Source organism: Gopherus evgoodei, chromosome 2 (assembly GCF_007399415.2).
Source record: "Gopherus evgoodei ecotype Sinaloan lineage chromosome 2, rGopEvg1_v1.p, whole genome shotgun sequence".
Lineage (NCBI taxonomy): Eukaryota > Metazoa > Chordata > Testudines > Testudinidae > Gopherus > Gopherus evgoodei.
In genome coordinates this window covers 195,513,041-195,657,219 of record NC_044323.1, presented here as the reverse complement: position 1 = coordinate 195,657,219, position 144,179 = coordinate 195,513,041, and the positions used below count along the sequence as shown (strand labels likewise).

Sequence of the window (144,179 nt, the reverse complement as noted above, 5' to 3'; positions counted from 1 at the left end):
TATTTTACCTGTTTACCTGTTTGTTTAATAAATCTTATTTGTTTGCACTCTGTCCACTGTTAAGTTTTCTTTCACTAATTTAAACATCATTGAACAGATGCAGATAAGGGGGTGGGGGGAAATTGTCATTAGCCAGTGTTCATGCTAACAGGGTAACAGAGGCAGCAAGTGAGCAGATGCTGCAAGTGTCTGGGTACAGACCTGGTCCTTAGGCTGTAATGGTGTATGCTGCAATGATGACAGCAGAGTTAATACTGGAGTGGTGCAGGAAAGTGTCTTACTGTGGTGGACAAGATAAGGCAGCTCTTCCCAGAAAGCTTCTGCAAAGGATTGCAGAGTACCTGTATGAAAGCTTCCTAGAGCTCTCCATGGAGGATTCCCAGGTCATCCCTGTGCACGTAAACAGTCTTTTACGGAGAGCACCCTCCTCATACCACAACACTTACTTTTTTGTCCATTTTATACATAAAAAATAATAGCATGTAATCCCTACAGTTTGACTGGAAATGTGTACTCACCAGAAGTGCTTTCCCTGGCATCATGCTCTGTCGCCAGCTGGTCCTGTGAAGGGATGGGCTTCAGTGTTAAAAACAGTCCTTGGCTGTCAGGGAGAAAGGATCCTTTGCTTGCCTCCCTCATATTCTCCTCCTTCTCCTCTTCCTCTTCAACAACGTCCTCCTCAGGGCTGGTGCAAGGAAGTTCCACTCCCTAGGCCCTTGGCGCTGCAAGCCTGGGAGGAGGGAGAAGTGGAGCAGCGACGAGAGCTCAGGAAGGAACTGCTGTAAAAAAAAAATTGAGGGCACTGCTTTTTGGTGCTCCCAAATCTTGACACCCTAGGCAACTGCCTAGTTCGCCTTAATGATAGCACTGGCCCTGGTCCTCCTTGTTGTTATCCAAGGTAGCCCTGGGATCCTGGGAGTTATTTATGGAGTGTTTTGGGGTCGCTGCCAAGAATTACATGCAGCTCTTCATAAAAGCAGCATGTCTGTGGGGCAGAACTAGAATGACTGTTCACTTCCCTTGTCTTCTGGTATGCTTGCCGAAGCTCCTTTATTTTCACAGGGCACTGCTGCATGTCCCTGGTGTAGCCCTTCTCCATCATGCCCCGTGCGATCTTGGTATAGATGTCAGTGTTCATTCTGCTGGATTGGAGCTCTGCCTGCACAGACTTCTCCCCACACAGCAATAAGATTCAGCACCTCCTGCATATTCTATGCTAGAGAGTGTTTACAGCCTGGAGTCTCCACTATCAGCTGTGCTGGAGAGCTCTCCACGCTGATCAAACATGAAAATTCAAAAGTTCCCAGGGATTTAACAGGAAAGTGGCTGTTTCCTGTGTACCTGGCTGACGTGCAATGGAGCTGAAAGTGCTCTCCAGAGTGGTCACAGCAGAGCACTGTGGGACACTTCCTAGAGGCCAATTGATTTGAATTACATAATGCAGTGTCTACAATATTCCCATGTTGACCCTTGGATGTTGAATCAAGCACTATACCTCTCGTGGAGGTGGAGTACAGAAGTTGACTTTACAGGTCACTTAGGTAGGTGGAAGGGAATCGGTAGGGTGGACATATACATTATTAAATCGAACAAATGAGGCTTATGTCAACCTACGTTGCAGAGTAGACCCAGAGGTGCAAGTAATCCGGTATGGTCAGGTACGCCGTACCATTAAGATATTTATATCCAGTACGCTGTACCAGAAAGACACATTTTCAAGAATGAATTGTAGAGCTCTGTGTGGATACAAATTTATATCTGAGGATGAAGATATGCACAGATAGAAATCAGTATCCACTGAACTGCAGGGCTCTCCAAGGAATCACAGCAGCAAAAGGAGCAAAATGTGGGGCTGCCACTCCCAGGAGCTAGCATCATGTGCTGGCAGCTCCTCTGGCGCAGTTGTACCACCTCCAGCCTCGCTCCCAGCCCTTCCACACAGCTGCGTCTCCTGTCTGGGGTCTGTACAGCCTTGCTGGAAGACAGAGTGAATTGAAATAAAAATAGATTTGTCATGGTATAATTCCCCACTCTGAATCTTAGCGTCCAAAAGATGGGGTACCAGCATGAATTCCTCTAAGCTCAATTACCAGCTTAGTACTTGTAGCGCTGCCACCAACCAGGAATTCCAGTGCCTGGTACACTTTGGTCCCCGCAAGACCTTGCCCGGGAAACCCCAAGACCCAGACCCTCTGGATCTTAACACAAGGAAAGTAAATTCTTTCCCTCACCGTTGCCTCTCCCAGGCTTCCCCTCCCTGGGTTACCCTGGAAGATCACTGTGATTCAAACTCCTTGAATCTTAAAACAGAAAGGAAAATCCATCTTCTCCCGTCCTTCTCTCTCTCCCCCTCCCAGACTATCCCTGAGAGAGAAAGTAATCCTAACACAGAGAGAAAATTAACCTTTCTCTCCCCCTTCCCTCCTTTCTCCCCACCAATTCCCTGGTGGATCCAGACCCAGTCTCTTTTTTATTCTGGGGTCTCACCAGAATAAAAAAACAATCAGGTTCTTAAACAAGAAAAGCTTTTAACTAAAGAAAGAAAAAACAGTAAAAATTATCTTTGTAAATTTAAGATGGAATATGTTACAGGGTCTTTCAGTATAGACACTGGGAATACCCTCCCAGCCTAAGTATACAAGTACAAATTAAAATCCTTCCAGCCAAATACACATTTGAACTCCTCCCAGCCAAATACACATTTGAACTCTTCCCAGCCAAATACACATTTGCAAATAAAGAAAACAAACATAAGCCTAACTCACTTTATCTACCTAGTACTCACTATTCTGAACTTATAAGAGCCTGTATCGGAGAGATTGGAGAGAAACCTGGTTGCATGTCTGGTCCCTCTGAGAACCCAGAGAGAACAACAACCAAAATCTAACAGCACACACAAAAACTTCCCTCCTTCAAGATTTTAAAGTATCCTGTCCCCTGATTGGTCCTCTGGTCAGGTGACAGCCAGGCTCACTGAACTTAACCCTTTACGGGCAAAAGAGATATGAAGTACTTTTGTTCTATTAACTCTTACTTATCTGTTTATAACAAGAGTATTGAGTTTCAACTTTTTCATTTTGTTTTGCACCTGTTTTTAATGTTAACTGTAACTTGTAAATAATATTTTAATATTTAATATTTTATGTTTATACATACATAAGATTTTATATTGTAATATTGCAACAGCATCAAAATGAAATATTTTGATAAGGTCATTTTACTGTTCACAAATCAAAATATTTTAGAATTCCCATTCTGAGAAATATTTTGAGACTTTAACTTTTCACACTGCTTAAAGATGAACATTTTTTTTTCAAAATGTTGGACTTTCACACAGTTCTGATTTAGCTCTCCAACCCTTTCTTCTTCACACTCCTCCCACTTGTATCTTCATACTGCATCTAGGCATGGAAAGATCTCCCAATCACAGTCCACCAAAACATTCTCTCTTTCCTCATTCAAATCTCTCTAAAAGATTCACTTCTTCTAGAATGCCTACCAAATAACACATGCCAAACACCTTCTCCGCCCCAATATATCATAACAAGATCCGGAGATGTGAGCTTAGGAAAGCAACTAAACAAAAGCCAACTCTAAGTGAACCCCTCCCCAAGATTTTTACTATATTATGTCTTTAAACTTAATCTTTAAGGCCAGAACGTACCATCATGATCTAGTCTGATTTCTTGCACAGTGCAGGTCACAGAACTTCACCCTCCCCTTGTAATAAGCCCATAACCACTGTTTGAAATACTGAAGTCTTCAAATCTTGATTTAATTACTTCAAGTTACATTTACTCTAGTTCAAATCAGTCAGTGACCCATGCCCCATGCTGTAAAGAAGGTGAAAACTCATCAGAGTCTTTGCCATCTCTCCTAAGGGAAAAGTCCTTCCTGGGTGCTTGGGTGAGAGCTGCCACACAAGCAGCAGGGAAAGAATTCTCTGTAATAACTAAGAGCCTTTGCCACCTCTGGCCGTTGGAGATATTTACTAACAGCAGTAGTGAATTGGTCATATGCCATTGTAGGCAATCTCATCATGTCATCCTCTCCATACACTTATCAAGTCAGTCTGAAAACAAGTTAGGTGTTTTGCTCCCACTACTCCCCTTAGAAGGCTGTTTGACTACTCGACCCCTGTGATAGTTATAAACCTTCATCAAGTCTAAATTTATGGATAGGCAATTTATTTAAATATATTCATGAATGATCTGGAAAATGGGAGTGAATAGTGCTAAGCCAAAATATGCAGTTTACGTAAAATGATTTAGGACAGTCAAAACTGCAGAAGTCTGTGTGGAATTTGAGAAGCATGTAACTGAGCCCACGTCCACACTACAGGGTAAAATCGATGTTATTAAAATCGATTTTATAAAGCAGGCTTTATAAAATCGATTTTGCGCGTCCACACTAGGGCTACTTACATCGATGTTGAGCGTCCATGTTCCCTGGCGTCCATCTTTTCCCTGAGCGTTGCACTCTGGGTACCTATCCCACAGTTCCTGCACGGGTCCCTGCCCTTTGGAATTATGGGTTACTAGCCCAGTGCATGATGGGATCAAAGTCCCCGTCCTGGGTGGTTCTGGGTACAGCCCCCCCCCTTCCTGTAAACGGCACACAGTCAGTTCGCGCTGTTTTTACTGGCTGCAGTGAGGGAAACGCCATTTTGCAGCAAGCATGGATCCAGGTCTGCTCTTGTCCTTGATCGCGAATGCTGTAAATAATTCACGCATTCTCGTTCTATCACTGCTGACCCATGATGCAGAAATGCAAGAGAGAATGCTTGAATGCGGGGACGACAGCGATGACGAACTGGAGAACGAGTTTCTGACACCCCGGGCCCCTGCACGTTGGAGCTCCTGACGGTTATGGGTGAGGTTCTACCCGTTCCGCGCCACTTTTGGGCACGGGAAACAAGCACTGACTGGTGGGACCGCATAGTCCTGCAGGTGTGGGACGATTCGCAGTGGCTGCGGAACTTTCGCATGCGTAAGAGCACTTTCTTTGAACTTTGTGACTCGCTTTCTCCTGTCCTGAAGCGGCATAATACCAGGATGAGACCAGCCCTCACAGTGGAAAAGCGAGTGGCAATAGCCATATGGAAGCTTGCAACGCCAGACAGCTACCGGTCAGTCGGGAATCAATTTGGAGTGGGCAAATCTACTGTGGGGGCTGCTGTGCTGGAAGTATCCAAAGCAATCATTAAGCTGCTGCTTCGAAAGGTTGTGACTCTGGGAAACATGCAGGCCATTGTGGATGGCTTTGCTGCAATGGGATTCCCTAACTGTGGGGGGGCCATAGATGGAACCCACATCCCTATTTTGGCACCGGAACACCAGGGTGCCCAGTACATTAACCGCAAGGGGTACTTTTCGATGGTTCTGCAAGCCCTGGTGGATCACAAGGGACGTTTCACCAACATCCACGTGGGATGGCCAGGAAGGGTTCACGACGCACATGTCTTCAGGAGCACTACACTGTTTAAACGGCTGCAGCAAGGGACCTACTTCCCAGATCAGAGAATAACAGTTGGAGATGTCCAAATGCCTATAGTTATCCTTGGGGACCCAGCCTACCCCTTGATGCCCTGGCTAATGAAGCCATACACAGGCAGCCTTGACAGTGCTCAGGAGTTGTTTAATTACAGGCTGAGCAAGTGCAGAATGGTGGTAGAATGTGCATTTGGCAGGCTTAAGGCGAGATGGCGAACGCTTCTTACTCGCTCAGATCTTAGCCAAACCAATATCCCCTTTGTCATTGCTGCTTGCTGTGTGCTCCACAATCTCTGTGAGAGCAAGGGGGAGGCCTTTATAGCGGGGTGGGAGACTGAGGTAAACCACCTGGCCGCTGATTATGCGCAGCCGGACACCAGGGCAATTAGAAGATCTCACCAGGATGCTGTGCGCATCAGAGAAGCACTGAAAAGTAGCTTCCTCATGGGCCAGGGTACAGTTTGAATGCTGATTTTCCTTTCAATTGATTGCTGCCCTCCCCGTCTATGCGGTGTTGCTGCTGCAAGATACTTTGCCTGCAGCATTCCTCAATTGCTTGCTTAGGTTACTTGCGAGAGCTGTCCATTGGAAAACATATAATTCTGTATTTCCCAATTATTACCTACCTCCACCATTAGCTGCTTCCGTCTGCTGCTAGGCACAGGACCTGCAACCTTCCTTAACTGCTTTTTTATTGAAAATAAAGTTACTACTATGTGTTACAAGAATTGTGTTCTTTATTTAAAATCAGATCCTTTCATCAATCAAGCATCATGCTTGTTGTTACCATACTGTGCATGAAATTTCATAACTCAGCGTTCTATGGGGGACGGAGCGAGGGAGGTTTGGAGGAAGGGGGAGGGAGGTTTGAAAGAAGAAAGTGCATCAGAGAAGACAGAACAAGAATTCTCATGGACCAGGTTACGGTATGGCTGCTTTCTTTGTTTTCCCTTTATTACCCATATCCCCAATTGTCAAATCCTGATGCTGATAACTAGCTTCCGTGCAGCTTTCCAAAGCTGCTTGCTTTAGTTCATTACCAAACTACAGTCACACTGCCTTAATAGCATGACCTGAGAGTAAAAATAGGCAAAGGTGCCATGGGAGAAGTTTGGATCATTAGAGGAGGGAAAAAACAGGACACAAAGGGCTTTTCAATCTAATGAAAGCCTTCTGGTTGGAGTGTCCGCAGCAGTGGAGGGGGCTGGTGCAGAGAGCCTTCCCCCACGCGTTCTTACACGCCTGGTTCTGGAAGGTATGGGACAGGGTGAGTACTGAGGGAGGTTATACACGGGCTGTAGGGGCATTCTGAAACCACGGAGCTCTTGCAGCATATCACGGAGGATGTCAGTCTGATCACGAAGAAGATCCAGAGTTGCTGCTCGCCAGCGCTGATCTTCCTGCCACCTGACATCATTTTTGGCGTCCCTCCTGTCTTCGCGTTGGTCCCTCCTGTCTTCGCGTTGACTGGCAGCCTCCCTGTACTTTGCGACCAATTGCTTCCAGTCTCCCTGCTGAGCTCTCTCTGTACGGGTTACTGCCATAATTTCGGTGAACATGTCCTCACGCGTCCTCCTTTTCCTCAGTCTTCTTATGATACCCCCCCCACGTAGATGAGAAGTGAGAGGGAGGCTGGAGAAATGTGCAGCTGTGTGTGGGGGGGTGGGGTTTGGAAAGAGTGATAAAAGAATCATGAGACACATTTCACACAACCATTCATACAGTCTTTCTCCTCACTGACCTGTGCCTGTTACCGAACCTTGAACATTTTACTTTACCACAAGGTCACCTTAGGATTCCTTTAATACTTATTGCTTGTGGCTGAGGACAGAGAGTTCTGCTCAGACGCAGGTCAGGGAAGCACACAGACCTTGTCCGGAGAAAATGGGAAGTTAATAATGGCTAGTAATCCCTGTAGTAGATTGTACTGGTAATCAAGCTACTGTCCTTCCCTGCTTTGCTCTCGCGTTCCCCGAAGAAGCAGGTCTCCTTGCCTGCAGTTTGCTGGGTGGTTCGGGGAACGGGAGAGCAAACCGCGGCGAAGCTGGTCTCCTTCCCTGCTTTGCTCTCGCGTTCCCCGAACAAGCAGGTCTCCTTGCCTGCGGTTTGCTGGGTGGTTCGGGGAACCGGAGAGCAAACCGCGGCGAAGCTGGTCTCCTTCCCTGCTTTGCTCTCGCGTTCCCCGAACAAGCAGGTCTCCTTGCCTGCGGTTTGCTGAGTGGTTCGGGGAACGGGAGAGCAAACCGCGGCGAAGCTACTCTCCTTCCCCGGTTTGCTCTCGCGTTCCCCCAACAAGCAGGATGGAGACTTTTCTAAAAACCACCTCATGGGTCAGTGTTTTAGGAAAGGTTTTTAATCTACTTGGTCAGTGACTCTAAGTACAGGTAGTGATTTGAAGCACCCAGTAAAAAAGGCTTACATTAAACCAAAGCTTTTAGTAAAAAAAATTACACTCACCAGAGGACGGTCCCTCAGCTTCATTTCCTGGAGTACTGCCTTGAGATGGCTGGCAGGGAACCTCAGTAAGGGTGAGGAAAAGATCCTGGCTGTTTGGGGGGATAAAATGCTCTGTGCTCTCTGCTGGAGCCTCCTCCTCTTGGTCCTCATCATACTGATCATCGCCATCAAATAAATCTTCCGTAGTTGCAGGAATCACGACGCCCACCTCTGAATCAACAGACAAGGGGGGGTTCGTCGTTGCGCTGTTCCCCAATATTGCGTTAAGCTCGTCGTAGAACCGGCATGTTTTGGGGGCAGAGCCTGACCTGCCCTTTGCTGCTTTGGTCTTCTGATACGCCTGTCTGAGCTCTTTCACTTTCACTCGGCACTGTAACGAGTCCCTGGTATGTCCCCTCTCCCGCATGGCATTAGAAATTTTTTCAAAGGTTTTCTCATTTCGTCTGCTTGAGCGCAGTTCTGAAACCACCGACTCTTCTCCCCATACAGCTATCAGATCCTGTAACTCCTGTGTGCTCCATGCTGGAGCTCTTTTCCTATTTTCAGGAGACTGCATTCTTCTCTCTGCTGCTGAGAGCTCCACGCTGTGCAAGCAGGAAATGGAATTTCAAAGTTCCCGGGGCTTTTCCTGTTTACCTGGCCAGCAGAAGAGTACCTTTACCTGTGTAGAGCGGCCAGTAGAGCACTGTGGGATACGTCCCGGAGGCCATTAACTTCGATGGCCGTCCACACTATCATAAAATCGATTTTAAAAAATCGATTTTGGGATTACTCCTCTCGTTTTGATGGAGTTCCAAAATCGATTTTAGGGACCCTTAAAATCGATTTTATGCACTCTGTAGTGTGGACGGTTACAGCTTTAAATCGATTTAAAGCTCTTAAAATCGATTTAAAGCTCTAGTCTGGACCTGGCCTAAGATAGGCAAATAGGTTGCAAGATGCTGAAAGCAACCATATTGCTCCCCAGCCTTCATTTTGTTATGCTAAAACAAGACAAGCTCCTGAAGTCTCCTTTAATTAGGCAGGTACTCCATTCCTCTGTTAATTCTAGTAGCCCTTCTCTGTACCTGTTTGAATTCATCTTTCTTAAACATGGAAAACCAGCATTACCTACAGCATTCCAGATGAAGTATCCCCAGTACCTTGTATAATGGTAATAACACTTCTCTCTCTCTCTCTCTACTGGAAATACCTGGCCTGATGCACCCACGGCATTGCATTAGACTTTTTCATGGCTGCATCACGCTGGAGGCTTATAGTCATGCTTGTGTGAGTCCGTAAGTCTATGTTCAATGGTCCTTGTGCAGAAGCTGAAGTTCATTCTGTTCTGTTCAGCTTAGGTTCTTATATTGTGGCCATCACCGTAGTATCAGCAAAGTGGACAAGGTTGCCTAAATTGTATGTTCAAACCAGAAAGTAAGATGGTAAATCAGAGCTTGTGTCTACACAGTGACAACAGCTACTGAGCTTATGAGAATTCAGCTTTGTATGAACCATGGAAGCATGATGATTAGTGATATTACAGTACTAATCAAAACAACTACTGGTTGATAGATACATGGATGGCTATCCATAATAGAATACCCGAGTACCACTGTGAATCAGTGCGACCACAGCATCCCTTGGTGGGCAGCACTGTTTTGAGAATAGTGAGTTGGGTGACAGTGACTCCCACTACAGGAATGATAATACAATTCTTTGTATTTCTATAGCATTTATCCTCCAAATGGTCTCAGGGTACACACCATTATGTAAACCATGCACAAAACAGAATCCAGATCACCTGACTACTAGCTCTTTGCTTCAACTATTACTATGCTTCATCTTGTACTACAGCATAGTCAACTCCCCTGCTATCCTACACAAAGACAGCATTGTAATTGCAGCATATGCAGAGCTTTGTTCGAAACCCCTGTTTCACAGGCATATCAAAATGTTTGGACTACTTGAATACACAGAACTACACAACAGAATGAGAAGCCTTAGCAAACAGCACTAGCACAGGACAGGAAATGGTTACTGAAAATGTCCACATAGCTCTCAGTTCATGGGAGGTACTGGAACACCATGCATCACAGTAGCCAATGGCGGACAGTTGCCAGCCTGTCACACGAAAACAACTCCCCGCCTAAACAACAGCCACCTCCAAAGCAAATATCACCAAACATCTAATAGGTTCCTAACTTACTACTGAATGGCATCAGTGGTCAAATCCACGGTGGATCCAGCTGCATGTGACTGTGGATGCCACTAATCCTGCAATACAGGTATAAAATGGGTGATTGTGAAGGGGAAGGCTGCCTCTTTCTCTGCCCTTGTCTCTGATTGGCCCTCATGAGACTAGAAGAGAAGAGTGAAGCGTGTAATCCCATCTTGCTACTTTCCAGAATAAAATAATTGTTTGCTTTCTATTTATTTTTTAAACCTTACAAGTGCTGCAGAGCTGACACAGATCTTGACCTAGATTCTGTATCTGGCTCACATAACATCAACAGAATTTTTAACTGTGTTCTGATTGCAAAGTCCTTATTTTTAGTGATTCAGGAGCCATAAAATCTCAGCTTGATTTCCACAACTCAAACTGACTTTGCAAGCATTGGCAGTGAGAAAAGCCATCTTTTAACTTATAAATAGAGCAGATTTGAGCTGAAAATCATTGAGAAACAAACATGGAACTCAAAGGCATTTTAGAGAGTCACTTTCCAGACCTCACTTTAATGTCAATCAAGTGCATTTTTATGTTGAAAAAGAACAGCTTAACATATCATCTGTTACTTTTAATAGCAAATGAGCACCATGAGTTGTAGTTAATACTGTTGATGTAAAAATAAAAGAGAGGTTATAAAACTCCATACTGACAGATATAAACATGCTTTAAAATATAAATGAGCTCTATCAACACAATATGCAACTTTTAACAGCCAGCTGTTCTTGAACGATAAGAGAAGTGTAGAATTTTAACAGAACACGTGCCAGAGGTATGCAGGCTCACCCCCCTCCCCGAAACATTTCTTACCTACAGTACACAAACAGGGACACACTCTTTTAATTCTTACCATATATCTCACAGAGAAAATGATGGGGGGAGGGGTTGGTTGGTTGGATTTTTTTGGCATGGAATTGCCACACCCAGCACAATCTGACAATAGGGATGAAATTGTCAACACTGAAGTATGTATCTATACAAAAGATAGCAATGCTATTAAAATGCTATTAAAATCTTTTCTTGATAACAAAGATGTTTTGGAAAAAAACAATATTTATTGAAGTTTTAGGCTTGCTCTGTCTTGAGACTATTCATAACTTAGGCACCCGTCCTGCAAACACTCATGCATATGCCTAACTTTACTCAAGCAACTAGTCCTATTAGTTACTGGCATGGACAGGAGTGCAAGTAGGGCTGTACTCTCCGGGACTTTGTACCTGCAAGAGATCTCTAGCTGGTACGGGGTGCCAGAAAGACATGGGGTGAGCCCCCCCCCGCCAGAGTCCATAGGGGGACAGTGCGGTGCTCTGATCCTTACAGGAGCAGAAAGTGGCTAGGGAAGGCATTCGTTCATTCTTTATGACTTTAACAGCACAATAGATATGCCAACAAACTTAAACAAGGGCTTTGTTTAAGTTTGTTAAACAAAGCCTTTGTTTAAGTTTGTTGGCATATCTATTGTACTGTTTTGCATTGGTCAGAAGTCCTAAAGAGGGGAGGGATGGAGGAACGGAAGGTGTTTAAATAAAACAGTGTTTTTATTTCTGTTTCTCCCCATTGGTTTGAATTATCCATGACATTCATACTGGATCACATCAAATCCAACTCACTAGAGGAAAGCCTCTGCTTGCTGACCAGAAGATGTTTGGATTCTGATGTCAGCCCGGTTCTGCAGCCTGACAGGAATCAGTGGTGTTGTTCCCAGTGTAATTAAACATAGAATTCTTCTTTGCAGCCAAACTAGTCTAATATGCATTTTGTTAACTGCAACTGGAGCAGCAAAACAAAGAAAACAAATGCCTCATTTGCCAGCTTTGTGGGTGAGAGAACTACAAGTGAAGATTATAATGCCAGGCTCTGATGGCCTTAAAACGGTTGCCTCAGGAATCTACCAAGAACTTTGCTGAAAATATGTTTCTCATCTTAGCAATGGAGCTAAGACTTATCATGCATCTGCCCACCTTTATTCGAATGAAGCTCCTTCTGATCTGACAGCTCAGGCGTTGTCAGTTTCATCCAGAATAATTTACAAACTTGGAACCTAATTCTGTAAACCCTTAATCATTTGATCAATAACATTGAAGACAATGGGACTATTTGAATGACTATGGACCACATTTGTGGATTGGTAAGAGTTTCAGGAGTCTGTTCCTATAAACGAAGTTGAATCCCCCATTGAAATACAATGTTTGGGTACAATACCATAAAGCAGTTTAGGATATACTTCTAGTTAAAATTTGTCTTTTAATAAGTCATACATATGCTGAAACTCACACAACTCGTATATTCCATATGAACAGACTGAATACTATGTATTTTGGGGGGGAGTGAGTACTTAAGCATGTTGATGTTTGTATATACAAATATGGGTATCGGAGGGGATGGGGAGGAGTCACACATGGAGGGTCACATGGGGAGGTCACATGCCCCCCCCTTTGTGTCCCTCCCATGACTGCAGTACTGGCAAGAAATGATTTCTTCTTGCACCACTGGGCATGAATAAAGTTAAACTTAGCCATAAGAATTTGCAGGATCAGGGATTTATTCTGCATCTATCATTTATCTCATATTATTACATGTGGAAGTATATTGACGTGTTGGGGCATGCAAGAAGCCAAAAACCTGTGCATCCTAAACTTCAACTTCTTGTCCACTTCCCCAATTTTTGTGTTGAATTAGATGGGAGTAGATCTGCACTGCAAACATTGTTTTTCCTTCAGCACAATATTTTAGGCTTAAATTATTATAGGCCATAAGCTTTCAGAGATATATGCCTACATTTACATCCTAGGATTAAGTCAATGAAAGTACTCATAGTATGCACATTTAAGCATGTTCATAAGCCTTTGCATGTAAAGGCATAGTTTAGGGAGCTTGTTATCATTGTTTTTTTTCTTGTTGAGAATTCTCTAGCTTCTGTTCTTGCCTATTATCATCTATAAAATGTCCTTGCTTATGATAAATTATCGTAAAGAGAATTGGATGTTTTTCTTAAGTATTATTATTAATAATATTTTGATCATGTAGGTGGGGAAAGGTAGCTACATGTGTTTATTTGTATTATTTATTTTTAACATTTATCAAAAATATCTAGAACCTTGATACTTCATTCGTTTTATCATTTGAAATAATAAAATATAGAAAGTTTATATTCTGTCGTTTCACGCTGTGCAGATTTCAGTGGAAATGCACAAGGAATAAGTCAGCACAGGATTTGGCTCATTCTGCTATAGTATTCAACATTCATTACTGCCCTAATCAGAAGACAGATGGCTAAATTATGGTCTCAATTATTCCTTTGCAACCCCCCTGAAGCCAACCCAATAGTATAGGTATAAATCAAAGGATCAGATCACTTAGAATCAAAATTGCTGCCAGAATTGCCAGAAACAAAGTAACTTTGAAGTTACTGAGATAGTGCATTCCAACTGAAACTGAAGATACTGGGTGTAATTTAGAAGTGCTGTATAAGATGATGTATGTTAGAGCCTTTATATTAGACCCCATTATGTTCAGCTACCCTTAGATGCTCTCTGTCAATGTGAGTGTAACTTGTAAACCAAGCAGATGGCAGAAGATGTAAAGAGGTGTACTTTAAAGTGAGGGATTATGTTGCACCCAGTTAATCTCTTTTATACCTCTGAGGAGTGGTCTGATTTATACCCTACTCCCCACTTTTCTCTTTGGTCCACTAATTAAATCTTAAACTACACAGAAATATGGCTCAAGACATTTGTTTCTGAAGCTTTGGTTACATTTATTTCATGTAGTACATCTTCAGTTTCCTGCCTTCACCCATTTCAATAACTGATAGCTTTGAACTCCAAAATCTTGATCATTACTGGCCAAGAGCTCAAATCTTTTTATGCATGTGCATAGCTCCACTGACAATGAATTGAGATGAGTCTACAGATCCCTAAAAGAATCCCAGGGACAGGAAGAGAAAATAAACCAGAAAAGATCTTAGACAGTTCCTCCTTAGAGTTATTTCAGAGTGGTAGCCGTGTTAGTCTGCATCAGCAAAAAGAACGAGGAGCACTTGTGGCACCTTAGAGATGAATAAATTTATTTGAGCGTAAGCTTTCATGGGTTAAAACCCACTTCATTGGATGCATGCAGTGGAAAATACAGTAGGAAGATATATATACACAAAAGACATGAAAAAATGGGTGTTGCCATACTAACTATAAAGAGAGTAATCAGTTAAGGTGGGCTATTATCAGCAGGAGGAAAATAAACCTTTGTAGTGTTAATCATAATGGGCCACCGCATAATGGGCCATCCTGATTATCACTAGAAAAGTTTTTTTTCTCCTGCTGATATGGCAACACCCATTTTTTCATGTCCTCTGTGTATATATATCTTTCTACTGTATTTTCCACTGCATGCATCCGATGAAGTGGGTTTTAGCCCATGAAAGCTTACGCTCAAATAAATTTATTAGTCTCTAAGGTGCCCCAAGTACTCCTTGTTCTTAGATTTATTTGTTTCTTTTATGGATTATGAGAGCTAGCAAACACAATTCTTACAACATAATAGACTTAAGGAGGCCAAAGAACAAAAGTGCTTTCAACATAGTGCAGTTATTATGGTATATGTAATTCATGAAAACACAGCATGCTTCCAAACATATGACAAGTCAATGATGAAAACCCATGACACATCCAGGGAATTATATTTTGTATTCTACCACCTCATCACAAATCCTGCCATTCTACCCTGTTTGCCAATTACTTTCCAGTAGGAACACTGCCCAGCCAATACTTTTCCAGAACATGGCATTGCCAGTTACTGAAATTACAACCTTTAGCCATATGACATCCAAAAACAAAACAACAACAACAAAAGGAAACCAGTCAGGTTATTTGCAGAGCTTTATGGAACTAAGCCAATCAGGCTAAGCTCAACTGTCACCCAGACAACTATGCCATGGCAACTGAACTGTTTTGCAGTTCTGCAGAGGAATCCATCTGCCTGGAGTCCCACTGATGTCGCTTGTACTCTTTGCATGTGTAAGAGTTGATGCAGGTGCATCCCTTTGGAAGACTAGTGCTTTAGCTGATAAGCATCATGTTTTCTACACACCAGTGAAAATTTAGACCTGGTAGCACTTTTCTTTTTACATGACCATCTAAGATTGTGTTTCTTTATACAGCTCCTTAGTTATCCAGAAAATCATTCAGTATAACAAGAACAGTGTTGTTGTTTTTAATTCTGACTTCCAATCTGTTTATTATGTTTAAAAGCTTACACCACACAGTGGGTTTGATCTGAGTTTGTAGATCCATTGTTTAAAACCGAAGGGGAGGAAAGATATAGAATTAATGAATTTTGGGGAAGGATGACAAAAAAAGAAAGTATGGCCATATAAGGTAGAAAAGTTGGATGGAGCCCCGTACTAAAATTCTGGCAATACAGCACTATCATTTTAGTAGGAGTATGAAGACGTCCAAGCATCACTATGTCTTTATGATCTTTTTTCCTTATAAGTACCAGCTTCTACTCATGAGTGTCCCAAAATGCCATGAACAGTCCCTTTCCTTTAAAAGAACTTTACTATATGCAAGGATGACTTTGTTGACTAACGTTAAGCACATCTTTAACCATTTTCTCTTGCCTTTGGACAATATTGCCAAATCAGAGCCATTCCCCAAATACATAAATATTACATATAAACTGGACGCTCGCTAGAACGCTCGTCTATATAGCGTGAATTTGCATATAACCCGCTACGGCACATGGATCCCAATCTGTGCATTCTAGCAAGGGTTTGGTGTATTTGATATGCAACTTTTCTTGGCCTTTTTTCCAGAATTTATAGCTCACGATGCTGGACTGAAATGTTAAGTTTTATGTTTGTTTCTCACTAACGCAGTAAGTAACCATGACAAAAAACACTTTGAATTATTAAGCCATTTTGTGGCTATACTCACTACAAAAAAAATGGTTAACTTCTGCTGGGAGATATTTAACTATTTAAAGCAACAGAAAACTTATTTCAGCTTGGCTAGGAGCTGTAAATTTAGCAAACAGGATTCCAAGATCAAAAGATGTATGCTTTTTAATTAAATAAAATGGTAATTGTTTTGGTACAAAAAAAAAACCTCCCAGAAGTAAATGGCACTTGAATAGATTAATGAATGGCCTGTGGGCTCCTCTTTGGTTGATTTGCATATTATTCATACTCTCCCCCCACCCATATCCTCAGGATAAAAACACAATTCTTCCTTCAGTAAAGGAAAGATGTATTGTTCCATTAGTTAGATGAAATTGTGGAAAATTGAAAGCACTAACTGATCCTCAGGTGTAGATTCTAGAAAATTATCAAACAAATCATCTTTCAGGTTAAACAACATCTGTGTATCCATCTGGTGGATGTGAAAGCTTACATACTTGAAACGAATAAGTGCAACTGACAGCAGAATATTTTTTTTTACTGGTTTCACTTAAAATTAGCAAATTTTAAAATGCTTAGAGCAGGTACATTCTTCATACTATATTGTGACCCTAAGTGTCCATTTATGCCAACTGGAGAAGGGCACACTGTTGTTATGTAACGATACATGCCAGCAAGTCCGACAAACTCACTGCTCACAAAAAACTGCTGTCAGAATATTTAACCAGACAGTGTCTTGTAAGGTATCATGGGCTAAATGGTGGTACACTGGTCACAGATATCATTGTGTGGTATATGTACGGGTTGTGTATAAAGAGTTATGTATGTGTGCTGGAAATATGTTCTTAAAATGTTTTGGAGGCAGTTGATAAAAAAAAGTCTGCCGTAACTAAAGGAATATGAATTTACCTGGTCTTCAGCAAGCAAGCTAAAAAGGAAGGAGAGGAGAAAACAGCTGGCTTGGTTACAAGCCAAGGCCAGCGAAAGTACATTTGCATCTAAGGTAAACAAAGTGATCAAGGCAATCAAGAAAGCAAATTTACCAGAGGATGAATAAGGGGCTTAGTGCCTGCAAGCTGCAGAACAAGCAGCAGGATACAGATCTTGAGGAGTCTGCCAGTGAGGCAGACAGACTGGCATGACAGGGAGCTGAGGCACAGTTGAAGCTCTAGAAAAGCTCTCTCTCTTGCTGAAACAGAGAAGTAACACAGTGATTTAATGGCAATGGGTCCCCTGAAAGAGCATCACATGTACATAAGAACGTAAGAATGGCCGTACTGGTCAGACCAAAGCTCCATCTAGCCCAGTATCCTGTCTGCCAACAGTGGCCAAAGCCAGATAACCCAACAGGAAAGGATCAAGTGATCTTTCTCCTGGCATCCATCTCCATCCTCTGATAAAGGCTAGGGACACCCTTCCTTACCCATCCTGGCTAATAGCCATTAATGGACTTAACCTCCAAGAATTTATCCAGTTCTCTTTTAAATGCTGTTATAGTCCTAGCCTTCACAACCTCCTCAGGCAAGGAGTTCCACAAGTTGACTGTGCGCTGTGTGAAGAACTTCCTTTTATATGTTTAAAACCTGCTCCCCATTAATTTCATTTGGTGGCCCCTAGTTCTTATATTATGGGAACAAGTAAATAACTTTTCCTTATTCACTTTCTCTACACTACTCATGATTTTATATACCTCTATCATATGCCCCCTTAGTCTCCTCTTGTCTGAGCTGAAAAGTCCTAGCCTCTTTAATCTCTCCTCATATGGGACCCATTCCAAACCCCTAATCATTTTAGTTGCCCTCTCTGAACATTTTCTAATGCCAGTATATCTTTTTTGAGATGAGGAGACCACATCTGTACGCAGTATTCAAGATGTAGGTGTACCATGGATTTATATAAGGGCAATAAGACACTCTCCGTCTTATTTTCTATCCCCTTTTTAATGATTCTTAACATCTTGTTTGCTTTTTTGACCGCCACTGCACACTGCGTGGATATCTTCAGAGAACTAGCCATGATGACTCCAAAATCTTTTTCCTGATTCATTGTAGCTAAATTAGCCCCCATCATATTGTATGTATAGTTGGGGTTATTTCTTCCAATGTGCATTACTTTACATTTATCCACATTACATTTCATTTGCCATTTTGTTACTCAGTCACTTAGTTTTGTGAGATCTTTTTGAAGTTCTTCACAGTCTACTTTTGTCTTAACTATCTTGAGCATTTTTGTATCATCTGCAAACTTTGCCGCCTCATTGTTTATCCCTTTCTCCAGATCATTTATGATTAAGTTGAATAGGATTAGTCCTATGACTGACCCTTGGGGGACACCACTATTTACCTCTCTCCATTCTGAGAATTTGCCATTAATTCCTACCCTTTGTTCCCTGTCTTTTAACCAGTTCTCAGACCAGGAAAGGACCTTACCTCTTATCCCATGACAACTTAATTTACATAAGAGCCTTTGGTGAGGGACCTTGTCAAAGTGTACTTAGATTTCCAGAAAGCCTATGTCCACTGGATCTCCCTTGTCCACATGTTTGTTGACCCCTTCAAAGAACTCTAATAGATTAGTAAGACACGATTTCCCTTTACAGAAACCATGTTGACTTTTGCCCAGCAATTTATGTTCTTCTGTGTCTCTGACAATTTTATTCTTTACTATTGTTTCAACTAATTTGCCCAGTACTGACGTTAGACTTACTGGTCTGTAATAGACTTACTGGGCTCATCTCTAGATCCCTTATTAAATATTAGTGTTACATTAGCTATCTTCCAGCAGGGTCACCCGGGGCGGGGGGTGAGGGGGCTACTGAGGCAATTTGCCCCAGGCCCCTGGCCCCGCAGGGGTCCCCAAGAGAATATAGTATTTTATAGTATTGCAACTTTTTTTATGGAAGGGGCCCCCAAAATTGCTTTGCCCCAGGACCCCTGAATCCTCTGGGCAGCCCTGTCTTCCAGTCATTGGTACATAAGCCAATTTAAAGGACAGGTTACAAACCATAGTTAATAGTTCCGTAACTTCACATTTGAGTTCTTCCAGAACTCTTGGGTGAATGCCATCTGGTACCAGTGACTTGTTACTGTTAAGTTTATCAATTAATTCCTCTAAAAAAAATCTCCTCTAGTGACACCTCAATCTGTGACAATCCCTCAGATTTGTCACCTGTAAAAGCCGGCTCAGGTTTGGGAATCTCCCTAATATCCTCAGCCGTGAAGACTGAAACAAAGAATCCATTTAGTTTCTCCACAATGACTTTATCGTCTTTAAGTGGCCTTTTTGTATCTCGATCGTCCAAGGGCCCTACTGGTTGTTTAGCAGGCTTCCTGCTTCTGATGCACTTAAAAAACATTTTGTTATTATCTTTGGAGTTTTTGGCTAGCCTTTCTTCAAACTCCTCTTTGGCTTTTCTTATTACATTTTTACACTTAATTAGGCAGTGTTTATGTTCTTTTCTATGTACTAACAAAGACTTATGTATCATCGCAGCCCCTAGGACCTCAGTCATGGGACAGGACACAATTGTGCTAGGTTCTGCACAATCACAGAACAAAGAGACAGGCCCTGGCCCAAAGAGCTTACAATCTAAGTATAAGACAATAAATAGATTCAAAGAGACCTACAGGCAAGCACAAGGAAACAATGAGACAGTACTGGTCAGCATGAGAGGCAGTGGTCTCAGCACACCAGCTACCTAACCATTGTTAAGTTTTTTATATGCTTCTTGGCAAAGGAGAGTTTTAAGGAGGGATTTGAAGGAGAGCAATTAAGTGATTTTGCAGCTGTATAAGGGTAGTACCTCCAAAAGTGAGGCACACCATGGGGAAAAAGTGCAAAGGTGTTTGAAAGTTTAACAAGTGGCGTCGTGGACAGATGGAAAGTCGGAGTCAACCTTTCAGTACTGAATGAGAGATGATAGATAGAGGGACAGGCTGTGAAGGGCCTTGAAAGTGAGGACAAGTAACTTTTGTTTGATATGATAGAGAAGAGGAAGTGAGTGCAGGGATGCAAAGAGGGTCAAAAACAATGGGAAGTATACACTATATTTAGAGATATCACAGCAAAGGACCATAATGACTGGCCCATAAGACCTAATTTGTAAAGTGCATTCTGCAAAAGATATTTCTAAGTTTAGTGCAAAACCATTAGGGCAGTCTACAAATTGCATTCATGCTGATAATAAGGATATGTTGGACTGCAAATGAATGGTCAGAAATATTTTCTCAGAAATCAATCATTTGGATAATATTTATTGGAAGTGCTTTTAAAAATTGCAGTCAACTATTTTTTATTTCCTAATCTTTTTTAAGAGTAGCAAAACACACCTAAAAGATTTTGCCTCCTTTAATCATATCTCATTGGTTCCAGTCACCATCACTTTATACATATTATTTATATAGCAATTTAGACAGTACCCAAATACAAGCTAGATCCTCTATAGAGCAAATAGGACATGACACAGAGCTGGCCCAAATGCTGATCTACATAAATAGCTCCACCAAAGAAAGCAATCATCATGCTATTATTTTTCTAATCATTTTTCTGTGGAACTCAGCCAATCTTATTAATCTGTTTAGTAAGTAAACTTTCACGTTCAGTCAACATTCTCTCAGCTCTAGGCGTTTCTTGGCACCCCACCAGCCAGCACAGCATACTTCTCCCTGTCTTCCTGGCCAGCGTGGTTAACTGATGCTGAGTTGAGTGGATCTGTGGCCCTGGCTACACACAGTTCTTTTTAAGATGGCCGGCTCTCAAAGTGTTACAAGAATGGAGCAAACTTGCAGCCATCGTGGGAAAAAATCTTCTTGTACCCTTCTCCCCTGTAATCTTTGTCTGAGCCGCTGGGCCCAATTTGGCCATACATTTCAAAGTTTATTTTGGATCTATTACTCTCAGAATGAGGAGCAGAACTTGAACACCGTCTCTCAAACCAAGCCTTGGTATTGTGCAAGTTGTGAATAGAAATAGATATGCTGCTGCCTGCAGCTGGTTTAGACACCAGGTGTGACATCTGGGCCCTACTGAAGTTAATGGCAAAACTCTCAATGAGTTCATTAAAGCCAGACTTCCTGTTGTATATAAGCAATTGGAAGAAAAGACTATGTACATTTTACAAGATAAATTATACAATTTACAATTCATATGACATTCAGTATAAGGTATATCACAATATAGGCAACCAGCAGCTACAGTAAAATACAGAGACAATCAGTTTACTAGTGATTGCAAATTACATTGGGCCAGCAATGGAGTTGACACACAAAGGAATGGTCTGACATGATTAACAGAGCTGATCAGATGAGATTAGAGGGACCAGCAATGAAGTGTCTCAGTTCTACTCATCCTTTAAAGTTTCACTGATTGGTCTATTATGACAGTTTTTATTTTAGTTAATGTTTAAATTTAGACTGAATGAACCTACAATATTTGTAATGGATTATGAGAGTTATGTCTGAACATATATTATAGCTATGTAGCCTAATTTTCATGCATATTTGCTGCACAATTACTTTTATTACATAAACAAGTCAGATACCAAATGCACCTAATTAGCCATTTATACTTGCAGTTACAAGATTTGGAAACAGAAGCTTTGAGACAACCTTATCCATGCTAAATACAAAGCTGAAGCTTACCAGTGATCACCAGTATAAAATACCCCAATCATACATTTGTAGCTCACATTCCAGATTTCTGGGTCCTGATCGTGCCTCGGAGAGATCATTTGCCAATCTTGGATTTAAAGTATCATAGCATACTAAACTTACTGCCTTTGAGCCCAAATTCACTTGATATGCTATCTGTTGGAGCTACCCTGGACAATAAAGGGATCACTTCAAATTCAGTCAACTTTTAGGTGAAATACAGTAGCCATTCTGCAACACTATACCCATGGTTTTACAAAACAAAGTGAAGAATAATTTCTCCTGTTGAAACTGCAAAGGAGACTTTTAGATGCCGTACAATAGACGTAATACTTGGAAGTTATTCAGGATATCACAGTGAAAAAAAAAACTCTTAGTCTTGGGAAAAGCATAATGTGGGATACAATTGTCACAAGTTCTCAGGTCTCCCAATTAAGTGCTTATTTGAAAGACGGAGGAAAATCAAAATGCATAGTAGTGGAGACCAAATAATAAAAAGATTACAGTATTAAATAACTATTGTGTATAGTATAAAGCCATATATAGAAGTGAATTGGAACAAATGTTCATTCATTTTCTAAATGGGAGACAAATCAGTAGCTACTTTATTATTTCTTTTTGTTGTGTAGAATAAAAGTATAGAATTTTATCTCTGTTATAACAGTGTTAGGTGCACCTGAGAGCCATGTACATGCAAAAAGGACTTGTTTGTCAGAGATGAAAAATGTCCTTGCAAGCAACTACCACGCTAATTAGAAGCCACCTGGGTTCATGAAATAACATAATACTTCCAAGATATACACAAGCCAAAAAGATGCATTTTTTCTGTTACAACAATAGAAACACTTATGCCTATATATTAAGGCTCTGATAATTAATATACAAAATTAACTGCATCCTGTTACATGTTCACTGGGCCTCTCAAGGAAAAGAAACAAATGAAAAGTATTGACATGCTAGTGTCCAGCTATAAAAGACTGTTCAATAAACACACATTTACCTGGCAAAATCACATTGGCACGATACATCTTTTATCTTCCATGCATCTCTCTCTCATACGCACACATAGTAGGGCTTCTGGAAGGAAAATGCACTATATTGATGCTCATACTTATATAACACACACTTGCTATTGGGTTAAAGTCCCCTCTGTGCCCAGTGCACAAAGGATGTGGATTTATTATACTCCTGTGACACTCTGCACCCCATATTCACTATAGGGGTATGATTATGATATGCTTATGACATAATTATGATGTACATTGTACAAAATGGGTCATGTAAAGTATCAACTGAAAAAAATTATGATTTGCTGAATATGATTATTCTATTTGTATGCATGTATCATTTTGGAATCTGTAGTATGAATATTGACTATGCATCTGTATTTCCAATGTGCTTGCTCTGGGTAACACCCACAAAGCTTTACTAGTCTGGCCAGCACATTGTGAAGGAACTATTTAAGTTGATTGGCCCATCAAAGAACACTTACCTCACAATGAATCATGGAAGAAGACTATCCACATCTGATGGACCTTCCTGAGGATGTTCTAGCTAGAATATGAATATTGACTCTTGCTAGGAATCAGCAAAGCATGCAAGGGCATGGGACTAGATCACATGATACTGAACTCCATTTTGGTACTTGTATTTTTCCACAAACTAGGCTGGAAACTTGGCTTGGAACAAAGGGGTTCCCACCCTATGGAAGAAACTATAAAAGGGAAAGTGACATCACCAAGGGTCCTGACTTCCTCTACAACTCAGCACCTGAAAACACCTTAGGCACAAAGATTGAACTGGTGGAAGTGCTGGTCCCAGGCAGGAAAGAAGAAAGACCTGCCTGTGTATAAAACATCAGCAAACTATTTGTACTATCTAACAGGGTGTGACACTGCTTTAATTCAAATCTTGTCTAGTGTATGAGACGTAAATTGTGATTTTGCTTATTTCTTAGGTAATGTTTTCTTGTCTGTACACTATTACTTATAATCACTTAAAATCTATCTTTCTGTAGTTAATAAATCTATTCATATGTTTTACTTAAAACAATGTGGTTTAAGTGAAGTGTTTGGGGAAAAACCTCAGCTCAGTTTGGTGCATATCCATTTTACGGGTTGGGCTTTTGACCAGGGCAGGACGGTACAGCTCTGGGGTCCTAAGGTGGGGAGCTGGGCATATTTTGGTTAGAGCCTCTCTATTGTTGGTTCATGCAGTGGCTGGCATAGAATTCATTAACACAGCTGGGTGTGCCCCTGCCTATGGATTTTTGTGTGAGGGCAAGCCTGGAGGGCTTTGCAGCTTGTCACAATGTCAGTATGAGAGAGAACCCAGATTAATAAAACAGTGGGCTCAGCAGTACCCCAGTTCCAGGTTTTACTCAGGGTGGGGGAGTGTTACAATCGCTAGCTATAAAGCTTTAGCCTGCTGATCTTTTAGCTCTGAAGGTCCCCAGTTCAATCCCCAGTGCATCAGCCAAGATGGCAGCTGTCACATGTTCAATATTGATATTTGTTTGCAAATGTCAGTGGGGCTGATCAGACAGCAAATAGAAAAGAAGATAAGAAAAAAAAGTAAGATTTTTTTTTAAGGAAAAATGTCAGAGAACAAAAACTTTTAAAGTTACTTTACTTATAGTTACCACATTTCAGGACTATATAATTTGAGTTTACTTTTAAATATCTCCTTATAAAACTATTTTCAAAGTGTGATATGCAGAGAGGGAAACTGAAACAATTTGTCTGACACATATCCTTCCTTAATCCTTTGTAAAATAACCCCTGAAATGGAGCTGCTGGGGACTATCTAGAAAAAGGTTATTAATCTACATTTCAACTAGTTTGTGATGAGACTATAACAAATAGCTTTGTTAGCCAAGGAACACATCCTAAATCATGGTTGGTAGATTTCACCAGGGCCTGATGAAATGCATCCTAGAATATTCAAGGAGCTGACTGAGGAGATATCTGAGACATTAGCGATATCTTTGAGATGTCGTGGAAGATGGGAAAGATTCCAGAAGACTGGAAAAGTATAGTGCACGTCTATAAAAAGGGAAATAAGGACAACCTAGGAAATTCAGACCAGTCAGCTTAACTTCTGTACCCAGAAAGATAGTGGAACAAATAATTAAGCAATCAATTTGCAAACATCTAGAAAATAATGTGATAAGTAATAGTCAGCCTGGATTTGTCAAAAATAAATCTTGTCAAACCAAACTGATAGCTTTCTTCGACAAGGTAACAAGCGTTGTGGATGGGAGGAAGCAGTAGACGTGTTATATCTTGATTTTAGTAAAGCTTTTGATACTGTTCCTCATGACCTTCTCATAAATAAACTAACAAAATGCAACCTGGGTGGAGCTACTATAAGGTGGTGCAAAACTGGTTGGAAAACCATCCTCAGAGAGTAGTTGTCAGTGGTTCACAGTCATGCTGAAAGTTGCATAACGAGTGGGGTCCTGCAGGGATCAGTTCTGGGTCTGCTTCTGTTCAATATCTTCACCAATGATTTAGATAATGGCATACAGAGTACACTTATAAAGTTTGGGGATACCAGACTGAGAGGGGTTGTAAAATGATCTGGACAAACTGGAGAAATGAGTTGAAGTAAATAAGATGAAATTCAATAAGGACAAATGCAAAGTATTCTATTTAGGAAGTAACAATCAGTTGGACACATACAAAATGGGAAATGACTGCCAAGGAAGGAGTACTACGGAAAGGGATCTGTGGGTCACAGTGGACTACAAGCTAAATATGAGTCAATAGTGTAACGCTGTTGCAAAAAAAGCAAACATAATTCTAGGATGTATTAGCAGGAGCGTTTTAAGCAAAACACAAGAAGTAATTTTTCCATTCTACTCCATGCTGATTAGGCCTCAATTGGAGTATTGTATCTAGTTCTGAGCACCACATTTCAGGAAGGATGTGGATAAATAGAAGAGAGTCCAGAGAAAAACAACAAAAATGATTAAAGGTCTAGAAAACATGACCAATGAGAGAAGATTGAAAAAGAATGTCAGGAATGGTCTAGATAATTAGTCCTGCCACAAGTGCAGTGAACTGGATTAGATGACCTCTCAAGGTCCCTTCCAGTTCTATGATTATTCTCCTTACAAAAAAAAAAAAGCATTCCTAAAACAACAGCAAAAAGCTGCAATGTTGGAATAGAATTTAAATGCTGAAGTCAGGCAATTATCAGAATTTGCACCTACAATATATAAATGTGCCTTCTTGGATTCACATCTACTTTTGCTGTATAAAATTCTTCAGCTCAATTTCAGAGTTCACTTCGGTTGGTTAAAGTAAAAACTTAAATGCAGTTTGAGGTTGTATTACTGATTTATTCTGGTTAACTGTAGTCTGCCCTTAGGGACTGAGAGAAAAAAATTATTAAAATGTTTAATCAGGATGACTCTTTGTAGTTATCAGTAGGTGGTGACCTCTCTGGCTGGACAAAAGATCCAGTTCTCAATCTCGTATCCGGCCCAGGTGTTTCAACTTGAGAGAAGTCATTTGCTGAAGGCATCGGACAATTTTTTATTAAGTTTGGATCAAAGGCCCACTGACTCCTTTGGAAAAGTGGTTATGGACTTCTTAGCATATGTGCAATGTGCCTCATGGGGCAAGTGACAAGTATTCGTCACCAAATTTGGTCTTCTGGTTGGATCATTAGCTTCCCCAAGCCAGGACGGGAACTGATGGGGAGTAAGATGTGAATGTGGATCCGTGATCCCTATTATGGACTAAATCAGTATGGACTAAATAAGCTAATGTGGTCCAGAGTACAAGCTGCATTTTATATCTGACTTTTTCCATAATCCATTGAAGATACAAGGTATTTCTTTTGTATTTTTAAGTGATTATAATTGTCATGAGTCTTGCTTCCAGCTTTCACAGTCTATAAACCTCCACACATCAACCTCTTGGAATATCTCAACTCTGGAATTTTGACAAGTTTAAGCAACTGATAACCAAATTTAACCTGCTTTCAGTTGGAGCACCCTGTTTTGAAGTTATTCTGTTTGGTGGGGTGTAATATCTTTGCCTGACTTTGCATAATTCTGCAATTCCTCTAATACACAAAGAGAATTGTGGAATTTTCTGGTCTTTATGTGAGACATCTCTACTCATTCATTAATGGTTTTATAGTCTAAGTAACTGCATTGCAATATAAAGGCATTTGAGTAATCTGTTTGCCCTTTGGCTAAGCGTGGTTCAACACTAGCCGGATGTCATAGCTGAATAAATGATTAACTTGGTTTCAGTTTCTATTTGTTCCCTTTCTTCATAGATGATGTTGAATCACTTCTCTGTGTACTTCTGATCCCTGTGAATATTTACATCTTAATGAAGCAGATGACAAACCTTTAAAGCTATTAAATTCCCTGTGACATGTTTTGGCTAGGTTTACTTTGAAGATGTACACTTCACATTGACTTTTCAACATATAAATGTTTACCCAACCTGAAATATAGAACAAATATACTGTCCACAGCCAACATTCATTACTGTGTTCATTACCTGTTAATCAATGCTATTTCAAATATGGAAAGATATATATGTTATGAGATACTGTCTGTTAGTCTCTTAGCTTCTACTTAAAACTAACTATAAGGCTTGTGTGCAGAATGCTTTAAAATTTTTAATACTTTAGTCTCAATGTTTTAAATCCATCTAGAACTATGATACAATTATACATTGCTTAGTAATATTTAATTATTTCCATTCACCAACTGTATATGTTTTAAAAATAACATTAAATTATTAGCCCATATCTCATAACAAGAGATTATGTGGGTAACTAAAATAAGACAAAAAGGAAGTTTAATGATAACCTTGCAGTTTAGCCAGTTATTTTTCTCTTTAAAATATCAGTGAATTTATGGGTCAGATTGCGGCTAGCTCTGTTTAAATAGCCCAAGTGGCACAGAAAGCACAAGGATCCTTTACTTCTCCATTGTGCTCTGTGGAGATGCAGCATTGCCATAAATTTTCCCAAAAATGCCAGGAAAGGGAGGTGTTAGATGGGCTGCTACGAAAGGGAGAGCATGCTGCATCCTTTCATGGGAGAATACAGGAAAGAGAATTACCATGGCCTTTCCTCAAGAGGAATTCTGGATAATGAAGTATCATTCATATTTGGATTCCTACTCCAGCAGGGCCCATCTACATACTCCTGCAGTGTAAACTGCAGATTTAAGAACATCCACTGTATTCTGTATTCCAAACTGGTCAAAAATATATGAATTTTCACATTATTTTTGTTAAAATTTTGACCAGCTGTAATCCTGCATTTTTTGCACCACAGAAGACTTGACGCTTGTGTGGAGTTTACAATGATCCTACAGATACAGCGGTGATTCTTACTATTAGTAAATAAAATGAACACCTCATCTCCGCTGTGACCTAGCTAAATCCCATTTTTAGAGTTAGCAAATGCTAAGGACTATTCCCCTTTATGATAGAAAAATCTAAGGATTTTATATTGCCACCCATCACGGTAGCATGAGAAGACCTTCCATGTAATTGTAAATGAGGAATCATAAATCAAGAGGGTGTTTTTCTAGTGGAGTCATAAGAAAATAAAAATTGTCATACTGGGTCAGACCAAAGGTCCATCTAGCCCAATATCCTGTTTTCTGACAGTGGTCAATGCCAGGTGCCCCAGAGGGAATGAACAGAACAGGTAATTATCAAGTGATCCAGGGTCCTGCAGAGCTCAGTTTTTGGCTCTATACTATTTAATATTTTTATTAATGACCGGGAGGAAATCATAACCAATACAATTTGCAGATAAAAACAAAAATAGGGGGAGTGATAAACAATGAAGAGGACAGGTCACTGACACAGAGCAGTCCGGATCATCTGGTAGGTGGGCAGTAGAAAATAATATCCATTTTACTATAGTTCAGTGGATATGTATATATCTAGGAATAAAATATGTAGGCTATACTTACACAGTGGAAAGGCTCAATCCTGGGATGCAGTGACTCTGAAAAAGATTTGGGTGTCATGGAGGATAATCAGTTGAACATGAATTCCTAGTGCAACGCTATGGTCAAAAGAACTGATTCATCCTTGGGTGCATAAACAGGAGAATCTGAAGTAGGAGTAAAAAGATTATTTTTCCTCTATATTTGGCACTGGGTGCAACTACTGCTGGAATGCTAACCAGAGGCATTGAAATTCATTCCTACCCTCCATTTCCATCACCGGCCTCTGAAGGGAATACTGAAGAGAAAATAGCAACAAAGGGAGAGAGGGTACATCTAAGTCCCAACGTATGCTTCCATAATCTGAATTTAGGCCCTGATCCTGGTAACTGATATATGTGTGAGAATCATTTCATCCACAGAGAGTTCAATTCACTTTTATGGGACTCCAACTAGGTGTAAGGTCCAACCACACAGATCAGATTGCAAGACTTGGGCATTAAAACATGTATTAATTAAAAATTAAAATATCAATCCTTCACACATTTACATGACAAGATATATGGATTTTCAAAGTTTTTCAATTGCCAGTTTTCTTTTCATATCAAAGTGACACAAATTCATAAATGGTGTGAACTGGCAGAAAGATATTACTTGAAGCTTTAGAACTGCATACCATTGTGAAGCTTGACCCAAACTGATAGACATAATTGGCTCAAGAAGAAGAAGAGATACTATATTGGTACTGATTTTCTATACTAGAAGATAGACAGAATCTCTACTCAGCGCTACGTAGAAAAATAAAATATAATCTATAATGGCAGCCTAATTTCTGTCTTTTCATTTGACTATCATTCCCTGAAAAAATTTAAATGTAAAAGCTTTCTTCATCCCCTTCTTTGGCTTAAAAACTAGAGACACCAGCTCTCCTACCATATCCTTGGTTATACCCACTCATCATTGACCATCACCTGTACTTTACTGCTCATTTCATTTTCAATTGTTGATGCTCATTATTTCACAGTGGATACTCATCATCCCTATTGCAAAAAGAATGTCACTCAATACTGGAGCATTTCTAAAGATCATGTTACCAATTTTACTTGGAACTATTAATGGGAAATAACCTAATGCCAGTCATTGTAACTCATCAGGGTGAAATTCAGGCACTGTCAAAGTCAATGGGAATTTTACAAATGATTTCAATAGGGCCAAGTTTAGTACACTTTCTTCATTCCAGATTCAAATATTTAGGGTATTTTTTGGTGAATAGTAATTTGAATTAAGTATCAGAGGGGTAGCCTTGTTAGTCTGGATCTGTAAAAGCAGCAGAAAGTCCTGTGTCACCTTATAGACTAACAGACATTTTGGAGCATGAGCTTTCATGGATGAATACCCACTTCATTGGATGCATGTGCTCATGCTCCAAAATGTCTGTTAGTCTATAAGGTGACACAGGACTCTTTGCTACTAATTTGAATTAGCTATGGCTGTGCAGATGGGAGCTACCTTAAAGCCTCAAATCAGAATATTTTGACATTTCATTCCCTTTAAATCAGACTTTATGTTATTAGCCACTTACCAGCTAGCCAGTACACAGAAATCCCCGGTGTTCTGATTTTTCCAATGGTGTTCTCTTGAGAAGCTGTCAAAATGTACCTTGTTCAATAGATGAAGAGATGAATTTTCCTCTCAATGGAATATTTAATTATACTGCAGTGTTTTTCCTTTAAAAGAAAATACTATGAAGCAAATAGTACCTGACAAAGAAACGTGGTACAGTAACTCCTTACTTAATGTTGTAGTTATGTTCCTGAAAAATGAGACTTTAAGCAAAATGAAGTTAAGCGAATCCAACTTCCCCATAAGAATTAATGTAAACGAGGGAGTAAGGTTCCAAGGAAATTTTTTTCACCAGACAAATGACTATATTTTATATACACAGAGTATAAGTTTTAAATAAACAATTTAATACTAGTACACAGTCATGATGATTGTGAAGCTTGGTTGAGGTGGAGGAGTCAGAGGGTAGAATATTTCCCTTACTGCTAAATGATGAATTAGCCATTGGCTGAGCCCTCAAGGGTTAACTCTCTCTCTACAAAAGGCAGCAGGAACAGAGGGAGATATGTGCATTTCCCTTAAGTACACTGTGTTGTTAATTAGATCAGCTTGCTGAGAGGCAATTGCTGCAACCTCCCTCCCTCTTGAGTCCTGTTGTGTCCCCCCTGCTCTATGGAAGATGGGGTAAGTGGAGTGCAGGAGCAGGGGGGAGGGGTACCCCTCCCCCCTTTCTTCCCTTCCACCTGCACAGCAAGCAGGAATCTCAGAGAGCAGCTCCAAGGCAGAGGGCAGGAGCAGCACATGGCAGTGGTGGGAGGGACAGCTGCTGCATAGGGAACTTAGGGGAGCGAAGAGCGATTGAGGGCTGCCGATCCACCCTGGTTCCAAGCCCTCACCAGCTAGCTGCAATGGGCTGCTCTTCCTGCAAGCAGTAGACAAAGCAGGCGGCTGCCAAACAAAATTAGAAGGGAGCATTGCACAATTTTAAACAAGCCTGTTCCCTAATTGATCAGCAAGGTAACAACGAAACAACATTAACTGGGACGACTTTAAGTGAGGAGTTACTGTATTACTTTTATGTATATTTTATTTTGTTTTATTACACACAGTAAAAAAAGGTGTGGCATTGTTTTAATTAAAGTTTGCATCTGTTGTCATTTGGGATTATTTTGGGATAAATCAGGAGTGGTTTTGGCTCAAGATACCTTTTGTAGATTTCTCTCTCACATAGATGTGTGTGTGTGTGTGAGAGAGAGAGAGTGTGTGTGTGCACGCGCGAATATGAAGGCTACAAAGTTATCTTGCTCCCAGAAGTAAAATATCCGCCCTCCCACATACACACATGCTAGTGCAGATGGTGACAAATTGTTGTAATGTGCTCCCTAAGGCTAATTCATCCAAGCAGGCACACAGATTTATGCTGCACCAGCTGAAACCCAGCATCACAGAGTATACCACATAATTCAATCCAGGGGCCACATAAGCATGAACAACTGTTTTGAGGCCCAGATCAGAGACACATGCCCATATGTCTTATCATATTCAAAAGAAAAAAGGCATTCTTGGTCACTTACACCATTTTAGCTTCCTGTAGTATATGAGAATACCAAAGCTACCCCAAACTGCAAACCTGCTGCACAAATGAAGGGTGGGAACATTTTTTAAGACCCTTCCCTTAACATATCAGCATCACCTCATTCTTGCCTGGATTAAGATCTCACCATCTCTATCTCATCCAAGTTCAAGGTCCTGCAAAGCAGAGGGAAAACAAAAACCTTACACCATCTGGATCTGATGAAAACAAAACTGAGCTGTATGTAGTTTGCATACTGATCACTGGAATAGATATAGGTTCACATACCATATATTTGCTTGAATAAAAGCCATTAATTTGCTTTGCTGTTGCTTACATTTTTTTTTTCAGTTTACAGATTAAGGATCTAGTGAGATCACTAGATTCAAGAGATTGGTCATTGAGCAAGAATTTAACAACTGCTTGCTTGTGGACTACCTAGCATGACTAGTAAAATAAGGTGGAGTTATTGGAAGACCTTAGTCTAGCAACTCCACTTCTTTCTACTAACCAAGTATTATAAAATTCCAATTCCCATGTCACAAAGTTCCCCAAAAATCTAGAACCTCAATTTGTGACACTCCTTTAAATTCAGTCAGTCCAGACCAAATCCAGTCAGGTTTGTTCATGTAGTACAATAAATAGAAAACTTCTTCCAATCAGAATAGTCCAATATTTTTTCCAAGTGGAACAATCTATCTCAATCTGTTATTTTAGGCTGATTTAAAAAAAATCAATGTTAATAACAAACTTTACACTTTCAGAGCAACAATTAGTGTCTCTCAAGAATCTAGAGAGGTCAATGAACAAGGCCACAACAAATTCAAATACAGCAATATAATTAGGCACTTTGAAAGCATTCAGTTATTACATTCTTATGAAGAACTGGTATTGCTATCATGTAATATTCACTCTTGATATGAAAATATATAGCTTGGAACTGTAGATGGATGAAATGATGCATGTTGTTACAGTTTATACCACTAAGATAGCGTAACATTTTGTTTGTTTTTTTTCTTGTCCATAGCAGAGCAAGACAAATTCATTTAACATGACTAGTTGTACAACAGATTTGTGGGGCACATTTTATCAGGTTTCAACCCATTTCTGGGATCAGTACATGACAGGAGAAATTCTTCATCAATATCCTCAAACGTTTATTACTGAAGATAGGTAGATTTGAACTGAATGCTTACATTTTCTGAGGTTCTTTGAGTTAAAATTGCAGTGGCCTGTATGTGCAAAAGTAACTAGACAATAACCACTTCACCAGTTATATGCTAGAAAAGAGTTAAACTAACCGACAAATCACACTATATAAATTTAATATAAAAAATTGCTCTGGTGACATTGATGTTCCAATACCATTAACCTGGATTTCCAGTTTATGCATATGACAGACATTTCAAATAAGATAAAAAGCAGAAGAACTGTGCTCCACCAGTAGATGATTAAGAACTGGTTACAAAACAAATTTCAAATGAGGGAATGCACAGAATAAATATCATGGGGGGTAACAAATGAAACTGTGCAGAATCAGTATCTGGGCTGTATCTTGGTGTAGGGACCATTGACTATCTATTCTGTTCTGTATAGGTTTTAATGTACCATGCACCTCACAGTAGTGTCTGCACACCTTCTAGTAATGCATTAAGCAACGTGACTGCATATCTGTCATGTTATTTGTTCTCTCATCCTCTTCTCAGAAGTAGTTGCATGTGCAGTGCCTTGTTTTGGTAGTGTGTACACACACACATACACACACATAACCTTTAGTCAAGTGGTTAAGTGAGAGGGCCGCATGGTTGAATCTCCACACCAGTGCAGGGACTGGACCTCAACTCCCCACTCTGGTGTACATTTTGTTCTTAATCTCTCCTGCTGAAGCTGTTCCACTTTGCATAAGTACAGTAATATTAATTAGGCCAAAGAGAAAGAATGAGAGTGATTTATAGCCTGGTGATTAAGGCACTCACCTGGGAGGCAGGGGATGGAAATTCAAATTTCCTTTTTCAGGTAAGTGCCTTAATCAAAGGCAGGACAGATGCTTTCACTCTCTTTCACATTCTATAAATACTTAAATACTCTTTGGCTTCAACAGAAGTGATTGAGAGTAATTGAACCTACGACAGCTGGTAGCCTGGCGTTCAGAATATGCACCTAAGAGAGGCGAGATCTGAGTTCAAGTCTTTGCTTGATTCAGACCTGGGTCTGCCACATGCTAGGCAAATATCCTGACATCTAGGCAAAGGGTTACAGGGGAATATACACTTCTCTAATTTGCCAAAAAAATCCAAATATTTTCTGAACTGAATACTTTTTCTGATTTTGGGGGTGGGAGATGGGAGCATGGGTTTGCTGGTCAATCAAATAAAAAAAATCAACAATTCACCTAGCTCTATTCAGACGTGTATATCTCAGTTTATAGTGGCATTGCCTATCTCAAGTTTGCACCAATGCAGCTGAACCCGTGTTTTGTCACCAATGCCTGTAATCACAGCAAATCTCTAGAGTTAATGAGGACTAAGTGCAACTCAAAAGAATTCATTATTTCAATTATTATACTCGGTCATATTATGACATGTCAGTAGTAATCGTGGATCTCTCTCTATTACTGGCATCTTATGAAATAATATAAAAATAATATAAAATCAGGGGAGAGGGAAGGGAGACAAAATAAATATTGAAACAAGAATTGAGAATCTCAAAATTATTTTTTAATCAAAATCATTTTTTTCGAGAAATTTTGATTCAGAGGAAAGTTGGGAAATCTCTTTCCATTCCACTTCAACCTAATTTTGATTTTCAGAATATTTGTTTCCTGTGAGCCAAAACTTCTGAGTTTTGATCAGTTCCTGCCCCATTCCAGTGGCTTACCCAGACTTACAGGGATTCCTTGTTGGCAAGAGGTAAGCTTGACTCAATGGCTCAGGGCTTCAAAGTGATTAGGCACCTTGCTTTAAGGATCTGGTCAAATCAAGGACATTTTTGAAGCACATGCAGAATTGTGCTAAGAGAGGGGAGATCATTCCATTGTGCTTGCAATCCCCACTGCCAATCGACCATCAACCTTTCACATGCCACAGATCCCACTCATTCCTGACCCTCCAGCCACAAAGGGTATGTCTACACAGCAGGGAAAAACCCACAACTGGCCCATGCCAGCCGACAAGGGCTCACAGGGTTCAGGCTGTGGGGCTGTTTCATTCCTGTGTAGATGCTCTGGAACTCTCCCACCTTGCAGGGTCCTGTAGACTGATACAAAAACTGACTGCCAGCATCTATTCTTAACTCCTCCGCTCCAAGCAAGAGGATCCATCTCTAAGATACCTTCATTTTCCCTTCCTCGATTGTCTCATGACCCAGTGATTTAAGTTTAATGGAGATGGGTTGCCTACACTTACTGTTACAGGTCAGTGCTGTGTTATCATCCCACTACCAGCTTTCCTAGCTAAGGGGCTCTTCTCTTATATCTGGAGCTGATGAAGGAATGGCAGTTTCCTAAGAAGTTTGTACTTAGGAATGGCATAGCTGACACAACTAATGCAGTGTTTGGAGCTACCTTAAATGGGGAATATGGCTTTACAGGAGTAGTGATGGTGGGAAAATATTGCCACCTGAGCACTCATTTTTGTCCCAGTATTGCTTTGGGCATCCAGCACTTGGAGCAAATTTTCAGAGCTGATCATCACCCATATTTGGCTTTGAAAATTACCTTTTGGGTCAGAGCACCCAATACGTATGATACCTCTGATTTTCAAAAGTGCTGAACACCCACAGAGCCTATGAACTTCAACTGGTGCTCACTCCACACACCCAAACAAAAAAATCCCCATTTCACTTAAATGTTTCTTGAAGCCACTCTCAACTGGCATCAGCTAGGTAGCTTTGCTTGACAGCTTTTATAATTAAGTGAGACTTGGTTAGAAAAACCAAAGTCAATGACAAAGGAAAATCAATGCTGATTGTATTTAATCTGTTTTGTATAACAAATGTTTTCTGAATATTATTGCATTGTAATTGGGTAAGTTTTTGTCTGAGTGGAATGTGAACAATATCCTCAGCAAATAGACTGATAAATCCTTTTAAGTTTAATAATAATAGGAGATATACCTACCTCATAGAAATGGAAGGGACCCTGAAAGGTCATTGAGTCCAGCCCCCTGCCTTCACTAGCAGGACCAAGTATTGATTTTTTGCCCCAGATCCTTAAGTGACCCCCTCAAGGACTGAATTCACTGAGCTCTCTCTCCCCCTGTTATGTAGTTATGGTCTTTATCCCAGCAGATGAAATACACTTTGTAATGCTTAGCGTGAAATACCTGGAAATGGATGAAAGCCTTCTTTTGCATCACTCTGTTCCAACTTCTGCAGGTAGTACCAATGCAATCACTTGCAGCACTGGCTTGGGAACACTTGAGGTTTTCAGTGAGTGGATGACAGTTTATTGCGTTCTAGTGAATGTAAATTCATATTAAGGAACCCATGTGTCTTGGACGCATGCATAGTGAGTGACAGAATATCAGGCTCCAATACTGGAGTGTCTCTGTAAAATCCCACTGTATAATATGTTCGTTGATTGTAATCATTATGTAACAGAACGTGTGCCATGACAGAAAGCTGACAAGTTCCACAGCACTAACATATGCCACAGACTTTTTAAAGAGATTTCTACACATTGAAGTGCATTAGCATCCACAATAATTCCAGTACATGAATGGTCTATCTGGAGATCTTTGCTCAAACTTTAGTTTTGAACACAAAACCTTATTTTTAAAGATAAAAAATTATTCTCTGCCTCACAATGGCACATGAAAAATGGCTCAGCACACTGTGCACTCAGCTCAGGGCCCAGGTGTCAGCTACAGTGTACATCTAGCTGTGACATGCGAGCCCACTAATTACAAGATCATTGTATGCACAGTCCATGTGTACCTGCTTAAACATGGTCAGGTCATGACCAGTGTGCCTTGCCCTCTACCAGCCCATCTTTGGGAATGCCAAAGATAGAAAGGTGGTAGAACCAACTTTCCCCCTTCTGAAATTATAATACTTATTGTGGTCATTGTGGTAACACCCAAGAGCCCCAGTGATGGCCTAAGACGCTGTTGTGCTAGGCACTGTGCAAACACAGAACAAATGGATGGTCCCTGCCCTAAAGCGCTTGCAATCTAAACTAAGTTTATAGGAATCTGTTTGCTATATGAGTTTAAGAGAGCTGATTCTGTGAGGTGCTGAGAACACTTTAGAATGCTCAGCAACTTTCAGAAGGTGTTGTCCATCTCACTGGATTGGGTTTAACAAATCTAACTGGAGGGATTAGAATCCAACTCACCATCTGGGCCTAAAATTTCTCTCAGTTCAATAGGAGTTTTGAAATGATTTCAACAGGCTCAGAAGCAGTTCCTTTGTGTGAACATATTGTAGAGTATCAGATGAGGAGCCACGTTCGTCTGGATATTGTAGAGTGGGTTTATTACTTACCACATTTTAGTTTTTTTCTTGTTCCAAGCCATTGTTCTTCTTCATTCTTCTCTTAGGTTGTGCTACTATTTCTTCCTGCTTCATTCCAGGCTAGCAGGAATGATGGGATTGTTTCACATAGGAGAAATACATCTACAGAATAAGGTTAGCAGGTTGAAATGTCAGTATTTTTAGCTGTGTTGCTAAGATTGTGAATGCTCTGGCTGGGCCATTTTCCATATTAGGAAGGAGCTTATTAATATATTAATATTCAACATGAAGGTTTATACCTTCCAGCCACATCCAGCATTTGTCACTGTCAGAGGCAGGGCACCAAATAGGTGGGTTAATTAACTATTTGCCATTTTGGCCACTATAACATGAGGTACTGTGTATTCTTAAAAGTAAATAAAAATTCTATGAGGTGACTTTAAAGATGTTAAACTGTGTCTACTTTAGATAGTAAGAGGTGTTCCAACTGGGTTAGCTATCTCGAGATACCCAATTTGATTTTTAATATCTTAGGAAGACAAGGCCTGATCAGGTCTGATTCTCCATTACTCTACCCCTTGTGCAGTCACCCACACATGTGTAAATTGGGTTTGAGTTACTAGTGAATGGAAGTGGGTCTGGTCCTGAAGATGCCAAGCACTTTCTGAGGGCCTTCAACTCCACTGATATCAGTGGGAGTTTAGGGTGCTGAGAAGCTGATTGCATTAGGACAGAAGAGCTTGATCTTGTGCTTGCTGAAGTCAGCAGAAGTCAATGGAAAGTCTCCTGTTGACTTCAGTGGGCACTGGATTACTTTTTAATAAGCAACAGCTTAAGTTGGGTACCGCAATTTAGGGGAAATAAGTGGGGATATTAATCTTTGCATTTTGTCATTATGGTCTTTTACATTTTATTAGTGTCCACCTGCTAGTGAATGCTATAGTTAAAGCTGCTAAAAAATTTCTGGTATGGCCCTCTGTTTTCACTTGCTCATAAAAGTTTTTTTAAACATATTTGAAGGCTGAAATTTAACATGCTTTTTCCTCAACTGGAAAGTGTTAGCAGGGCAGGTTCCACTAAACGGTGACTACACAAAGTCCATATGGCCATTTTTGAGACACTGAAAGACTATGGATCTCCCAAATTCATTAAAAAAAATTGCTAGACATTCCTGCTCACTACTCCCTCAAGTGACTCCAAACAGACAAATATTTAAAACTTGAAATAAGATTTATAAGAAGCGCCTGTTGAGGTTTCTGTCAATTTTTTCATCAAAGCTGATTAGATAAAAATGTTCTAAGTTACTGAAAAATTATTTGCCATTTTCACAGTTCTATTCTATTCTGCATAGGTTCCATACTATCTAAGGCCAGATCCAAATACAGACTTATATTGATATAACTACGTCACTGAAAGGTGTGAAAAATGCACATCCCTGAGCAATGTAGTTACACTGCCCTAACCCCCAGTGTAGACAGCACAATGTTGGTGAGAGAACTTCTTCTATCAGTGTAGAAGCATCTTCACTTAAGTGCTACAGCGGAACAGCTGCATCAGTACAGCTGCACTGATTCAGCATTTTAAGTGTAGACCTGCCCTGAGTAGAACCGTAACAAAACATTTTAATTTCCCTCCTGAGCCTAAGGGACATAGGCTGCTAGAATAATTTGCAAAAGGGATATTTATCTTATAGAAATATACACAGCAGAAGTCTTCCTTAAAATAAAATATAATTTAAAAGTGATGGCTGAACACAGAGAAGAAAATCACAATTTTTAATTTTAGCACCTGTCATTTTAAGGTCTCCACAGTTATTGCTACATTCTGCTATGTGATGAAATTTCTTCACTTCCATCTTTCTCAACTGTCAAGATGCATCCATGGTAGGGTTTGTCTCTAGTAGAGTTGTTTTTAAGCTGATTGCCAATTAACTCAAATTAACTAATAGTTGTATTTGCTAGTCTGGATACTGCAACATCTCTACAGCTAATAAGACTATTTCTGTGAGGAAAACATGGAAGTGCTTATAGAATCAGGGCCTAGGCCAATGTTGTACATACCTATATGAAAGCAATCAGATTAGGCTTTGAGTACAAATTTATCTTGCAGACATGTCTTCAATATATGAATTGTTTCACTACTGCCTAGATGCCAAATATGCCAAGAAATATTAGACAAAACATATCACCAGTGTGTTCCATTGAGATTTTAGTGGAACATCAGAACAAAGGAATGAGAAAACAAAAATGCGAGAGAGCATGTAATAATGTCTCCTTTGGCATGTAAAACACACACAATGCAGTGTCCTTATCCCTGAGAGGAGAGTAAAGAAATTAAATTAATCCAATCAGCCAAAGAGAACTTCATTTGAGCTCAAATACTTAAACAGTAAGGGTAACCTCTTGTTCTGTGTAGCATCACATTTCATTTTTAAGTTTGGTGTGTGTGTGTGTGTGTGTGTGTGTGTGTGTGTGTGTGTGTGTGTGTGAGAGAGAGAGAGAGAGAGAGAGAGAGAGAGAGATAATGTAGGACTGCATACTTCCCTCAATCCACAGCAGAATTCCCGCTAATGTCAATAGGATATTTAAATAAAGATCCGAGGTACAATATGGCTTTTATGCAGTAACCAAAACTTTCCATTGTTATCAATATTTGTTCAGTATCTTACTGCTGCATTCAGCATCACTCAATAAGAAAATATGCTCAGTTTAAGATTAATGCTGCCTCTGATATTGGTGTCTTCCTTCCCCATTCTCAGGGGACTAGCTAAGCCGGGGCTATGCCAGTACACCACTGAATTGGTGGTTTTACAAGTGAATGGAGAGAGTAGCTCAGAGTGATACCTTCTGTGACAGTTCAAAGTCCTTCAGTATGGAGCAAGGAAATCAAAAGAACTATGATGCTTCCTCACTCTCCAATATAAAACTATATTCTGCACCGCACAAAGAGAAGCAAAACAAAGTCATTAACTTGTTTAATTTCTTTATGTCCAAACTCAGACATTCTTTTCATTATAAATATCATTGAACTCAAAGCCACAGGATCCAGGGGCCAGAGCTAGGTTTTTGAGGTACTCTTGTGCCAGGGTATGTCATGGTTTGGAAGCATTTTGGAAGTTTTTTTATGTACAATTGCAGTTGTTACATTTGTTCTTCATTTACACAGCAGAATTTAGGGGCTAGAGCAAAAATTGGAAGTAACAGACATGGTGCAGTTTTTTACCCAGATTCTTGTGTTAAGGAAACAAAAAGTTTCCCCTGCAACACTAATGGCAGCAACAATACTGCTGCTTTTCACTCACATCACAAAAGTAAATCTAAACATTGATTTATAGCAGACAGAGGAAGCTTCCCCCGCCCTCATAAACAGTCATGCATATGCACTGTCCCTTGGATGAGAGCTTAATAGGTTTGACAAACAATGTATTTAAGCAAGAGTTGCAGACATGGACATTGCCAGACTGCATGGTAGTACTGACACATCTTTAAATACATCTGAGCCTTGAGCTATCTGTGCACATACAGACCAGGTCTTTTAACTCACCTGAGTGATTTTCCTAGTGACTTAAGTGTAGCGTAGACAGCATACATAGTTGTGATGTCCCAGTCTCTGGAGCAGAACAGGTTCTTGGGTGGTTTAAACCCTGACATGATTGACTTCTAGTGCAAGGGAGGCCTACTGGGTGAGGCTGGCAGTTAGGGCTCTTCCCCAAAACTGGAGTCTGAGGACTCCTTTCCCACTCTCTTTTGCCCAGATTTGGGCAATTTGGCTTTCCTCTGCAGCTGCTGGTTCCAATTTGTTGGTATTGATTGCTGGGACATGAGAGGGAAGAGAGTTGACTTCTCTATGACTTTGGTAGCTCAGGTTTTGAGGGTCAGCTAACTAAGTAGGTTCACTGCTAATGAAGCTGAGTACTTCGTGTTAACTGGGCTCCTCTTGCTGAGAAGCAAAATGGTCAGGTTTCCCCCCTTTACCTACCCCTGCAGAGAGAACCGGGGGGAGAGGCTGCATCTCCTGCTGCTGTTGGAAGCTGACTCCCTTGCTTCCCCCTCTCCCCTCCCAAGCACTGTGCTGATTTGGGCTAGCTGCCCCTGTTTAGATGTTCTTTACCTTGTGTAGGCTATTTTGGGTGTCAGGCTGATTGTTTAGGCATGTCCATCAGGCTCCTATCCCAGAAACAACTTCTCCCTTTCTCTGTTTCAACTCCCACTTGGAGCCTGGGTCTCAATCACACAGGCTAGGCAGTTTCAACTTCCCCAACTACTAACCCAGTGTCTCTGATATGGGAACTGCTTTTCTCAAGAATCTCCAATGGAAAGTGGGTTAACAAATGGGTTTACATTTATTATTATATATTGGGGTAGCCTCTATGGGCCCCAGTTATGAATTGGTAGATGCAGCAACACATGTAATTAAAAAGACACAATTTGTGCCTCAAAGAACTTACTGTCTTAGAATATAATAGAGAAACATGAGGTGGAAACAGAAACAGGGCAAAATTAACTATAATATTGTGATGTTTAGTACAATAAACAGCAGTTACAGCATCTCGATTCCCTAGTCATTCTCAATTGCTCTGTAGGCTTCCCATTTGAGGTGAGTTTTAAGAAAGGGTGTGGAGGAGGTTAAGATCATTTACAGACTTTTATATGGAGCTACTGCCAAGCACAAGGTGCAGTATGGGAGAAAGCATGAAGGCACTTGTGGAAATATTGGTCTAAAGGATGATGAAGACTGGCATCATGGGCCGAATGAAGATAAAGCCAGGGCAACAGGTTGGTAATGCATTGCAGTTTATACACAGGGTAAGGTGAAGCAGTAGAATTTTGAAGTGAGTTGAGAGGGTCAAAACTGCATTTGCTGAGTCAAGAAAGGAGGTGGTAGCGGTAGTCAAGATGCAAGATGGCAAAGTCATGAAGGCCTGGATAGCAAGAGAAGAAAGAGTGGGCACGAGAGCAATGCTGAAGGAGACAAGGTAATGGTCAGAAAGGGAATTCTATAGCAGCAGTGCAGAGCGGGCCAGACAGCTTATCGCAGTTTGTAGGTTATATGCAGAGGTGAGGGTGAGGCGATAGGCTTAGGGGTCAGATGGGAAACTTCTTTGTACAAAGTTCGGAATTGCACAATTTTATAAGAGCCGTGACAACTCAGAAAACTCTTTATTTTTGCTACCTTAACTGGAATGTTCTTGGGTGTCAACAGGGACCTACAATGTAAGGAGGGACAGGGGCCAAGGAAACACAAAACTAAGGCCCGATCCTCGTTTGCAAGACAATGATTCTGCAAAGCACAACAAAAGCAGGTCTATACACAATTCTGAAATGTTCAGTATTTTGTTTTGTTTCCTTTATGCTGGAGGGTTAGACAGCATCTTAACACAGTCACTAGTGTGTTAACCAACTTATTACAGGAAGTGAGTGACACCTACATGACTTCCCAACACCCTCCAGTAGTTACCCAGCCTATCCTCCCTTCATTGTTACTCTGCACGTTCCCCATCTCTCTACCTTTCTTCCCTCTACATTTCCTTTTCTCCAGCAACTCTCACTCCTACCCCATTTCTGTTCCACCCACTAAAATAGTCAGCACTGAAATAATTATTTTTGACATTTAACACATCACTGTTAGGCTTTAGAGATAAAACCCCAAAGATATTCATGGAGGATGGGATAGTCACACTTCTCAGAGCAGTTGTTTAAGTTGTCTGAAGAATCAGGGAATCAGATGGATTCCATCTATACCTTGCTCCTATTTGGATGGCTTACATTGCAACCATGAGTCCTAGAAACTTACTTCTTTCGTAGTGACTTATTTTATTTTAATGAAAGCTGAGATTCTGTGGATTAGAACATGTTTGAGCTAGGGAAATACACTGAAAGGGGTAATTGGTTGACACTATCACCTAAAAGGAAAAGGAAGTACAAAGCACTACAGCCAACAAAACCAAAACAGCCCTCAATACTATTGTAATTCCACTTGGTACAAAAAACCCACCATGAGAAATAAACAAGCTGGGCTGAAATCTTGTCTGTATTAGAAAAATTGCACTGAGTTAACTAAATTGATCTAATTAACTAGTGCAAATCTAAAATGTAAACACACAAATCAGTTTAACCCTTGCTTATATCAGTATAACTTACATCAGTAAACTACAGAGTTAAGTAAACTGATTTACCCAGAAGTTAAATCAGCTTAAGTGCATCTACATTAGGGTTTTACACCACTTTAACTAGATCAGCTTGAAATCAGTTTAGTCAAACAGATGAAACTTTATTAATATAGTCCAGCCCTCAGTCTAGTTCTGAGAGGACCAGTTTCAAGTTCATAAATATCTCCAATGCCACACTTAGCACCCTTGTAAGTATTAGCAGAGAAGCATAGGCAATCTTTCACTGCTGTTTGTGTTGTACTTGTATTGTGGATGTTCTATATACAGCTGGTTGAAATGTTGTAGACAGAAGTTTCTGTCAAAAATAGGCAGTTTTGTCAAACATCAAAGGTTTTTGTGGGAATATACTGATTTTAATGAAACTTCTGAAGGGAAAAAAGTGAAACTTTGTTTTGGCAATGTAAAAATGTTTCATTTCATTTGTACTTTTACATAATATGAAAATATTTATTTCAATATAATATATCACTTATATATTATATTTAATATTCCATGTATATAATATAACCTTTTAATACATTATAAAGGGTGAAATGTTGGAGGGCAGAGGTGATTCTAAAGTATTTGTTTGTTTGATTTTTAGTTCCTGAAAGCTGATTATTGAGCATAACCTTGTAGAAACAGGTTGGTAAATTTCGGTGTAAAATTGTTTTGCTTCAGTAAATGAAAACATTATCTTAAAACTCAAGGTAAGAAATTATTATACATTGTTTTATGTATCTTTATATAAAAAGTTACAAGTAGCAAGCATATGACACAAAGAAATGGAACAGTAACAACAGTAATTGTGAATGCATGCTTTTTACAATGTCTCTAATAAAAGGGATTTTTTTTGCCAACTCAAATATTCAGTAACATACATGCAGATTATTTTCTCACTGGTCAAATTCAATCATTTTGCTAGATGCATATCCAACAAACATTTCTATTGACGTGATTATGAATGGTTAAATACCTGATTTCAATAAACTGTTCCTGAAATTGGGTATCTTACTTCATAACCAAATTTAAAAAGAGGAAAAAAAGAAAAATAAAAATGACTAATAATGATGATAATTAGAGTCTTATTGCCATCTAGTAATTTTACTCAATACAGTTTGCTGAACTTTATCATGATATGAGAAAAGGTGGTCAGAGAGTCCATAAAACCTCTAGCTGGTGTTTCCATGGTCCATAGTTTCACATTTCATTGTAGCATGTTCAAAATCACTCAGGAGCGCACTATTCTCAAGCAGTCTATATAATGAAAACAATGTACATATAACAAAAGTTCAATGTATAATAATCTTCTTTCACATATTACACAACAGACAAGCTGATAAAGACATAAAATGTATTAACTGAAATAATACTAATATAAAAAATAAAACTAGGATAGTTTCAGCCAGGAACTAATTTCTTCTTCAAGTTTCCAGTAAATCTCAAAATGTATTTAAAAACTAAGGAGCACTTTGTGGCCAGCAACCAAATTACAAAAGAAACATGTTATTGTGCAATGGGAATATCTTGCTGAGGAAGTAAGAAACATCTATAACTCTCAGGTTTGGATAAAGGCAGTGGAATGAAATTTAGAAATGTATCCACTTTTTTTCCAGACCGTTGAAATAGTTCACTATAGGTTTTTCTTTTCACAGTCCCCATGTTTGTGTAAATATTTCTTCTCTGAAAACAAAACACAGTTAAAATGTTTTCTCCCTATAAAGGAAAATGTAGGTAGACGAATATATTTATCTATGTAAAAAACATTAAAGTATTTACACTTTCTCCCTACAAAATAGATATATAAACTTATAAACATCTGTATAATAATTGTATATATAACGTGTGTATAGCCTATGATCTAGCTGTAACTTCATTTTGAAAGTTGAGATATTTATTCAAATAAATACTGGTGGTAATAAATTAATTTCAAATGAACAGCCTACTAAATGACAAGTAAAATGATTTATAAATGGTAAATATTAAAATGACACTACTGACTCCCCAAACTAACGAAACTCTGCCTTGCTGCACTTGACTCTCTTGAATTATTCAAATGAATAGACAACAGGTAGCTTCATATCTTCATAACTAAAATAAATTAGGCTGCCAGATTTTACATACTGTATCACGATAGGACTTTTAAAATGTAATTTTCATAAATGAAACATGAAACACCACATCCATGCAAAGCATCTGTCTTTATAATGTCCTTAAAATGCAGCTCATATTTAGCAGTGGGATGTTACAAAGCTATCAAGTATAAGAATTTTAATAGATGTAATGTTTAGTTTATATCATTAAAGCAGTCATCTGCAATTTTAAATTTTCTCTCTCTCTCTATATATATATATATATGTATATATATTCAAAACTGACTTTCTAGATACAAAGATTTTAGCTTGCTAGCATATATCTTAAAAACTATCAAACTTTGTCAAATAAAAATATATAATGGAATGCAACAGATGGTGCACGTGGCATTCATGTATGTTTACTTACCTTGAATTTGTCTTTTAGACCCTAGTTGTGTTGTACTCAGACTCATGTTTGCTTAGAGACCCAATGAGGCAGAACCTGGAATGTTATGGCTATTTCATTCAACATAATAATGTTTGCATAGAAAAAAAGAAATATATGCATATATACACTTAATAAAAAGCATATCTATTGATAATTTGATCAATTTGTACCAATAGCATCAAGCCATTTACACCGGCATGCAACTAGACTAAAATAACTGATGAGTTTTTAAGAGATGTAGATAGCTTAAATGTGCACGCGCAAACACACACACACAAACCATGTAGGGCATATAAAACACAAAAGCACAACAATAATGTATGCAAGGCAAAACACAAATACATATAAAAAGTTTCTGAGTACTCTTTTCCAAATAAGTCATTCATAAGTGTTTCTGTTTTCCTTTTTCTTTACTTGTAAACCTTTAATCATTCTTATTTACAGGCATTCAAGATGCAATACACAGTAAAAATAGCTTCTGTATTTAAATAATGTCAGACTTTGCTTTTTTTCATTGATTAGAAAGACTCTTCTCAACAACATTTTTATATGTAAATATATAAGAATACTTAATAAGCACTGAAATGTCTCATTTTAAGTGAGAGAAAGAGATATTAATATGACAAGCAGTGATCTCATGGTTAATAACAGAACAAGTTTTGTAATATTTTGAAAATATTGTCATTCAATTTGTAGAAAACAGTGTTTCATAAGAAAGTGGGTTTCCTTCTCTCTGAAGAGTGTTTTGCATTGCTCTGTCATGCACCAAAATAGGTCAATACTCCCCTTTTTTACTCATTTGGACTTTACTCTTGTCATGGATTATGGACAGTACTCAAGGCCACCTCTTAGCTATAAGGAAACTACATGCATGTAGTTCTTTCAAAAAACTAGATTTTATCAAAAAATTCTTTGGTTTAGTAAACATTGTACCCACTCTTAGTTGAGAGGTTGTGTGTGTGTGTGTGTGTGTGTGTGTGTGTGTGTGTGTGTGTGTGTGTGTGAGAGAGAGAGAGAGAGAGAGAGAGAGAGAGAATGAATGAATGAACAGGGATGAGGGGGCTTTAGGAAGGGCGAAGGTGGAGGGGGGGTGAAAAAGAGAGAGAGAGAGGAGAAAATATAGTGGCCTAACCTACAAATAAAAGAAACATAAAATGAGGAAAACGGGAATATTTTAGGGGCAATCAAGTCCTTATGCAACAGTCTTCATCAAAAATCTATTGATACTGACCGCTGGACAGATTTATCATGTCTTGACAGCCTGTGACTTGTAGTTGGTACCTCTTCAATTTCATCTATCTCAGACGCATCTGCAGCATCTTGTGAGTAGCTATGCTTCATGACAAGGATATTTCTCCTGTTCATGGGCTGGATGAGGGGCTTTACAGGCTGGGGTTGTATTTCTGTCAAGACAGAAGCATCTCTTGTGCTGAGGTTACTACGGCTGCCCTTAGTGCTAGATAGTTGTGATCCACAGTGATGGTCATGAATGCATTTTGAAGATGATCTCCGCAGTTTATGATAATTTTCAAAGTCATCTGCTACATCTGCAAGGTCAGCTGCAGCCCCTGTCCCTCTAAGAGTACATAACTCATAATGAGGAGGCTCAAACACCTCCTGGAATACTGTTTGATCAAAGTCTGTTTTCCTTTGGACAAATTTTTTACGAGGTTGCTTGATCTGTACTATAACAGAGATAATAAGGAGGATGATCACAATGCAAGAGGTCACCCCAATTATAGTCCCACTGGTATTGGTAAGTTGGTCCAAAATGTTAGCCTTTCTTTTTTCTGTGTAAAGATGAAAAGCACAGCATTAATATCCAATTAAAAAAGAAACACCACCATCACGATTTTGATGCTTAGCATAACCTTGTTTTTATTCTGTGTTTAAGTTTACAGAAGCAATTTTGTAAAAACAATTTAAAAGAAATATTAATAAAAGATAGAGCAATCATATACAGATACCAAAACCTTTCCCCTTTGCCAAGTGATAATCAGGATGTAACCAAACTCAAAGATATGAAAGGCTAGTTTAGTTTTTAAATGCTGTCTTCAGTTTCATCCCCAAATCCCCATTATATTCCACAACAAAACACAAGTCTGCTACACAACACTTCTGTTTTGCTTCCATCACCCCTCACTAGATATAGGAGATTGGGAAATGAGATCAATGAAAGCAGGAACAGTTTATGGGGATTTAAAAATACATATTTATTTGGATTTGGAACTCATCTGAACTCCTAATATTAATGAGCTGAGCTGACGGTATTCAAAGATTGAGCTGAATCAGAAAAAAATGGAGGAGGAGTTATTCAAAATAAGGTTTCCAGGAAAAATCCTCTATCAGCCATTATTTATTTTATTTCCTAGAACCGGCTTAATGAGTATAATCCTTCAGAACACCACTGGCCCCAATTCAAAAGGTTGATCCTACACACTATCTGTACCTTACTATGGGCTGCCAAGTGCCAATCTCTCCCTGCCTGCTAAAATACCTGTCCCAGCATTAAAAAGATTCAGTGGACTCTCAGAAAGGGAATTTCATTTCATCTCCCATTTCTATGTATTTCACTGTGGTTTGCTTCCTAATTTACAGGCGCCTGGGTGAGCTGATGATGGAGTTCAATGGGAGTTGAAAGAGTTCAGCACCTCTCAGTACAAGAACTTTAGGCACGTGATTTTCAGTGGGAAATTGTGAATAAGGTTTAACTTTTAATTCAGCCTCATTTCTACTGTCATACTAATGCATAACAGATTGGTATTACTTCAAAATCAAAGGCATTCACAACAAATCAGTAACACCCACTGCTTGGCCTGCAGGCACCTTATCTTGTGGCCTTCATGGTATTTAAAGTGATGGTTCACTCCCCATTGGCCTGCTACTGTAGATTGGTTCCAGGGTCCTCCCAACTAAGTGAAGAAGACCTGGCACCAGATTCAAAAAACAGAAGCACCGCAATCAGCCTATTTGTTTGCTGGAGCCAGCAAATCTACTTCTCTAGTAAGAAATATAAATGGGGGAATAAATAAAAACATGCCTTAGTGGTAACGGTACTGCTTCAGCATGGCACTTAGACAATGTGAGATGAGATTCAGTCTAGAAATTAAAGGGAGGAGAGGGTCTCTCCCCTTTTTTTAATTTATGAATAAAAAAGAAAAGCTTTTCCTCAACCGTAAGCCTAGCTTCTGCAAGGAATATTACTTCTTTTAAGTGCCTCATTGTGTTCATTGCCGGTATGAGTTCATTTACATTTTATTTTCTTTCCCTGCTTGTCAGAAGATTTTACAGACTTCAGTGCACTTATAAACTGACTGTTAAGCCACCCTCATTTTTTCCCCCTTGATTGGTTCCTAAATTTGGCTTATCTCATGTTTCCAAGATCAAATCTGCAGTGACAGAATAAGCAAATGGTGTCCACAGCCTCAAAGGAGAGTTAGTTAAATCATTTTTTCTGAAGAAAACAATGCTGAATTTTTCAAAAGTAAAGGGAATCTGACATAGGCCACCTGGAAACCAATGCCACCACCTGATCAGGGGTGCCAATATCTCTCCATGACACAGACATCATGCCTGCTTTCCCGCATCTATTCTTTAGATTTCAACTTGACTGTGAGATTATACATAGATTTGGCTGCTTGATACAGAATTACTCCTGCTGTGCCTGGGGTTTCAGTGCTGCTGTTATTAGCAACAGGCATCACAACTGGAAAAACTGATTTTCAACATGATAAGGGATGCTTTTTCCCTACTTCCCCAGCCATCCACATTGATGTCAAAGTAGCTAGTGATAGACTAAACCTTTCTTTCTCCTCCTAGCCCACTTCATACAAGAACAAATACACCTTTATACCCCACCTCCTGCCCCACTACTGTAAAGGTATCTATGACATGGACTCCAAAGTTGAACAACAGACTAAACCTCACATATACATGAGAGACAACCAATGGGTCACAACATATACAACCAAGTTAAAAGCAAAGCAAAATGGCAACATTTTATCCAGGTTCACCAGTGCTTTCATCTCTTTTCTTTTCTTGGTTGCCTGCTGTATACTACCCCCTATTTGCCCTTGCTTGAAGCCTTAACCCATAGGTCTGGCACATAGGTTAATAAGTCACTGAGTATAATCATGCTGTTCCCCACATAGTTAAATATCTTGACAATTTCAGCTCTATATACCTATAAATTACCTTTACAGTGGTTCTCATCCCAAGGATACACACAGTTCTGGAGTCCATTGCAGACCAATGTATTATTAATACACATATTACTATGGCAAAAAAATGAGTTGGTTTCACAAGGGGCTAAAAACAAAAAGAAGGAAAACCAATATTAAGCAGTAAATCACTCAACTTTCAATACTAAGAACATCTAGGAATGATGTAATCTTAAACAGCAATTAACTATATGGCAGAGGTTCCTCAGAAGCAGTAACTCTTTATTATACTAGTTGCACCACTCAACTCGCAAATCGTTCACAGCACACTAATCTGGGGCACAGGATTTCTCTCATGTTTAAGATGGATGGGACTACTGTCTCTTTTTTTTTATTCTAATAAATATTCTAGTTTAGAATGTGTAGAAACTCAGTTCTAGATAAAATACTGGTGTCAGTGAATTAAGAGATTGATCTACCTATGTACTTAGACTCATATTACCAGCATCTGAACATAGTTATTCCACAAGAGATAAAATACTCTGAATGATAAGAAAGGAGAACTACAATGCAAATTCATCCTTCTGTTAACACATGTACAAAGATTATAAAGCTCTATGAACCAGGGGTAGTGCATAGTTCCCCTAAGGTGCATAGGCTGATGGAATCAAGTCAATAATACTACTAAAGCCTCAGAATGAAAGTTGTTCTGAAGGCCATATATTATCAGTCTGCACATGCAAAATCAGTGCCATCAACAGGAATTGATAATGTTTATAAATGAACTATGCTGTTCAACTGCTTAAAGTACTTGTGTATTAGCCTGGTAAGAATTCTCCTTCAAAATGCTTTAAAAGGGTAAAATTAAAATATTTAATGCTACATATACAAAGTGTCATTTCAGTAACATTCCTTTTGTTAAAAGAAGAAATTCAATATAAACACATTTGGTTTAAGCAAACATTTGTGCTCATAAAACACTAAAAGCATTTGCTTAAAAATTTGCTTAAAAAAAACTGAAAGTTGTTAAATGTTCTAATCACGTTGATTAATCTGAAAGGATTGTGGTGGTCACAATAATGACTTTAGAAGCCAACTGTTATTCTCATGAAAGCATGTGTCCTATGCTTTTTTTAAGTAGGACTTATGGTCGCACACATGCTTGGCATTGAGACAGATGTACTTTAGAGCAGTTGCAGATTAAAAAACTAAAGAACTGTACAAAGGATTTATACTGTGGAACTTCATGACTTCCTATGTCACATAAAAAGAAATCCACTTTTTAAAAAGTGCCTAAGTGCAGATTTCCATAATTGACTGTACAAGTTTCTTCAGAGCTGCTATAGTCTGTTAAGCAAATAACAAATGTTATCAAAACTTGTACATTTCCCAAAAAAATAGTCACCCAATAGAACATAACAGCTATAATCTGTATTTTCAATTTTAGCACATACACCAAAAGCCACTTAATTAGCCAAGCAGATTATAATGACTCCAACAGAACAGGTATGCTCCATCAGCTAAATAAAATGCCTTTTAAAAAAAGCATAAATATGTATCCGTCTGATCATAAACATGTATTTCTGTGATAGTACCTCAATGTTTTTAAAATATCTTTTCATGTTTACCCTCAGACTCCTCCCCCCCCTCAGCTGGAGTATTGTGTCCAGTTCTGGGCACCGCATTTCAAGAAAGATGTGGAGAAATTGGAGAGGGTCCAGAGAAGAGCAACAAGAATGATTAAAGGTCTTGAGAACATGACCTATGAAGGAAGGCTGAAGGAATTGGGTTTGTTTAGTTTGGAAAAGAGAAGACTGAGAGGGGACATGATAGCAGTTTTCAGGTATCTAAAAGGGTGTCATCAGGAGGAGGGAGAAAACTTGTTCACCTTAGCCTCCAATGATAGAACAAGAAGCAATGGGCTTAAACTGCAGCAAGGGAGATTTAGGTTGGACATTAGGAAAAAGTTCCTAACTGTCAGGGTAGTTAAACACTGGAATAGTTTGCCTAGGGAAGTTGTGGAATCTCCATCTCTGGAGATATTTAAGAGTAGGTTAGATAAATGTCTATTAGGGATGGTCTAGACAATATTTGGTCCTGCCATGAGGGCAGGGGACTGGACTCGATGACCTCTCGAGGTCCCTTCCAGTCCTGGAGTCTATGAATCTATGAATCTATGAATAAGAGTGAGAGATTGTGTTGCAGTAGCCCATACCTGCTGGTAGGGATGCACGCCAATCAGCAGATACGTGCTACTGCCGCAGTCTCTCTTGCTTTCTGCTGCTACTGTTGTGTGGAGCCACTTGGTGGTGAGGGCTGGTGGAGACACCATGTTATGTCGAACAGTTGCCTCCATCTGCATTTGTACATTATAGCAATAGTCAGAGATCCCAATCAAAATAAGAAGCCTTATTGTACTGGGATCCATACACTATATATATACAAAGACAGCCCCTGATTCTAAGAGCTTATGCTCCAAAGAAAAAAAATTCACACAGCCAGTCATGCTGAGCGGCCAGTCATGCTGAGGTATGTGGATATATGGCAAGGAGGAAGTACAACACAGGGGAAGGGGACCAAAAAAGAATAGATTGGGAGAGAAGAAAACAGGAAGGGAAAGGAGAAACAGTAAGAAGTTTGAAACAACAAATTAGAATAATCAAAACCTGTGGTGAGAAAAGAACAGCAAAGCTAGTCCATGCTCCATGGAGAGAAAGGTCTGAAGCAGCATTCTGCCCCTGAGGGTGTAGAGACACCTATGCCAAAACAAGACATAGGTGTCTTAGTAAATCCTAGCTGTTGTGGTCCTAAGCACCAGAGAGGAGACTAATGATGGAAAATCAACCCCAATAAGGGGAATTAGAGGAGTGGTTTAAAGGAAGAATAGGATGTTACAATGCACAGAAATAGAGGCAAATCCAAGTGTGAGAATGGAGGGTGAGGTTAAAGAATGCAAGGAGGACATAAAAGCAGCATTAAGGAGAGAGAGGGGAGCATGGGGTACCCCAGAAAAAAAGCTAGGCAGAAGTGACAGCTGAGATGTAAGCAGGGCTGGAAAGGGGATGATAAGAATTTTATATAGAATTAAACAGGAAATCAATGAAGAAATTCAAGGATGGGAGACAATATGGTGAGAGAAGCAGCAGAAAATAATTTCTAGCAGCAGAATTTTAAATAAACTGGAGTGAAAAGAGGTGAGAAACATGGAGGCTAGAAATTAATAGGTTACAGTTGTCAAGGGAGAGACAAGACAAGACTCAGTGTTCTAAGCATTGAGAAAGAGGAAGGTAAGGAAGAAAGTGTAGTTTAGAGAAGTGGCAGCAGATTTTAGAAAAAGAAGCAGAGCCTGGACATGTGTGGGGAAGGATAGTGAGAGATCAGAGGACATCAACATTGGAAACTTGTGACGGGGGTGGTGGTGAAGGAATTCTCAATTTTGAGAAAGATGGTAGAAGACAGTTTTAGAGGAAAGAAAAGTTCACTTTTTAATATATTTAAGGTTGAGATAGTGGGACACTCAAAGGGACATTTAAGGTACTTCATTGGAGATATGGAAGTAGAGGAGATCACCAAGGGAAAAAGTGGAAAAGGAATAGACCATGGACAGAATCCTGAGGGATGTCAACTGAAGTGAGGATGGAAGAAATGAGGAACCACTAAAGCAGTAGTAGGACAGAGTTTCAGGACAGGGGTTAGTCTATGGTGTTGAATGTAACAGACAGTTCTAGGAGGAGTATGTAGAAGAGGCCTTTAAACTAGACAGGAAGGACATCATAAGTGATGACCCTACTGAGGGCAGTTTCAGAAAAGCAGCAAGGGTGAGGAACAGGTTAGAGGCTTTCAAGGTGAGGATGGGACTTTAGTATATTAAGAACTGATATGTTAAGCTTAAAAGTGAAATGGAGGAGGAGCTGAGCAAGAGTTTTTTAAAGGCAGAGGAAACAAGAACAAACAAAGGAAAAGAGAAAGGAGTAAGAGGTTGAGAATAAAAGAAAAAACAGCTGAGTGATGGAACTATGGAGAAAAGAGGAAGCAGGTGGAGGATAGGTCATGGCGTTAAATGTATAGAGAAGGAGGACAGCCTCAGAGCCAGTCTGAGAGTATGGCTACATTTGGAATTTCAAAGCGCTGCCGCGGCAGCGCTTTGAAGTATGAGTGTAGTTAGAGCGGCAGCGCTGGGAGAGAGCTCTCCCAGCGCTGCATGTAAACCACATCCCTTACGGGTGTAGCGTGCAGCGCTGGGAGCCGCGCTCCCAGCGCTGCTGCCCTGATTACACTGACGCTTTACAGCGCTGTATCTTGCAGCACTCAGGGGGGTGTTTTTTCACACCCCAGTTGCAGTGCTGTAAAGTGTGAGTGTAGCCAAGCCCTGGGTGAAGATGAATACAGTAAGGAATAGGATAGTAAGGGAGGGATAGCTCAGTGGTTTGAGCATTGGCCTGCTAAGCCCAGAATTGTGAGTTCAATCCTTGAGGGGGCCACTTAGGGATCTGGGGCAAAATCAGTACTTGGTCCTGCTAGTGAAGGCAGGGGGCTGGACTTGATGACTTTTCAAGGTCCCTTCCAGTTCTAGGAAGCAGGATATCTCCATTAGTTTAAAAAAAAAAAAAGACAGGTTAGAAATCTAAATGTAACAAATTCATAAAAATAAGAATATACACCATGATTTAGATGTTTAAAATAGTCTGATCCTCAATATGATGCCCTGAACCTTGGGAAAGGCATAAAACAGTCAATTACCCTTTGGGATTTTTTGATTAGTGGTTCTTCTGGGACCAAAGGATGAGATCTAGCAGCAACACTGAGGGCTTATCAGTCCCCCAGTATACAAGGGAATTTGCTCCAGAGTGACTTCTGCATTTTGAAGAGACAGAGCAGTGAGAAGCAGCAGAGGAGTTTCTGAGCCTCAGTACTCCAGAATGTGGGCACTCAGTCACTCCAGAAAGTAACAGAGAGGACTAGGGATGACTGGGCCTGATATGGCATCCCCTGAATATAATGAAGAGATTTAACTGGTCATTAGGGTCCCCAGAAGAAGATAGCAGAGAAGACAGAATGAAGATGGCATCAGGTAGAGTGGGATGGTTGATCATAGGGTTTGGTGAGATGCCTGAAAGTTTCAGAAAGTGATGCTGAAAAAGACCAGAGTTCAGGTTGTGTGTCACTAATGTTAGGGAATATTTTAAATTTGGGGGTAGAGTTCTATTGCTCACAAAAAGTAGCTTTTTATATCACTAGCTACAGCTAAGTGCAATGTGAGAAAACATAGCACACGCTTCTCCACACGCTTCTGCAAAAAGTTTGCTATTCCAGACTGGAGCCTCTCACAGCAGACTTCCAAGTTAGGTGTGATTTCATGAGTTCCCAAATAAACTTCAATAGTAGACTGACATACTCACACTCATTTTTCCCCTGCATCCCAAAGCAGGCTTAGATAAAGATCCCAGAAGGAGATTTGACTAGAAGTTAATAATGTACACTCATTCAGCACAATGACCAAATTATAACACAACCCATCATATTAGCTAACTTGCTCTATTTTTCTTTTATAACTTTAAAACTAGAATTTTCTTATGTTTTGAGTTAAAATTGTAATGTTTTAAATAGTCTATATCAAACTAATGCACCAGTTAAAGGTAGTTTTAAAACCATCTAACACTTTTCCCAACAGCCATTTGAATTGCTGCCCAGTCATTTAAGCATTATTTCACTGCAGTGTATGCCATGTTACAAAGAATCTTTGTTTTCTGCTTGATTCACATCCTCTCAGCTATTGAAAAGGTTGGACACAAGATGGTGCACTAACACCAGAGGATCTAAAAACACAATCAACGCTCAGAATATGAAGTAAATGGATGACCTCGCAGAAAGAAGAAAAAAAACTGTTTCTTCTTACAGCACTCATTAGGGACAATGACTAAAACCCCATATATAAAAGATACAAAATGGCCTCTCCCCTGAAGGCCTAGTGTTTGGGGGCACTTATCTGCAAAGTTGGACACCCAAGTTTAAATCTCTGCTCCAAATCAGGCACAATCTCCTTCTGTTTTGTAATGGATCCTAAGTCCCCTTGTGAATCTACTCTGATGTTTTCCCCAAAACACTATTCAGTAAATTTATGTCAAATTCTTAAATGATTTTGCTCAACATCAAACCACACTTTTTAGCAAATAAACCAATCATCCAAAATTTTTTGCACAGCTCTAATTGAGAATCATTCCATATGCCCAATTTATATAATACAAAACAAACGAAAGCAGTATTTTTATTTGTTCAAAGTCTAATTTGCTTCTTTTACCTATAGATAAGGTAAAGAAAAGCTAATAGTCCTCTCAGCAAGAAATGTTTTATACATAATTCAGGCAACTATGATTCAAGAATAGCTCAAACCTCTGCTACAGCCCCAAAAAGACTGTGTGATACACACACATATTTATATGCAGTATATTTGATTTCTGTGTACAATGTGAGTGAAATACTATTATTTACCTTCACCAAATTTCTGTAAGCTTACATGGCTATTCTAAAAAACAAACTATTATACAGCAGTGTCAAAATATTTGTATAAGGTCAAATCCTGACCTGTCATTGAACAAGTGAGCCCAGAGCTTCACAACCCAGCTGAACTCAGTTACCATAGAATGGGTAGTGAATTCTCAGAGGCATGCCCTCTTCAGGAACAGCAATGGAGCAGCTCTTCCCCATCCTCCCCCTGCCATATCTCTTCTCCTAGGATATTTCTTCACTGCACAGTTAACCCAGACTCTTACCTGTGTTCTAGGCCAAACCTCCCTCCTAATTATCCACATAGAAAAACCTCTGACTCAGGTTTGGAGGTGCTTTAATACTGGTCCAGCTGGGGGTGTGGGTTAGAATCCGTGCTCTGCTTTACACTCAGGCTGGAACCCTCCCCCCCCCTTTTTGGTGAGGATGCAGGCTAAATCAAAAGCCAACTGTCCTCCAGTGCCTTTACATAATTCTCCTGAAAGACAGTTCTCTTGCAACTGATAGTTGACTGGAAAAAATTCGGAGTTTTAACACAAAGAGCCATGGGATATTCCCTGAGACACAGCTGAATGTAGAAATAGTGAGGACATAGCAATAATGGTAGGGTTTTGCAATGGGGATGCCCATACACAGGTGCTCAGACCAAGGTGTTGATCACCAGGGTGATCTCTGCAGTGAAGATGAAACCCCAAAAGCTGAGCTAGTGACTCTATCCCCCACTACAACACACAGCAGTGAGGTGTTGGGAAGTGAGTTCACATTTCACTCAATCCCCCTGAGCATCAAATAAGTCACAGCACTGTAAGATATTTACATTTAACCAACAGCTCAATTGGGACTGTTTATTCCCCACTCCTCCTTACTGAAAAAGAAGGACTTTCTTTTTACAAGATCATGAGAAGCAAAATCTTTCAGGTACTCTTCCCACCATCCTTGAAACAGTGAGCAAAATTTTTTTCCTTCATACTCCGGAGAAAAAATGCTACATCTCTTCCACTTAATTTATGCCATTCATATTGTTAAAATAGCACACAGTACAATACGCTTCTTGTTAATCATGAAGGTGGTATAACCTGTACTTTTCTTTCCTAACTTTAATGACCGTATACTACCTAAAAACACCCAACACCTTCATTGGCATTAGGAACTTGTCAGTAACAATATTTTACTTAATGCTAATCTGTCTTGTTTATGGCTACCCTGAAGCACGTTTGGTCAGTTTACATATTATTTTTATATTGGTTTTATAGTACTCAGAGCCCCAGTCAGGGACCAGGACCGCATTGTGCTAAGTAACGTACAAACACAGGACAGAAATACTTTGTTTTCTCCAAACAGCTTACAATTTAAGTAAATGGGAATTTTGCTAAGGGTTAGCAGTAGATACACATCAGTGTTTAGGATTGTTTTTAATTTAATTTAATTTGTAACTGTTTGATTAACATTAAATAATGTGGATTATGGTCAAGATTTTGCCACTCTTACATGATAGGTCAGGTATCAGTTTTGATGGCATAAATAGGCCCAAAGAGAGTCAAAGGTGTTAACATGACTCTGTCCAATACTTTTAAACAGGAATCAGGGTTTGGTATACAAAGGCCTCAGCCTGCTTAGTGCCATGGCAAACACATGACAAATCCTTTTAACCCTTTAATAAAGATACAGAAAAAGGAGGAAAAACAGTTAAAACCATTGTAATGTAAAGTATTAACTAAGGTTTTCATTTTAACAACACCCCCTTATTCCCTTTCCCTCCTGTTATGGAGAGATTTTAGAAGGAAACTCTTCTAATAGTTTTAGATGGCATTAAAGATGTTAACTCTATTTTCTGTGTGGAAGGAGAGATGAAATTACTTGAGATGGGATGGAGATGTTATTCATGCTGCTGTTAAATTTCAATCCCAGTTTTTAGAAGACAAAACAAAAACAAACACAAAGGGAAGAGAAGAGACAGTAAATGCAGCTTTTGTCTCTGGTGTTGACCCATTTTCAACCCTACTACTGGAAAGCCAGAAACACAGCACTCAGTCTTAAGAGCCACTCCAGGGCCTGGGAAACTTGTACCTGCATCAGGCTATGTAGAGCATTGCTTTTAGCTACTTCTTTTTCTTTACAGACTTACAGAAAAGTTGCAAAATATACAATCTTGGCTAGATAAGCCAGCCTCTTATTAGATAGAAGGAAAAGGTGAGAGATGGGAAAGAAGGAATTAGGTAAGGAAGGAAAAGGACACATATAGGTGGGGGAGCAACAAAGTCTCACATCCCAGATGCCGTTTGGGATTTAGCAAGAGCTAGTGGTGTCATCTGGCCACTCTCTCTGACTCACTCTTATCAGAACAGTCCTCAGTATTAGGCGGAGGGAAGTCCATTGTTACAGTGTATCTTGGGGTCCAGGAGATTGCAGAAGTGGCACCCCTGATGGCGAAGCTCAATCTTTTCCCTTGTTTCAGTCAGCAATTGTTGCATTAGCTTCCACCAAAGTTTCTTCCAAAGTCTTCTTTTTGGAGAATCACAAAAGGGAGTGATGGGTGGAATAGATCATCTTCCCTTTATTTTGTTCATCAGTTAGGCCTATTTTCTAACATACCAATTTTGGTTCATTGACTTCCAGTCCCATATTTGTCTGGTTTATCAGGCATGATCTTAACATAGTCCTTGAATTATATCTGTAGGCCTTTTTGTTCAGACTAATTCAGTCTGTCTCCCTTTTTCACCTTTTCCCACCAACATTTATTGTTATAGGGTATTGTGACACTTTATAAATCCACTTTCCCAGAGCTGACTCACGAGCTGGATAGGCCAATTATCACTACAGCCATTCTTTATTCCATTAATAGTCCCATGGAAACCAATAGAACTACATGCAGCATACTACTTAATGTGGGTTATTGGAAGCAGAATCATGTCCTGAGTTAGGAAATGGAAAACCCTAAGAGGAAAAACTCTGCCCTAAGTTATATGCATGCAACCTGACTGAAGCCAATGGTGTTGCAAGAGTGTAAATCTGGGCAGAATATGGCCCATAAGACTTCAAAATTGTCCTCAGATACATCCCTGACTCTCTCATTCAAGTCAACTGGGAAGACAGAATTGAACTTATTGTATATTAAGGTATATGTTTAATAGCCTAACTAGTAACCCAAAACACCGCAATCTTGTGAATGTAGCCTCATGGGGTAAGAGTGTGAAACCTCATTGAAGTCAAGGGGGTTGCACCAATGTAACTGTCAGCAGAACCTGGACTCTCATCTCTCACTTCCTGTGTACTCCCACAGTGCAGAGTCAATACTTCAGCATCCATATTTGATTTGATCTTTGGGCTAGTTTTAGAAACTGGGCTGGAAACGAGAAGGTTTCAGTTTTTGAAGTTTTTCTCTTTTGCACCATGCCTGAGAAAAAAACTGTCTTTCCATTTTCTCCAGCTGATGAATGTAATGAATATTTTATTTTCACCCTCTGCATAACTCAAAAATAGGTGAACAGATTTCATTTAAATTTCTTAAAATGTTCCAAATGTGGAAAATTTCAGCTTGGAAGAAGAGATTTTTTTCAGAAAGGTAGGAGTTTCTGAAGAATAATCTCTGTGCAGCCTCAACTACCATACACACACACACACAAACATATGGTTCAGAAATGTACTGCATATCTACATATACGTTTATTGTAATACACACACACACATATTTACTATTTATATTCAAACACACAGAGTCTATGTCTAGATCACGAAATTCGATTTTTTTCCCCAGAAGAATGTGATGTTATGGCCTAGCTCCTGGGGTTTGGTTGTTTTGCACAGAATGTAGCTCGAGAGCGTGCATACAAAGATGGCTTAATTTATCCTCAATCCTGGTATAGCTCTGTGAAGCCGAGTCAGTCAACCTGCTTGGTATTAGGTCAGCCTAAGAGATCCTCTCACTTATGCTAGCTACAAAATGTTCCTAAAGGGCCAAACATCAGTTGAGGATTAGTCTGGCAAAGGGTATCCCAAACATTCCCTCTTTCTCCTACTATGCTAGTGGGAAGGAGTGAGAGTAGCATGAGTTTTGTCTATTTACCACTAAGTTCTTCAGCGCAGAGACTTTTTCTTACTATGTACATGTACAGTGCTTAACACATGCTTGGTTATGAACTAACATAATAAACATAATAAATAATAGAGTCTCTACACTGTTTTTATCTCATTGGAGGATTGCCTTTACACTGGGCAATCCTTTTTGGGCAGGCTAGTTTGGCTGGAAGGATGGATTTGGCTGGTAGCACTGCACTAGTAAATCTGGTCCAATATTCCACTATCCTTCTCTAAACCCAAACATATTCTGAAACTAGGAAGAATTGTAGAGCCTCCTTTAAGACAGCCAAGCATAATAGGACTTCTAAAAGGCTCCGTGCAATCCTTTTTTAAATTGAGGATAGTGATAAAGGAAGGTTAAAGTGATATTTTTTGATAGGGGTTGGATGAAGGCGATTCCCTTATTGGCAAGAATGTCCAGTGCACTCAGGATTACAGATAGAGGGATGGAGTATTAATAAATAGCTGTCAGAAGTGATAGAACGAGCATCTTGTCTGCTGTGCATACAGGGGGATTTTCTCTTATCTATATATCCAGGTTCTGAAAGTCTGCTTTTAGGTTAAAGTGTAGGTGTAGCTATTCAGAAGCAAAGCTCATTGAAGGGGCTTTAGCTGTCTGTAGAAAGTATGTCTGTCATTAATCAGGCTACAGATCACTGTCAGAGTTAAGGTAGGTGAAGTGAACAGCCAGTAAGTGGGGAAGGAAACACCTATAATATTTATAAGGATAGTTCAGGGAAGAATAATTTTTCAAGTCTCACCTGAACATGCAAACAAACCTTTTTTTCTCCTTTGTTATCCTTTCATTATGCTCCAGTTATTCCAATTTTAAATATACATGTAAATATACATTTAAAGTATGCTGCAGTCACTGACTATCACATTTAGGAATTATTAAGTACTATTGGGGCATGGTAAAAGGGCATTTTAAAAAGAAGTCGTATTTTGAAAGAACATAAAATGAGATTGGACCATGGCCAGATGAACTGAACAGCTTAAATGGACAAAACTTAATATTTGATACAGCTGAATACTGAGTTAATACTAACATGTTAAGAGTTTCTGCTACTATTTTCAGTCATATTAGAATCAGTCACTCAGTTCTGTTGGCACAATCAATTTAGACTCACTTTGTATGATACTGTTTCCCTTACTTCAGACACTAGTGTCCAATTGAAATTGTGGGGGAGGGATAGCTCAGTGGATTGAGCATTAGCCTGTTAAACCCAGGGTTGTGAGCTCAATTCCTGAGCGGGCCACTTCAGGATCTGGGGTAAAATCAATACTTGATCCTGCTAGTGAAGGCAGAGGGCTGGACTTGATGACCTTGCAAGGTCCCTTTCAGTCCCCCTCCATATATAAGATACCACTGTCATTCCTCTGCAGAGCAATAGCAAATGTTCAGGGTCTTGCAGAACAGCTTCCTACTGGAGGAGAAACCAGTGATGCAGAGTTCGTGTATATTCTAAAGCATAAATTTGTTTCACACCACCTGGAACACAGGTACTTTAAACAGCATGCAGGCAAAGCCTTCCTTCAGATTTCTCTGCCTAGAATTAATACCCAGTTCCCAGGGAGCTACTGTGCCTAAAGAATTATTCTAATGAGAAATTGAGGCAGAAAGCAAATTCTCCTGCTACTTGCAAACCATCAAGACCACTGCCATGACACAGCCTTGCATAACAAAAACTAATACCATCACAGTATGTGTTCCAAAGCGTGAACATTGCACATTAAGAAATGGAACTTGAAAGGCTTTGTGCCACTTGGTGACCCCTACCATAAAATGTAAGAACATTTTACTTTGCCACTCTTTCATCATTTTACTTTGTCTATGCCCATGTGAAATAAATAATAATAATGTGAAACCCTTACTAAACTGAGATCAATAAGGAAGACTCATAGCACAGTGAAATGCCACTTGCCCTGCTAAGAAATTGCCTTTTTTTCCCTTCCTTCTTGGCTCTGAATGAATAGAACAGCTATTTCTCAGTTACTTTCACAGTGGTGACATAGGTCTCCCCTCCTACCCTTGTGGCTTCTCTGTCCCTGATCTTTATGTTACTGAATGATGTGTGCCTACGAAAGCTGCAGATCTCATCCTCTGTGTGTGGATGATCTCATTATTTCCATGTGCTGCTAAAAGCTTCAGACTTTTCATCCCCACATGTTGTGTCTTATAGATGGCATATCAGATATCTGTTTTAACTTTGAACTCAGACACACAACAATCATCTCTGTACATAATCATCTCTGGACAACTGATGTGGTACATGTACCGATGTGGTATATGGCAGAATTTAGCCTTTAATGTGTGCTAAGATTTTAACATGTCAGTGATAGTTTAGAGGAAATTGACCAGTTAATACGACATGGAAAGATTTTCAACTGTCCTTCCAGAATATGGTTTAACACCTGATGATGTTTATAATAAAGTGGCTACTCACTAGCTTTCTTTTGGGGGGGAGCGAGGGGAGGGTGCTGAACAATGTTTACAGAACTGTTTCCAGGTTTCATGGAATACAAATTTTAAAAAATGGTTTTCCATGGCTATGATTGAATTTCAAAGCCTTGTAAATGTATACTTGCTCAAATCTTGGTCATAAGTTACTGATCCTATATGCATTACTCTGCTTCTTTAGAAGCAGTGAATCCTCAGTGCCTATTTCTCTGTTTCTAAGGTAACAGAGAAAGATTTTTTTTTCTTTTTTCCAATGAATCAGACCTTGAATATTCAAGACTTCTCCAGCCAGGGAAACAAAGCAAAAAGCGGCATAATCTCAAAAGAGGATTCTCTCTATATTTTAGGCACAGACTTGATTTATAGACTAGAGAAACACAAACTACCCTTAAGGCTGCAATGTGAGAGAACTGTGACAAACACAGTTGCAGGTCAGTAGAGCGTCAGGAATTTTTAATCAGAGTCAAATTAAGGAACTACAAAGGCTCACGGCTACAGTCTCATTCCTTCATCATAGGGTACATACAGAATGCAGATGAGGAATGTATTTGATGGGATTATGCACACATTCTAGTCACTGATGGCATTCTGGTAAACCAAATCTTTTTATTTGTGGAACTCTGGCTATCTGGCTACAAGTTATTGCTATTGCCTATATTCGTGTTACTAACCCCTTCCTCCCCAGGACACTTATTACTTACTTCATTGTACTGTACATCAGATGTGAGATGCAGAGCACTAAAGATTATATTTCTAAATACATTAATCATAATTTATAAATAAATAAAAACATATAGTCCTTTCCTCTTACTCTGAGTGCAAGAATTGTTGCTGTTTTTATTCTACAAATTAAACAACAAGAAGTTGCCAAAAATGAATATTATTCAAATTTAAGTTTTTTGCATCTTTTATAAACCATAACTTCATGTAAAGTTTCTGGATAACTTCTATGGTTACTAAAACATTAAATCAAAGGATTTAAACCATCATCCCTTACTTAACAGGAGATGCTGTACCTGCTTATTAATATATACACATCATCTAGTGATAAAATAATCATATTGCAGTTCTCCAGTGCCCTTCATCTTAATATCTCGAAGCACTTTGTAAACAGTCAGTGATTAGGCCTTACAGAAACCTCTGTTCAGTTTGATCAGCCTCATCTTAAATAAATGGAAACTGAGGTAGACAGAGGTTAAGAGACTTGCCCGAGGTCATAGAACAATTGAGTGTTAGAACTGATATCCAGACATTTTGTTTCCCAGTCCTGTAGTCTAACCACTGTCTCACAAACTATCACACATGTGGGCTAGTCTACATTAGAGGGGGAAATCGATCTAAGATATGCAACTTCAGCTATGTGAATAGCGTAGCTGAAGTCGAAGTATCTTAGATCGAGTTACCTACCATCCTCATGGCGGGGGTTCGACATCCACAGCTCCCCCTGTCAACTTCGCTACCGCCGTTCGCATTGGTGGAATTCCGGAGTCGACAGGAGCTCGTTCGGGGATCGATATATCACGTCTAGATGAGACGCGGTATATCGATCCCCGAGAAATCGATTGCTATCCACTGATACGGCCGGTAGTGAAGACATACCCACAGTATAACATATGAAATAAAAATCTGGTTTGCGATTTTAATAGCTTGTTAAGGAAGTTCTTTCAGTTCTTACTCTGTATGAAGAAAGTGTCATTAACAGTTTATGAGACTTGTATCATTTGACATTGAAACACAGAGTGCTTAGAGTCTTACGTTCTTGGAAAGATGTGAAGAGCATCTGGAATCGGCTGTTTCGACTGCCTTCGTCTGCCCACATGCGGATTACCCCAAGACCTGTACGCAGCATCACATCATTAGCAACAGTGCTACAAAATTTAGCTTTTAAATCCTCTACTGAGCTACTTCCATCATAGACAGCCACAAAATTCCTTTTGCATTCATTTGAATTCTGCATTTCATAGTCCAAGAATCGTAAATAGATCTACAAAAGAACAACAAAAAAAGAACCACATAAACCAAAATAGGAGCAAGAACAATTAAACAGAACTTCTCCCTGTGATGAAAAATAGACACTTGAACTGTAATCAGATCACAATCTTTTTGCTATTAGAGGTGACAAAACACAGGCCACTTCTATTGTTTCTGCATTAATACAGTAACGGAGTACTGTTTATTCTTCATCCCATTTTGTTTTGTTCTAAAGTCTAGTCCAGAAAATGTCCAAATGTTTCTTTTCTTCCATATTCTGAGACCCCCGGCTTCCAATTTAAACTCCTAAATGTATCTCTTTTAGGAGAAACAAAATCTGTCCTCTAATCATCCAGTCTGATGATAGGTCAGAAACTTCTTCCTGTACTCACACAATATTGCTCAATTACTCACCCAACCAGAAGAATAATAAGGCAAATACTTGCAGCTCCCTCCAGAGAGTCAATGTGTGTCATCCTTGTGACATGGCTAAGCTCCATTGACTCAGGAAGTGAGAATCTAGAAACCATTCAGAACCCAAACATTAATCTTTTTCATGTTTCCGTAAGCAGTCTGGCCACCATCTCGGTCTTTTTCAACAAAGCCCTTATGTCAACAGGGATGAAACCAACAAAGTTTCAGAGAAATTAATCTAAAACCCCACGAGGCTTTAATAAAAAAGGAACATCTTTTTCTGGAATTTTAAGTCATTTTATCAAAAGTAACTAAAATAATCTTCCTGGCTAAAGAATCCAGGACATTTGTTTATTAATTTTAAGCAAAACTTATTCTCAATTAAATTCTATTTGACCTCCAATATAGGAAGCCGTATTACTGATTTGAGAGATGTTCCTAATAAATTAAAGCAAAATCAAACATACCAATATTACAGAAAGTAAATCAGAGGTTAGGCAGGCACATGATATACAACTAGACCATACAGAATAACCAGCACACCTTAGGAAAATATTGAAGAAAGGTAGATTACAGCAGAAATAGTTAAAAAATTACACATGTATTTGACTGAATGTATCCCAAAGATGCATCTTTACTTTGAAACAAAACAAAACAAAACAAAACAACCTCTAGTTGAAGTAGCAATCAGCATTACTTCTCTCTCCAATGAACTGTCTGCACAAAAAAAATCTCGACTTCAAATAGTTCTTCCCATGAAAAGACAGAAGGGGAGGAGCACGATCTCCCTAGTTTTGTGGCTTCGAGAAAGTATATAAGCACATCTCCTCCCAGACAACATGGAGGAATCTAGATGTCACAGCACTCATGTTTCAAACTCCTATTGCTTAGAATGAATGGACACTATTTAACAGCCTCCCACTTCACAATGTATATTTCTAAATCACCTATTATTTTTTTAGATACAGTATTAGAATCCATGGGTACTTTTTATGCCTGACAGGTAGTCTCTCTTTAGAGAATGCTGTTCTTAATAGGATTTGTGATAATCAAGCCAGAGCATGAAAATAGGGTTGCTTGATTTCATTATATTCATCTAGTCCTTATTTTAATAATATTGTACATTATTTTTTATGTTTCATCGCTGGTTTAAAGATGATTTACAAACATTAATTGAGCATCACAACAATCTTGTGAATGTTAATATTCCCATTTTACAAATGAGGTGACCAGGGCACAGAGCAGGTAAGTGACCAAAGTAACAGTGTATCAGTACCAGAACTACGAGCCAGAAATCCTGACCTCCAATCACATTCTCTAGCTACTAGCTCAAGCTCTTTCTCAGCAGCTATACTGGAGTGGTCTTACACTGATGAGCATGAATGAGAGGGTTCTGTTACAACCAAATTGCTCTAATGTATTTTTTTTCTCATGAACAGTTTAGCTGGATTTTATAAGAAACCATAGGTTGATCAGATGTAAGTTGTGTTGTTCTATAAAAATGGAACACTTTGCTTTAATCCATAAACCCTTCTGTCAGCAAAATATTATTTCATTGAGTTCTATCTATAGTACTGTCCTTTGCATGTAACACACACAGTTAATAGTTGAAGTTGACAGAAGAATTATTACATTGCTCATTTTAGTGTTTTGTCCAACTTTCTTCATTGCATTGACCTCTTTTAAGGCACATTGTCTGGGGACCACCTCCGCCACCACTCATGAGTATATATAATTCATCCCTGGGGCAACTATAGCAATTACTTACCTGGCAAAGTAGCAATTAGGAGACATTTATGTAAAATAAGTGTATTTTTAAAAAATGAATCCATATTTTGCTTTTCTTTCACATCCCTTAATTTCTGTTCTGTTCCTCTCTATTTCCCTGGCTCCCTTTTCCTGCACATGAATGCTGCCCAAACAACTCTTCCTCTTCTCCCTCTGGTCCTCAACTCTTCATTCTCCTCCTACTTCCTCCTTCTCCCCAACTCCCCCAGATGCTCCTCTGTTGCTGACAGCTGGTTTCTCTAGTCCCATAGGGGATTCCAGTCCTCAGAGTAGCTCCTAATTCCTCTCCTCCACTTCTTAAATAGTATTTGCCCCTGATACAGACTACTTTGTATGCAGTAGTCTTTTAAAAGCTCCAGGTTTCTCTTTGCTAGGAAGACTCGGCATAACTGTAGGAGGAGCTGGAAACAAACAAGAACGTCTCCAACAAGCCCCCAGCCAGATCTCTACAGGTCACCAGCAAATGACTGTGAATCCTGGGCAACTATTTTTCTTTTAAAGGGCCAGATTGTGAGTGACTCCTTCTGCCTCCTTGTATGGTTGTGAAGGTCTTCGCAACAGTAGCACCCCATATGCTCTGGGAAGTATATGCCCTTGCCAAAGCAAGATTTTGGAAAAAAAAGAGGTTGGTGGAATAGACAGGGTCATGCCACTTCTGTACTGATGGCTCGTATACTGTAGAGAACAATCTGTTACATTCTACTAAATAGAACAGATTGCTCACCCCCTGTGCGCAAGGAGAAGCACAACATAAATTGAAGCACAATCCTCACCAGTGCTCGCCCTGCACTGGCGTAGTTCTGCATAACCTCCTGCTCAGGTTGGAGATGTAAATGTTTATCTTACTTCCCTATGCTCCTCCACCTTAGATGGGTACTATGGCTACAAGTTATTGTAAAGGAGCTCTGACAGGGAACCCTAGAGTTCCTTCACCTCATCATTGCAATTAATAACTATATTTGTACCCCAACTGCACTCTCCACCAAGAAAGAGCATCTGAAAGTATGGATGAATCTTTCACACCAACTACTCTCCCATTCCAAAACACCACACAAATATATTATTGTAAAAGCTAAATAATCACAGTAAGGCTAGTGTAGGGGTAACAGCCCAACAAAATAAATCAGGGGCAATTTTCATCACTTTTACATACTACAATTCTCACAATATGTTGTAACACTCTGTGCAATTTCTTCATCCATTCACTATAGGCATTTGCTTCACATGTTCCTCTTTATTTCTGCAGGCTTCTGTTTTAAAGACCTCCAGTGGCCTACCACCCTTTAGCCTTATAAAAAAGTAGCCTGTTTCCGAAAGTAGGTTCATACGGCAGCAGACAGGGAACAAAAAGCATGATAATGTGGATTTTCACCTCCCTGGTGTTTGCAAACTAGCCAACAATCTGAACTTCATAAATGAAATATATTTGTTTCCTAGTCCCAATTCTGTTTTCAGTCACAGGACTTCAGCTCTGGCATTACCGGTGTATCTGAGAGCACAGTTTGGCATAGTAAATATAGATTTGTCAGAAATCAACACTGATGTGTTGGATTCAAATAATTAGCTTAAAACTGTATGTCATCTGTGCAAAAGAAAGAGCAGCTCCAAAAACAAAATGCAGATTTGTACATTAAAGCCAAGGAGGGCCTGATCCTGCGAGTTTCCATGTACTCTCAATGATTATCACAGGAGTTGAGTGCATTCAGAACTTCACATGAGGAAACCAAGGCTTGATCCAAAGCTTATTGAAATCGATCAGTGTCGTTCAGTTGACTTCAGTAGGGTTTGGGTCAGTGCTGCAATGCTTCACAAGATCAAAGATCTAAATTATTCAGTGCATGACTAAAAATTGAATCCCAATTAAAAAGACTCTGACAACTTGGTATTTGGTCAGCTAAAAAAAAGAGCTAAAAGTAATCTCTAGTACTAAACCTGCTCCTTCATGCCTCTGCCAGTTTGTGTAGTTTTATGACTATATATTCCTTTATTTGTCTAACCTGATGTGTGAAACACCCAAACAAATAGCGAAAGCCGACTAGCAAACTGAATATGCTGGAAGAAAGAGTAAAACTGACTGTGCAGTCTAATTCACAATGCTCATGATCGAAAACCCCAGTCAGCAGCAAGATTTTTACTGAACTTTAGGTTAGGCTTAAAGTGATCCAATTGAAAATTAGAATTTTTTTCTTATTTTTCTAATCTCATTTATTCTGATTTTAAATGCTATTCATAATGTCAGTACATAAGAAACTTTCACACAAAAGTTAATGGAGTCCTTTAAAATAAATGTAAGGCCTGGTCTAGCCTCCATTCAGGTCTTTGGGATTTTTGCCACTGATTTCAACGTGGAATAACTAGGTTGCTAATATTTTAAGTAAGCACTTGCACATGACCATATTTAGCATTATGAGGTCTTTTCTTACTTGACTACACAATATGCTATAAAGTAGAAACATAACCACTGTATCTTCTTTCTCCACATTTATGTCACAAAATTTCAGTGAAACCCTTTTCTTCAAACCACCAATCCCATGTTACACTGGAGAGTGGGGAGAAATGTACCAGCACAATTTTAGAGTATTAGTTTTTGCAGAGCTTTGAGATGTCACTGTAAATGCCAATGCTATTAGCAACAAAAATGAGAAAGCTTCACTGTAGCTGTGGCATATATAATTTATATCCCCTGATCGCATTATGGTTTAAATAATTGTCTTGTCACCTTTAAGTTTGTATTTTTATCATCATAATGAAAAAAGACATGCTGGCTAAATTCTACTATTTTTTATTTAGCTTTGAAAGTAGCAGAAAGCCCTGTCTGAATATACTAAAGGAAAAGAGAGATTGTAAACTATGAATAATATATAACTTCAGTAAAAAAGTCAGATTATAATCTCTTCCTTGCGAATCACTTTTGATGAGTTATTTTTTAATCGTTCACCAAAGGTTTGGTGTGACAATGTGATTGATTAGGCAGGTTAGGAAAAGCTTCAAACCACTTCCCAGAATAACTTCCTTAATATTTGTGTGCAGAAAATCAGTTCTTTATAAGGCACCAAAACAAAGCACATAATAAAGAAAGGATTTGTTCAACTGCCAAGAATAATGTATGTGAAAGAAAAGCTCCTTTCAGTCTAGATCTGACTTCAAAATCCTGTGCACCTGTCTCTCTGCTGCAGCTAATTTCCCTGGGGCCTAGGTGGGCCTATGCCACCCTCCTATGCAGCTCCTGGAATAGGATCATATCAAGGATGAGGAAGGGTGAGTGGCTGGAGCATTTTGTATTCTGGCTATTCTGAACTGTGGAACAGAACAAAAGCATCAGTGCAAAGCTGCTATAAATCAGAGCAGCACTGGGAGCTGCCCTAACTTATTCTGCAGGTTATGCCAGCTCCAGAAGCAGCCCAGAAATAGGGACGTACAGATGGTTTTTTGATGATACACCTATCAATAATTAATTTCGCAGTATGGTGCAATAATCGTTTTCAGTCTATGCAGAGAATGAGAATCTCATCTATTTAGTGGGAAACCTGTATTTATATCGCAATTATTTGAAAATAACCTAATAAATAGGATATAAAGTGGATAGTTGCAATAATCCTGTTCCATCCTTTGCCACACAACTATTCCACATTTCCTTCAAACTTTCATTGAATAGAGAAATGCTGCCACAAATTTCTCATCTAATTTTATGTAACTCTCAGGCAACTTTTCATTTTGGGTACTGAATGCCAAATGTTACAACAGATAGGTACATTCTGTTCATTCTGCTCTGTAATAACACACAAAATGATTTCTCTCTCAGCTTTCCAAAGTTGGTGTGCGCGTACACACTAGTTTGCAAAGCCTGGAGTCTGAGGCAGTTCTGCTGAGGGGGTAGTGCCCTCACATCACTGATAAAAGACTTTTTTTGAACATCAACTGCTGTGCTGCCTTTAGAAGACATGTGAAAATAGGTAATGAGCACAAAGTTATTCCACTCTAGAAGAGAGGAGAAATGGTGTGCTATCCATCTGTAATTAATCCAAGTGTTCACCGATGAGTAAGCTACAAAAATAATGTAATGGTGGCTCAAAGATAAAACAAAAAAAAAAGTTGTTTCCGGTTAAACTCTAACTGAAATTTTTATTACTATTTTGTTTCATTTTAACTATTTTGGTTTTTTCCCCTTTTTTAAAATAAAACTAGCTAAATTTCAAAATGAAACATTGGCTTGAAACTAAAAGTCAAGATGTTTCATTTCAAAAACATCAGAATGAAACATCTTGACTTTGAAAAAAAGTAATCAAAACTATTAGCTGAATTCAATCTAAATTTCTGAATATTTTTTATTGATCTCAAACTGGGTGAATCAACTATTTATCTGAAAAAAAAATTGCTCAGTGCTACTGAGTTGGCTTTGGACAAATGAGACACTATAATAAAACCAAAGAAGGGAGCCATTGGATTAAGGGAAAACATCCTTTTCCTATATTCTTTTTGATAAACAATGACAAAAACATTGACAACTATGGAGGAAAAATAAGAATGGGGAGTCTATTAATCAGTGGCTCACTCTCAGAAGTATAGGGCTCAGACTAAAGATATATGAATTTACCATGGCTCTGTTTTCAGTAATTTCCAGAACGACAAACAGAAGATGATACTATTGGATTTGGCAATGTTTTTTAAACATTACGTATACTGGACACGATCTTAGTGTCAACATAATGACAAGGTGTAAAATATGGAAAATAAAGGGATACATCACCTCACAGTTACCGAGAGCTCCTGATTCTTTAAAGCTCAGAGGAAAGACATGTTGGAGAAAATTACCCATTATGCTGCCCACATTGTTATTTATAGCAAATGAAGGTTACTGTGACAGTGAGGTGACAAATTACCTTCCAATGCTGAAGGAAAATAACAGTTTAAAAGTTCAACACCGAAAAATTGCTAAGCAAGACCCATGTGTACAAAGAAACGTACACTATATTCGTACTCTTAAATTAAGTGCCAAATCAGTGAGTAGATGCAGGACTGACCTTGGATCGTGGTGGTGCTCGGATGTACCATTTACAGTCAACTGCCTCTGTATCAGAAGCTTTTCCTTCCTTCACAATTTGCATAGATTCCACAATTCCTTCAGGTCCTCCCATCTCAAACTCACAAACTGAATAACAAAATGCCACAAAAATGAAACCTGAACAGCAAGCAAAAAATATTTTCTACAGCAGAAGACGAAGGCCTTTAAGTTTTATGAAATATCTAGCATACCAACCTGGCAATGGTTTCAAAACTCCCAGGTCCTTAAAGTCCGGATCTTAAAAATTTAGAAAGGAGAAAAATCAGTCTCGTTCAATATTTTGGTTATAACATTTAGTTGAGTTTCATTAGAATATTACAAGCAATTGTGGGAGAATCTCTCTACACTTATTTCCCAGAAACTTTTAAAGACCACAGCAACAACTGATCATGAAAAACATGTTTCCATTTTACTATTTAGCTTTTTTTTATTTTCCATTATGAAAATCTGCTTTGGTCATAATTTTCTTTGTCTCCCTCCCTATTTCTTATCACTGAACACAAGAGATGTTTTCAGGATACACCAGTGGGCAAGAGCACCAGACAGCCATCCCTTTGGTGTTTTGATGCAGCAATCTAATGCAAGTGGTTATCTTTCCAGACATTGCATACCAGATCCCGTTGCCTGCTTCACAAACCCTTGTACAGCATGGTTACCATAGCTAAAGGAACTCTCACTGCAGTTTATGATATCTGAATGATCTGCGACCCCAATTGATAATGCACTAGTTGAGCCACTGTCTTTGCCAAAAATCAGCCCTGTGGCTGTTAATAAATAAATACAAGTTTGCCACGGGATACATTGAGTGAACAAAGTGAATGAATATATTGCAGCTTGCTCTTTTAGCGCATACACACACACAACTATCTTTAATCTCTGAGAAACTTTGTACCCTATTTATAGCCAAGTGCATGACTTACGTGAAACGAGATTGGTCACAGCTCTGTGCCCTAGTAGACAAGTATCCACATTATACAAATCAGCATTTCACAAAATTTGGCACAGTCTGAAGACACTGTTCAAGAGAAGCCCAAAACTGAAATGTGAAAGGGACTAAAATATTTCAAGAGAGGATGATCTCTTGAGATTAGATTAGTCATTGCTCAGGAATCACAGTTCTCCTTGACATGCATATTCCAGCTTCCAATAGACTGTCTCTTTAACTTCATGAGAAAGAAAACAAGAAAAAAAAGTTGCTGGTCTTGATATTTTTGTCAAAATTCATAAGATTTGTTCTCCCCAGATTGGTGACAAATACTTATGACACACACTTTGTCACAACTTCTCCTGGACTTTTTAGGATTCTGAGCCACCTTTTGCACAGACTTCATTGGAATAGTTCAAGATATAAGCCATGGTAGAGTTTGGTCCAGTGAATCTCTATATTCAATAGATTTTATTTTAATTGTCTCAGAATTAGATCACTGTATCAAAAGCTTAAAAGCAAGAAAAATTTTCTTCAGAAACAAGGAAATGCACAATTTCTGCAATGCCATCTCAACCAGGGCTAGTCAATACAAACAGAAGAACAAGAAAGAATGTTCAGTTTATTGGATCAGTAACGATATATTGGCTTTAAAAATTAAATGTGTAAAATCACCTCATGACACCATGTATCTATACACTTCATTGTGCGTTTATGTTCTTTGCAATGATCTTTTGTTGTTTCAGAATATAGGTCTTAGTTAAATGCCCATAAACTAAAGGGACTGCAGATATATCTGAGCAGATAATCAGCATTTTTAAGAAGACATTTTAAAAAACAATCCTACATTTAATTAAATATACCAGTTAATGAATTTAGATACCAATACCTATAGCTGAAAGCAAGACATTTATATAACTGGAATCTATTTAACTTAACTACAAACTCAAATTAACATCCAAACCACAGATTCCTACGTACAATGCAGCCATTCAGTTTTCTCTAACAGCTGGTTTTAAATCTTCATGGGCTGGATTTTCAGGTCTGCTGAGGCAACTTTAAGGCCACTTTGTATTGCTTATGTGGTGCGCTATGCCAGGAGAAGGGCAGTAAAGAATTCTTCCTGTACCAGTTAACTCTTGAGTGGTAGAGGTGGCGCTGTCATCTCCTGCTCCAGATGCCCCCTCACAATGTGAGGAGGGAGAGGATCATGATGTAGGTGGCAAAGATGAACTCTGCTGCACAAATCCTTGTAGGCATAAGTTACGGCTGCCCCTATGCATACACATCTTGCTTAACGGCTGAGAGGTTCTGAATAACGAAGTCACAACAACTTCCCCATGGCGCCTATCTCAGATGGAGTGGAGACTCAGGCCCAAGCAGTTTTATTCATTTTAATCTACAAGTGGGGGGTTATTTGGAATATTCATAATAAGATTTAAATAAGTTGGGGCAGTACAAGTGCCTCATCAACTTCTTATCTTCAATTAGCAACAGGGAGTGTCTTCATACCAACACATACACACATACACCCTCCTTGAGGGTTGCCACAGCTGCTCCCAGAAGGATGGTCATCCTGGTCATATGTTATGTTTGCTAAGGATAGGGGGCAGGCCCTTCAAGGCCTCTCTTGCCCCCTCCCCAGAGTCTCTGACGGTTCCATACACTTTTACAGAGGTGGCAAGTGGTGATAGTTTCCTAAGGATAAAGTATTGAATGAAGGAATAGAAAATATACTCTGACGGACTAGGAAACAAAGGTTTCAATCTGTAAGCCCTTGACAGAAGAAGAATTGGAAGAATTCTTGTACTTTGAATAAAGATCTAGTGAAGATTTCCAAGGTGGAAGCAGGGGCAGCTCTAGTATTTTGCCGCCCCAAGCATGGCAAACAGGCTGCCTTCAGCGGCTTGCCTGTGGGAGGTCCCCGGGCCCGCAGATTCAGCGGCACGTCTGCGGGAGGTCTGCCGAAGCCACAGGACCAGCAGACCCTCCGCAGGCAAGCCGCCGAAGGCAACCTGCCTAGCGCCCTCATGGTGACCAGCAGAGCGCCCCCCGTGGCTTGCTGCCCCAGGCACACGCTTGGTGTGCTGGTGCCTGGAGATGCCCCTGGCTGGAAGAAAAAAAATTTTTTTTCTTTTTTTTTTTTTTTCCAAACTGAACTTCTAAACTGGAACAGAATAGCACAGGTCTAAAGTATCAAGATAAAGTGGGACACTTCTGTAGTTTCTTGATGTAAAACTCATTCGACATGATATTTCACTAGATGACCTTCTCTTGTGTAACTTGTTCTTTCTTTCAAGTGGCTTATAGATTTTAAGGTCAGAAAGAACCATAATGATCATCTAGTCTGATCTGCTGCATAACACAGGCCCAGTAATTTCACCCAGTAATTCTTGTATCAAGTCCAATCAGAGCCAGAGTACAGGCTCACTTATTCCAATAGGATTTTAATTAACTCATATGGAAGTTCCTTGTGCTTGATTTTCAGAGATGCTGGAAACCTGTAGCTCCCATTGACATCTACTGGAGATGTGGCTACTCAGGACTTTTGAAAACCTGTTCTTCTGAAGCTTTTCTGTAGCAAAATAATTAGGTTTGATTTTGAGATTAAAGAAAAACTAAGGTGCCCAAGTGCTACTCCACATAGGCTCCATAAAATATAAATATTGGATACACAAATACATAATAAATAAATAAATCAACAGCCTAGAATGGAAGTTATACATTATAGATGAGGCTGAAATTTGAACCATGTTCAAACAGTTCGTTATCTGAATAACAGATAGCGAGTAGATTTATTGTTTGTTTCTGAAATAAAATAACACTAAATGGATTATTTTAGAGGCTGCTGTTTATGATTTAATAAAACAGATGGTGCTTGTTTTATTATTAGTTCTGCTCAGAGTAAATCAGAGCAGAACTTTTGTTAAGTTATTTATATACTGAGTGGCCAAATCTTCTGATTGGTGATAAACCTCCTGTTGCTTGCAGCTGGAGGAAACAATGGGAAAATCCAGTAGGATCTACAAGGGAGAAAAACAGGATAGAATAGAGGAATCTTTAAGGAAAATTGAAGTGCATCAGAAAGTCTCTGGAGGGAATCTCTAGAAGGGGCAGATGCCTTGCAATCTCTGTAAAGATAGTATGGAGAAAAGTATGAAGAATCTCTATGGGAGGGTGCAGGAATGCATTTGAGTCTATAAACGGAAAGTTTTGTCACATATTGGGTTTGCTTTAAAAAAAGAAGATCATATTGAGTATTTACAGGAGCAGCAAAGGTCTCTGAAAGGAATGAGAGGTGTCAAAGCACCTTTAAAGTGGATGGTGTTGGAGCCCGTTTCACAATTAATGGAATTCCTAAAAATCAAATACATACAATACTCACTGGAAAGACTCTGAGGAACAGAAGTACAGCTGCAGCTTCTTATGAGAGAGTAAAGGAGTGCTTTGAGATGTTTACAATGGGTTGCAGGAGAACAAGAAAGGTGTGAGAGTTCATTGGGATCCATGAAGAAAGGGCGGGGGTTATCTATGGTGTTTGTAAAAAATTGATGACAACTCATACATAAGAGATGTATGAGAGCACTGCAGATCTCAATAGGAGATGGGAGGAGAACATTAAAGGTGTTTCCACAGGCAGGAGCTTGTCAGGGATCACTATAGTGGGCATGTTAGTTAACTCTTCAAAAAATTAAATCAACATCATTTTTTCCAGATAGTTTAAGCAAACTGTAGCCTCCACACACAGGCACATCCCATAGCCCATTGAAGGTCATTGCAGCCTGGTCAAGAACTAAACTACCTAGTTAATGTTTTGGTCAGATAACTTAAGAAGTAATCCCTGATTCCCGTTTTCTTACTCATAACAAATACATCTAGGGCCAAATCCCATGCAGTGCTGAGAGTTTTCAACTTCTGCTGACTTCAGTGGATGCCAAGCACCCACAGCACTTCACAAGAGTGTTATAAATTAGCAACTTCACACAGTTTCAAACTTCACACACTTATACCAAGAAAACATGGACAATTCTGTTATTTACTTATTATTTAAACATATATGTAACAAATTCTGCAACAAAATGTACAGTTACTATACTGTCATAACATGTAAGCAAAACAAACTCTCCAACACATGTTCAAAATAATTCTGCACCAACTCAACATTCTGGAAAAAAAAGTACAAAATATACCCAGTATAACTTTCCAATGCCTACTGTAGATGTTTCTCCATTGTGCTGAAATAAAACCAAAGTTTCACACAACACACATCACCACGGAGACATTGTTCATGACAACAAGCAGTATAAAACCAGATTCCATGCTGCATACAAATTTGAAAAACAAATATAATTCACATTACAGCACAGATTTCACCGACTTTCCAAATTCAAAAACAAATATTTGGTATATATTCTGGAATTTGTATAAGTGCATGCTTTCTGTTAATGTATGATGTATTTGGAGCATGTGTTGGGAGAAAGTAGAAACTATTTTGCAACTGAATTGTGGAATCTATCTTGCTTTTATTTCTACATTCTTTCCAACAAGAAAACACCAGATCTGGCTTCTTAAATGCTTGGAAACTATGAAATGTAAATACAATGAGGGGTAAGCAATGAGCTAGGCCAATGGCTTGGAATTGAAATGATATGGTCATACATTAGAATGTGTTGCTCAGACATCTTATGAAATACCTGGTTCAACTTTAGGGACAAATGTCCTTCACTCCCATTGACTTCAGTGTGAACAGTTTGATTCTGTTCAGGTAGTGACTAATGCCCTTCTGATAATCAGGGTATGGAAGACAGTTTCCTACCTATCTGATGTGGTTGGGGAGAAGGGTGGTAAAACACAGATGAATGGTCTGGTTAATATGAAATGAGAAGTTACTTTAGGTAGAAACTCAGGGTATGGTCATAATGAGACCTTTTCCTTGAAGAACATTGTAAAGCCCCTGGTTGTCCAATCTTCTAGGCTGAAGTGATGGCTATGAAGAAAGCTGTTTTCATAAACAGATGTAGCAATTCACACACATCTAATGGCTCAAATGGATGTTTCATAAGGCAACTAAGAATAAGATTCAAATCTCTTATTGGAATAGGTTTTCTAATCTGTGGGAAAAGATTATCAATCCTCAGGGGAATATTTATATTGGCAAAAATGGAAAAGCCTTCAACAAGAGCAGGAAAGCCACCAAGTGAACCTGATAGCAGACCTGATTCTTTATTTTTATTTAATTTCAGCAGATAGTTTATGATGGTGGGAAGAGAAGAATGAATAGGATAAATTTGTCAACTGGTACTCCAAAGTTAATATTTCATTCATTTTCGAAGATGATATGGTCTCAGTCACTTTGTTGTTTACCACCATCTCTTGCACCTCTATTGAACAAGAAGTGTCAATCATCAATGTACAGAACTTCCAAATTAGAGTGAAGTATCTGACTGGCATGCTGAGACAACCAAATGGCAAATGACTGGAAGTTTCATTGGTGGATGAGAAACAATTCAAATGAGGTTGGGATACAAATTTGTCTCAACCAAATTTGTGCAATTAAAATGACCTTGGCCTTGTACAGCTTGATCTTGTTTGGTACTTTCAAGAGTAATGGAATTGGTGGATATATGTAAAGAAGACCATTTGTCTCTCAGTAATTGAGGGTCCCATCTTGAAGGAAAAAATGCACTTTGGGTTGATGGCAGTGGCAAAATAGGTCCACTTTGGGAAACCTCTATGATTGAAATATGTTGCGGAAGATCCATAAGTCCAACTCACCTTTGAAATTCTATGAGAAATGTCTGTTGAGGTAATTGGCCAAGTTACAAGGAAGTAGGAAGCAGAGATGACGATCTGCCCTCTACACACCAATTCCAGAGAGTTTTATTGCCTTAGCACAACGCAAGAGGGAGCAAGTGCAGAACATGAAGGCCCCATTGTCTCTCATGACCTTCATGGACTTGGCTCTGATCCATGGGAGGAAATGAGTGCAAGAATTTTGGACTAATTTCAGGTCTAAAAGACTTATGTGAAGACAAAGCTCTCATGGAGACCATTTGCCCTAGATAATGTGTGACCCTATATATATATCACACATCCTAAGAGGTATGTGTCTAATATTATAATGATGGTAGGAGGAGCCATAATGAAAGGGGACTACCACACAAACCTTTGAAGGTTCTTTCACCTATTGAGTGAGTCCAGAACCTGACAGGGAACAGACAGTTGCTAGTCTCGACTGTGATTCTTGGTTCATAAATTGAAGCTGTAACCAAAGCAGAACTGATGATGCAATCATCTCAGGTTATGAAGGTATAAGCTGCCATAGGACTGAATAGTTGGAGACAATTTCTTGCTGAGGTTTGAGGGATTATCTGAATCCTTGAAATTGGATTTTTAGGGGTGTGACTCTGTCACACTGTCCAATGAAACTCCGAACAAATCTATCTGGTGTACTGGTGTCAAAGCGGACTTTTCATGATGGAGTCAAAGGTCTAAATTGTGGAACAGAGACCTTATAATTTGTATTGTCAATAGGACTTCTTGGTAAGATTAACTCTTAAGTAGCCAATTGTTGAGATAAGAAAAGATGATTATCCCTAGTTGACCTAGAGGGCAGCTACAACTGCCAGGATCTTTGAGAACACCTTTGCGGCAGAGAAGAGGCCAAAAGGGAGCACATGGTACTAGAATGGTCATGGTCAACTATAAAATGAAGAAACTTTATGAGAGGAGTGAATCACAACTGAGAATATGCATCCTGAAGTTCAAGAGTTGGAGAAAGGGAAATATAGCTGCAAGAGTCACCATCCTGAATTTCTGTTGTTCCACATAATTGTTTAGATGACTAAGATCTAACATTGGTCTCCATTCCCCATTCCTTTTTGGGGAACAGAAAGTACTTGGAACAGAAACTCTTCCCCCTGTACTGGGCTGGAACTGGTTCTATGGCTCTTAAGTGTAGAAGAGAGGCAACTTCCTGTGTCAGCAACTGATCATGAGATGGGTTCCTGAAAAGGAACAGGAAAAGGGGTGGTGGCAAGGAGGCATGGAAGTGAAATGGATGGAATAACCAGATGTTATGAGTTCCAAACCCCATTTATCAGATGTTGTTCTCTCGCAAGCAGGTTGGAAATGGGGAAAATGGTATCCAAAGAGGGGGAAGGAAAGTGGAATGATGCAGCACTAGATTTCTGGAGAGTGGATGGTTTGGACTCTTGACCAAGCCAACAAAACTATCATTTAGATGACGTGGATGACTGAGATGAAGTACTCGTGACAGAAGCTGACTTCCTTTTTTTGAATATTGTGGTCTCTTAGATGATAGTTCAGTTGGTCTATAGAAACTAGAGAAATGAGCTAGGTGAGATCTCTGTGCTGTTTGAGACCTGTTAAATTCCATTATTTGCAGGTGTATAAATCCCGAGGCATCTAGGAATGACTATCAAATCCTTCAAGATATGAAGAAAGTGGTCTGTAGAATCCCAAAACAATTTGTGATCATCAGAAAGAACAACTAAAGCCAGGATGCTTGCTGCATCATGGTCATAATGGAAGTGGACTAGGCTGCAGTATTGGCTTTATTAAAGGGGTAGACGTTGTGTTATGCATCTGTTTCTACAACCAGAGAATTTGGGGTCAGGTGTTAAAAAAAAATCTCAGAGTCCTTCACCAGATATAATGTTTTTGTCAGCACATTTACAAGTAGGAGCTGCCATAACCAGATAGTTTTAGCAGGCTCTGGTAAAGTTTCATTTACAGGAAGGGCCACTTGTGCAGAAGCTGAAGTATGTAAAATGTCAGGAGCTAATGATGACAGTCCTGAACCTCCTCCAGAGCAATCTGAAGCATATCACTGATGCCCTTCATCAGTTCCTGGAATTGTCTAAAGGCTACGGAAGGTGGTTGAGGCATTACAGCCTCATCTGACAGTGATGAAAAAATATCTGTGTGAGAAGTTGCTTCCTTTTCAGGTCCTACTCCTTAAGTGTTCCTCAACTGGTTCTGGTAGATGCGATGGGAGTGAAGTCTGAGGAGAATGGGTCTGCCTATGCTCCCTGCTAAAATGACTGAGGTCCCTTAGAAACTGCTGACACTACATGGCCCAAAAGTCCAGTAAGACTACTGGGGGACCCACACAGAAAAGGAGGTAGCATCCACTTCCGGTCATACAATATAGACCAAAAATGAGGTTGTCTTCCCTCCGTTCTCTGAGAATACGTATGAGAATGATTTCCCACAGCATAGACAAGAGATCCCTGAACCAAAATCTGTGAGTCAGAGGAGTCTTCTTCAACATATTCCAGGGGAGGTGATCACTATTCACCCTGGAGGGTTGAAGTTGGTGAAGTAGTGAGTCCGAATGAAAAATGTGAAGGTGGTGACTCAGAAATCCTTGGTGCAGAAAGGTGTTTCAGTAACGGTAAATAATGGAGACTCTCAGCTCGTTCAACACAATCTTTTGAACACTAAATTCCTGCTATACTAATGGTGCATAGACTGGAGTTGAATGTGATTCTGTGGACTCTAGGTATGGTACCAACACAGGTACCTGTGTGGAATGCTTTGAAGCTATGAGCACCAAATGCTTCCAATCAGAATTAGACTCCATTATAGAAGTCTGGAGTACTGACATAGGTACTTCGGTGTGCATGCTGTAGTTCTCTTTGAGGTATAGTGCATGCTTTTATGGGCATGAACATACAAAGTAGAAGTGGTCCTCAGTACTGTATCTCACTTTGTAGAAGCACAGATCATAGAAGTAGCTTTAGATGACTTCCCAGTACCAGAATCACTCAAACCCTCAACAGTACTTCCTTGGACCTAAGGTTTCTGGAGCCTTCTTTGGAGCTGGTGACTGAGACCCTTGATCTTCTTCTCAGTACCTGTCCACCTTTGTGGGGCTCTCAGTACCAGGAACACAGATGAAGCCACATCCCCCGAGGCTTTTGGTGACCAAGGCTCTGAAGTTAATAAAATACTAATTGCAGAATTCCTCAAGGCAATCGGTGAATGGGATCCAGAGGTAAAAAGGACACTAAATGTGCTCAGTGGCCATGGTACAGGAGGGTTCTTGGAGCCTGAGTCAGAAGCTGGTTATAGGGCTTGCTCCATCATTAAGATCTTGAACCTTATCTCCCTAGTTTTACAAGATCTGCTCTTGAATGAGGAGCAGATCTTACACTTAGCTACTATATGCAGGTCTCTCAAACTTCAGAGACAGCGAGAATGTCCATGACTCACTGGAATAGTTCCCCGCAGGAAAGATAACGTTTAAAGCTTGGGGATCCCAGTTTACCCCAAAGAGTAAAAGCCCAGAATAACCCCTCAAAAGGAGAAGAATAATCAAAAAGAAACCAGCACCATCAAACTCCATCTATAGCAACTAAACTAAGCTAAAGTACGCTATGAAAATTTGAAATGGGCATGCTTGATGTACTATCTCAAGCTAAAGATTGAGGGTGGTTCTCCTAACCTACCCTATATAGCTTCAATATGGGCCATAAGGATATGGAGAGTGCATGTGCAGGCCAAACAGACACTGCTACTGAAAATCACTGATCAAAGGCGCAGCAGGACACAAAATCATAAGGAAACTATCCAAGGAAGAGCTGTAACTTACTAAAGTTGCTAGTTGGATTGTCACTTGCATATAAACAAAAATTTAACCATTTTGTTATTCATTTTTAAAAGATAAGTAAACCATATCATCTAGTTTCTACATGTAAAAACAGCAGGCTTCTAATGATAAATAAGGAAACCATTCCATTTGACTCAATAAATCATGAGCTAAAAATAAGCATTTAATTTTGCCTTGATTGAAAAACTGAATAGCAGTAAGTAGTCTAGTTTATATCAAGCAGCTAGTAACAAATTCCAGTAGTTACATGTACTTGTCTGTCATAGAACTTAGCAGACCTTATGTACAAATGCGCATAGTGAGATTATTCTTAAAATTATTTCCAAAAATTTAATCTGTTCTACACTCTCCAATGGCAGTATCATAATATTCCTGTGTAAAAATCACAGAGCTTGCACAATTCAATATAGAATAGTAGGATTATTTTAAGATATTTCATGTGGTTGTCACTTGGCATTTGAGGATACAAAGAAAATACTGCCTGTAAAACTGATGACAAATTCAGAATATATTAAGGGACAACTGAAAGCATGTTAAAGCAATCTCAGAAGCAATTCAGATATAGAAGAAGATTCCTGAAAAGAAAACATCTCTTTTGTAAATTGTAGAAATAAGGGGGGGACTAAGCTGTACTATAAGAAAGCGAAAAAGCTCCTGTAAGTGAAGCAACCACCCATTCACCCACTAAATTAAAAAACATCACTATCTCAATGTAAATTCCAACTGTTATTGGTGAGGGATGTTTAAAGGGAATTTGTTCTCCATGGTTCTTTCCAGTTGTACAGTCATACTTCAATTCCAAGAAATATCCCTGCATGTTAGTTTACGGTACCAGGAAATCTTCAAAAGAAAGAATGTTGTGCTTTTACTAAGAATTCATCCTAGAGTGCTTGTGGAATTACCTGAAGCAATCTCAGAACCATTGGCAGATGACTTTGAGAACTCATGGGGGACAGGTGAGGTCTCAGAGGACTCGAGAATGGCAAATATAGTACCTATCTTTAAAATGGGGAACAAAGAGCATCTGGGGAATTATAGAACAGTCAGCCTACATTGATACTTGGCAAGTTACTGGAACAAATTATTAAAAACAAACAAACAATTTGTGAGCACCTTGAGCATAATAGAGTTATATGACATGCCTCCAACCAAGTGTGTATTCACCCACGAAAGCTCAAGCTCCAATAGGTCTGTTAGTCTATAAGGTGCCACAGGACTCTTTGCTGCTTTTACAGAGTTATAAGGAATAGCCAGTATAGAATTGTCAAGAACAATTCATGCTAAACCAACTTAACTTTCTTCTTTGACAAGGTTACTGGCCTAGTGGATGCAGGGAAGCAGCAGACATGATATACTTTGATTTTAGTAAGGCTTTTGACACAGTCCTACATTACATTCTCATAAGCAAACTAGGGAAATGTGATCTAGATGAAATCACTATAAGGTGCATGCAAAACTGATAGAAAAACTGTACTCAAAAAAGTAATTACCAATGGTTTGTGGTCAAACTGGGAGAGCATATCTACTGGGGTCAATCCTGGGTCCAGTACTTATCAATATTTTCATTAATAAATTGGATAATGAAGCAACAAGCATGCGAATAAAATTTGCACACAACAGCAATCTAGGAGTGGCTGCAAGCATTTTGGAAGACTGAGGGTGAGAATTCAAAACAATCTTCACAAATTAGAGCATTGGTCTGAATTCAACAAAATTAAATTCAATAAAAACAAGTGCAAAGTACTACACTTAGGAAGGCAAAATCAAATGCACAACCACAAAATGGGGAATAACTAGTATTAGTAGTACTTAAGTATTGCTCCTTAAAAGGAATTGGGGATTACAGTGGATCATAAATTACATGAGTCAACCATGTGATGCAGTTGCAAAAAAGGCAAATATTCTGGAGTACATTAACAGCAGAGTCTTATGTAAGACACAGGATGTAACAGGCCCATTCTGCTCACCACTGGTGAGGCTTTAGCTGGAGTATTGTGGTCCAATTCTGAGTGCCACAATTTAGGAAAGTTGTGGACTAATTAGAGAGAGTCAAGAGAAAAGCAACAAAAATGATGAAAGGTTTAGAAAACCTGGCCTAAGAGGTAAGGATTTTTTTAAAAAGGGGCTGGGGGACATGTTTAGTCTTGAGAAAAGAAGACTGAGAGGGAAGACCTGGTAACAGTCTTCAAATATGTTACGGGCTTCTATAAAGAGGACTGAGATCATTTGTTCTCCACGTCCACTGATGGTAGGAAAAGAAGTAATGGGCTTAATCTGTAGCAAGAGAGATTTAGGTTAGCTATTAGGAAAAACATTCGACCTTGGAATGGGCTTCCAAGTGAGGTTGTGGAATCTCAATCACTGGAGGTTTTTAAGGAAGAGGTTGGACAAACACCTGTCAGGTATAGTCTCTGTTTACCAGGCCAGCCTCAGCAGAAGGGGCTGTACTTGATGACCTCTCGAGATCTCTCCCAGCCCAACATTTCTATGATTCTCTTCAACAGAAAGTCTGGGAAACTTCTACAATCATTACAGCTGTTAATAAACATAAGCTGGTGTTTAATCTTTGTTTTCTGGGTACCATGTCTAAGACCCCATTGTATGCTGGTCTAGTGGATGTAGCTTGCTAAAGGAAAGACACACTCTCAGCACTTTCACATGGATATCTTAATTTTTTCTTACTACAAACACCCTAAAAAGTGTCATTGAAGAGAGAGTAAAAAGATTCTCTTTGTTTATGGGAAGCATAACGAATGCTGCAAAGTCCTGTGACAATTAAAATGATTTTTATGTTATGTGACAAATTAAGCTTCATTAACAGAAACACAGCCCATTATTTGTGAATGACACATATGAAACAGTTATTTTAAAAAGACTGAAGCAATGCTTTTATATATTTATTTCATCATATTTCTTATGAAATTGTCAAAATAGCTCCAACTTTCAATTTAAAAAGGAGCTTTTAAACTTTCAAAATAAAATTGTTGGCCTCAGTTTGATTTCCTTGTCTCACCTTTCTTGATCTTGACCCACTTTCATCATCAAAAACTGAATTGCATTGTGCCCTGACGTACATCTTGTACAACTCCACTTACTTCAATGGGATTGTACAAACTGCGTCAGGTAGCATTCAGTCATATACATATAGGGTGGTGGTGGATTTTTTTTGTATTCTTGGTCCTTTGATATTGATGTTTCTAAATGAAAAATTTAAATGGTATGAAAAAAAATATTTCCTGTAGCCAACTCCTCAGCTCTGTTTATTTGACCATAAGGGTACATAAGCCCAAAAGCCACCTAATGCAGCTATATATTAGGCTGACCTGCTCAGGCCATTGAATCAATTCCATGGGGACCAAGTGCAGAGTGGATTGCAGGGGCAGTAAGATCATGCCCTAAGGCTCTTGAGGGAAAGAGAGAGGGACCAAGTCTGGGGTTCTCAACATTAAATCAAGACCAAAAATATTACCTGGGTGGGGATCCCTAGGGAGATATACATATTTAATAATTATAATAACTTGTATTACCATAGCGCTCAGAGGCCCCACTCAGGGATCAGATCCTCTAATGCTACCCACTGTACAAACACATGGAAAGCTGGCCCCATGCCCAAAAATTTGGGGCCATGTCCCCTTTCATCCTCTGATCTACTGATCGGTGTTACCTATCAGCCTTAACAAGCCCAAAACTCTGTTCTACTTCAAAGATCTGTACATCTACACTACAGCAGCACAGCTGCATAGATGCTTCCTCCACAGACAGAAGGGAGCTTTCCATGAACATAGGGAGGTGTAGGGAGATAAAAGGAAGAATTCTTCCATTGACGTAGCTGTGTCTACAGTGGGCATTGGTCATCCTATGTTAAGCAGGGCCTGAACACTTTTCACAGTCCTGAGCGAAGTAGCAAGTCACCTAAAGTTTTAGGTGTAGATCAGGCTTGAGCCAGAAGATCACTCTTGGGACCACACAGCCCATTTTGTTTCCCTGACTGGCAATCAACAGAGGAGCAAGCCACACATATGTGAATACTGGGGAGGCACTGAACATTCTGAGTGTCTCCTCAAGATAATACCCCACTTGTCAGGTGTCCTGGAATAATGGACTCTGAACCTGGCCTGGAAGAGTGTTGGACAACCTGAAAGGCCTTATACAGCCACATCTGAATGTTATTAACCCTTCAGGATGGAAAACATTATAGAGTATGGCTGAGTTATGTAACTTCAGACATTCTAATATCACAAAACCAACAGGGCTCAGGATTTAGCTCATTCACTTTTCAGGGACAAACTCTAGGCTTCCCTAAGAAAAGTGGCATGGTTGGGATGGAAATAGTGGTTCATTAATGCCTACATATCCAGCACAACAGTCATCCTACAGTACAGAGATAGATGGCACAGGGTAGGCTGCCTAGCGTCTGCTAGGCATTGCTTCTCTAGGATGGATCAGTTTACCCAGGAGTTCTGCTAAAGTCTAACATATACTGCTGATCTCAGTACATAGGTCAATTGGACTGACAGCTGGGCAGTTGCCCTAGCCTGTAGATCGAATTCACAGGGACTCACTTTGGCACATGAGTTACTTCCGGCCTCATAGCAAATTACTGAGGTTGTTTAGTGGATCCTTCCTGGTTATGTTATTGGAAGGAAAAGGGTCTCTCCCAGTTGTGCTTTACAGGGAAGGATTTAGACTTTGGAAAACATTAATGAGAACCTATAAACAACAGAAACCTTAAATTCATCACAATGCTCTAATTCCTTTGCAGGGCTACGTATGAACATAATTAACCCATTTTAACAGCTTAGAATAGCCATTTATATTTATGAATATCTGGGTGGGTTCAAATAGCACTGCCTAATCTGGTGCTGACCTCGTAATGAGACCGAATCCCAGAAGGGACAAACTGAGGTGCCAGTGTGATGTTTCCTGGTCATGCTCCAGTGCTATGTCATGTGGAATAAGAGCAGTTTCATGCCAAGGACAGGCTCTGTGGTAAAAATGGAACGTCAAGGTGAATTGAGAGATTCCACCTAGCTTCTCAGCTTGAGTTGGGCACCTCATAGTTTTCCTCCCATACTTTAACAGTATGCACTATTCCCCGAAGTCTCTACAAATGCAGACACCAGCTTTGAATGTCCCCTTATTTTCACCCCAACTTCTCATCTAGGAGGCATAGCAGAGCAGATCACAATGAACATTTGATCTGAAGTGAAGGGTCCAATTGAATAGCAAGGGATCCCAAATGTGTATGAACCACCCTTATCACAATATTTGCATTAAAGGTATATATATTTGCCTCATTTTATGGCAGTACAATATACAGCGTAGTAGATTAAAATAGACATATTGCTCCTGAAAGTAAGCCCAAGAGAGGTGGTGAAGACTCTATAACTCCTGCAGACCTTTGGACTCAAAGGCACTCTAAGAAATATTCATAGGCAAGAAAATACTTGTTAATTATTTCAGTGTGTAATGATGTTGGATTTTAAAAGGTTACAGTACGTACTGCACAGCAGAGCTCTCTTATAACAAAGTTATTTCATACTCCAAACCAGCATCATAGGCCGTGCAGGTTTACTCTCCATCAGGAATGGAAATCTGCCCATGCACAGCACTGACCAGCTCTGGATTGTCATTCTACTTCACTGAGATGTAAATTCTCTCCTCCCAAACACAATATCTTAGTCAAGGAGACAAACCGTTATTCAACTCTATGAGTTCATTTCTAGTTCTCAACACATGTGCCCCTTGCAGGCTGGGGGAGGAAGGTTTAGCCAGCCCAGACAGTCAGCTACAAGTGCAGCTTTAAAAGCTGTGGACTGAAGAATTTGCAGAGGGGAAAAAAGCCCATCCTCATAGACTCCAGAAACATCAGCAGGAAAACCCAGATCCTTTGCACTTCTATTCCTGCTGTACCCTGGCAGTACAGCTTTCTCAGAAGCCATGCCAAGGCTCTCATTGGCTCTCTCCCCTGTCGTTGGTCACTACACATTTTACTACTGTATAAATTTCTGCTTTAAATCATTTGGTGATTGAGAGGGCCCTGCAGCAGCAGTTCTCTAGCATCTCTCTCCAAAGCTTACAAAGTCCCAGCAAGAGAAAGAGCACAGAAGGGTTTCCATAAACTATAAAGGGAAAGATCTGACAGGAATTTTTTTTGACAAAATGCCGTTTCATCAAAAAGTGCCAATTTGTAAAAACAAACTCTTTGCAAGAAAGGGTCCTGTTCAAACTGACTCCAAAAAAAATATTGAAAGTTTACAAATTCATTTAGACATTTTCTAAATGAAAAGTTGGGGTATTTTGGTTAAGAATTACTTTTTATTTTGGAATATAAACTTAATTTACATGATCAATAAGTTAAAAAGAAAAAAAAGGTCATAATCAAAAGAAAATATTTCATAATTATCAAAATGAAACAGCTCACTTCAGAGATGGCCACAGCTTAAGATGAGACATTGGACAAGTGTTCTCATGGACCTGGAGCACCATTCTCTTCCCTCTCCTAGTCCTACATCTGAGGCATTTTTACTTCTTTTTACTCCCATTAGCTTCTTTCTGTGCTCAGTGCAATAGAGGAGCAAAAGGCACTGGAAATATTTTTACCTCATTCAAGCTCATGGCAACAAGGTATTTCTCTTTAACTCTTATCTTCCACTAGATTGTATAATTCATCCTAAATTTGCTCAAATACTTCTTACGAACGTTACTTTTTAGAATACAAAACAAAATACAATATCCAAGCAGATTAATGTTATTTGGGGAGGGTAGCATTAACCCCCTCCTTCCCAATAATCATGATCTTAAAAAGTGTGATTTTTTAGTCAGAATTTTGTAAAACATATTATTGGTGATACAGAACACCTTAAGATAGTTAAGTCCAAAGCAGACTGTAAAGAGTTACAAAGAGGTCTCACAAAACTGGGTGATTGGGCAACAAAATGGCAGATGAAATTCATTGTTGAAAAATGCAAAGTAATGCACATTGGAAAACATAATCCCAATTATACAAATAAAATAATAGGGTCTAACTAAGTGGTTACCACTCAAGAAAGAGATCTTGGAGTCATTGTGGATAGTTCTGTGAAAACATCCATTCAATGTGCAGCTGCAGTCAAAAAAGCTAACAGAATGTTGGGAATCATTAAGGAAGGGATAGATAATAAGATAGAAAATATCATATAGCCTCTATATAAATTCAAGTACACCCACATGTTGAATACTGCACACAGATCTGGCTGCCCCATCTTAAAAAAAAAAAGGATATATTGGAATTGGAAAAAGTGCAGAAAAGGGCAATAAAAGTGATTAGGGGAATGAAACTGCTTCCATATGAGGAGAGATTAATAAGACTCAGACTTTCAGCTTGGAAAAGAGATGCTTAAGGGAGAATATGATAGAAGTCTATAAAATCATAACGGTGTGAAGAAAGTAAATAAGGAAGTTTTATTTACTCCTTCTCAGAACACAAGAATTAGGGGTCACCAAATGAAATTAATAGGCAACAGGTTTAAAAACAAATAAAAGGAAGTATTTCTTCACGCAACACTCAGTCAATCTGTGGCACTCTTTGCCAGAGGATATTGTGAAAGCCAAAATTATAACAGCGTTCAAAAAAGAACTAGGTATTGTTCATGGAGGATAGGGCCATCAGTTGCTATTAGGGATTGTGTTCCTAGTCTTTCTTTGCCGGAAGCTGGGAATGGGTGACAGGGGATGGATCACTTGATAATTCCCCTGTTCTGTTCATTTCCTCTGCAGCACCTGGCATTGGCAAACATCGGAAGACAGAATACTGCACTAGATGGACTTTTGCTCTGACTCGGTATGGCTACTCTTATGATCAGACATCCAGGATTTTAGGAGTTGATTGCACTTATGCTTATTTTGGCCACTTGTAAATCCATGGGAGTAGTCTAGAGAGAACTCATAATTATCTTAGAATGGATGATCTATCTACAAGGTCAGTGTTTTTACCTCTATTTTACAGGTGGGGAAACTGAGGCAAGGGGAGGGCTGTGACTTGCCCAAAGAAAGAGTTCCATTTGCAAACACCATAAAATGGCAATTGTGGGACAATACCATTTTTTTCCAAATGACAATATTCATAAATGTTTGTGTACTCTTCATCAAATATTATATAGACCTTAACTGGCTGAACAGAAAAAAGGATATATTTAGTAAAGTAGTGGATTAGACAAGCAAATTATCTGCTATTTGATAGTGTTTACAAGGAAACTGAGGAAATAAATCCATTTTCATTATCAGGTCAAACATTCTAGTCCACCAGTACACTCAGGAGTTTTAAGTGTAGGTCAGCAGTGTATCCAGTGGGAAGGCAATAAATTAAATTTCACTCTACCAGATCGGGATTTTGGCTGTCAAACAACAGGATTTTTTCCTAGCTTGATCTAAAAGACTCATTTAAAACTACAGTAATAATTTCACTTTTAAATAAAACATTTAATTTAAAAGCACTTCACAAACTCTTGATCCATACATAAATCATCATTGTGATACATCCCCCAAGCACACAGCAAGCTATGTTAATGTTAAATATTATTATTATGGTGTTAGAACCTACGAATCCAGAGATTCTAAAAAAGCCAAACCTGGTATTTAAACAACTAAGCCACCCTCAACCCAGTACATATTTCATATACATTATAATTAAAATGTCTTATTTCAAAACTACTTTATACTGAAGTTTATGGCCAGTATGAGTAATAACAATTTGCCTAATCCCTATAATGAAATCTATATATGACTTCTAGAACAAAAACTTTTCCAGAAAATTGTCCTCTATTCCCTTTTTTAAAATGTTCATGTATTGGACAGAAAACAACTACAGTAAAGAAAGAGGGTGGGGAGGAGGAATAGCCAAGTAGTAATAGTATCATACAATCTTTTATTAACCCACATACTGCAACCAGCAGATCTGATAACATTGCCTCTGGAGCTTCAACTACTAGATAACATCTGGCAAATGATGTTTGTAAGTCCTGTTACACAACATCTTCTGGCTTTTCAGTGTCATCTAGGGGACTGATATGTGACCAGAATAACACATTTTACACTGCCTGCTTTTGTCATGTTAGTAAGGATTTTTAATAATAGATGTGCCAGGATGATTTTTTTTTTTAATATTAGTTCTTTAAGATTCCTTGGAAGTACAATTTTTATAATTTTGTCCAGGAATTCAAAACTCTTAATGCAAGGCCATACTAGGTTTTAGAGCTAGTCTTTCACTATCAATGTATTCACATAATCTTGCTAAATCTTTAACATGTAATGACTTCTGAAGCAGTCTTTTTAAAATGCCGGTCAGGAACATTTTGTAAATTGCTTATATCTTTGGCATTTTTATAGGAATTTCATTCCTTTAGGATGGCTTTCTGAGTTGTTTGGTAGCAAGAACTCTTATTAACCTGAACATTGCAATATTTCTGCTAGTCTAGTACATATTTTAGCTTGTATACTACATCTCACTGAAGCTTAATTCTCACCAACAAATGAATTCCAGCACAAATATACAAGACATTCCTTCCCTTTTAATAGCAGACCATGATCAAGAAAACAGTGCATATTTCACATAATTAAATCCAGTCAGAGCCTGACACTCTCAATTTAAAGAGTAGCAAGAATATTTGTTGTATTGATTATGCTATGATTTTTAATATTAAATGGCTCTGTAAGGGAAGGACTAATGCTTTTGACAGTTACGTTACAGGTTTTATTTGCATACCACTGGAATATTCTGAATGAAAGGTTCTGTATTAATAGCTATAGCAATGTATTATACAAATACAATTGTCAATTCACTTTTCAGTCAGATTGGAAGGACCACTCATACAACAATTGATGAGAAGTAAGCACATAAAATGGGTTTGTAGATGAACAGTTTATTCATTCATCCATCCCTTTTGGGCTCTGTGTTTTGTTTTGTTTTTTTTTAAAGAAAAGCTTTCCTGTGAGCCAAATTCAAAGCTGGCATAAATGAGAACCATTCCATTATCGCCAAGGGGGTTGCACCCACCACACAAACAGTGAACATGTCATTGTGAGTTTTATACTTTGTCACAATGATTCATGAAACCTTATGAAACTCACGATTGTATTAACATATTAATTATTTTTAAATTATTTTGCCAAACTGTTATATTTCAACAGTAAAAGATACAGGACCAAATTCAACTTGACTGAAAGTAGGTCCAACTCAGTTGCTGTCAATGGACTTGCACTTACATCAGAGAAGAATTTGACCAATCTGCCTGTCTGGAAATCCGCACAGGCACTTTGCAACCAGTGAATTTGCAGTGATCCAGCAATATTTTTTTACACCATAATTTTAATTAGAAGAACTATCTACAGAAAAGCTGGAGGAAGGCTTTAAGAGGGCATGAGGAAAACTGCATGCCTGATCTAATAATCACTAGTCCCAGTTTTGATGCTAGCTTTAAATACCTGGTTGTATTTTTGGCCTTTAAAAACTTAAATTTCTATTCTGAATTTTTGTTTAAAATTTAGAATGTGTAATAACTAGTATGTAATACAGGGATTTGTTCTGTAACCAAAAAGTTCAAATGAAACAAACAAACAAAAAACCAAACGTACACAACCATAGAAGCATAAAAGATGTAGATGAAAAATAATTGGAGAAAGGAAGTCTTCCTAGATGTCTGTGCAATGCTGAGCACAGGAACTATGCTTAGTATGTAGTAAATTATGAATAAATAAATGATAGATAATAGGTCATCTAGGCCATTCCCTTCTAAATGAAGGGTTGTTCCTCGCAGTTCAATATACCCGGGTCCTTTATCCATTCCAGTTTTAAATATCTCAATTGGCAATGCAATGTTATTCCAAGAAATACCATAGCAAGGGAAAGAATATAAAAGTCTACAGCAAAGCTTATTTTATATTCAGTTCACAAAATTCCAGCAGACGGGCAAATAAATAAATACAGATTGTTGCTGTAATGAGTATCACTTAATTTTACAAATACTGTAATAAAAGCTGATGTATTAACTGTGCTTAGGATTAAAAAAACAAAAACTAAAACAAATAAACAACTAAGCCTAGCAGTGAATTTAGCTATAAAAACAGTTGCTGTAAATGCCACCTATTTGCATGTAGAGAGCAGAGACAAATCTGGGATCTTTTCAAAGGCTAGGATTTCTAGAAGAAGGATAGCACTGATTTGTCTGTCCTCACGTAACTCTGGTGATTCATTCACCAAGAAAATTCAGTTTGCCCTCTTATACACAAAATGAACTCAACATGAGAATATGGAAAAGCTGGGGATTGAATGATTAATAGAACAAGACTGTGTTAATGTATGGTTGTGAATGAAAAGGCAAATATAGTATGGATATGTATCAATCTATGTGATTTGAATGAAGCCATAAAACAAATTATCTGATGGAAACTGAGAACTTGGCTACCATTTCTTGAACAGAGACAAAAACAAATTTTCAGAATTTGGGCCTTAATTTAGTCATTTGTCTTATTCAGCAAATCATAGAATCATAGAACATCAGGATTGGAAGGGACCTCAGAAGGTCATCTAGTCCAACTCCCTGCTCAAAGCAAGACCAATCCCCAAATAAATCATCCTAGCCAGGGCTTTGTCAAGCCTGACCTTAAAAAACCATCTAAGGAAGGAGATTCCACCAGCATGTTAAAAAGATCTTCAGATATTTACAGGAACAAAAAAAGATCCAACAAAATTAATTTCAAAGACACCTAGAGCCAATAAATACTGAAAAAAAAAAACCAGGGGGAATGACATTGCCTTGCATTAGGAAGACATACTATAAAAGGATGGCAGACTCTAGGACACTGTACTGAGGTGACGTCTGTAATGTCATCTTGATATTTGGTACTTGGACCTTGCATAAAAATGGAGTGAAATGCTTCTGTCATATTAACAGGTAGATCTTGCTAGCTACACGAGGATTTGAGAGAGCTGTGTCTGGATAATGGGAATTAGAGTCAGAGGAGGGGAGGGACGAATTCTTAAAACTTAATTGAACTTAGTTTGGGACCACAAACACTGAAACATAGTCATCAGAAACATATGTTTGTTTAATGGCAATACAGCAGGACAAACTTAAGCCCTTAACTATACATTTCCATACTCAACATACACAGCACTGATGAGACTTCATCTGGAATACTGTGGACAATTACCATCTCCCACGTTAAGAAAGATAAATTCAAACTGGAACAAGTGCAGAGAAGGGCTACCAGGATGTTCAGAGGAAGGGAGAGCCTGCCTTTCAAGAGATGATTTAAGGAGCTTGGCTTGTTTAGCCTCACCAAAGGCTGAGGGGAGATATGATTGCTCCCTATAAATACAAAAGATTAAACAACACCAGGGAGGGAGATGAACTGTTTAAGGGCCAATGTTGGCACTAGGACAAATAGATATAAACTTGCCCTCAATAAGTTTAGGTTTTAAAATTAGACAAAGGTTCCTAACCACCACAGGAGTGAAGTTCTGAAACAGCCTTCCAAAGTGAGTAATGACGTCAACAAATTCTAACTAGTTTCAAGATGGATCTTGACAAATTTATGGAAGGCATGGTAGGATGATTTCCTAAAATGGCAACTATTATTAGCAAGTATCTCCAACTGCCAAAGACAGGTCACTAGATGGTGAGGACTCAGTTACTACAGAGAAGTCTCACTCACAAACTCAGGGTCTAACTGACTGCCATATTTGGAGTCAGGAAGGAATTTTACCCCAGGGTCAGACTGGCAGAAAGCTTGGAGGTTTTCACCTTCCTCTACAGCATGGGGTACAGGTTGCATGCTGGTTTGAATTAGAGTAAATGGTGGATTTAGAGTAAATGAAGTCTTTAAAATCAAGATTTGAGGACTTCAGAACTCAGCCAGAGGTTATGGGTCTATTATAGGAGTGGGTGGGTGAGGTTCTATGGCCTGCAATGTACAGGAGGTCAGTCTAGATGCTCATGATGGTCCCTTCTGGCCTTAAAGTCCATGAGCCTACATTTGGCTCTCTTTTGAGTTTAACTTAAAAGCTTTGAATTTTCTTGGTTAGTAATACTTGTGTTTGGGAAGTAACATCCCTGTATCTTTTTTTACCCTCAGGTTACTGAGATATACTCCCAACCTTAACCCCCTGCTGTTAATATATATTAAGTTTGAGTATGTCTCAGTAACTTATAATTGGATGTATTTATAGAGAGAAAAGGCTTGGCAAGAGGAAGGATAAATCGTACTTCCACCCTCACAGAGGAGTTATGTGATTAAATATATTAAAGATTGTTATGTGCTCATATACTATGGTAATGGGTGGATATAAGACAGAGAGAAACAGTATATATATATCTCAATCGAAATCTTCTACCAGCCATTTAAAAGTTTGTTTAAAAATGGTTTGGGGCAAATCCTGGTGCTACCAAAGTCCATGTAAAAGTTTCTGTGGATATGATTTGGGTCTTTGTCTTTAGCACCATGGGAACTCAGATGTAGTACTGAAGTTGAAAGAATTACATTTAGTGGATACTTCAACAGGTTGGTAGGCAGAGCCACACTAATATCATTAGTGAGATTGATGAATAGGGTATTCATGTGATGAGGCACATATCTACTACTGCTTCCAAATTTAGTTGCATTTCATATTGAAACAGAGAGTCCATTTTGCAGAAAGATTTTTGCAAGGATCCCCAAAAGAGCTAAGTCACATTGACAGTAACTGAGCCAACGTAGGCAATTTAATGAATAAATTAGTGAGGGCAATATTTTGATAACAGGAAAAAGCTGAACAAAAATGCTCACTAGCAGTTATCTAAACATTGAAAAATGTAAGCAGAGGACAAGAGATGCCTGGGATGAGCACTCACATAACTATATGTAACTGTTTTCTTAAATCATGCACACTGCAGGGTCATTAAATCCCAGAGAAAGTGTATCAAAGTTTAGAAGACAAATCTGAATTTGACAAACATTATTAATTGACTACTTCACTAAATTCATGGACATTTCAACACTATAAAACAACTAGCAGTGGCTATTGCCTTTATAAAAGTCACTATGAACAGAATGTAGAAAATCAGAAATTTTGACTGCTGGCAAAAGACTCCCAATTCTGAGGTGTGGAGTTTTAGAAATTTTTTAAGTCTTATCACAGTTTGCACACCTCACATCCTTTTCAAAATAACCATGGAGTAATAGGAACACCAGAATAGCTATTCAAAGTGAAACATTTGTCAAAGAAGTGCTTCACTTAGGAAGGAACAATCAGTTTCACACATACAGAATAGGAAGAGACCATCTAGGAAGGAGTATGGCAGAAAGGGATCTAGGGGTTATAGTGGACCACAAGCTAAATATGAGTCAGTGTGATGCTGTTGCAACAAAAGCAAACATGACTCTGGGATGCATTAACAGGTGTGTTATGAGCAATTCACGAGAAGTCATTCTTCTGCTCTACTCTGTGCTGGTTAGGCCTCAGCTGGAGTGTCGTGTCCAGTTTCAAGAAAGATGTGGAGAAATTGAAGAGGGTCCAGAGAAGAGCAACAAGAATGATTAAAGGTCTCGAGAATATAACCTAGGAAGGAAGACTGAAAGAACTGGGTTTGTTTAGTTTGGAAAAGAGAAGACTGAGAGGGGACATGATAGCAGTTTTCAGGTATCTAAAAGGGTGTCATAAGCAGAAGGGAGAAAACTAAGGATAGAACAAGAAGCAATGGACTTAACTGCAGCAAGGGAGGTTTAGGTTGGACATTAGGAAATGTTCCTAACTGTCAGGGTGGTTAAACACCGGAATAAATTGCCTAGGGAGATTGTGGAATCTCCATCTCTTGGAGATATTTAAGAGTAGGTTAGAGAAATGTCTATCAGGGATGGTCTAGACAGTATTTGGTCCTGCCATGAGGGCAGGGGTCTGGACTCAATGACCTCTCGAGGTCCCTTCCAGTCCTAGAATCTATGAAAAAAGCTAAATATGTCAGTAAGGAACCATAGCTATCCTTGCTGGATCTTAAAAATTATCATGGCTTCAGGGTAATCATACCTGTATTTTGATAAAATATTCCACCAAGGGCACCCACTTTAGGCTTCTGGCTCCCAGATATCTCTTCTCTTGGACAGAGACACATGTCTCAGTCCCTTCTGACTGGGGACTTTAAGGCTGCATGGCTCCCCACCTTACATTGTGATACCCCAGCAAGCCAGATTGCCAAAAAAGGCCAGCACCTGTGCTTTGTTTTCTCTTTGAGGGCTAAGACCAGTTCTAAGTTACCACACAGCTCTTTCTAAGGAAGGGCATTAATTTCTAAGACAAAGAATTACAGAGAAAATAAAAACCCTACATGTATACTAAAAATCTCACCAGAGGTCAGAATCTCAACTTCAACCTGGTAGGTTTTAGTCCTTCATAAGCCCCATAACTGTATTTTCTATGGTTACAAGTTACATCCCTCCTAAACCCAAAACCAGAACTTAGAATGGTCAGATCAGCCATTTCTTTACACTGCTTGGGTCTTTGATCTTGGCCTTCTGTAATAGGTAATCAACAGAAAATGACCCTCTCCTCTGGGCATGGTTTCAAAAGGCTGGATGCTTGCATAACCGGAGTTGGGGAAGTTGCATTAACCTCTTCCTAGGGATTCCCCAGAAAATCCACTTAACACTTATTATTCCAAAACTCCATACTTGTCTGGCACATTTTATGTATAGTCTTTTGAACTCCTAGGTCCCACATCTATCACATCTTCCACTTCTAAGGGTTACATACAATCCTGACATAATCATACCTAAACTTAATTCAAAAAGATCTTTGTAGCATATTGCATGCGATTACGTGTCTGTCACATACATCAACAGAGGAACAGATGCTAATGGAAACATGAACAAAGTCTTTATGTCCCAAAAGACCTCAGCTACTCAGACCTAAGCAAATACCAGATTTACAAATATAACTGGAAGAAAGACAAGGAGATACAAAAAAAAAAATCTTTGGCAGGCATACAAAACCACTGTCTTCTAAATGGACAACCTGACAACCAGTCCATAAGAAAACTGAGTGCAATAGCTTAAAATGAGCAAGAGATATCACCCTTCTTTGCTCCTGCAGAAGGGCCACAATCCTATGTGTAGAAAATAGACTGTCGGAAGTACAAGGGCAATTGTTCAGCCTTACTTGCAGTCTTTGCGGCACCTGGGATATCTGTTGATACAGGACATCTTAGCGAAAAAAATCAACTTCTTAAAGAAGAGATAAGTGGGAGAGGAAAAAGAACTGTCTGAGTTCCAGCAGAATCATTGCAGACTTCCACATCACCAAGTGTAGATTTATCATACACCACAGCAGTGCCAGGATGAAACTACAACATAATCATCCTGGAGTAGATCTGGAAAGGGCTATTAGAAAAAAGAAAAACTTGCCAGATATGGGAGTGATGTGAACTGTAACTGACTAAGTGACTTTGAAAAATATTCAGAATCTATTAACCAAATATACATTAGGTTAAAAGTATTGTCTTAGAAGAAATAAAGTAACTTTTAAAAAGGGGAAGGGGAAATGTCAAGAATGATAATAACTAACTACTAGAGTGGGGGTGACTATGCTAATACACGTTAAGCCTCTGAAAATACTCATTAATAACTAGGTGTTTTCAGAAGCCTGAAAAAACACACCACCCAGACTTCCCATGCAGTTGGTGCTAAACCATTCTTAATTGCTTATGAAACATTAGGGGCAAAATGAGAGTCAATGAGAAGACACAGCACAGGAGAGACAAGGTTTTAAAACAGAGATGGGCAATGCACAACATTAAGCTGTGTGTTCAGACCTACAAATCAAATTTACCACAAGCCCCTGAGTTGTTGAAATCTGGGGTTTAGATTCAGGCCCACCTCTAGCTTGAAACGGTATTTAGCTTTTATGCACTTTACTGACATTCATGCAGCAGAATGCACGTGATGCTACTTCCTCCCCCTGTATCTTTCTCTCTCACACACACACAAAAATGAGGGAAGCAGTTATGTGGTGAACAGTATTATGATATTTTGAAATAGTGACAGAACACTGCTGTACCCACATGGCTCATTCTAGAAATTGGATGTTTTTCAAGATGATACCAGATGTGTTTTCAGATGTATTTATGAGTTCATTCAAGAGTTATTCTCTTCTGAAGTGTCAGACTGTTGATCTGAGGAATGGGGATACTATTCCTTTGTAAGTAACACCTAGCAACATGGTAGTATGGTTCCATATATTAGGCCAAATTCTACTGTACTCCCTAACTCTGGGAAAAGTCAGGTATCATAAGAATTTTAACAGAAAAATGGTCATACTGAATTAGATCAATGGTACATTTAGTCCACTATCCTGTCTTCCAACAGTGGCAGATGCCAGATGCTTCAGAGCGAATGATTAGAACAAGGCAATTACTGAGTGATCCATCTCTTCATGTCCAGTCCCAGTATCCAGGAATCAGAGGCTTAGAGCATCCAGAGCATAAGGTTACACCCCTGACTGTCATGACTAATAGCCATTGATAGTATTATCCCCCATGAACTAATAGAATTAATTTTTGAACCCAATTATACTTGTTGCCTCTCTCTGTACCTTTTCCAATTCTAAAACATCCTTTTTCAGGTAGGGCAACCAGAACTGCATACTGTGTTCAAGGTGCGGGTGTACCATGCAGTTATTTAGAGGCATTATGATATTTTCTGTCTTATTATCTATCCTTTTCCTAATGGTTCCTTACATTATTAGGTGTTTTGACTGTCACTGCACATTGAGTGGATATTTTCAGAAAACTATCCACAATGATACCAAGATCTTTCTTGGGTGCTGATACAAAATGATGGCATCTAAATTAGCTATGTATAGGTGGTATTATGTTTTCTAATGTGCATTACTTTGCATTTATCAACACTGAATTTCACCTGCTATTTTGTTGCCTATTCACCCAGTTTTGTGAGATTCCTTTGCAACTCTTTGCAGTAAACTTTGGACTTAACAACCTTGAGTAATTTTGTATTGTCTGCAGACTGACACCTCACTGCTTACTCCTTTTTCCAGATCATTTAAGAATATATTGAATTGCCCCGATCTCAGTACGGATCCTTGGGGGACCCTCGCTATTTACCTCTCTCCATTGTAGAAACTTGACAATTTACTCCTAGCCTTTGTTTCCTGTCTTATACCCAGTTACTGATCCATGAGAGGACCTTCCCTATCTGATTTAGGTATTTCTAAAACACCTACCATATTAGTGTTTGAGCTCAACAGTGGCTTCCATGCCCATGTTTTTACTTGTAAACCCAGCTCAAATCGGTGAGAATTTATAGTTCTTCCAGACCTTTACACTTTCAGGAACACCACTCAACCACTGCTGGGACTTGCTGTATTGAGAGGCCCTTTACACAAGGAGAAAGGAGGCTTCTCCTCTGTGCTTTTGTCTGCTGCCATGAGGCTGTGTAAAGGCCACTCAGGATCAGGCTCTGTATCTATACACATCATCTACATTTAGGACCTGATCTGCAGTTGCTTCCGATATGGGCCGACACTACAGAACACAGTGAATAGTATGTGATTCATCCACAACTTTGAGAAAAGTCTCTGCAGGCGAATCATGATTTTTATTACAACATGCAAATACGAAATGCCTTATTCATCAAAATGAAATTCACTCCCTTGCGGAAAGCCATCACAAGGTCTATGAGCTTCTTAATCTCTCTAAGCAGGGTTTAAATAGCACTGAAGTAGTGTATTGTCCTTCTGCAAATGTATAACCTGAAAATGTTATTTATAACCATTTGAATTTCTGTGCATTACAGCACTGTAAACCTTTCCAAAATGAGATTAAAACAAAATTCATTCATTCCTCCCCCCTTCCCAAGAGAACTAGTTTGTGGTCCCTGACATTCAAAAAAAAAAAGTTTCCACTTAACCCATTTTCCACATTTCCATACTCATTGTGAACCTTTGAGCGATGGACAGTCATCCAGGTTCAAAAGGCTTTGTGGTGGTTCTTTGTTTTTCCAGAAACTGAATTGGAATTAGTGGTGGTCAGGATTTCCCTTTAAGGGCTGGACCCAGCTTAGCTGAACAGATGCATTAGGGGGAGCTGTGAGCAGTTCTGAGACAGCCATCTAAGCAGTGCACATACTCAAAGTTGCTGAGCTGATGCTATAATAAACTATATGTTGTGATCTTCCTAAAGTCCTGACTGAGTTGCATTGTGAAAAATCCACAAACTCCACAGTGGCCATATTGAAAAATATCCTGGTTGTTTTAGGGTCAGAAAGGAAAAAGAGGCACATCTAAAATGTGGAGAGAGAAAACTTAAAATAAAAAGCCAAAAGAAATATACACATACACAAACTTAAAAATCAGTGTGGAGGAAGACTACATAGAGTAACTATCTAAGGTGGCTTAGAAGATGCCGGTAGCAATGGTGGTGACAGGTGGTTGTGAGAATCCTGCCCCTGCTGCACACAAGGGTGAAAGTCTACTGAAGATTGAGTTTTGTCATTGACTTCAATGGGACCAGGATTTCACCCAAGGTACAGAGTGAGGTCTGGTGTCTAAGACTACTTTGCTGTAACTTGACATTTGCTGGAGCTTGTCTTAGCACTATAGTCACTGCCACAATGTATTTAGCCTTGGCCTAGAGAACAGTGTGAGAACCATAATTCCATACTGGGGTGGGGTGGGGTTGGGGGGCAGAGAGGGGCTGGGTGAGAAACTGCAGAGATGTTGGAAGGTTAGGTTGCTGAAATTAACTATATTATAGTGTCAGGAAGGCTGACACTATAGAGGCTTTGTCTATAAGAGGAAATTGCATTGTGTTATAACAGATGTTAGCTAACTAATTGTTCATTGTAGACAACGATAGGTCAGTTAACATCATGCTATTAATGTGTCTTAATGTAATAAGGTTTTCTAAACAAGATGAGCCCAAAGAGGTGCATGTGTGCACACCTGTGTGAAGCCACAGCAGCTCCAAGGTCAGGCTGGAGAATGGGCCTGTGTGATGTAACCAAACACAGAGAGAATTTCAGAAAAGTACATTGTATGGAAGGAGGAAATGGCTCTGACAGTACAACGGAAGCCATAGATGGGAGGAATCAGTGATTGTCTGACCATGTTAAAATACCACCCTTTAGGAAATCAGAGGGTATAGGGTATAGTCTGTACAGGGTGACCCTCCCTTGCATATGAACAAGTTTAAACACCAAAAACATATGCATAAGTTGAGACACCTTTCCAGCCAACATGGTTTAAGATCAAAGTGTGCCAGACAACAGCAGCTTCAAAATGCTCAGGGCCCTAAAAATGGAGTACAACATTTATCATTCAGTTTTCATGAAAATTTTGCAAACAACTAAAAATTAAAAAAAAAAAAAAGAGTGAACACACTGGTTTGTGAATTAGGAAGAATTCCACACATTCACAGAGCTCCATGTAGGCCTAAACTAAAGCAGCTAGAGAATTAAAAAATAAAATTGAAAGGGTGAGCAATGAGTACATTTATTTAAAAAATATACCTTACATTCTCAAAATGCTTCAACATTTGTATAACCATCTTGCATTCTGTAATCTCAAGTATTTAGTCATAAAACATTTAACAGAAAAGCAGTGTAATTTTTTTTCAGCCCAAATATCTGAAATTTCAAAAGTAAAAAACAAAGAAATAAATTAGGAGTTTGTACATACGACTTCATTAATCCACATTTTGCTTTACTACTGTTCCTTAGAAAAGATTTATTTGCAAAATGCAGTAATTTGAAATAATTCTCCCAGTTATTAGTGAGAAATAGGTAGGTTTGTGTGTAGCATCGTATTTGTAGCGTGTTTATTTCTGATTTCATTCATGCTGAAAGTTTTACTTTATACTTGTAATTTCAGAGTACTAATTAGAAGAAAATAGCTACAGTTCCATTTAAATAGTATGACAATGGTATCATTTGTCACAAGATGCCAGACCACCCTCTCCCACCCCACCTCGCCCTCCCAAAAAAAAGTTGTTAATGAATAAAATCCACAAGAGACTTCTGAAGTTTGCACTGGAACCTTTACGTTAAATAGATACAGCAGAGTCTGTGCGCAAAAATTTAGGTTTCCAAATACCTCCTGGGCCGCTCTCTCTCTTGAATCAAAGAAGTTAGAGACAGAAAAGGTCCAATACTAGTAAATTATTAATCCATTCCTCCACCAGGATTGTTCTATATCATTTCCTTTCTAGTACTTCATCCAGCCTAGATTTAAAATATCTCAACTAATGGGGCTTCTATAATTTCCCCAGACTAAAAGATTTTACCATTAGGAAGTTTGTATGTCCTGATATCCAGCCTTATTTCTCTTTTCTTAACTTAATCCCTTTTGGCGTGGTTATACATCCTTTAGACAACCTAAACAATCCTCTCCCTCCTCATGCACACAACTTTCAAGTAATTATAAACAGTTGTGTTTTCTGTTTAGCCATTATCTAGCCAAGTTATACACATTTCTTTCTTTCAATCTTTCTTTATAAATCAGTCCCTCCATTATAATCACCTTTGGTTTAGTTCTCTAAATGTCCCTCAAATTTGTCTGCATTGTTTTGGTACTGAGATGCCCAGTGCTGAATGCAGCATTCTAGGGGCAATCCAGACGCAAAAAGGAATTTTAGTCTCTCATTATCACGTGAAACCTTTGCACTGAAAGCTCTGATTGCATCTTCTACATTTTCCACCAAACCACAAAGCCATCTGCAATCTAATTTGCTGTCCATTATAACCCCTACATCTCTTTATGTATCAATGTTTTCCAAGCATCTCTCTGTTTAAATCTGTTTTCTGCTGATTTGTTTGCAAGCCTTGTTGTCAGTTTTCTACTTTGTATGAAAAAAAAAGTGAGTATCAGAGACAGTTATGGCACTGGATAAGTATAATTTCAGTGACATTGAAGGCTCAGGAGTGCAATTTACAGAGGCACATGAGCCAGCCACTCCTCCCGTTGCTCCTCTTTAACACTCCACTGGGGATTGTCAGTCTTTATGGCAGGACTGCCAATTACCTTCCCTTATGCTACACCCATACATTCAGGCTGCAGGTCTTGAGAAATCCAGCCCTGATCCCTCACACACAAACATCGGAAGTGGGGAAGAAGAGAAACTCACCTTTCATGGAAGCCAGCCCTGTTTCAGAGTATTATCCCACCCTTATCACCTCTCCAAGTTAGAAGACCTATGATCCTCATCCCTACTTCTCTTGTGTTGCTGATGAGCTTCTCTCTGCTTCCCCTCCTCAATCCCAGTCCTCCAGCTAAAAACATGAGGTAGACCTAAGATTATCTATCTATCTATATATTTATCTGATAGATAGATAGATAGATAGATAGATAGATAGATAGATAGATAGATAGATAGATAGATACAATTCAGAGATGTAGCTTTGTCTTTATCTAGGAAGATATGAGTGGGATCCTCTACATCCAACTCTTTAAGTTATAACTGACTATGGATCTAACTATCCCTAACCTTCTCAATACACAAATCAAAGGTAAGGAAGATGACAACACTAGATGGAAGGAAGATGAATTGTGTCCAGATGAATTGTACTTTTATTTATGGCCTGTATTCTTAGACTCGCTTATTTTTTCCAAGTGCTCATATAGGAGGCTATCAAAAAAAGAGTTATTCCACCTGAAGTCTGGAATAATTTATGCTGCTACAGCAATTTACTGATATTGATTTTTACTCAGAAAAAAAAACTCACTTTAGTGGAAGAGGAATGAGGAATAGAACATGGTACCTGAAACTGTTTTTTTTCAGATGGGAAGTTTTTAGATGGAATAAATTGTGGATTGTGCTAACACCATCCCCTTTAAACCAAAGCACCATAGGTCCTTTGAAATATGAGGGATATGGAGATCTAGTATTAAGTACTTTTTCTGAGGCAGGGAGGTGATGGAATATGGTAAAAGCCCACACAGCCTCTGTTACTGACAGATCATAGCTAATCCAATTTTTAGAGATAAGCACATGTGGCTCTTCAGTAAAATTTCACCTAAGGAATATTGTTCTGTCCATTCACAATTGTTTTTCTATAAACAAATGGCTGTATATGCCCACCAGCTTACTGAAGAATTTCCCACAGACATCAGTAAGTAGTCCTGCTATTGTGTATGTGAAATGCATATCCTATAGGTACACTTTCCCCTTCAAGAGACAATATCCTTCAGCTCAATATCTAGTTGAAACCCAGTTGTTAATTTTATGTTATCTTTTGTACTTGTTTCAGATAAATAAAGCTGTGTAGAGCCCTTTGAGGTTAACTCCTGCTTGCTTTAGTTACACACAGGTAGTCCTATTATCTTCTGTGGTATCACTGGAATAAGGAAGCAAGCAGGATTTGTGTCTGACTGATTTTTGCTTATGTTCTAAAAGAATATTGCTGCACCTAATACAATTTAACTGAATCATTGGTTACATAATTGACATAATTACGTAATTTTGTCAAAGTACAACCTCTCTGATCAAGATATATTAAAATATGACCCATTGCTCCATATGTCATAGACCCTATAGAATGCCATGAAATCCTAAAGACTGCAGTGCGGTGCTACTGAAGCCAAAAAATAAAATAAATAACTTTTTTTATTGTAATGATCTGAGGCAACATTTAACTGGAAGTATGACTAGAAATCTTGATTTTACTTTAATAAATTAAACAGACAAATTGACAAAGAAAGTGTAATTGTACAACTTTAAATGAGATTTGGAAACATCTTTCACTGGAACAGTTAGCTGAACACTTTATGCTCTGGATCTTAAACTTCCTTTTGGAATGCGTGCAGCAGTTTTCCAGTTATCTCCCCTTATAAGCAGAGGTATAGGGTAGGACCTCTCTAATAAAGCAGAGTGAAAAAGCAGTGATGTAATTTTCTGACAATTCCTTTTTTTTATTAAAATACTTTTTAATTGCTGATCACTTTGAAGGAAAAACTACACAGCGTAATGTTCAAATATAAACCATATACTTCTTCATAAAGGATTTTAAATGATTTCCTATAATAGAATTCTGTTGAAATAGTGTTTTACAATTACACAAGTTCTTCAGATCAAGATGTCCAGCTAGCATAAAAAAGTACTGAAAAATAAATTTTGTGAAAAAAGTTGTGTGTGTTGTGCAAAATGGATAAACCAACTGGGCATTAGGAGTTTAAATTAAAAAATATATACTTTTTGAAATAAAAATATATTCCCATTAAAAATATTGAAGTGTGTCACAATTCTACATTACCACCAAAGCAAGCTGTAAAAATCAAACCTTTTGCCAAAAGTGTAACACTTTGTACTCACCAGGTGTGAAATTATATCGAGCAGAAAAACCCATAGATTCCAGCTCACCATCAGCAAAAAATTTAATCCACAGGAATCTCCCACTAGATTTTATTATAGGTGGATTTTGCTGTCCACAGAAACGTCCAATGATTGGGGAAAAGCCAAAAGGTCCATCTCGCACTTCAATGTGATCAAATTTACACTCCCAAGAAGGCTCTACAGAATATTTTTCATCAAAGTGTAGCTCAATACACTGTCTAGGGGCAGCTAGAGGAGGAAAGAAAACAAAATTTGTGCAGTTAAAAAATTGCTAATATTTTTTACTTTCAGAATTTTGATAAACTAGAAGGTGTACATTTTTCTATATACTATTACCCTTTTTTCCTAAATCAATGGTTCTAGTCAGTATCTGAAAATTATGACATCTTCAGTAGCCTAACTAAAATTTCACTACATTAACTTACATGCCTATTCTTTTCCTATGAAAAAGCATTTCCAACACTATTTTTTAAATAAGCTAAGAAAATCATCTACATCGAAAAACAAAATATGACTTAGCAATAGTTGTTTCACAGAGAAGTTCTGAAAGAATCAAATTAATGTGTGAAAATCTCTCTTCAGACACCTTAAGGAAGATCTCCTTTTTTTCCCAGTACTTATGCAGATGAGGAATTCCTTTTCCAGAACTAGAGTATAACACTAAAGAAAAATTCTGTCCCCAGATGCGCTGGAATCAATGAGAAGCCTGTGTATAAACCCTACAACAAAATTTGGCCTTGAATAATTTTACCATCTTATTTGATACGTAACATTAAATACAGGGAAACATCGTTTATGAAACCACTCAAAGAGCAAGCAAAATTAGTTACCTTAACTAAGGATCAAACAATATGCTACTGGAAACCCTGAAGATACTTTCAAATGGTCATTTAATCAAAGGATTGACTATTAAAGAAATACTAAATTCATAGCTTTTTATGGCCAATACGGATCATTTTGATCATCTAATCTGACCTCCTGTATACAAAGACAAGAGAATTTCACCCTGTAATTTGCACATGAAATCCAATAGATTGTGGTTGAACTACAGCATCTCTTTCAGAAAGACTTTTTAAAATCAAAGATTGCAAGTAATGGAGAATCTATCTAGTTGAGTTTTCCAGATTGTTAATTACTCTCACAGTTAAAAAATTTGTGTCTTATTTTCAATTTGAATTTCTCCAGCTTTGATTTCCAACTACTGGATATTACTATGCTTCTGTTAGATTAGAGAACCCTCTACTATCAGGCATTTTCTGAGACAATTTTATTACATTTCTCTTATTGGGTCATGTCCTGGATTCTACACATAGATAAAACTCTCATTGAAGTCAAAAGGATATTTGCAGGAATAACCATGCTTTTCACAATCAGAACTTTAAAGCCAAATTCTGGGCCTAGTGCATAATTTGTGTATGGGAACTAAATACAGACAGTATTCTGATCCTGGTGTATCTTTCACCCCTTTATCCCTGGCAAGGGTTCATGGTAGAGTGACAAGAAAATGTTAGAAAACAGTTCGGCAAACAAAACCTAAAAAACACACAACTTTTTAGTCATTTAAAAAAGAGAGCTTTTGAGAAAGACTTCAGAAAGCAGAGTAATTGCAATATACTAAATTACTGCATACTAAGGAACAATAAAACTGGTACAATATTCAATAAGAATCACTTGTGATTTGAGACACTATTCTATTCATAAAGGAGAGGCACAACGATAGGAAAAAATATAGCACAAATGTATGAGAACTTAATTATATGAGAATCTGAGAAAAATATTGTATGCACATTAGAGTTAAAGGAGAAATTCTTTATGGTGAAATATACTGACTTTTAAATTATTCATCTAAATATGTGCTTCACGTTTACTGTGAAATAAGTTTTTTTTCAATTTTTAAATAATCTACCCTCAAATTTGACAGTTAGAGTCAGGAAACTATTAATTATAGATACACACACACATTTTTTTCATCCCGTTACCCCTGTGCAATAAACAACAGGAGTAGACCTATATCTTTACATAGAAATGAACCACGTTCACAGTTCCTGGGAATGAAAATAATCTGTGAATATGACAAAGGCTCTAAAACTGAAGCAAAATCATGTTTTAATCTACAGTTTGTAAATAATGTTTTATTAATCTACTATGAATAAGGTTCAAAGAAAGATCTTTTCAATTACAGTGATGAACAGAATAACTTGAAAATATCATTGATTAATTTTGTTTAAACTTTTTTGTTAACTAACAGTTATGCTAGAGCATCTGAGAGGAATCAGCACCTTGAAAAACTGGGACCATATTTTGCATGTTAATGTTGGATTTAAGGAGACCAACTCTCAATTCGTTTATGGACTGCAGGATCAGGCCCTGGCATTTTTAAGTTGACCGTGTGCCTTTACATCACAATAAAAATGGTCGCTGATGACTTGAACATCTTTTATCCATGTTATTCATATGTAATTCTATCAAACTTCTTGCAATTTATTTCAAAAACTGACAATGAAATGTTAGTTCAGGTAGGGCCAGATTCTGACACCTTTATTCATGTTGCACAGAGCTTTCTGCATGCATAGCCACATTTCCTTAATTGGCACTGCCACTGAAGACAAGGATCTGGCTCTATGTGGGCCCTTTGCTTTTGCTTCTGGGAGCATGACATTAATTTCATGTATTGTTTGTTTTTAATTAAACTGCCTATGTTAGAAAACCCTTTCTCCATCACGCCAATACATCTTACGAGAAATCTTGCCGGTGATGATTCATAGTCAAACAAATGCATGACCAAACATTGCTTGATTTCCAAGGATTATTAAACGCACTGTGAGAAACACTGCAGGGAGGATTCTGACTTACACCAAGACCTTTTTATATCGCTTTGTCATTGATAAGTAAATTACATTACCAGAGTGGTGTAAAAGGTAAACGAGAATCAGACCTGCAGTCCTGACTCCTTTAAAACTCCCGTTGGCATTAGTGAGAGCTCTGACTGACTAAGGAGTGCAAAATTTAGTTCATTCTGTACAACAGCATTCTGAATCTTAGATCAATATTGGTTTTAGGATTTGAATATTGCTACTGTTTATTTTCCTCTCCTTATATTTATTTTTAAACCAAGTCGAGATTGTTTTGCCTATCTGAGTATGTAGCTCTGAGTAGAGGTTGCACAGGGTCCCATTGCATCCTGGGATGTTCAGGGAGGGATTGTGCTCGCCCTGAGTTCCCTTGTATACAGAACATGCACCAGCTGATCTAAAGATGGAATATCTACTACTCCTATTATGCCCAGCCTATGAGATAGCCCAGTACAGAGGAGGACAGAGCTTTCGCCCTCACCCTCTCTATTTGGGATGCAGCTCTTTGTGGTCCCCAAACTGTAAGGACTGTGATTATCCCTAATTCTTTCAGGGGATATGCCAAATGAGGAAGGGGTCCCAGGCCCTACTCCATTCTCCTGTTCTGCCATGCATAGGTCAAGAACAATTTGGCCCTTAACTGTTTCAGACTATATTATATTTTGCTTTTAAATGCATCATCTTTTTTGGATACTGTGCTTAGAGTTAAAGATCAAAGTTTCAGGCTGACTACATCCCATCTGAGCAACAAAGTAATCCAACGTTCCTGAAAATAGCTATAGATGATTGAAAAACCCGCAGCTCAAATAATTACTTCTGGTTAAATACTGAAGGGCAAAACACAAGAGTATGAGTTCTACAAAACTTCCTCTTTGCTTGTTGCAAGCAGGTTTTCTAGGAAGCCCTTCCTATGCCCTAGTTTACTGCACAGCAAACATAGTTCTGCTCTCAAGCAGGCCCACCACAACTATTAGATGATACTTTCCTTCACAATGTACAGGAAAATGTACTAGTTACTGGGAGGGTCAATCTTGGAATCCTCACTCATGATTAAAGTCCATTGAAGGCCATAGGAATTTTGCCTATAGTTACAGTTTAGGCAAAAGATGTGAGTAAAAACACTGCTGGTGTCTCATCAAATCTTAAAAATCTTCTTTATTAAGCTTCTAATTATCTTTCTTCTGAGACTTTTAATACCATGGAAAGACTGCTTAATGCTTGCATGTCTTGTCATCTCTTTAATTTAATTAGCTTACACAAGTGCTGTCTTTAGATTTTACGTTTGCTGGGGGAAAAAAAGACATTGGTTGCTAACTAATTCTAACAGTTGGAGCAAAACACATACAATTACGGTTTTAATTCTGAGCAGCCTGTAAGTCTACATTAAGTGACAGCTAAAGCTAAGAAAAAAATCTGTTTCATTTAGCAGATTGTCTGGAATAATCTAAACAGCTACCCCTCAGAAATGTGAATTGCTGCAGGACTAATGGATTTGCTTAATCCTTGGTATCGCCAGTTGTTCAGATCTTTTACTTCTTTTGGAAAATAAGTTATGAAAACATGAAACTCCATGAAATATACTATGTATATGCATGTATATTGTTACTCAACCAGACTGTTTTTTTAGTATAGTGAAATATGACAGCCCTACATGATTTATATATAGAGAAAGAGTATACAAGAAAGTTAAAGATCTTTGGAAAAGCATTGATGGCCTTCAACTGATCTACCATCAGTTTTCTATTGATAATAAATGACGCATGCAGGAAATATTAAGGCCAAAAATATATATAGGAAGATTTAATTGACAACTCTTCTCAAATTAATAAAAAAGGTCCCAGGCACTCCCTCCTTATATTTATAACTACACATTTAATTAGAGAATAATTATTGAAGTGATCTAAATATGCAAGTAATATTCTACACTTCTAGCACAAAACATTTGGCTGTGTCATTCTCAGAATATATTTGACACAAGTAAAGGATTTAGTTCTTCAAGATGCACCATGTGCACAATTCCTATTGAAATCAATGGGACAAATTCATTGCTGGCAAAAGTAAGTGCAGTTACTAGAGTTATTCCTGAATATGCCAGTAGTGAATTTTGTCCAAGAGGAGTTGTGCATGTGTGATGCATTCGCAGGATCTGTCCCAATATGAAATTAAGCACACTGAACTTTCTTAGTCCACTAAAGAAGGCAAGACCACACCCATATTAATAGATTTTATGGCCAAATGGGACTGGTCTGATCTTCTAGTTTGACCTCCATAACAGGTCATAGAACCTCATGCAGGAATTCCTGCATCGAGCCCGTAATCTCTTTTAGAAAACATCCAATCTTTAAATCAAGTTTTCTAGCGATGAAGAATCCACTACATCCCTAGTTGATCCAATGGTTAATTACCCTGACTCTTAAAATAATTACATCTTATTTCTAGTCTAAATGTGTATAGCTTCAGCTTCCAACAGTTGGATGTTGTTACGTCTTTGAAGGCTAGATTAAAGAACTGGCTGCTAATGGAATCCCCTCACCCCCACAGTTAGGTACTATTGGCACCTATTGTGGCCACCTATTCTTTATAAAAGCAATTTTAAAATGCTAAAAGAATGGCATACATTTAAGATGAGCTACAGTATTTTGAAACTCTTTTATAGCAAAATGAAATACCATTTCAGTACAACAGGACAAATTCTGAAATTCTTACTCAGTCCCATTAAAGTCAGTGGAAATTTTGCCTCAGTGGAGACTTCTGGATTTGTGCTATTGTTTTTATTGCCCTATTATATTTTTATGTATTATTTATTATATTAGTACTATATCAGAATTGAAAGAATACATTTAAATATATTATTCTGTGAAACTCGTTGTCACAAGTTACATAAGATAGGATAACAATGTATAAGGCATATAAGGCTTTGAAAACAAAGGCATAAACCATCCACAGAGATAGAGATTAGCTTGAACCTTCCCCTATGTGCACTTTATTCCTTACTATTCATTACAGGGATTCTAGCACTGTTGTTTGAAGTTTCTGTTAGTTGCTGCTGTTGGAGACAAGATACCAAATTAGATGGATCTCGTATAGGAATTCTACATTACTACGTCCTATTTATAAGCTTTAGAGAGATTTCCACAGACTAGACAGTGTCATCTGCATGATGTGAGTTAAACGGCATTACCAAGTTTATCAGCATTCGTTCCTTTAAAACAAACTTTCCCCTTATAAGCAGGATATTAGAGAGACAAAATTAAAAGAAATTACCTCACTCACACCTTGTCCCTAGTGTATACTGTATGTAACTTTAAATGTTCTTTTCCATATCAATGTCTAATCTTTGTTTTGAAAACCCTCAACCTCAATATTTTGTAACAAGGAGTTACACCGCGTAATATGATATTTAAAAGTATTCTTTCAGTTTCATTGACTGTCATACCTATGTCTTGTAGAAAGAATAAAAAGGGAACACAAAATTTACTTTTTCTGTGCTGCACCATTATTTTATAGAGTGCTATCCTGTCCCCATTTGTCTCTTCTGTAAGCAATTACAATTTTTTTCAGTTTCTCTTATTATGGAAGTATTTCTACTCCTTTAGTTATTGTGGTGCCCACCATTTGACATGTTCGTGTCCTGCCTCTATTTATTTTTAAGAGGAAGAGAGAGAGCACAAGACCAGGACTGACCACAGCATTGAAGGGGAGAGCTTACTATCACATTCTATAATGTCATCATAAGGCTTCAGCAATTCCGCCCACCACCATCTCATTCCATGTATATCCTAATTTTCTGGTTTTTGTTTGTTTGTTTAAAAACAAACAGACAGCAGTTATACATTAAGCAGAGAACTTAAGTGTGCTGTATACAAGGACTCCTAGGTTCGTGCTTTGTTTTGTTAGGTAGCTACAGCTAATTTAGAACCCAGTAACGTATACAAGTTCAAATTATTCCTTACACTGTACATTGCACTGTATCTGTCAATATAGAACTACATCTACATCTTGCAACCTATTTGCCTATCTTAGTTACATGCTTTGGAAATTCTGCACAGACTTCTGCAGTTTTGACTGTCCTAAATCATTTTATGTCAACTGCATATTTTGTCTCAGCACTGTCCACTCCCATTTTCCAGATCATTTGTGAATATATTCAAATAATAATGGCTGATCCTTTGGGTACCCCATTATTCAGAGAAAAGATAGTCTTGTGGTAAGGCACCAGACTAGAGCTTTGTTCTCACCTCTTCCACAAGCTTCCTCTGTAACTGAGAAATGGCACTGTGCCTCCATTCATCTCCAATTCAATGGGGATAAGAAACCTCAAATGGATGTTGTGAGGATGCATATATTAATGTATGCAAGAAGCTCAGATTCTAGGAGCATAAGTGCCACAGTAATGGAAAGAAGTGAAATAACCTTTTACATATTCAAAACTGACCTACTCTTGTGTTTTTCTCTTAGCCAATTTCTAATCTATGACAGAATTTAACCTGTTACTTCATGACTGCTTAGTTTTCTTAACAGATTCTTGAGCAGAAAGAATTCCGGTTGATTAGAGAAGCCCAGTTTTCCTTTATAGAAGTCATGCTTGTTTGTCCCCATATCATATTCATCTTCGCATTTTATAATTCTCTCTAATTCTTGTTTTAATCAATTTGCCTGGTAAAGTAAAGCTCAGTAATCTAGAGCTCCCAAGATCCTCTCTACCACTTGGTTTAAAAAGAGTTCTATGAAAGCTTGTCTCTTACACCAACAGGAGCTGGGCCAATAAAAGATATTACCTCCCGCACCTTGTCTCACTTATTTTTCGAAAATAAAAAGATTGATACAACATTTGTTGCCCTTCAGTCTTCTGGGATGGCAGCAGATGTTTATAAGATAGCATACTGTTAGCAACACTGAGCCAAATTTTTAAAAGTATGGAGGTGCCTAAATATGCAGACAGGTGCCTAACCCATTGAAATCAATGCTATCCTAGGTGGTTTTGAAAATCCCATTAGACACCTATCTGCATCTAAGTACATTTATAAATCTGGCACTCAGTTACTTCATTCTTACCTAATGTTTCTATCTATCTAATCAGTCATAGGACCATCATCACTGTAGCATCTTGATTGTCTTACCAACTCTTACAGGAATTGTATCTGGTCCTTATGACTTATCAGTCTGTTCCTGCACCTACCTGTAAACTGACAGTACCTGAATCTTTATTACCTTCCCAGACCTCATCTTTTCAAGTATCTCCTCAATGTCCATCAATCTTTACTGCAAAGGAAAGAAATCATGTAGCTTGTGTGTAATGTCCTTAAATGCTTTCTTTGAAACTTCCTGCTCCTAATGTACTTACATAATTTCTTAGTTGTTTTGATACATTTGGCTACTCATTCTTCTATATCCCATGTTACCTGCCATAGCACATAGTCCTTTTTATTGGAATCACTTTATTTTTATTATTAATTCTTTTTTAATTACAGGCACCTGTTTAGGTTGAATAAGCTCCTTTCACACACACACTTTTTTGTTCAGCTACATTGGGTTGGTTTTGAATCTTGCCTTCTTGCTTCTTTTTTTATGCATACCTTCTATGATTCAGTTATTGTACTTTTAAGAAGCTGCCATGATGAGTTAAAGGATTTTAATCTCTTTTTATTCTAGGGTCTTTTAATGTTATGGTACTGATTTTAGATAGAGTCAGTTCCCCTAGTGAGTTTACATAATTACATTGTAGTCATTATTCACTAGTGAGTTATCATGGATAACCGTGTGTTACTTCAGATTTAGTCAAGACTCCACTTGATTGCTTTGTGGGAAAGGTACTTGTAGTGCACACATTTAAGATGTCAAGGAATTGCTTCTCTAAATCTTGTCTCCCATTTGGCCAAACTATCAAAACATATTTTCCAATGTTTAGAATTATGATACACAAATTCCCAGGACACATATGAGATGAAAGACATTATTTGTGAAAAACCTAGTTAATCTCAGAAGAATGGGAGTCACTTGCTGGTCACCTTCTATAATGTAGATGCACTCTCTGTCAGGAGGATACTTGTTGGGGTAATTGGGAGAAGTGAAGATGCCTCCTTCTGCATATTTTGTCCAAGTTCCACACTGCACTGGTTTCTGCCCTTCTGAAGTGGTTTGCTTGTCTTTAAAATGAGGGTGGGGGAAAGAGGAGAAAAATCACATCACACAAAATATTTAGTACACTTATTACTACTTAAGATAATAAGTTCCTATTAAGGACCTAAACCTGCCTACACTGAAGCCAATGGGAGTTTGACTATTGACTTCAGTGGGAACAGGTTTGCGTTCCAGGACTTGAATGGATAGGCCTTACTAGGCTGTCAAACAATTTAAAAAATTAATCGTGATTAATTGCATTGTTAAACAATAATAGAATACTATTTATGTAAATATTTTGGATGTTTTCCACATTTTCAAATATATTGATTTCAATTACAAACACATAATACAAAGTCTATTTATTATAAATATTTGCACTGTAAAAACAAAAGAAATAGTATTTTTCAATTCATCTAAGTACGGCAGTGTAATATCTTGATCATGAAAGTTGAACTTGCTAATGTAGAATTATGTACACGAAATTATTGCATTCAAAATAAAACAATGTAAAAACTTTAGAGCCAACAAGTTCACTCAGGCCTACTTCTGATTCAGCCAGTCACTCAGACAAACAAGTTTGATTACATTTGCAGAAGATAATGCTGCCGGCTTCTTATTTATGCTGTCTCCTGAAAATGAGAACTGGTGTTCACATGGCACTGTTGTAGCTGGCGTTGCAAGATATTTACATGCCAGATGCACTAAAGATTCATATATCCCTTCATACTTCAGCCACCATTCCAAAGGACATGTCCATGCTGATGATGGGTTCTGCTTGATAACTATCCAAAGCAGTGCAGACCAATGCATGTTCATTTTCATCATCTCAGTCAGACACCAAAGGCAGAAGGTTGATTTTCTTTTTTGGTGGTTCAGGCTTTGTAGTTTCTGCAATGGAGTGGTGCTCTTTTAAGACCTATGAAAGCATGCTCTACACCTCGTCTTGATCAGATTTTGAAAGACACTTCAGATTCTTAGATCTTTAGAAATCTCACACTGGTACTTTCTTTGCATTTTGTCAAATCTGCAGTGAAAGTGTTCTTAAAATGAATATATGCTGAGTCATCATTCGAGACTGCTATAACATTAAATATATGATACAATATAGGTGAAACACAGAGCAGGAGACATACAATTCTCCCTCAAGAAGTCCAGTCACAAATTTAATTAACACTTTTTTTAACGAGCATCAGCGTGGAAGCATGTCCTCTGGAAGGGTGGCTAAAGCATGAAGAGGCATACAAAAGTTTACCGTATCTGGCACGTAAATACCTTGCAATGCCTGTTATAAAAGTGCTTTGCTAACATCTGTTCTCATTTTCAGGTGAGACTGTAAACAAGAAGTATGCCGAATTATCTCCTGCAAATGTAAACAAACTTGTTTGTCTGAGCAATTGGCTAAACAAAAAGTAGGATTGAGTGGATTGTACGCTCTAAAATTTTACATATTTTTGCTTTTGGATTCAATAAAAAAAATCTATGTTTGTAAATTGCACTTTCACGATGAAGAGACTGCACTATATGTATTTGTATAAGGTGAACTGAAAAATACTATTTCTTTTGTTTATCATTTTTACAGTGCAAATATTTGTAATGAACATAATATAATGTGGCACCATAAAGACTAACAGATGTATTTGGGCATAAGCTTTTGTGGCTAAAAAAAACATTTCTTCAGATGCATGATGTGAAAATTACAGATACAAGCATAAATATACTGGCACATGAAAAGAAGGGAGTTATCTTACAAGTGGAGAACCAGTACTGACAAGGCCAATTCAATCAGGATGGATGTGGTCCACTCCCAATAATTGATGAGGCGGTGTCAATACCAAGAGGAGGGAAATTGCTTGTGTAGTGGGCCAGCCACTCCCAATCCCAATTAATGGTGCCATATTTGAAAATGAATTGTAACTCTGCAGTTTCTCTTTGAAGTCTGTTTTTGAAGTTTTTTTTTTGTTGAAGGATGGCTACTTTTAAATCTATTATTGAGTGTCCAGGGAGATTGAAGTATTCTCTTACTTGCTTTTGTAGGTTACTATTCCTGATGTCTGATCTGAATCCATTTATTGGACTCGTTGTTTTTGTGGATACAGACTAACACGGCTACCCCTCTGATAATATAAAGTGAGTACTGGTACACTTTGTATTCAGTGTTCTAACTTAAATCAATATATTTGAAAAATGTAGAAAAACATTTTTTTAATTGTGATTCACTTTGAGTTAATTGTGTGAGTTAACTATGATTAATTGACAAACGCTAGTCCTTACTCAGAATAACCTCCCATAGCATTAGATAACCCAGTGCCTAATTTTGCAATCTGCAAAGTTATAAAATATTTTTATTTGAATTGTCATCAGTTCACTTTATTCGTGCAAAAAATGCATACGAGTACACTATGAAATATTTAAATATCTAAACAGGTGTCCAGAAATTGAGACTATACCCCATAAATAACACAACTTACCTATTCCTTTTTTTGTTGCCCCAGACAGATGTAGAATGATTAGACTTGCTACAACTGAAAGAAAAAAATATATTAGGTACAACATGAGGTTTGTGCCTGCAATTAAAGCAACTGTAACAATCTCTCTCAAGATAATACAAATTAAAGATATCCACAGTACAAAAACAGACTATTTTGTGGTGGCATTACAATATTTAAATTACAAATAGACATTTTTAAAATAAGTATAAAAGCTCATTTAGCCTGATAAAAGTGTCTAGGTAAAGATTAAATATCTTTAGTTTAAAAGACCTTTCCCAACATTTGGGTTCTCCCTCCTTCCCCCCACCCCTCTTTTCAATCTTAAAATAAGACACTGGGCTGCCAATATTTATTTTTTTGGTATGTTCATGATTTGGGATAAATAAAAAGGCAAGTGACTGCTATGAGCACAGTGAGAAGAAAGACTGCTATAATGGGTTGGTGGCATAAGTCTCATTTCAAATCTGCTTTGTTGTGACATAGACAGGTTTGGCCTTATGGTGGACAACACTGATGATTGCCCAGGGAACCGCGGTCAAGAGGCAAGGAATGGGGCAGGCCGGGGGTGTGAGGCCACAGAAGGGAGCTCAAGGCAATGGGGAGGTATCAGGGACTGGGGATGCCAAAAGACAAGGTCTCCCAGGGTGCCATTTTCCCTAAGGCCAGTCTTGCATAAAGAACTTTTGAAAACTGAGGTGGTTGTGCAAGAAGGAGAAATCTTTTTTTCACAGCATGACCAAAAGCATCTGCAAAGTCCCGCTTACAGGGACTGTTCTGAGTGTGTGTGTTTGTGTGTTGCGGGGGGAGGGAAATGGTACATCTGGTTTATTTGAACTTTCTTTCAGAGGCAATGGTTTCTTGCTGTGAGAATTTGCAACTTCTTTTGCAGAAAAAAATAGCTGAATCTGGATGAAAACATCTGCATCCATAGTGGCGGATCAAATCTGGTAAAAACCAACTAAGTCTTTCTTTGCTTCAGTTGAAGTTGCTGATGCTTCCTGACTTTCTGGAAGTTGCAGACTAGGAGTTAAATCCATGGCACTTTAGACTAGAGAAGACTAGTAAGAAGATACTGGGGGCCATTATCAGAAACACTGTATCTCTTCAGAAAAACAAGGGGACAGTTTCTTTAAAGGTCATCGTTAGACCTTTGTTCAAGAAATTATCTCTTGATATTGACAGTTTCTACAGTTATCACCTTGTCTTGGATCACGTGGTCGGGGGGGAGTCATGGCTCTACAAGAGAGTAGAGAACAACTTGCACCCTAGTCCATTTGCTATTCATAGAATCATAGAAGATTACGGTTGGAAGATACCTCAGGAGGCATCTAGTCCAACCCTCTGCTCAAAGCAGGGCCAATCCCAACTAAATAATTGCAGCCAGGGCTTTGTTGAGCCAAGCCTTAAACACCTCTAAGAATAGAGATTCCACCACTTCCCTAGGTAACCCATTCCAGTGCTTCCCCACTCTCCTAGTGAAATAGTTTTAGTAATAGTCTAGTAATATCCAACCTAGACCTCCCCAACTGCAACTTGAGACCACTGCTCCTTGTTCTGTCATCTGCTACCACTGAGAACAGCCTAGCTCAGGGATTGGCAACCTTTGGCATGCTGCTCACCAAGGTAAGCATCCTGGAGGGCCGGGCCAGTTTGTTTACCTACCATGTCCATAGGTTTGGCTGATCGCAGCTGCCACTGGCCACGGTTCACCGTCTCAGGCCAATGGGGGCTGCAGGAAGCGGTGCGGGCTGAGGGTTGTGCTGGCCGCTGCTTCCCGCCACCCCTGAACGACAGCTAGTGGGAGCAACAAATTGGCCAAACCTGCGGACGCAGCAGGTAAACAAACGGGCTCTTACCCTGGCAGACCATGTGCCAAAGGTTGCCAATCCCTAGTCTAGCTCCATCCTCCTTGGAACCCACCTTCAGATAGCTACTCTCTTCTGCAGACTAAATAAGCCCAGTTCCCTCACCCTTTCCTCATAAATCACGTGTCCCAGCCCCCTAATCATTTCTGTAGCCCTCTCTTGGACTGTCTCCAATTTATCCACATTCCTTCTTTAGTGGGGATTCCAAAACTGGACACAGTACTCCAGATGTGGCCTCACCAGTGCCGAATAGAGGGGAATAATCACTTCCCTCTATCTGATGGTAATGCTCCTACTCATGCAGCCCAATAAGCCGTTAGCCTTATTGGCAACATATCCAGCCTCTCATCCACTGTAATCTCCAGGTCCTTTTCTGCAGAACTGCCGCTTAGCCAGTCAGTCCCCAGACTGTTGCACTGCATGGAATTCTTCCATCCTAAGTGCAGGACTCTGCACTTCTCCTTGTTGAACCTCATCAGATTTCTTTTGGCCCAATCCTCCAATTTGTCTAGGACACTGGAGTGTAGGGACAGGGTCCAGAGCGTATCTAATTCTTCCCCCAGCTTCATGTTATCTGCGAACTTGCTGAGGGTGCAATTAATCCCACCATCTAGATCATTAATGAAGATGTTGAATGAAACTGGCCCCAGGACAGACCCCTGGGCACTCCACTTGATACTGGCTGCCAACTAGACATCTAGCCGTTGATCACTACCCACACAGCCTGAAGATCTAGCAAGTTTTCTATCCATGTTATAGTCTATTTATCCAATCCATACTTTAACTTACTGACAAGAATACTGTGGGAAACCGTATCAAAATCTTTGTGAAAGTCAAGATATATTATGTCCACCGCTTTCCTCATATCCACAGAACAGTTATCTCATCATAGAAGGCAATCAGGTTGGTAAGGCATGACTTGCCCTTGGTGAATCCATGTTGACTGTTCCTCATCACCTTCCTCTCCTCCAAGTGCTTCAAAATGGATTCCTTGAGGACCTGTTTCATGATTTTTCCAGGGACTGAAGTGAGGCTGACCCATCTGTAGTTCCCCAGATTCTCCTTCTTCACTACTGCTGACCATGAGAATGTTTTGATATATTCACGGATCACAGTAAACCTAAATAAGGTTGCTTTTGAATAGCTCCCTTCCTTTTTGTCCTGATAACACTGGGAAATTGCCATCTACATCAATAACCCTTTTGAACACTTTTCTGTTGTGTCACTTTTTGTGCTCAAATGTAAATGAAACCATTAGGACAGTTGGAGAGAAAATATAGTCTATGGTGCTTTCAGTATCTTGATGACACCTAAATCTGTATTTCTAGGTCTTCTGATCTGAGCCTTGCAGAGGTTTGTGGTAAAGTTTATAGTCTCAAACAAAGAAAGACTGAAATGATGAAAAAAAACAACGCACTGGGAGCATATCCACCATTACTTATCCAGTACAGCTGTCTTCTTGGACCTGCAGCTGCTACTGGATATTCAGGTAGAAGTTGCAAATGGTGTAAAGCATTCTTAATTTAGCAAGAAAATTGCAGCTTTTCAGATATGAATCTCTCCAGTCATCCACGGCCTTACTGCAGCATGTTGTACATGAGAGTACATGTTCAAACATCTCAGAATGTGAAGCTAGTGTGAAATACAACTGCTCATTCACTAAAGCTGTGTTCCATGCAGGAAGCACATTGCAATTGTGCTTATGATCTCCATTGGTTGCCAGCTAATTTATGGAGAGTGTAAGATGTTGGTTTAGACTTACAATATAAAGCTAACTGCAGAGCCTCTTTCTTTCTTCATGAATCCATGGCAATTGCAATCTGAGGTACTCAAGCTAATAGATCCGTGGATAAAATGGGAGGAATCTGTTAGCAAGGCATTGATGTGAGGGTACCCAACTCCTTAATATTTCCCTCCCTCTATCTGCCAGAACCCAGATTTGGTGAACTTCAAGTCATGCTACAGGGTGTCCCTGTTTCCTCTGGCTTTCCTGGAGCGAAGACTACATATTGCCTGAGAATGAGGGTTGAACGGCATGTTTGTAAATGTCTTTTCTGCTGGCACAGTTTATAAGTTATTTATTTATTACTGTTTTAATTCTAAGTGTATATATTTTGAGATTCTGAATCTGTGCATTTTCTAAATGTGAATAAAATAGCATTTGAAAGACCTATGCTCTGCAAAGAGAATGGGAATCATTGATGAGTCAATGGAGAGGGAGTATGCTCTTCCACCCAACCCCTCAATCTAGTAAATCTTTGCTTTTTAATTCACCTACCTATATTGCTCCAAAATGGAGAGCATGGAGAGCTGTGCTTACAACTTGGCATGATGTTATTGACAATAAATGGTAAAAAATAAACTTAGAATAAAATATAACAAACAAACAAACAAGAAAATCTTAAGGAGACTCTGCTTAATCCTGATATACTGTATCCAACACAGCTGTACTGTTGAAATGAAATACTTGTTCCCTTTACTTTTAGTAGAGTAATTTGGATTCGGGGCTTTAAAGCCAACATCACAAAAAATACTTAGATTGCCACAAAACCCACTTCTTTCTTCACTGTTAAAGAATTATCGAAACTTACCCCTTAAAACTTCAAGGCAAAGACTCAATAATATATTTCTGTCAAGCAGATGAATGTTAACCAGTGGAGAAATTTCTCAGGATGAATATGCTTATCTGCCAGTGGGTTAAATTCTCTGGATTACAAACACAATATTTTGCAATAAACTGATTCCTTCCCCTTTTCCTCCCTTCTTATTCCAGGACAAATACAATCTTTCCCATATTTAAAAAACAAAAAACAAACAAACAAAAAGCCAAAAGAAGAGCCTGATCCTGCAATCTTTACTCAGGCAAAACTGCTAGTCAGGGAGTTTTGTTAGAAGGAAGACAACAATATCAGCAATCATGTAGATATGGGGATTTTTTAAACTCAGGATCCCACCTAATTTCTTGTGATCTCCCCTCCTCCCCGATTCCTCATCATCTAGTCTAACTGTAATTAGGCTTATTAGTGATCCTCTGGTTATGGACATATGCATATTTCCATTACACATCCATATTTGAAGAGGTTTAGCATTTGGCCACAACAGTTGCTGGAGAATGTAACTTGATATGCAGGGTCTAACCAAGTAAAGAATTGTGAAAACAAGTTCTAAAAAAATATTATTGCTATTTTAAAAATTAGCCGTATCTTTAAAGGATATTGTTTCAAAGTACTGCTCCAGACGCTTCAGTTTAAACCCTAAACCACCCCCACACCTTCTCTTTTCTTGGGGGCTGGGGGAGAAAATGACAATTTCCAGACCACCCATAGTCATACTGTGCAATAGGCCCCATTGGTATTTTCACACAAGAATTTGTGTTTCAAATGGCCTCAGTACTGAGGCTTTTGTTTGTTTAACACGTCCTGTTTAGGGAGTACGTCTCCTCGTGCTCCTTACTATTCCTGTTTGGACAGGTTATTCTTACGGATGTGTACCATTGCCAGTGCCCAACTCACAACATTCACGTAACGATGCTCTACAAGAGTAACATGCTTTACTGCTAAAGCTTAGCAGATTTTGGATGGGGAACGCTGCAGCGTTAGAATAGATTCATAACCACGAACAAGTCACCAGGGCTATTGATTCCTTCCAATTGATGATTCCCAAACCAATACAGAATACATACTAGCATCAGGAATAGACCGCCCATAACACTGAAAATCTCATTTAACGGTCTGATGGGGAAAAAAAGTAAACTCCGAGTTATGACTGAAACTCTTTCCTCTAATCCACCACATTGTGTTTAACTGTTTTGATTACTGTAGGCCAAACGTAGATCTCTGTGACACCGGCGATAATCCGGAGTAATGCCACTGAAATCAGTGGAGCGATTCTGGATTAACATAGATGTTATTTAGAAGGAGAGCAGAAATTAGCTCCGTGTTTGAAGATCCCTCGAGTCTGTCATTTGAGGGTTCAAACCCAAGCCTCAGAGTTAACCTTGGTTAGAATCCCACACACCAGGAGACCTGAATCAAGAATGAAATAGTGACGGATGGTACATCCTGCTATACCTATCAGTCCCTACAGCACCCTGTAGCGGCTAGTTTTGCACGCCCACTGGTTACTTTGAAAGCTACTATCTCTCTATATAATTACAGGTATACTCAGTCCTCCCTGCTATCACCACAAACTCAATAAACGAGTGCATGTGTCACTGCGAACGCCAGACTACATCTACGCCTCTCTTGCACCTCTTTCAATTATACTGCAGTGCATTGAGAGGGGGGAGAAAGTTTAAACCCACGCCTTAAAGCTGTGAGCCTCCCAACCGTCCTACGATGTCTCCTCCACCTGTGCTGTTGAAAGAAGGAAAAATAGTTGCCCCGCGAAGCAGAGCAGCTTCAGGAAAGATACTTACTGTGAAACAAACTGCGCCCATGGATCATGTCTGTTCCTTACACACGGGGCTTCGATCTCCACTAATTCCATTTAGATACGGGAGGATTTCCAGTGGTGGGGAGAGGATGGAGTAGGAAAACTGAAACCCACACACAGCGAAGGGTAGCAGCAGCAGCAGCCCTTCCTCTCTCTCCTCCTTGCCTCCAAACAATCACCGCCGTCTCAACCCCATCACACCAGAGCGATCATCATCATCATCAACACCCTCATCTTTGAATCATATCAAAAGCAGCAGCCGCTGAGTACGACAGGGAGTCTGCATAACTGGCGGCGCCGGGCCAGAGAGAGAGAGACTAGAGGACAAGCACCTGGCAAAGAGCACATCTAAAGGGGCCAGGAAAGAGGCAGGGGCAAATGAGTAGGGGGTTCGCTCGCACAACTCCTCCTAATCACCAGTTTCATACAAAACCAAAAGCCGGTCGAAGCATTTCCTGTAGGATTTCAAGCCCAACGTTTCCCAGACCTTTGGGTTCTTTTGATGCATGGAAGGAAGGATTAATGGGTCCGTCATCAGCTCCCTGGGCTTGCTCCTCTAAAGGGGTGGGAGGAGGGAGCCCAAAGGGGAGGGGGCAGGAAGATTTACCAAACAGGAGATTTAGTCATATTTGTGGGCAATGCAATCCGTATTAGAGAAGAAATCCTTTAAAATCGAACAAATCCATTTTTGCAAAACCCTCTCTCTGCGTGTTGCACAGTATCAGGCAGCAGCAGCAGCAGCCAGCGGCTGAAAGCACATCGTAGCGGCTCAAATCCTCCCGGAGATGGATGGAGAGATAGAGAGATGGATGTACGTAGAGAGAGATCCCCTCACTCCTACAGTCCAGGGAGAAGAGCAGAAGAAAATCCCGGAGATGCTTCCATTCATTCCACAGCTGGGGGAAGAAGGATGGTGCAGATTCTTGAAGGGGGGGGGGAAAGGGGGTCCTCCTTCACTTTATGTCCTAAAGAAAATATTCATTGTTCTCCACCCCACCAACTGCATCTGTCAAAAGGAAACAAGACACGTTCCCTCTTTGAGCTGAGACTTCCTCCATTTACACACGCGCACGCACACACACACAGCACTCAGGCAGCAATAAAAGTTTAGCTGTTAATCCTTCGACTGCAGATACGATCGCCTCTTCCAATCAACCCACAGCCAGGCAGGGAAATCTTTCAGCCTCACTATTTCCTCACCCTTAGCGCCCTCCCCAGCCAGCTCTCAGCCTAAATACAGGTGGCAGAGGAATACTGGGGAAAAGGAGGGAGAGAAGGAGAAAATCTAGAGCAAAGGAGGACGAGTAAGGAAGGCGGAAAGAAATAAATGAAAACGCAAGGGAAGAGGGGGAAAGGAACTGCAGTCTCCTCCTCCGCTCCTGGTCCTGCCAGCGGCGGCAGTAGCTGGGAGCTCCCACCGCAGCAGCCCTGGGCTAAGTCCGCAACACCAGCGCCTTCTATACAGGGACCTCCAGTCTGCACCCGTTGCCTCCTCCCTGGCACCCACAAGACACCCGCGCAGGAGGAAATGGAGGAGGAAACAAAGTGGGAGGCGCGGGGGGCAGTGGAAGAGAGAAAGAACAGCTGTGTTTGCCCGAAGCGAGAAAGGATGGGGTGTTCCCACCCCTGGTCCTGCTACTCCCACGCCTGCTGCACCGACTCCCCAGCACCTGCTGCTGTAGCGAAGCTGAGGCACGGAAAGAGAGAGTGTATCTCCTCCTCCTTTCTCCCTCTGGGCTTGGGGTGAGGAAGAGGGAGATGAACAGACTGCTGGAGAGAGAAGGTCCTGACCACAGTATAGCCAGGATCAGACAGAAAAACCCCACTCTTTTCCAGCCTTCCAAAACGAAAAGAAACAGACCGAATGCAAAAAGCAAAAGCCCCTGATTTCCGTACCTCACGCTCATTCCATCTGCAAAGAGAAAAGTGTTCACCCCCTGCCTTGAGGGAAAGCACATAGACAATAACTAAACAGACTGAGGTTCGGCTTTGGAGTGGAGTGGGGAGAGAGGTCATTCATTAATATTAATTTAATGTAAACTTCGTTGTGTCTCCAATCGATACAAATTTGCTTGTGCTTCTAAAATGCCCCATGAAGATTGATTTTGCACTTCTGTTTTGCGAGCAGCCTTGCAGAAGAACGTGGGTGGCTATTTCGCCAAATCAGTTGCCTCCCAGTTTTTCTGGGGAGGCTTTAATACAACCTCTGTAGTGTAATGACTAATGCGTGATCGTGCAGAGTTAGTTGTCCTTAAATGGCAGCACACGTTGCAGAGTAACTAGATTATCGGGTGCTGATGCGTGATATACTGACTTGGATCCTTTTACAAAAAATACGTATCTTTTAGTAAAACAGGTCTCTGTGTTACCTTTAGGACACCATTGAATCGCATAGCTGTTTAGCCCAAAAGGTGGATGACAAGAAACTTGATTGTACCAGCAAACCAGCCTGGATTTATTCTCTTTTCCCCTTTCATATTTCCAGTTGTCCCGTGGATCCTCTGCTGTGTAATCTGGAGCCAGGAAAGTATCTGCCATAGAGAGTTAAATATGCAGTCTGTTAGCTCCAGCTCCATACACAAGAAGAGTGTAAAGTAATCTTGGCCAATGGGATTCGCAAATCAATCCATCCATTTTGCCTGACTTTATGTATTTTAAAATCCTGCTGGGTGAGGCGGACACAGCGGCGAACTACTTGTGTTAAGGAATACAGAGGAAACAAGACTGGCAAGGAGACTGTTTGCGTTGTTCGCCTGATACTAGGTTTTTCTGTTACTCATCTTACTAGAGGCAAAAATCAAGACGGCAGTTGTTACTCTTAATAAATTGGTTACGCTCGCACGCTCTGCTCGCTCTCCCTCCTCAATCAAAAAGAACCTTATCTGCGGTGTGATCTGAGAGTCAGCTGAGGATCAACTTCCATCATGCAGATGTGCAAAGTCTTGCTTTCTTAGACAAGCAACATGTAGCGCAATTGAAAAGAGAGGGCTTGGAAACAATCTGTAATAAGATTGTTTATAAGCAGATTGGCCGCATCTCCTGCAGGGCAATGCAGACATCCATATGGCTAAGTTTCAAGCTATAATTACTTACAAAAGGTTAAGGTACAAGTAGACACAAAACAGCTGATTTTGCTGTTCTGGGAAAATGTGCTGTGTCACATTTTACAACGCAATGCTTCCCCATTCTCCTTCTTGCTAGATACATTCTTTATGTTGCCACACAGGTGTTGGTTGCTTTAAAGCTCCCTTGGCTTCTTGATCTGTGCAACTGTTTAATTTGAGAGCACCAGTACAATATTATGGTTTATATAGCACCTGGTCTGGATGCTGTGAAGTGAGAAAAAAGTAACAGGTCCCTGCCCCCAAGAAGCTTTTAGGGGGAAGGCACAGAACAAATACAGAATAGCATGTGTTCATTTTAGCCGAACACTGTTCAGAATAGCAGGGTTTTGGAAATTAACAGCAATGAAGTGACAGTCATAGTATCCCTCAGCTACTATGAATCACAGAATATCAGGGTTGGAAGGGACTTCAGGAGGTCATCTAGTCCAATCCCCTGCTCAAAGTAGGACCAATCCCCAACTAAATCAATGGACTATGGATATGGGCTATCTTATGGTAGTATTTTCATTTAAGGAATTCTGCAATTAGGTTAGATGTTACAATAAAATAAGTAGTATGTTTCTACAAATAAGTTTAGAAAAATTGAAGCTGTTAGAGGAAAAAAGTATATGTGGAAGTGTCATAATTAGAAGCTAGCCACAAATCAGTTTCTGCTAGAGTAGATTCTTTTTAGATAGCCTTGGAAGATGTAAGCCTCAAGCCACCACAGTAATCTTCACCTTTTAATTCCTCTCTTGAGTGGATGTATGCTTTATATAACATTTTGCAGATTATAGCTACAAAACCTATTATGTATATGTACATAATCAGTTTAAGGAATGTGGTAGCTTTACTGGCCAGCATAAACCTTTCACTACACAAGCTTTTATAAAGGTAAATAGTTTACATAATAAATGCCTAATGTATTTATATTGGCCTCTATCTGGACAGCCCATCAAGCCAAATGGGGTGAGCAGTGTGATAATTACTGTCAAAAAGCCTGAGTGAAGGAGCCACACATAATGGCACTTCCCCACCCAAACCATAGAATCATAGGACTGGAAGAGACTTTGAGAGGTCATCTAGTCCAGTACCCTGCACTCATGGCAGGATTAAGTTTTATCTAGACCATCCTTGACAGGTGTTTCTCTAACCTGTTCTTAAAAATCTCCAATGATGGAGATTTCACAGCTACCCTAGGCAATTTATTCCCATGCTTAACTACTCTGATAGATAGCTTTTCCTAATGTTCAATCTAAACTGCCCTTGCTACATTTTAAGCCCATTGATTCTTGTCCTATCCTCAGAGGTTAATGAGAACATTTTTTTCTCCCTCCTTCTTGTAACAACCTCTTATATACTTGAAAACTGTTATCATGTCCCCTCTCAGTCTTCTCTTTTCCGGACTAAACAAACCCAATTTTTTCAATCGTCTCTCATAGGTCGTGTTTTCTAGACCTTTAATCATTTTTGTTGTTCGCCTCTGGACTTTCTCCAATTTGTCCACATCTGTCCTGAAATGTGGACACAATACTCCAGTTGAGGCCTAATCAGCATGGAGTAGAGCAGAAGAATTATTTCTCGTGTCTTGCTTACAACACTCTTGCTAATACATCCCAGACTGATGTTCGCTTTTTTGGCAACAGTATTACACTGTTGACTCATATTTAGCTTTTGGTCCACTTTGACCCCTAGATCCTTTCCCATAGTACTCCTTCCTAGGCAGTCATTTCCCATTTTGTATGTGTGCAACTGATTGTTCCTTCTTAAATGAAGTACTTTGCGTTTGTCCTTATTGAATTTCATCCTATTTATTTCAGACCATTTCTCCAGTTGGTTCAGATCATTTTGAATTTTAATCCTATCCTCCAAAGCATTAGCAACCCCTCCCAACTTGGTATTATCCTCAAACTTTATAAGTGTCCTCTCAATACCATTATCAAAATCATTGATGAAGATATTGAATAGAACTGGATCCAGAACTGATCCCTGCTGGACCCCATTCGTTATGCCCTTCCAGCATGACTGTGAACCACCGATAATTACTCTCTGGGAATGGTTTTCCAACTAGTTTTGCAGTAGCTCCATCTAGGTTGCATTTCCCTAGTTTGTTTACGAGAAGGTCATGTGAGACAGTATCAAAAGCTTTACTAAAGTCAAGATATATCACATCTACCACTTCCCCCCCCCCATCCACAAGGCTTGTTACTCTGTCAAAGAAAGCTATCAGGTTGGTTTGACATGATTTGTTCATGACAAATCCATGCTGACTGTTACTTATCTTATCTTCTAGATGCTTGCAAATTGATTGCTTAATTATTTGCTCCATTATCTTTCTGGGTACAGAAGTTAAGCTGACTGCTCTGTAATTTCCCAGGTTGTCCCTATTTCACTTTTTATAGATGGGCAAATATATTTGCCCTTTTCTAGTCATCTGGAATCTCTCCCGTCTTCCATGACTTTTCAAAGATAATCCCTAATGGCTCAGATATCACCTCAGTCAGCTCCTTGAGTATTCTAGGATGCATTTAATCAAGCCCTGGTGACATGAAGAAATCGAACTTGTCTAAGTAATTTTTAACTTGTTCTTTTCTTATTTTAGCCTCTGATCCTACCTCATTTTCAGTGACATTCACTATGTTAGATGTTCAATCACCACCAGCCTTCTATCATTAACAGAGTAGAAAAGTTCTGCTGAATGTGGGATCAACATACAGCAGTGTTTGTTTTTGATGGAGAGTCAGTAGATTTAGATCTTCATATTCCAATTATGGAGGACCCTTTAACATGAAAGTTAACATGTTACCAATCCTTAATAAAGAAATTTGGGTAGAAAGTAATTGTATTGTACAATGCAAGGTCAAATGTGTATGTTCCCTTCTGATTGTTATATTATGTAATTTCATAAAAACATAAAATGCTGAATCATTTATAGTATCAAGTACTATGTTACTGATAACTGCTTCTCCAATGCCTTTGTAATAACTTCATGCTTAAACCTCCTGCCTCCACTTTACTGGAGTATGATAGATGAAAATTAATATTTTCAGAACGTCCTCGCATCATCTTTTTAAGATAGGAAAATAACTATTGTTACTTCCCAAATTGAAGAACAGAGCAATTAATCACAACCTTAAGATGAGACAGGGACACAATCAATAACAGAACTCATTGGTTCTTGAGTTTCAGATCTATGGTGCCGCTAATCTGAGACATCCTTAACAAAGGCATCTTAATCTGTAAAGACTCACTTTACTAAACAGCACTAACATAAGTGTAGCACATGCACACAAACCCGAAAGTGAAAAAATTAGATCTAATTTTATTCATACTGCAATCATAGGCACCAACTTCTCCAGTGGGTGCTGGACCCCCCCACCGACCCTGCCCCACGCCCTCCCACCCATGCCCTGCCCCATTCCAACCCCTTCCCCAAAGTCCCTGCCCCAACTCTGCCCCTTCCTTGCCCCTATTGGACTCCCCAAATCCTCGTCCCAGCCCCATCTCTTCCCTGCCTCCTCCCCTGAGCGTGCTGCATTCCCACTCCTCCCCCCCTCCCTCCCACAGCTTGTTATGCCACGAAACAGCTGTTTCATGGTGGCAAGTGCTGGGAGGAGAAGCGGGGATGCGGCATGCTCAGGTGAGGAGGCTGAGGTGAGCTGGAGATGGGTGGGGAACTTGGCTGCCGGTGGGTGCAGAGCAGCCACCAATTTTTCCCTGTGGGTGCTCCAGCCCCGGAGCACCCATGGAGTCAGTGCCTATGACTGGAATTGTTCTTACCTTCTGCAATGAGGACTCTAAAACAAGCGCTGAAAATTACATTTCCATCTATTTATGAGTTACATCAGTTCAAATATGAAGATAAAAAAGCAGAACATATTGGAGGAGCTCATTTTCATATTTGCATAACTCCAAAAGGCATATATGAAAATGAGCTCCTGCATACATTTTGCTCAAACTTTTTTAAAAAGTCACATCTGGGATGAGACCAACTGAAGAAAGTATCAAAAGCAATGTATTTAGCAAAATTATAAAGAACAAAACTGGAGGATGGAAATTGGTCTGGATTCTCTATTAAAATCTGTCTTTTTCCCATGTTTTTTAGGAGAGGTATGTTGTCAGAGGTGTTGTCAGATGCTACCAGTGTGGTGCTCTACTCTCTCCAATGTTAGTATCACTCGGCTGCGTGCGTGTGTTCCCTCTGTGTGCTGCCCCAGCTCTGCAGATAGCTGACACAGCAGACTCGACGAGAACCCCCAATGACCGTAGAGTCTAGTAAGGCACGTCAGCCAGGTTTATTGCCTTATGGACACACTAGCAGTTCCCCGTAGATTACTTAGTCTACGGACATGCTACGAGAGCGTGCCTCTTGACAATGGATTTGGCTCAGTCAGCGGTGGGGCTTTCCACTGCCTCCTAGGCCAGACAAAGACACTGCCCCAGGGATGCATTCTTATACACAGGTACAAACAAGTTACACATCACTCCTGACGTATTGAGGTGCAACTCCTCTACATAGCCAGGTACAACCCTTCTACGTAGTCAGGTGCTGCCTCTTACCTTGTACATGTTGGTTCGAACAAAACAACTCTATCCATCCTATTACCCTTTTGCCCCCGTCATTGGGATGGGTCTGCCTGTTCATTGTTATCAGTGGAATGTTCCAGTATAGGGTGTTCTGGTACCGTGTTTATACTTTAATATGCTAGGTGAATATATGTTTATGCAACATCAACCCTTTCCTTGCCAACTTCTGTTGGCAGGGCCGGCCTCCAGCTCACAGCTTAACTTTGCTTTTAGCTGAGTCTTGACCATTACTTTAGTTCAGGCCTCAGGCCTCATACTGGGCCTTTATCAGGGCCTTCACTTACTACAAGGTAAAGTGTCTAGGAATTGGCCAAATATAGTCAAAAGAGAATTCTCATGAAATAGGAGAACTCCCAGCTAGGGGTGTCAATAACCTAGTCCCAGATTTGGACCTTAGCATCCAAAATATGGGGGTTAGCATGAAAACCTCCAAGCTTAGTTACCAGCTTGGACCTGGTACTGCTGCCACCACCCAAAAAATTAGTGTTTTGGGGCACTCTGGTCCCCCCAAAAACCTTCCCTGGGGACCCCCAGACCCAAATCCTTTGAGTCTCACAACAAAGGGAAATAAACCTTTTCCCTTCCCCCCCTCCAGGTGTTCCTGGAGAGATACACAGAAGCAAACTCTGTGAATCTAAACAGAGGGATTCCACCCTCCCCGTTCCCAGCCTGGAGAACAGAATTACCAAAAGTCAATCTCTCTTCCCCCCTCACCCCAAGGGAATGCAAAGTCAGGCTAGTACATCTAACACACCCAGGTTTCCCCCTGACTTCTTCCTCCCACCAATTCCCTGGTGAGTACAGACTCAATTCCCTGGAGTTCCCCAGTAAAGAAAAACTCCAACAGGTCTTAAAAAAAAAGCTTTATATAAAAAAGAAAAATACATAAAAATGGTCTCTCTGTATTAAGGTGACAAATACAGGGTCAATTGCTTAAAAGAATATTGAATAAACAGCCTTATTCAAAAAGAATACAATTCAAAGCACTCCAGCAACTATAGACATGTAAATACAAAACAAAAAACCAACTTTGTACTCACAACTTGGAAACAGAAGATTAGAAAGCAGGAAATAGAAAAATCCTTCTCATAGCTGAGAGAGATTCAGGCAGACAGAAGACAAAGAACTCAGATGCAAACTTCCCTCCACCCAGAGTTGAAAAAATCCTGTTTCCTGATTGGTCCTCTGGTCAGGTGCTTCAGGTTACTTTTTTTTCAGGTGAAAGAGACATTAACCCTTAGCTATCTGTTTATGACAAGGGGTAAGTGTGCCAGCTCTGGGCCTGCTCTCCCCCACCACCTGGAGTTGGGGAATGCCAAGCAGAAATCTGGCACAGAAGAGAATATGCTTCTATAATTCACATTTAACTGTGGTGTGTAGTATTTGCAGTAACTAAACAGGGTACTATTTTGTCTATCTGTCTTTGAGATGTGAATGAAAAATGTTTTCAATGGGTCTTGGTCCATTAAGGTTGATTAACTGACTTATGGCCTAACTATATAAGTTTCAAGGACTAACAGAATTTACAGGATATTGTATTTGATGCAGCATCACGTGTCCATGTTTTAATAACTTACTACATACGTGATCCAACTGTGCTTACTATTGACACAGCTCATTACAGCCTTGCTTGCATTCCAGTTACAACAAGTACATTTGTATGAAAAAATGCCAAATGTCAAGTGGTGGTCGGAACTGGAAATTTTGTTTTAAAAAATAATTTGGTGTAACTAGAGACAAAGGATTTACAGTAAAATTACTTGTTCTGTCCTGTACCTTAGGGCAAAACTTACTATTCAATTAAGGATACAGCAGAACCTCAGAGTTATGAACACTTTGGGAATGGAGGTTGTTTGTACTCAAATCCCACTTTTAACCATCTTAATTTAAATGAAACAAGCACAGAAACAGATTCCTTACCTTATCAATTTTTAAAAAACTTTCCCTTTATTTTTAGTAGTTTACATTTAACACAATACAGTATTTTCTCCCCCTCTCCTGCTTTGTCTTTGCTGCCTGATTTGCAAACTTCTGGTTCCAAATGAGGTGTGTGGTTGACCGGTCAGTTCGTAATTCTGGTGTTCGTAACTGAGGTTCTGCTATACCTAGTTTTTTCCATTGTTGCTTACTACACAATTTCTTTAGCCTTTGACAAAAAACTCACCTCTTTTTATTAGGATAAACTACAGTGATATAGCTAACTTATATTACATAATCCTAAAAGCAGTTAATTGGAAAATTCAACTAATTTTTATTTCATCAGTTTTCTGGGGGGAATATCTTAATTACATTTTCCAGGGGATTGTTAATAGGATTTTATTTAAATTTTAGAACAAATACTTTCCCCTCACTCTAGGGAGAAAAAGTAGGTCCTTTTTATTACTTTAAATAAAGTAGACTGTTCATAGTATCATATGGTAGATATAGGACTGTGAAAATCCTGTGGCCCTGTTAAAAACTTCAACCTTCAGACACAGTAAATGGGACAGTGATAGACCAAACATCCCACTGATTCTTGGATTCAAATTAGTTATTGGTAGGTGCCCTGAAAAACACTAATTTCTACATATATTGCTATAGGCACTAGTTTGTACTGTTCTCCCTAGGGAAAAAGAAGTTTGAATGGTGCATGTTATTTAATTGTTTTTCTGCACCTAGAATTGCACCATTATGTGAGAAAGTTAATGTAACTGGATGGTGTACCAGTAAGTATGTTGAAGCAGTTGTCGATGAGGAAGAGTTCTATTTGTGTGCTGAACTTGTCGTATATCTTTGGTTAGTTTTTCAGCTGGTATATATCAATACAGTTCCACTGAGGTCAATGGAGATGCATTGATTTACACCAGCAAAGGTGCTGGCTTCACTGCTAATTTCCAGACTAACATCTACTTTAGACTTGAGGTTTGGTTTTGTTGAGGAATGGGGCAGGGAAGAAAGAAGGAGATGAATAGAAGAGAAGAATTCAGAAAGTGATTTAGGTGCCTAAATCCAAAATTTAGATAATCAAACTCCTGCTCAACCTCTGCCTAACCCGGTAGGCACCTAACATCCCTGGGAACCTACGTTTTGCTGGTGACGTCCCCTGGGCACCTATATTTCTGTTGCTGGGCATGTGCAGATCTATCTATGTCCTGACACCAGGGCACATAGTTCATGCCTAAGACCGGGAACGAGGCCTTCCCCTGCCTATCTTGCCTACAGAGCCTGATCCAGTAGGTGTGTTCTGAGCAAGCCTAATGTATTGGACTTTGCACAAAACAAGGCCAAAGGAGATGGTGTCCCCCATAAATCTTTAGCCCAGTGTTTGATGCTCACACACAAGATGAGGGAGATGCAGGTTCAAATCTGCCTGATGTGGAATAAGGATTTGAACTTAGGTCACCCACCTCCCAGGTGAGTGCTCTAACCACAAGGTATTCTGGGGTGTTGAAGCTGTTCCACTTTGAATAAATGAATTCACTGGTTATTCAGGCACAGCATGTGAGTGCCTGATGGTTAGGACACTCACCTGGAAAGTGGGAAAACCAAATTCAAGTCCCCATTCCAATGGCTTTATTTATACAAAGTGGAGCAGCTTCAACAAGAGAGATTGAGACCCCTCTTGTATACCAGAATATCCCATAGCCCAATAGTCAGGACACTCAGCTGACTGGTAGGAGACCTAGGTTCAAAGTCCCTGCACCACAGCAGGCAGAGTAGGGATTTGAATTTAGGACTTCCAAATCCCAGGTGAGTGCTCTAACCACTGGGCTAAAGATTATCAAGAAAGGCCATAGGCACTGAATTTTTGGAAAGGGTTAACAGCTATGAATATCAGGTAGAGATAGGAACCTCGGACCAGCCTGGATTTAGACACCTACATTCTGCGGAGAGGTGGAGTTTAGGCCTCACCCCTCTCCTCAGCATTTTCTTTCTATTGGCTAGCTTAGGCAGCTCTCCACTCAGCTTGCTGGGCTTTGTACAAAACATTTTTAGGTGCCCATATCTCTGCATGCATTATATGGGGAGACCTGGATGCCTAACTTGGTATCATGGATTCCACTAGGTTGCAGGGTGCCTAAACATTAGGCATGACAATGCTGAGTCTAAATCTCCCTTGTGAATAAAGCCCTGGGAATCTTTCCATTGACTTCACTGGGTGTTGTCCCAGTGAGACTACTAAGGATGGTGTCACCAAATAAGGAATGCAACACCAAGACTTTAGATTTCTATTCAAGAAAGGGAGACTCAAAAATCCACAAGCAGAGGAACCATGTGGAGTAGGGGTGGGTTCCACACAGGCTGTGTGCTGCACAGATGTCCCTTGAGCTTTCAGCTCCTAGCAATGAGGTTAACAATGGAGGTAAACCACCATGTTCATGTTTATCAAGCAAATGATAGGGTTGCTACAAGAGGGACCAGACTCAGTAAAATAGGTACACATAGAACTAGACGGAAGCTTCACGATGTATCTCTGAACTCTTGCATTTGGTTGCAGGGGAAGGGGGAACAGATTTCATCTCCCTATCTCCACTGCACTGAAACAGTGGAAAAGCCTTTTCACACTGGCTTTACCCTGGTGAAATGAATTTCACCCTAAGTGACAGCAGTTTGTGCAAGGAACAAAATATCTAGGAAAGTTCAAAGACAAACCAGAGGCAAACCATTGATACAAAATATTGCTAATAGTTTTTCCCATTAAGAAGAGGTTTTATTTTAAGCTATTACTGAATGGTATATGTTGAAAGGATTTTTTCAAGCACCAGCCTAGAAAGCAAGCTTCTTAATTAAAGCAGATGTTTGCCTTGTTCTGCATACATGAGGCTTTTAGGAAACTGATATCAAACAGTGCTCTGAATAAGGTAAACCAACATGTTATATTTTCCAAAAAATAAAATGTTTGACAATTTTGTTGTGGTTGCAATCTCTCCAAGATTAACTATACAGATAATTATTTTATGAATATTGTTTCCATGAATGAGTAGTTACATGATTAAATCTTTTCATAACGTTATATTTAAAATGCGTGTTTTGATATACAGCTGCTATAATCTGTCTCTGTACAACAGCAAATTTAGTTATAAAATCTCTTTTTGTAGCACATATTTTTTATAAAATGCAAACTGCTTGGTCTATGGAGGGATAATCAGCTGTATTTCAAGTCCTTGTTGGAGCAAAATGTATTAACATTAGGTCAGTAATGTTAAAATTAGCTTTGATTTCTCTCTTTTGAACAAGCTTTCACTCAAAGTTCACATATGCAAATTCCACAGAGGTTTTCATGTTTAAGATGAATAGTACATATTTGTACATGACAATTATACTTATACAGCTTACTCAGTGTATTCTGCATCAGCTTTCTAAAAATGAACAGCCTCCTGTTCAGATATTCAGTTGCAAAACTGCCAAACACTGTTAGTAAAACAGAGAAGCAATTCAAGAAGTAATTAATTCTAAGGCTCAGAGTAAACTGCTATTTTAATTAAAAGAACACTAAATACTAAAGTCCTGCTGCTCTCTACTTACAACCCGAGAAAACCATTTGAGGACTAGTCTATGTTTCTTTTAAAAAAAAAACAACAAAAAATAAAAATAAAAAATGTCCCAGAACCTCATGTTTACAAGCCAGAAGTACTCAACTAAATTAAAAGAAAAATTCTAAGGATAGAAGAGAAAATAAGTGTAGGGCATGGACCTGAATGTCTGATCTCTGAATTTAATGGGAGTTGAGAGGATCAGACACAATGTTTCTTAATTATGCTATGGGACATCTCTCATTAATCTCCTTCCAACTCACTATGAGCAAACCAACTGGTATATATAGCCCTTCCCTTCAGGTCATTCACTCTACAGGAGGAATTAGTCCCCAATTGTGAAATTCTACTAATTGCTTTTTTACAAGTTCACAGAGAGGGTAAAACATACAACAAGTCTTCCCTAGAAACATTGAGTTAAAATGATCTCCATCCTGTTTAAATTAAAACTGCTTCAGGTTACTCAAAGTATAAGTTACATAGCAGTAACGGCATCTGCATCCAAAGGAGTCTGAACGTGAGGGGGGGGATAAGTTTCTCCAATTGATTAGGGGGCTCCATCTTATCCCAGTTATTTATGCCTAAGTCACCTCTCAGTCGGACTACAGCAATACAGTATATCTGGATACGAAGCCTTCAGTGCGCAGAAAACGCCAACTGGTTCAGAACACTGCAGCACATCCCCTCAGCAACACAGGCAAACATGAATGCATCAGACCTGTTCTCTGCTCTCTACACAGGTTTCCCCTAGAATCTCAAATCAAATTCAAAGTCTCTGTCTCTGTCTTCCAAGTTCTCAATGGCCCGGGCCCAGGATATCTAAACAAATGACAAACTCTGGATGAAGACAGTGGTTGATAATTTTACCTCTCTACTACAATGGGACATTCTACAACAAGTAAAGCTCATCTGTACGGGAGACAGATATATCTTGGGGGTCAGTCAGAACAGTGGAGTGAACTGCCACAGGAACTAAGCACTACCACGAATCTCACCATCTGCTGCTGCAAGTGGAAACTGCATTTGTGACCTGCCTTCTCAAACAGAGCAACATGTTATGCTAATATTCTAAAACAAAAAAACCTCCACTGCACACACCAGAGAAGAGGCGAGAACACACACATGACAGATGTTAGTCCATTGCTTGATGTACTACTTATTGGAAAGCATTGTGGGTACATGTACACCTGGCTGACAAGGTCAGCTGACTTGGGCTAGTGTGGCTTAGGCAGCCAGGCTGTAAAATTACTGTGTAGATATTGGGTCTCATGGATCCTGAACTCATGGACCCTACAAGAGGGGTGGATTCCAGGTCCTGGGGTCCAGCTTGAGCACAAACCTCCACACTGCAATTTTTAGCTCTGCAGCTTGAGTCAGCTGACCCAACCAGCTGCAGCTGTGCCCCGGGACTTTTATTCTAGACATACCCTCAGTTACTGTGGTGATCAGCACAGTATAAAAATCTGTATAGGATATACATAAACCTATGTTAACAGACCTTTAATTTTGCAAAGTCAAGCATTCAAAATTTAGGAAATGCCAGATGTAAAGTTACCTCTGAAACTGTCATGTGCCCCCTTTGTGTGTATGTGTTATGTCTTTAAGTACACAATCACTCCCCCCACAACACAGGAAAAACGCATAATGGGAAAACAAATTTCAACATGTGGCATCATATTGTCACCCACATGCTTCATCAGCAGGGTTGGAATGTTTCGATCCACTGTAAAGGCCTCTAACAGTTGCACTAACACAGTAACTGATGGCAATAATAGATTGTAATCCTCTATGTGGGCCAGCACTAGAGGGGCATGGTACACTTTTCTAGTAATTTCAGAGATGTTTGTTGACAGCAGAGTTGGTCAAACTTGGGGGTCTTGGGTTCCATTCCAGGCTATGGAGGAGAACATGTAGACTCTTCTGCCCATTCCTCCCAAGCTTGACATTTTCTGTCCTGTCTGTTCCAACAGGTCCCTGTCCTAGTCCTGTCTCTACTAGCTTCTCACTCTAGTCCCATTCTCCTCAGGCTTCCTCTCCTAGTCTCAGGGTTTTTTTTCCCAGTAAATCCTAGTCTGAACTTCTCCAGATGTCCAGACCCACCTATTCCTAGCCCTAGAATTCTCTCTCCTCTCTAGTCTTCCTCCCAAGTTACTGCCAGTTCCTTCCCACACTCATTCTCCAGTTGCCCTCCTTCCTCACATTCTCTGCCCCCACTGACTCCTAGTCCCTGTCTCCCTCCATGGCCTTCTCATCCAATCTCAGTGTCCTCACCTCCCTTAGCAACCCATCCCAGTCTCTTCACCCAGTCAGTCCCAATTCTCCCCCTGCACATTGGCTCCTTGTTAAGTCTGCCAGTTCAGTCTCCCCCAGCTCATCATTTTATCTCTAGCTCCCACAGCTGGTCTCCTTGCCTCACCAGTCCTAGTTCTCTACCCCTTGGACTCCTCATTCCAATTTTCTCGCTTGGCCCTCCCTTGCAAGTCTCTGTCTGGCTGCTGTTTCTTTATATTTGAATCAAATGGCTGCCTCTTCCATGCTTCTGGATGCTAGCAGCGGAGTCACGGAGAGCACAAACAATGACAAACTCTTTGCTTTCAGTTCGATACCTAGACCCACCTGCAGCTCAACTCTAGTCCTGGCAGACTGACACCAGGAAGGGCAGAGAAACATTAAAGATCTATCTATCTATCTAATTTGTTTTTAAAATAATGTCAAAAAAAGTTTCAAGGCCAGTTTGGTTATAAATTCAAGATGATGTTTTAGCCCAACTCTTCATTTATCTAACTGATGCCCTTCCCTATTTAAAATAGTGTTCTTCATTTCAACTGTTTATTGTCTCTCAATACAGCCTCGTAAAAAGCTCCCCAAAGGCTATATTAAAAACAGGGGAAAAAATGAAATTAACTTTAACGGTCTGACTTGCACATACAAATGGAAGGAAATTCTATTAATTCAGAAGTTTTGCTGTTAATTGTTTCTCTTCTGCGCTACGTGTTTACAGGTGTGTCTGTGATTTACTAAATGCATGATCCAGTGATCTTACAGTACCTGACACATTGCCATCTAGACACAATAAAAGTGAGTTAAAGATGGATTGAGACTGTTAATCCTATTCTGTCAATCCATATCCTAGTCTAAATTTGCTTTCTTTACTTGATTTAGCACAGACTTGTAATTACTACTTGTGTTTTTTCACTCATGTTAACTTATTGGTTGTATGGCGGAATAACTTTTCAACTACTATTTTAGTTTAGGATATTGCAGTTTAGACAGGACACTGCTTTCTATTTGTATGAATGAACAAATAAAGTGACAGTAGGATAAAATTGAAATCATAATAGAGATGTTAATGGGTTGTTATTATTTCATACAGATGTAGTAAATGAAAGGGAGTGTTTGCTTCTCAGTGGCTGCACTCCAGACTAAGTAGAACTTTTCTCCAGAGTGCCTATGACAACTGTGCATACATAATTCTTATACAATGAAAAGGAGACCTTTTCTTGAATGGCTCATCTAACTATCTAATCTACCCTACCTAAAGTACACCATGATATAATCACAGCCCAATTAGAAGAGTTCTTATTGTTTACAGATAAAACAAACATGCTTAAAACAGTGTATGTGCACCTTTGTTGACACTGAATAATTAATCATCTGAACTGTGTTGCTATAAACATAAAAAAAATAGTAAATGAGAAGCATTTTTGAATGATACATGGTGGGTGGAGTACTTCTGCAGATTCCAAAACTTGAGTGTTTCAGGGTTTCTAAAAACCAAAATGACAATGTTGGCTGGAGGAGGAAAAAGTGCTTGGGGTGAAATTTTGAATAGCTCTGAATGGACAGACATCACACAATGTACCAGAAATGGTGAAAGCATTTTTTTTAGCCTTGATCTAATATTAGTATGCTTCAAAGACATCATAAAAGGAAAGCTTGAATGAGGCTGAATAATCATTTCCTCATTATGTATATAAGCAGAGAAACACAAGATGGCCATAGTACTTAAAGTTGCAGAATCCTGACATGCATCATAAAAGACCCCAAACTGAGGAAACTGCACGCCAAGATGGACTGGCTGAGCCATCAACTTATCCACCTGCTGAAATGCAGCTTAAAGAAGCAATATTCAGATCTTCCATACAGCTGTACTAGTCAGTTGATTGCATGGTTACCAGACTCCACAAGGAGATTAAATTATTATTTGAAGACCTGATGACTAAAACTAGGACTTGGATCATGGAATCTTTTCGCCTGGCTACACGTACTGAGGATATGAGGCAGAAAAATACATTGGGGGAGAGCCATTCTGATAGCATAGTGATGGTAATAATTTTATACTAACTAAAACAAGCCTGCTCCTCTGATCTTGAGGTAATGACTGGCGACTAATTAGTCTTCTTTGCTTTGCATCTACAGTCCACCATACTAGAGCAGGTGTTTCATTGCAGTTTGTCTCTGTATTCTATAGTGGTTTGAAAAATGAGAGAATAAGACATACGTATAATATATATGGCCAAATGCTGATGTGGGAAAAAAGGAACCTTACTTTGTCAGATGCAGTAGCATGATGTTGGAGGTACTAAATCAGAGTATTCTAGGGTATAACAAAATAGTGTGCAAAAAAAATAGACTATTCTCTGCAGAATAACCTCAAGCAAAATATAGTACCATTCCTACAGGAATAAAAAAAAAAAAAGCACAAAGCCTCTCCAGAAGTAATCAAAGAGACAGGCAAGAGTTCATTTACCACTTTCATCAGCTCACATTAGCCATGGAATTTCTCACCTAGGATTGAATGATATAGGTGGTAAGAATAAAAGCTCCCTAAAAATAGTGGAATATTGACAAAGTAGGAAAAAAACAGTCACCACCAAAAGGTCTGAGGATACATAAAAATTGCCAGTGATACATTAACTCTGAAGGGGGAAAATATATATTCTTGACCAACTTGACTAATAATGGGATAGATATCAGGACTTTGGTCTGTTAGGACTTACAATAAGGAACCACTTTATTTTCCAATATCTCATGAATCATCAAGGTTAAAAGACAATGCCTCTGGAAAGTTGGCAGAGAATCTTATCTCTAGTTCTAAGGGTCTGCCAGTAGAGCAGACCTCAGGGTCAGGTTCCAGGTTACAAGCAACTTTCAAAAAATAAATTCATTCTGAATTGGACTAAAACGAAACCCTGAATACAGTGTCACTCCATAGCCTGGTGCATAGGGTGCTGGGAGTTCAGCTGGTGCCTGATTCAGAGCAGAATTTTTCATCCCAGAAAACTCTATCAGGCAGAGCAGAAACACTGAACGTGGGTTTTCCACAGCCCACGTCAGTACCCTAGTCACCTGGTATGAAGAGCACACCTTTTTCTTATGCTCCCTTCTCCCACCCCAAAAAACCCTTCCCAGCAAAAGTTTTATGGAAACTGATACATCACCATTAAACATTTTGGCTTTGACAAAACAGCATTTACTAAAATTTCATCTGACTGAAAATGTTCCAGCCAGTTCTGTGAGATAATTTGTAAAACTCAGAGGTCATGATTCATAGAATTATAGAATCTCAGGGTTGGAAGGGATCTCAGGAGGTTATCTAGTCCAATCCCCAAATAAATCATCCCAGCCAGGGCTTTGTCAAGCTTGACCTTAAAAACCTCTAAGGAGATTCCACAACCTCCCTAGGTAACCCATTCTAGTGCTTCACCACCCTCCTGGTGAAAAAGTTTTTCCTAATATCCAACCTAAACCTCCCCCACTGCAACTTGAGACCTTTACTTCTTGTTCTGTCATCTGGTGCCAATGAGAACAGTCTAGATCCACCCTCTTTGGAACCCCCTTTCAGGTAGTTGAAAGCAGCTATCAAATACTCCCTCATTCTTCTCTTCTGCAGACTAAACTATCCCAGTTCCCTCAGCCTCTCCTCATAAGTCATTTGTTCAAGACCCCAACCATGTTTGTTGCCA

The 144,179-nt window shown here is 39.3% G+C and overlaps 1 protein-coding gene across 10 annotated transcripts; it reads right to left on the bottom strand.

The window, feature by feature from the left end:
* Positions 1–43,930: 43,930 nt before the first annotated feature.
* On the bottom strand, positions 43,931–126,680 carry NETO1 (neuropilin and tolloid like 1). Of its 10 annotated transcripts, none has more exons than XM_030552648.1 (11): positions 126,479–126,680; positions 124,993–126,015; positions 118,690–118,743; positions 116,107–116,244; positions 107,226–107,474; positions 72,530–72,571; positions 72,294–72,421; positions 64,855–65,083; positions 50,092–50,205; positions 47,129–47,687; positions 43,931–44,631 (listed from the first exon to the last, which is right to left on the bottom strand). In XM_030552648.1, exons 2-11 carry the CDS (start codon positions 125,018–125,020, stop codon positions 44,547–44,549), a joined length of 1,626 nt encoding a protein of 541 aa, XP_030408508.1. In that variant the 5' UTR covers positions 125,021–126,015; positions 126,479–126,680; the 3' UTR covers positions 43,931–44,546. The 10 variants fall into 10 exon arrangements, 8 of the variants coding, with proteins under 8 accessions (XP_030408508.1, XP_030408509.1, XP_030408514.1 ...); XM_030552649.1 differs by lacking the exon at positions 126,479–126,680 and adding an exon at positions 126,210–126,445; XR_003999078.1 differs by lacking the exon at positions 126,479–126,680 and adding an exon at positions 45,877–45,965 and having other exon boundaries at positions 44,544–45,057; positions 124,993–126,445.
* Between the last annotated feature and the right edge of the window lie 17,499 nt (positions 126,681–144,179).

Bases quoted from the DNA above. Each gene is read 5' to 3' on its own strand.
- NETO1 (XM_030552648.1), bottom strand. From the start codon at position 125,020: ATGATCCATGGGCGCAGTTTGTTTCACA. The intron at 118,744-124,992 runs GTAAGTATCTTT...TTTTTCTTTCAG, and splicing joins TGGGCGCAGTTTGTTTCACA to TTGTAGCAAGTCTAATCATT. The intron at 65,084-72,293 runs GTCAGTCCTGCA...GTTCTTTTGTAG, and splicing joins GAGCACCACCACGATCCAAG to ATCTATTTACGATTCTTGGA.